The sequence below is a fragment of the Prionailurus bengalensis genome, chromosome E3 (assembly GCF_016509475.1).
Source record: "Prionailurus bengalensis isolate Pbe53 chromosome E3, Fcat_Pben_1.1_paternal_pri, whole genome shotgun sequence".
Classification (NCBI taxonomy): Eukaryota; Metazoa; Chordata; class Mammalia; order Carnivora; family Felidae; genus Prionailurus; species Prionailurus bengalensis.
The window spans coordinates 19,035,829-19,175,187 of record NC_057357.1 but is presented as its reverse complement, the minus strand read 5'-3'; the positions used below and the strand labels follow the sequence as shown (position 1 = coordinate 19,175,187).

The window sequence follows — 139,359 nt, the reverse complement described above, 5'->3', positions numbered from 1 at the left end:
ATGGAGTCCTCACTGACTACCCTATTAAAATATGCAGCCCGGTCCCTGGCACTTTCTCTTTTCTTTGTTCTAGAAAGCAATGTTGCAATTTCCAACTGTAACTGTGGATCTATCCATTTTCCCTTTTAGATGCATCGGTTTCTCTCAACTGCTTTGAGGCGCTGTTATTTAGGCAGATACACCCCTAGGACTGTGATGCCTTTTTGAAGAGCTGACCCTTTTATCAGAATGTAATGTCTCTCTTTCTCCCTGATAATATTCCCTCTTTTTCCCTGAAGCTTACTTTTTTTTTTTAAATTAATTCAACCGGTCCTGCTCTTTTTTTTTTTTTTTTTAAATTTTTTTTTCAACGTTTATTTATTTTTGGGACAGAGAGAGACAGAGCATGAACGGGGGAGGGGCAGAGAGAGAGGGAGACACAGAATCGGAAACAGGCTCCAGGCTCCGAGCCATCAGCCCAGAGCCTGACGCGGGGCTCGAACTCACGGACCGTGAGATCGTGACCTGGCTGAAGTCGGACGCTTAACCGACTGCGCCACCCAGGCGCCCCTCAACCGGTCCTGCTCTTTTTGATTGGCGTTTACATAGCTTATCTTTTTTTTTTTGAACATACTCATTTTTAATCTATTTTTATTTGCAGTGGGTTTCGTTAAAACAAAATTTTAGATTAATATTTTCGTCAGTGTATATGGTATTGGTCAGTGTCCGCCCTAAGCAAATAAACGTTCTATTGCTGACCGAAGGGATCTGTCCTATTCTGAATGTGAGGTCCGTTCTTAGCCCTGTGACCTCAGCGCCTTCATGAGTTCAAGATCATTCATTTGTAGTTTGTCCTACTTTGTTCCTGGTTATAAAGGGCAAGTGGTGCCTTTTCCAGATTTTATACCTTTAAAAAGTACACATTATTTGTGTGGCCTTGTTTTTTCTAGCTGGGTATTTTATTACCATGTTAATTAGATGTGACGGTGAACATCTTTATTTTTGTCTTCATTTCAGAGAGTAAACTTTATTTATTTATACCCTTTAAAAATTGTATAATGTTTTTATTTATTTTTGAGAGAGAGAGAGAGAGCGACAGAGTATGAGCGGGGGAGGGGTAGAGAGAGAGGGAGACACAGAATCTGAAGCAGGCTCCAGGCTCCAAGTTGTCAGCAAGGAGTCCAACGTGGGGCTCGAACCCACGAACCGGGATATCATGACCCAAGCCGATGTTGGACGCTCAACTGACTGAGCCACCCAGGTGCCCCTCAGAGAGTAAACTTTAAATTGTTCATTATTATTTTTTTCTTATTTTTTTTATAGATTCCCTTCATTAAATTCCAGAAATCCCATGTAATCATAGTTTGAAGACGTTATCTTTAATAACTGTTCACTTTAATTATTTGCCTGTGTCTCTTACATACACTTTCTATCCCTTTCCCTGCATTATATTTCTCCATAACATTTAAAAATATCTAACATTTTTGACCTCCTGGGTGACTCATTCGGTTAAGTGTCCGACACTTGCTTTCGGCTCAGGTCACGATCTCACGGCTTCATGGGTTCGAGCCCCACAGCAAGCTCTGTGCTGGCAGTATGGGGCCTGCTCGGGATATTCTCTCTCTCTCTCTCTCTCTGCCCCTCCCCACTTGTGCTGTCTCTGTCTCTGTCTCTCAAAAAAGAGAAAACACCCTTAAAAATATTTAACATTTTCTCTCTCTCTTTTTTGTCTCTCTCTATGCACTAGAGCACGAGCTCCCCAAGGGTGGGAATGTTTGCCAGTTATGTGCACTGATATATCCCCCGTAGCTAACAATAGCAGCTTCTTAGCCAATCAGCAAACAAATCTGTCTTTTATCACAGTGCCTAATGCAGGTTCTACTCACGGCTGGCGCCCTGTCAGTTGCCCTCCTAGAGCGGGAGGTCTGGGACCCACTGCCGAGCCCTGAGCTCTTGCTGTCAGCTTTCCCCGACTCTGCCAAGGCTCCAGACAGGTACTGAAGGATGGAAATGGGGTTTTCTGGGCTGCTGGCCACGGCCCTGGGCTGATGATGATCTTGGCAGAGCCTTGCCAAGAAACCAGAGGGCCGATGAGGAGAGGTGCGGGGTGGTGGCGGGGCGTGGGGGGGGGGGGGCAGCCTCTGTCTATATCCTTGGAGGATGGGCCTGAGCCTGTCTCTGTCTACCTGGGCCTCAGTTGCCACGAATGGATCTTGGCTGCTGAGCTGAGGCTTGGGCTGGGAGCAGCAGGAAATCGAAGGGATGTGGTGAAGGCTGAGAACTGCTGGAAAGGAAACCAAGATCCCGGAGCTCTATGGACTCCAGGGTGTAGCTGACACTTCTGGTGACCTCAGGTGAGTCACTGGCCAGCTCCGGACCTCAGGTTCCTCATTGAGAAGCAGTAGCAGTTTTCAAATGCTGCCCCTATTATTACGTAGGGAAATTAAAACCTAGATGATTTAAAAGAGAGAGAAAAGAGCCATCCGCCACATTTCTGATCATTTCCCAAGTACCCCGTTAGAGCTCTGACCCCACGGGACACTCCATGGGGTTGCATGGGAATCCTGCGCCCAGGAAGTAGAAGTTAGAAGCTTCAGATGTGACATCAGGATGGAATCAGGGAGGGGAAGTGTCGATTCAGAGTCGACACAGCAGATCAGTGACAGGGCGAAGCCTGGAACTCAAGTCCCTTGTTTTCAGCTCGGGCTGGTGAGGGGAATCCCTGAGCCCTCTGATGTCAACTCCGAGACTTGGAACTAACCCCTCGGTTAAATCAAGCTGGGCTTCGCTGAAGGCAGGAAGGCTGGGGGGAGGTGGGGCCAGTCTGGAGCTGGGGCCACACCTCGGAGTCTCCCAAACACAGGTGGTGAGACCCTGAGCCCAGGCACAGGGCCCACCCCTTCCCCCCCTGAGCGTGGAGGTGGAACATCCCAGAGCCCCAGCCCCCATCACCTGACTTCTCTCCATGCACCCCACACCACACCAAGGGTCAGTCATTCTTTCTGCAGCATGCCCTCGCCACGCCCCTTCCCACCGACCCTGGGGGCTGCCTCTAGTCTCCTATGCGACTCCCGACCTGGGGCGGGGGAGTCTGGCAAGGGGAAAGGGCTTCTCTCCCTCGATCCCATCTCTTTTTTCCCTGTAAGAGAGAAAAAAGGCCTCAAGGCCATGGCAGACACCTAGGGAGGGCTGAGACAAAGGGGTGGGGGTGGGGGACGCACTAGTGATGATATACTTATCGCGGGGCGTTCTGTGTGCGTGACTGACGCAGGAATGCAGGGGCGGGAAGACTGAGCCACGCAGGGTGCGGGGAGAAGGTGGGACACCAGCTCTGTGGAGTGCCAGGAAGGAAGAGTTTGAAACCCAGGAGGCAGGGCTGTCGAGGAAAAATCACCGGCCTGGGGGTAAAAAGTCCCGGTTCAAGTCCCGGCCCTGCTTGCCCTTCCCCCATCAAGTGTACCCTCTTGAAAGAGAGCGGCCCAAACACTCTTGGCTTCAGTTTCTCCATGTGTAAGATGAGGCTTGCGATCCCAGGCCTGCCCACCTCCCAGCTCAGACATGGAGGTGAACTTGGGAGACATAGGGGGTCACGGGTCAGGGCCCCACTTGGGAGTCAGTCCTACGCTGCTTTCACAGCCCCTATACTTCCTTTGGTCAAGTACGACCTTTGGCGAGGCCTGAAATCCCCCTGTTCTTGGCTCATCTACTAGGTGGGGAGGCTACTTATTCGTCGGATGGGACTGCGGTGACGATTACGCACATAAACGGCTCCCACTGAGTAGCTGTGTGATCTTAGGCAAGTTACTTCACCTCTCTGTGCCTGCTTTGCCAGCTATAACATGAGGCAAATAATACAAACTCCTAAGACTGTTTAGATGATTCAATGAGCTATTATTTACCAAGAGGTTGGAACAGGGCCTGGCATGTGGTAAGACAACAGGTATAAGGAAAGAAATGTTAGTTGTCATTAATAAATACAAGGCATGGTTGCCCTCCACGGACGAAAAAAGGTGGAAGGAAAGTGGGAAGAAGAGGGTAAGGAACAGAAAAGGCTGCAGTCACATCTTACGAATTAGGGACGGTTGGGGCTGTGAGTGGTGAGGGCACAGGCAGAGGGGACCTAGTGACCCAGAAACATGCGTCAGGGCAGAATTCGGGCCAGAAACAGAAATCGCCGGGAGCCAGCCAACTGGGCCCTGGGCCAGGGTGTGGACAGCCTCAAATATGAATGAGAGCCAGTGGGTGGGACCCACCTCCCAGGCCAGGGGAGGCTTCATCCTGTCTATGAAGAAGACCTGGAATGGAGACAGACCCTGGGCTGAGCCCCCGGACGGGTCACGCCAGGTGTCTGAGGGAGGGGCGCAGGCCTGAGCACACACCAGGCCTCCGGCGGCCCTAAGCTCGGAGGCTGACACCGGGCCCTACGCCCCACCCAGAGCTGTCACCCCGCAGCCTCTGCGGGGTCTCAGCCACCCGTGGCTGCCGTGCCCCTCACTCGTCCGGCCCACTGCATGTGAAACCCCCAGGTGGCTCCCCCGGAATGGTAGGCACCCACTGCTTATAGTTTTATGTCTTATCTGATTCATACAAAAGAATATATACAACCCACCCACTTTTCTTGCTCCTGCCTCAGTTTTGATCCTGGCCTTACGGGTCCCCGTGGCTTCTCATTCCACTCAGTGAAAGCAAAACCCTCTGAATGGCTTACAAAGCCCTGGTGATCCTTCCCACGGTCTGCAGCTGTGACTAAACAGGCAGGATGTGAACTTGAACCTGCTGTTGGCTGCCGTGAGGGAAGACCCTGCCTCCGTCTGGAACTGACTTTGGAAAGTAGAGCTGAGAGCCAGAGAGGGAGACAAGGGTCTTACAAGTTACTTCGAGCTCCTGGATCCAGCTCTTCCTGAAGCGATTACTTTGAAAAGTTTAGTTTCGTGAGTGAATCTCTAAAAAAAAAATATTTTTTAATGTTTATTTATTTTTGAGAGAGAGGGTGAGTGGGGGAGGAGGAGGGGCAGAAAGAGAGGAGACACGGAATCCGAAGCAGGCTCCAGGCTCTGAGCTGTCACACAGCCTGATGTGGGGCTTGAACCCACGAACCGCGAGATCATGAGCTGAGCCGAAGTTGGACATTTAACCGACTGAGGCACCCAGGCGCCCCTCTTCTTTTCTGCTTAAGCTATTTGGAGCTGTGTTTCCCCTCCCCTGCTTTGAGCCACCTTCACAATGGATTTCCAATGTCAAAAATCACAGACCAGATTTTTGTTAAAGGATAAAGGCAAATACATCGTGTAGTAGAAAGAGCCCTCTGTTAGAAGCCAGTGGAGAGAGTGTTTCAGATAGAAAGGACAACGTGAAAACAGAGTAGATGCTTGGTCAATATTTACCGAGCGCCAACTCGGTATGTCCGGGCATTGTTCTAGATATTTGAGTTCAGCAGTGAATGGGGCCAATGGAACGTTCTGCCTTCACGGAACTTATACTGAATGGAATGAAGTTAAAATTATATTATAATTATAAAATTATACAAATTAAAGTGATATAAAATGTAATCAAATGCTTCTATGTGCCCAGGTACTTTTCAACTACTGGCTCATGGAATCCCTATGCTGGAGGTATTATTATTTATATTCATTATATGAAGAGGAAACTGAGGCCCAGAGGGGTTAAGGCTTTGTGCCCAAGGTTACCCAGCTAGTAAGCGAGCGGCAGCTCTGGGACTTGAACCCTGGACCTCTGGTCTTCTTAACCACTTATACTATACTGCCTAGCAGAGCGGTTAGCATTTTGAACCTTCTCTATACATCAGACATCGCTCTAATGGCTTTACACGCCCAAACTCGTATATTTCTCAAAACAATCCAGTTTACGGATGAGGAAACCAAGGTTGATAACACAACAGTAGCAGGACTGAAATTTGAATCAAAACAGAACAGTTTGAGAGGCCACATCCTTCCCCCCCCCCTTATGGAAGTCTAATTGACAAATAAAATTATAAGCTAAGTGTACGAGGTGCTGATCTGATACGTGTAAACACCGTGAATGTGTTTCTCCCTTGGCGTTAATGAACAATCCATCACCTCGTATCCCAACCCCCCCTTTTTTTTGGTGAGAACATTTAAGTTGTAGTCTCTTAGCAAATTTCAATTCCACTACAGCCGTGGCAGTTCATGCTCCTGATCACTGGCACCAACGGCCTCTAATTGCGGAGGACACAGAAAGGAAGAGGGGCCAGAAAACAGAAACCCTGCTCAGGAGCAAAAGATAGCAAGAGGCCTACCCCTGAGGCCTCCTCTCCAAATGGTGCCAGGGTTCGAACTGTTTTTTTTTTTTTTTTAAGGTTATTTATTTATTTATTTTTGAGAGAGAGAGCGTGAGCACAGATGCAAGTGGGGAAGGGGCAGAGAGAGAGCATGGGGGGGGGCGGGGAGAGAGAGAGAGAGAGAGAGAGAGAGAGAGAGAGAGAGAGAATTCCAAGCAGGCTTTGGACGGTCAGTGTGGAACCCGACGCGGGGCTCAAACTCACAAACCATGAGATCGTGGCCTGAGCCAAAGCCGGATGCTTAACCCACTGAGCCACCTAGGCGCCCCAGGGTTCAATCTTGACAAAGAGATGATCCCTCCTGCATTCACTGAAAGTGCCAGGAGCCCTACTGGCCCGGCCCCCCACCCTAGGGTCCTCTCCGTGTTCCCTTGCACCCAGGATCTTGCCAGGGTGACTGTGATGAACAGCCAGAAGAATGCAGGAAACAGTGATGCTGAAAGAGGGCAGAGGAGAGGGGCAAATAAAAGAGGGTGGGACCCAGGGAGCCTCCCAGCCACCCCCCCCCTCGCCCGGGCTCCACACATCCCACCAGGAATCTCATGGCCATTCCCCCAAAGTCCAGAACCTCTCACCTGTCCGGGAGTAGGAATATGCACTCCAAGCTTTCTATAAATACCAGGAAACCCTCAGGAGCAGAGGGGTGGGGGTGTCTCCCAAGGGAGACAGGGTCCTTGCTGCCAGAGGGGAAGCTGGAGTAGAGGTCAGAGGTCACAGCTATGTCAGGCCCCGCCCCTTCCACCTCCCGGACCCCCATCCTGGCTCACACTCTCCTCTGCAGGTGATAGACCAGCCCTGCTCCCAGGACCCTCTCGCAGAGATTGCTGGTCAGGACCTCGTGCCCTCACCGCTGTCCTTGCTGGTCTGAGCCCCAGAAACCAACTGACCGCCCGGTCCCAGAGGAGGAGAGCAGGGCAGGCCCAGACAACTCCTATAGAAGCAGCAGATATACTGACTCCAACACCGTTCTCATTCAAGGGGGAGCAGATGTCAACACAGCCCTAAAATAGGCCAGAGTGCAGCAGGAGGTACAGAGGAGCATGGGGTTCGGGGTGAGGAGAGGGTGGTTCTCGTGAGAAACAGAGGAAGCTTCCTGCAGGTGAGAATCTCTGACCCAGACCTAGCGAATTGCGTTCCTTTTCAGCCTCGGTTTCTGCATCTGCAAAATGGGGGTGAGGACTATATTTGCCCGGTGAGGTTGTGGGGTGGGTCAACTCCACCGGGCGATCAGACGGGGGAAAACTCTGGAAGGCAACACTGATTGTTGGGAATTAGTAGGATTCTGACAGGACGGGGCGGGAGGAGAAACGTCCCCAGTAAAAAGAGCGCTGTGAAGCGAGACTAGTCCTGACATACTCGTCCGCAAATGTTTATTGTGCACCTACTTGACCAGCCCTGAAGAAGAACTTAGCCTGAGGCGCGGGTGGTTGGGGTCTGAACACCACACTCAAGAATATGGACTGTGTCAAATGGGCAGTGGGGAAGCATGTTAAGGAGGATGGTGACGGAGAGGGCGTCCCCAGAACACCTTTAGGAGACTCCCCAGGGCAGTGCACCTGCTCCACGGAGGGGCCCAAAGCACCAGACTTAGGGGAGGAGGGGTCAGCGAAAGCAGAAGAGAGGACACTTAGGTCACCCAGCCCAGGCCCTGCCTTCTGCCTCTGGTCACTGAGCCCCTGCCCTTAGTGCTTCGGGCTTCTTGGCTGCCAGCGGTCACCTCCCCTAACCCCAGACAATAAATTAGTAAGCAAAATGCATAGTATGTTAGATGGGTACTATGTGCTCTTTTAATAAAGAGGAATTTCAGCACAAATGACTCCCTAACTTCCTTCTGGTCTTCACTTAAAGGCCCTCACGTCTCAGTGAGGCTTTCCCTAACCAAGGCGTGTTTTATTTTTTTTTAATGTTTATTTATTTTTGACGGACAGCGAGAGAGAGACAGAGAGACAGAGCATGAGTGGGGAGGGGCAGAAAGAGAGGAAGACACAGAATCCGAAAGCAGGCTCCGGGCTCTGAGCTGTCAACACAGAGCCCAGGGCTCAAACTCACGGACCACGAGATCATGGCCTGAGCCGAAGTGGGACGCTCAACCGACTGAGCCACCCAGGTGCCCCCCCGCAACTGAGGCATTTTAAATTGCACACACCCTGCTGAAATTCTTTTGTTTGTTCACTTTTATTGTTTGTCCCCACTGGAATGTGAGCTCCATGAGAAGAGAACTGGTTTACTGTTGTACTCATAGCTTCTAGAATATTCCCTGGCTCCATAAATATGTGTCGAAGGAATAAATGATTATTTCCTCAAACAGTAAAACACACACACACACACACACACACTCCAACAAAACTTCTCCAAACCAGTTCTCCAGAAAAGAGAGAACAGGATAAGCCTGCACAGAGCTGGTGTAAGCATTCTGTGAAATGATTACAAATGAACTTCAATTTTATAACTCAAATGTAAGGCAAAAGTTAGAGGGAGGATGTGTTCGGTCAGGAGGACTGAACCCAAGGGGATGGTGCTCATCTTCTGATTCCACAGCATTCACTGCTTTTGTAATCAGAAAAGCAAAGTATAGGGACGCCTGGGTGGCTCAGTCGGTCGAGCGTTGGATTCGGCTCAGGTCATGGTCTCGAGGTTCGTGGGTTCGAGCCCCGCGTCAGGCTCTGTGATGACAGCTCAGAGCCTGGAGCCTGCTTCAGATCCTGTGTCTCCCTCTCTCTCTCTGCCCCTCCCCCGCTCATGCTCTGTCTCACTCTGTCAAAGATAAATAAACATTAAAAAAACTATAAAAAAGAAAAAAGAAAAGTGTACCTTCTTTTACACAGAAAAGGAAGTGCTTCTAGTTGTCAGAGACCTGGGCGTAGTGTCTGGCCCCTGGGGAAAGGTACCCCTGTGTGGGGCAGACTGCTTGCTCAGGGACTCTGGGGATGGGTTGTTCTTCCTTCTTTGCTTTCTCCAGCCTGGCACTCCCTGAAGGCCACAGAGCTCTCTGGAAAGTTTGGATGTGGGAATCAGCACACCGAGTCTACTCCCAGCTCAGCCTGTGACTGCCAGTGAACCCATAACCCAGGCCTTTGCCCTCCCACAGGATTTTGGCATTTGCCAAAGTGTGATAATAATAATTACCATGCGGGGCACCTGGGTGGCTCCGTTGGTTGGGCGTCCGACTCTTGGTTTCGGCTCAGGTCATGATCTCATGTTTGTGAGTTTGAGCCCCGCATCCGGCTCTGTGCAGACAGTGTGGAGCCTGCTTGGGATTCTGTCTCCTTCTCTCTCTGCCCCTCCCCCCCCCTCACGCTCCCTCTCTCAAATATAAATAAATAAACCTTAAAAATATATATATTAAAAAAAATAATAATTGCTGTGGTTGAATAATATTTTTATGCTTTATTATTGAAGTCAAGTTGGTGTAGAACATGTAAGTTTCAGGTGTAACGTGATAATTCGACGTTGGTGTGCACTACAGAGTGATCGCCCACCAGTGATCACGGGTTACCACCCATCACCGTGCAATTTTTGTACACAAACCAAGGTGGAGTTTCCCCACATCTCCTTTGATGCTCATCCCATTCCTGGTAAGTCAGTGAGGGCCATGTGGCTTTCATTGCTACGGCGAAGGGATGTCAGTTCGGTTTCATTTTTAGTTCAACAGCCGTGGGGGACTGAAGGCACAGAGGATCGCAGCGACCCGAATAGCAAGGTGGATGGGGTGGGGGTGGGGCCAACTTTAAGGTACTCCCCAAGTCAGGGAAGAAGGGAAGCAATTTGAAAAGGAAAGGAGGAGAAGTTAGAACTGGCTTGTCCCCACAGAGTCCAGGCCACGCCCGTTTTGAACGGTATGGAGAGATCTGAGGATGGAAGGGACTGTGCCCCTTTTCCAGTGGAGGACAGGCCCCAGATGTATCCCTGCCCCCAGGTGTGGGAGGTGGCCCGGAGCACACAAAGAGCAGGGCTGTGAGGGTTGATCGTAAACAGCAAACGGAAAGGACAAGGGGGTGCCTGGTGGCTCAGTCAGTTAAGCATCTGACTCTTGATTTTAGCTAAGGTCGTGATCTCATGGTTCATGAGTTTGAGCCCCTCATGGGGCTCTGTGCTGACAGCGTGGAGCCTGCTTGGGATTATCTCTCTCTGCCTCTCCCCTGCTTGTGCTCGCTCTCTCACAAAATAAATAAATAAACATTAAGATAAAAAAAGAAAAGAAAGGACAGGAAGGGCAGTGGCAGGGACACGGTGGCAGATGGCAATGTACCAAGGGGATGTTGAGGCCTCGAGCATTCCACGCCCCTTCCCAGCTCTGCTCCTGATCAACCCTGGAGAAAGGAGAGAAAGGAGGGCAAACTGACCCCACCAGACACCTGCTGCCAGCAGAAAAGGAGCACTGTGTATCAACTTAAACAATAGATTGCATTTCTTGCGCGCCGGAACTCTGTCTCCGGGTCACTGTTTTAACCAAGCACTTACATGCTGCTTACTATGCACTTTGCAACACTTCCTTGCTTAATCGCAGCAAGGACCCCGTGCTTAATGTTACTGGAATTCCTATTTTACACGTGGGGAAACTGAGACTAGAAAGGTCAGGTAAGCAGCCCAAGGTCACACAGAGGATGAGGGAGCAGGGACTTGAACCCACAGAGTCTGGGTCCAGAGCCCATTGTGTCTGCTTCTCTGCCGTTTCCTTAAGGTCTTGTTCTGGGTCAGGTGCCCTGCTAAGTGCTTGAGAGACTCCATTTCCTTCTCAAAACCATTCCGGGGGGTGGGTGTACTTTTCATCTCCTGTCTACAGATGTGGAAATTAAGGTGCAGGATAAACTGGGGCGCCGGGGAGGCTCAGTCGGATGAGCGTCTGACTTCGGCTCAGGTCATGATCTCACGATTTGTGAGTTCGAGCCCCACTTGCAGATGGGATCTGGACTTGGGCCCAGGGGACCCTGAGGCTGTTCCAGTCACTATTGCCGTGTAACAAACCATCCCCAAACGTCAGGCTGTGAAATGACCGTTTGGTCACACGCTGTGTCCGTGGGTGGGGAATTAGAGATGGCTTGTCTCTGGCACCCCAATATGTTGTTGGGCCTCATCCGGGAAGACTCAGATGCCAGAGGTGACACGGCGGCTGGGGCTGGAAATCGTCAGCGGGTTCCCTTCGCTCACGCGTCTGGAGCCGGAGGATGGCTTTCAGCTGGGACTTCCGCGGGGCTGAAGACCAGAATGACATCAGCACGTGGCCTTTCCGTGTCGTGTCTCCACGTGTGTCGCTTCAGACTTTCTTGCAGCAGGGTGACTGCGCTCCAAGAACCCCAGAGAGCAAAGATCCCCCCACGTTCAAAAGGAGCACAGTTCCCTGTCTCCCATTCGATAGGAGGGTGGCAAGGCCCCACGGTAAGGAGGGCATGTGGCTTGGGAGCGCTTGCAGTGATGACCCTATTTGTTAAGTGCAGTGTGAGACAAAAGCCCTGTGCACCTGACGCCTTCACGCTTCACTGCACGTTAGACTCACTCTCCCAACTCCCAAGGCCCGGCCTCCACCTCGGACCAACGAAATCAGACTCTCTGGGAGGGGAAGCCAGGCAGCCGTGTCTTTAACGCACCTGCGACCGGGTGATTACAAGGTGGCCTTCTCCCATGTATGCAGAGCACCTGGCGGAGTGTCTGGCTCCGAAACAACCCGTGTTTCTCCGAGTGTGAACGCCCGTGACCCTTAGCACACAAGGTCATCCGAGGTGTGCGCAGGTGGACTGAAAGAAGTGATATTAGCTGTCTTTCTACGATCTTCGAGTTATGACAAGTGATTGTGGTTTTCCAGTTTGGGTGGTTATGTAGTCTCCTTTTAAAGTGCGTTTGAGTGGAAAAGGTAAGGAGGGGGGCGCCTGGGTGGCGCAGTCGGTTAAGCGTCCGACTTCAGCCAGGTCACGATCTCGCGGTCCGTGAGTTCGAGCCCCACGTCGGGCTCTGGGCTGATGGCTCAGAGCCTGGAGCCTGTTTCCGATTCTGTGTCTCCCTCTCTCTCTGCCCCTCCCCCGTTCATGCTCTGTCTCTCTCTGTCCCAAAAATAAACAAACATTGAAAAAAAAATAAAAAATAAATAAAATAAAAAAAAAAAAAAAGAAAAGGTAAGGAGGTAATTTGAAAAATTCTAGGCAAACAATGGTACAGCCTAAATGCACGTAGGGCAGAAATCAAGAAAGTGCTGTGTGAAAGATGAGGCGGGGAAAAGCCTCAGGCAGACCATCAATGATGGTGGCCATGACTCTTCCTAGTACTGGCATTACCTTTAAGGAGTGCCAGTTAAAATCAACTTTGGGTGCTTTTGAAATTGGAAAAAATACACAGCCCTGAGAGCTGAGTGGGCAGAAGAGGACTAGGTGTTGGTGAAGCAAACCCCGTAGTGAGTTTCCGGATTCTCGGCAAGGAGCTGGGAATCCTTAGAATTGTGGCAACCTGGTGGGGAAACTTCGGCAAGCTCCCAAGGGGAAATAGAAGTCAGTCATCCCTCTGTTCTCAGGAGGACCCCTAGAAACTAAGGAGAAAGACATTACATGCAACTAGGGGACCAAAAAAAAGGGGGGTAAAAAGTGGGTGGAACAGTAGAGGGGTGTTCTGGACAGGTAGAGTCAAGAACAGGTTCTTGTCCTGACTGCATCCCCAGTCTTCGTATGAGTTTTAGCCCTTGCCCCATCAGGCCTTGATTTTCCCTTTCGCGAAGGGCAGAGTGGGGCTCTAACATCCAGGATCCTTTCAGATCCAAACATTCAGTAATTCCAAGAATTATCTGGTTCCCGGAACAGCCACGTAAAGGCCTCCCAGGCAGAGTTTGTGCCAAGGTAGGGCGAGGCCAGGGAGGGCCAATCACAGGCATATGGGGCCTCCTGGCAAAGTGTCAAAGGACCCAGAAGACAGGGAGTGGCCACGTTCGGCCACAGACACAGCGCTTTGCAGCCTTTGTTTTCTCCTTTGAAGTAGACCTTTTGACAGGAAAAGAAACAGGCTCAGAAGGAGTAGTAATTGACCAGAAATGAACTAACATCTAGGATTCCACATTGTCGTACAGGTTATCCTCAGGCATATAGTAAAAAGGGAAAGACCCGGGCTTCAAAAATTAGACAGACCTAAGTTCAAAATCCCAGCTCCTCCAAGTTGTGGCTGTGTGACTTTGGGCAAATTACTTAACTTCTCTTAACCTCGGTTTTCTGGTCTGTAAAATAGGATCAAGTAACATTATGCCTATTGGATTAGTGTAAGGGTTAAATGGAACAGTGCCTGTAAAACACCTGTCACAGAGTAGTAGCCCAATTACCTGGGGGCTGTTGCCATGATTTTCTAAAGCTGACACACCAGATCTGTGCTGAGCTGAGGCCTTCCTCTGTTCATATTCCTAGGTCCCTAACTAAGAACAATTGCCTCCAAGTTGTGCAGCCTAGGGCTTATATGGAAGGGCAGGAGAAAAAGAAAAATGCTTTGCCCTTGACCAGACCTAGGGCTTTTCTCCCCACCCCACCCCCCTGCCTTGTGCTGAGTCTGCCGGTGGAAAATGTTTCTTGCCAGTTTTTTCCCCAGTATTCACACCCCCGCCCTCCCCAAGTTTTGGCGAACGCGTGGCTAAGCACCTGAATACTATGTCTCCCAACCTCTCCAGTAGTTGGGCGTGGCCATGCGATTAAATTCTGGCCAGATGTAACGTATTCTACTTTTAGGTCATGGTCTTCAAAATGAATTGGTGTGGCTTCCCCCACTCCCTTTCCACGGGTTGAGATGCAGATCTGATTGGTGGCAGACGCCGAAGCAGCGAGTGTGGACCCCAAAGTGGAAGCCATGTTTGGAGCGTGGCGGAACAATGAGTTCAAAGTAGCTGGAATCCCTGACGCGGTCAAGTTGTCATTTTAGCCCAAGAGTACTGACTGTTGGAGCTGCTACGTGACAGAGAGAGAACTTTCTATCCCGTTTTGAGACTTCAGTACAGCAGCCCCCGAGTAACCTGGGGCAAGTCCCTTCATGTTCTAAATCTCGGTGTTCTCCGTTTTGCAGACGGCACCATAAAGAACAGTCACTTCCAAAGGTGGTTTTATATGAAAATGACATGATCAGTAAGATTGTTTATTCTGAAAAGGGAGAGGAGCTGGGGAGGGTCTGGGGAGGGGGCTTCTTTCACAGGCAGCATGACAAGGAAACAGGACATTTCCGTGCATTTCCTAAGAGACCACAGAGGCACATTTGCCAAAACCTCTGCGCACCAAAATAAAACAAAAGCAGCCAGGCTGGCCTCTACACGTCCCTACCAAACCGGGGACGCCCTCTCCCAGACACATATAACCCAAGACAAAAACCGTTCTTGTTGGTTCATGCAGAGGCAGACATACGCAGGCAGGGACGAGAAACAAACAAAACCACACAGAGGGAGGGGGGACAAAATTCCACACACAAGCTGCAACTGCTGAATTTTGTTTATTGTCCTTGCCACCCTTAAGGGGTTCCAGCTTCTTTGGTGTCTTTCCTTCGGGGTGGGGGGTACCTTTCGTGACGCTGCCTCTCCATTCCCTTCGTCTTGCTCCCCACCCCTAGCTTGTCCTTTTTCTGGGGCTTGGTGGCCCCTCAGAGCCTAGTCAGGTAGGGTAAGTCCCGGGGTGGAGTGGGAGGGCAGGCAGGCCTGGATCCCTCCCCCAGGTGCCAATTCTCCGCAGTCCTGTCTCCATCGCTGTGTGGTATCCGTGCTGTAGCCTCATCTGGGGCAAGGAAAGAGAGTGACAGTTCTAATTCTGGGTTCTAACTCTTCCTCTCCCGGTCACTTGCTCTGGGTCTCCAGAGAAGGACCCTATCCTCTCTGGGCCTCTGTTACCCTCTCCGTAAACCAAATTTCCCTCCAATTGCAAAGATTCTGTGTTTCCCCTTTTGCTCTGGCCACCAGGAAACTCAGAGTCCGATGTGTGTCTCATTTTATTCTATGTTGAGACAATCGTTCTTTTTTTTCCTTTTTTAATTTTTTAATGTTTATTTTTGAGAGAGGGAGAGAGACAGAGTGTGAGCAGGGGAGGGGCAGAGAGAGAAGGAGACACAGAACCCGAAGCAGGCTCCAGGTCCTGAGCTGTCAGCACGGAGCCCGACGAGGGGTTTGAACTCGTGAACTGCGAGACCGTGACCCGAGCTGAAGTCAGACACCCAACTGACTGAGCCACCCAGGCACCCCGAGACGACAGGTCTTGGAACCTTGCTCCCCACCTGACCACACACATTCAGGCATGTCCTTTGGAGGCAGAGGGACGTCTACCCCTGACTCTTTACCTCCAGCTCTGCCTCAAGACCGTGCCCCTCGCTTTTTCCGCTCCGTGTTCTGAAGCTTGGTCACCAGCTTCCTCTCGTGGCCACCGGGGCTGGGGCGGTTGGTGTTGGCGGCAGCTTCTCTCTTGCTGCGACCTTTCCGACCTCCTGCTCCTGGGAACCGGTCAAGAGGCCGAGGTGAGGTGGACGGAGGCCTGATACATCCAAGGAGAGGCAGAGGGTTGGGAGTGCGGGGTGGAAAGAGCATGGGTTGGAGGAAGCAGACTGGAGAGTGGTCACCATATAGCTTTGGGGCACTTGTAACCCCTGTCTCCCCATCTGTGAAATGAGGGGCCCCCATGATCTGTTGTTGCCCCCAAATTCTAGGGGCATGTGAGGTCCCAGGGCTGAGCAGGACAGCGCTAAGGGGAAGAGGGGTTGGAAGGGGTGACTGGAGGGGTCAAGGGAACAGGTTAGAGAAGGGTGGGGGGTGGGGAGGAGTCCAAGGAGGAATCCTAGTGGGGGGGGTGGGTAGAAGGTAAGGGACCAGGAAGGTGACCGGGCCAGACCTTACCCAGGTAAGAAGGAGCCAGGTTATAGAGGTCATACTCATCCAGGCTGAGGTCTTCGTCCTCCGGACCTGGGGGCTGCTGGGCCGGGCTGGCTGCTTGCGGGAAGGTGGCCATCACACCTGACTTTCCCTTGCTGTCTCCCTGCCGTCTCCCAACGCTTTGTTTGTGTCTGGTTTCCTGACACCTCCCTGTTCACAGGCCCCAACTTATAAGGCCACGTGTCCTCCCCAGGCCCTGTCTGATGCAATCTGGCCCTTTCCCAGAACCCGACCCAGTAAACAGCAATCACGAGAAGGGAAAAGAGTCGGTCCTGTGAGTCCCAGCCCCTTCCCCTCGCCTCCTCCCTCTCACTGGGGCTCGCCCAGCTGGGTATTTTTCCACAGAGGAGATCCCCGCCCCTCAGGGAGGAGGAGGAAAGAGGCAGAGTCTGAGCATAAACAATCCTTGGGATCATGGCCAGTGGGGATCGGAGGGCCTCACCTGGCCGATTCCTTCCTGTCCGTCTCCTGCCCCCTGCCACACAGCTGACCCCATCCCAATTCTGCCTTAGACGCAGGACCCTGGTGGCAGATTATGAAGAACACTCCATGAAATAGGTCATTTGTTCTCACCCCGAACACACCCAACACCCCTTTTTGATAAGAAACATCTGGAAAGCCCCCTTCATATCCCGAGCTAGGAAGGGGGGAGGGGTGTGTGGTGATGGAGTGGGTCCCTAGGTAGTTTCCCTCACCCAACAGGGTGCAGATTCTGGAGCCAGCTGCCCTGGGTTCAAACCTCTGGTCCACTACTTCCTGGGTGACCCCAGACAAGTCACTTAACCTCTCTGTGCCTCGGTTTTCTCCTCTGTACAAATGAAGATGATAATCATTGCATTGACTTCACAGGGTTGGTGAGAGAATCGAATGAGACACCTCAGGGAAGGACACTTGCGACAGTGCCTGGCACGCTCCTACGGTCTTAGCTTCCCTCTGAGTTATTCGCACAATTTCCAAACAACTCAATGATGCCGTCACCGTAATGGGAAGGCGACGTGAAGGGAAACCCACTTATGCTGCAAAAATGTCTTTCAAACCATGGAAATGCTGAGGGAGAAGACATTGCGGAGTAAACAGGCATTTGGGCCTACTTAATATGAACGAAGGGAAGGGATTCAGATAAGAAATGCGTGAAGATGGAATGTTCCACACTTGCCTGAAGGGATCTGCTCGTGTGGGTTGAGCTGACCCAGAGAGGGCCACACCCGGGGTGGCCCACTCACACTTTCCCTGGGGTTTATGTGCCAAATCCCAGGGCCGGCGCTGAGGACCTTCTCGGGCTTAGCCAGGTGTTTAAATTCTCTGCTCACTTGCCCACCTTGCTGTGAGCCCATTCAAACACCGTTCCCTCTCAGTGCTGCCTAAATTTTACCTCCCCCAAAACCCTGTAATAACCCAGTCTCGTTCTGTGTTTAACACGAAGAGGCACTTCTGCTCCCGTTTCTCCCTAGCCCGAGCCAGAATTAACTTTAGTTTTTGTTTTTCAGGTTTGGTTGATATGTGAATTCCTGAACATCCAGGAAATGAAAGTGAGGTCACCTGAATAAAACAGAGCTTGGGACAATCACAGACGGACCGAGGGCAGGCCGCCCCACAATGTGCCGCTTCAGCATATTGGCTATTTTATTTTATTTTATTTTATTTTTTCAATGTTTATTGTTGAGAGAGAGAGGGGCGGAGAGGCAGAGAGAAAGGGAGAGAGAGAATCCCAAGCAGGCCCACACGGTCAGTGCAGAGCCCGATGCGGGGCTCAAACCCACGAACGGTGAGCTCGTGACCTGAGCTGAAACCAAGAGTCAAATGCGTAACCAACGAAGCCACCCAGGCACCCCTAGCATATCGGTTATTTTATTTAATTAATTAATTTATTTATTAAAAAAAAATTTTTTTTTTTCAACGTTTATTTATTTTTGGGACAGAGAGAGACAGAGCATGAACGGGGGAGGGGCAGAGAGAGAGGGAGACACAGAATCGGAAACAGGCTCCAGGCTCCGAGCCATCAGCCCAGAGCCCGACGCGGGGCTCAAACTCCCGGACTGCGAGATCGTGACCTGGCTGAAGTCGGACGCTTAACCGACTGCGCCACCCAGGCGCCCCTATATTGGTTATTTTAAATAAAAGTTACTTCAGAGACAACCTGTGGTGAGAAGGGCAGACCCTCCTCAGTCGCCGAGAGCAGGAAATAAATCTCCCAGGTGAAAGTTAAGGAGGTAAAGAGACACTCTGATCACCAGACATAGGAGATTTAGAGCCAAGACGTCCGTGATTTTTTTACTCATTTCCTATCCCAGCCCAAAATCTGTTTAGAATTGCTTACAAATTAAAGCTCCCCAAGTTAAGTTCTCTTTCTCCTTTCAATTCCTCATGGATTTATAATCTCTTCGTCGAAAAGGATAAAAACTGCCTGCTTTGGTCATTTTTGTTAGGTCTCAATTTCATGACGGGGGGCCCCACGCGTGCATAATAAAACTTCGCTTTTTCCTGTTGTTTATCTGTCTCGTGTCCATTCAATTCTTAGTCCAGCTGGAAGCTTCTGAAGGACAGGGGAAGAATTTTTCCTTCGCATGAATACTAACAGACCAGATGATCAGGGGCAGAGGAAAATAACCTTAAACCAAGATGCCACACGCAGGCAAATTAAGGTGGAGACAATGAGGAAATACGCGGTTCCTACGAGGCAGGAGACTTCACCACTGCATGTGATGGAGTACGTTCTAGCCTCACGTCCTCGTAAAGGAGCATTTTAGCTTCATGACTGTCTAGCAGGACAAACGTCTGCACCCTGTCGTGGTCACTACCAAGAACACCCCCCACCCTCCAAATTCCCGAGCTGCCCAGGCCCCTGTACGAGCTGCGAGATCCTGGGCTCCCTTCTGACTTTCCATCGGCTCAGCTGCACGGGGAAGATGGTGACAGAACCACTAGGTGCGACAGGCCTTTGTCCTGAGCCGGCACAGTGTAGATCGCTATTTCCTCCGATCTTTGGAGAAGGGAAATTGAAGCTCCGAGAGCAACTTGCTCAAGGTCACACGGCTGGTGAGTGGTGAAGGATCCCTCCCGAGGTCTACCTGACCCCAGTTCCAGCCTGGTTCTAGATCAGCACGGCTGGCCAAACACTGCCAAGCTTTTGGCGGCCGTGCCTAGGGAAGCACCTGTCAGGGATTCCTTCCTTCCGCCCTCCCTGTCCCTCCTCCCTTCCCCTCGAATGATTAGGACTTGCTTTGGACCAGGCTGGGTGCTAAGGATTCCCCATTTTTACCCCATGACCCTCATTTTATTGTACTTTCCCCATAGAGATCACTGATGCAAATATCCTTTTTTCTTTGTTTCCTTCTACGTGATATGTCCCCACTCGAACGCAATCCTGGTTTGGTTCAGTTAGTGGCTAAAGGAGTAGGCTCTGCTTGGGTCCAAAGCTTGGTTCTTGTACCCGTTAGTTTTATGCCCTGAGAGAAGTTATTTAGCCTCTCTGTGTCTCAGTTTCCCCATCTGTAAGATGAGCTTAACGATGATACCTACCTGGTGGGATTGTTAGAAGGATTAAAAGGCCAATTCGTGTCAAGGCACAGAACAATGCCCAGAACAGAGTAAGTGGTCAATACATGTGAGCGGTTATTATTATCGTCATTCACGAAGGCAGGAATCTCATCTATCTTGTTGTAGCCCCGGTCCCTGGAACACAGTCAGTGCTCAATACATGATCAGTTGAATCCGCAAAGCTCTTTTAAGGTCGGTGGGTTTTTCAGCTTCTTGGTGCTGTGCTCTGGGGGAACTGAGAGCCCCAACCCTAGTCCCACAGAAGACTGTGAAGACAGTGTGACCGTTCTCCGTGGAGCCAGGGAGGAACGTTTCCTGGCCTTGATCCTGCAGGTGCTATTAGAAGAAAGCCCAGACCCCAGGGGAGCGGGGCAGACAGAGGGAGGGTGGCCAGGAGAGAAGGGACTTTTGGGAACCCATGGCATGGACCTGTAGGGCCCAGAAGGTGACTCAGTGGGAAAAGTTGAAGTGTGTTTTCCCATTCTCTAGTCTCCAGGTAAATACGTGTAATCGGCCAAGAGGAAGTTTATTTTCTTTCTGTGTATGACTGTACCTTCGTGACATTCCAGGAGATGGCCAGGCACACCTATTACAACCCAGTGTGATCTGCACGTAACCCAGAGTAAACCCCAGGGGCGCTGGGGAGCTCTCAGGAAGGTACCCAACCCAATGGGAGTGAGGAGGGTGGGGGACAGTTAGGAGAGGATCACAGCAGGTTTCCTAGAGGCAGTGAACCCTGAAAAATGACTGAGAAAGAGGGGTGCCTGGGTGGCTCGGTCAATTAAGCATCCAAGTCTTGATTTCTGCTCAGGTCATGCTCTCACGGTTCGTAGAATCGAGCCCAGCATCGGGCTCTGCCCTGACACTGTGGAGCGTGCTTGGGATTTCCTCTCTCCCTCTCTCTCTCTGCCCTTCCTCCATTCATACTCTCTCTCTCTCTCTCTCAAAATTAAAAAAAAAAAAAATGAGAAAGACACCAAAACACATCCAACTCCACGAGTTAAACTGGCCAAGTCAGGAAAGCGTGGACAGCCCAAAGGATGTGCAGGTGTTTTTGGCTCAAAGGATCTGGAGATTCCCAGGCTGAAGGCAGATAACGTAATCAAGCTGGGCTGGTGGCATCCCTGGGTACCAAAGAGACGAAGAAACCTAAAGGTGGTGAAATAAAATGGGTCTGCCTGACTTTATAGCAGCAGGTCCAGAGACACCCCCAAACCCGGCAGCTGACTTGCAATTATTCTTGGCTGTGCACTACCATCACCTTGAAGACAAGTGGGTGCGTTCTCTCCATGGGCAGTTTGGCAACGCTGTTCAGAATGTTAAATATGCCGTGATATTGTAGTTCCACTTACAGAGTCTCCTGAGGAAATGCTCCTGCGGAAATGGCCTTGTTTGTAATAGTGAAAAGCTGGAAACAAGCTAAGCATCCAACAGAAGGTGACCGATCAGCATTCTTTGGCGAAATACTCCGTAGCCTTTAAAAACAATAAGCTATGGGGGTGCCTGGGTGGCTCAGGCGGTTGGGCATCCGACTTCGGCTCAGGTCACGATCTCACGGTTTGTGAGTTCGAGCCCCGCGTCGGGCTCTGTGCTGACGGCTGGGAGCCTGGAGCCTGCTTCCGATTCTGTGTCTCCCCCCTCTCTCTGCCCCTCCCTTGCTCATGCTCTGTCTCTCTCTCTCTCTTAATAATGAATAAACGTTAAAAAACAACAATAAGTTATGTCTCTGGCTCTGATGAGAAAGTCGTCATGAATGAGAAAAACAAGTTGTAGAACATTATGTGTACTATAATCCTAACTTTTACATTACGCTGTTTAATTTTTTTATTTATTTACTTATTTATTTTTCCAAATATTTCTCTTTTTTTATTTAATTTATTTTTTTAAAATTTACGTCCAAGTTAGCATACAGTGTAACAATGATTTCAGGAGTAGATTCCTTAGTGCCCCTTCCCCATTTAGCCCATCCTCCCTCCCACAACCCCTCCAGTAACGCTCTGTTCTCAGTATTTAAGAGTCTTTTATGTTTTGTCCCCCTCTTTGTTTTTATATGATTTTTGCTTCCCTTCCCTTGTGTTCATCTGTTGTGTCTTCAAGTCTTCATATGAGTGAAGTCATATGATATTTGTCTTTCTCTGACTGACCAATTTCACTTAGCATCATACCCTCCAGTTCCATCCACGTAGTTGCAAATGGCAAGATTTCATTCTTTTTGACTGTCAAGTAATACTTCATTGTATATATAGATACCACATCTTCTTTGTCCATTCATCCATCGATGGACATTTGGGCTCTTTCCATACTTTGGCTATTGTTGAGAGTGCTGCTATAAACATCGGGGTGCAGGTGTTTTTATTTATTTTTAAGAGAGAAAGACAGAGAGCCTGAGCGGGGGAGGGGCAGAGAGAGGGAGACAGAATCTGAAGCAGACTCCAGGCTCTGAGCTGTCAGCACAGAACCCGGCATGGGGCTCAAACTCTTGAGCCGCAAGATCATGGCCTGAGCTGAAGTTAGACACCTAACCGACGGAGCCACCCAGACGCCCCTTACATTACAGTTTTTGAAATAATATAAGTAACTGTGTGTAATACATTGTTTTCAGCATAAAATAGGTATCACACTTCCTCTGGTAAATAAAGAAGATGGATGGTCAGTTAAAACAATCTTGAATGAGTCTAGAGTGATAAATTCTATTCCTGGAACACTCCCTAGAAATCAGTGAACCCAACCCCTTTACCAGAGGAGGAAGGAAGGGCAAGACAGGCTAGCATTCACTATTCTACAAACGTCTAGGGCACCAATCATACGCCAGGCACTTGCTTGGTGCTGGGATATAGAAGTGAACAGAACACGGTACCCGTATCCAAGGGGCTCACAGGCTGGTGGATGATAGTGTCCAATAAGCAGGATGTTACCACCCAGCGTAATAAGTGGTGTGACAAAAGCACCTTCAGGCTGCACCATGCACCTAACCCAGGCTTGTGAGCAACTCCCAGAAAAACTCACGTGTGAGCTAACCTAGGAAGTCAGAGAGACCAGGTCAGTTTCCCAGGAAGGCCAAAGTGAAGGGAAGCACAGTGCATTTAGTTAGCCAAAGGAGCTAGAGCACAAGGGAATTCTGGTCCTGGATTTATTAGATGAGAGTCTCCCGTCTCACAGTTCAGTGCTCTTTTTTATTCTTGTCTTTTTAAAAATTTTTTAAAAATTTTTATTTATTTTTGAGACACAGAGGGACAGAGCATGAGCAGGGGAGGGGCAGAGAGAGAGGAGGAGACACAGAATCTGAAGCAGGCTCCAGGCTCTGAGCTGTCAGCACAGAGCCCGACGCGGGGTTGGAACTCACGGAGTGTGAGATATATGATCTGAGCTGAAGTCGGACGCTCAACCAACTGAGCCACCCAGGTGCCCCTTAAAATGTCTCTTTAGAGGAATAGTACAGACTTCTAGTTACGCCAAAATTTCTATATGAATTGGGTCAGGCCATAGAACTCTTAAATCTGGAAGGGATTTTTTTTAATGCAACCAAATATTTATTAGTTTTTTTAAAATGTTTATTTATTTTGTTTTTTTTTAAATTTTTTTTTCAACGTTTATTTATTTTTGGGACAGAGAGAGACAGAGCATGAACGGGGGAGGGGCAGAGAGAGAGGGAGACACAGAATCGGAAACAGGCTCCAGGCTCTGAGCCATCAGCCCAGAGCCCGACGCGGGGCTCGAAGTCACGGACTGCGAGATCGTGACCTGGCTGAAGTCGGACGCTTAACTGACTGCGCCACCCAGGCGCCCCTAAATGTTTATTTATTTTTGAGAGAGAGAGAGAGAGAGAGAGAGAGAGAGAGCAAGTGGGGGAGGGGCAGAGAGACAGAGAGAGAGGGAGACACAGAATCTGAAGCAGGCTCCAGGCTCTGAACTGTCAGCACAGAGCCTGATGCGGGCCTTGAACCCATGAACCATGGGATCATGACCTGAGCTGAAGTCGGACACTCAACCGAGTGGCTCAGTTGAGCCACCCAGGTGCCCCAAATCTGGAAGGGACTTTAAAAGGGATCGCTTTGGTAGGAGGGGCCAATGTCAGCATTCTGACACTAAAGGGGTCGTTGTCTGTAAACTGACCCAAATCACGTACTTTTTATTATCACCATCAATCCTCAACAATGTCAATAGTACAATACGCCTCCCTGCCACAGCCAACACCTTCGCCCTTCGTATGCCGGGGCACCTGGTATGCACCTACACACACGTAAAAAACAGGACCAAGTGGATTTCAGAACTAGCCGAAGTATCCATATTAGCTATCTATTCATCTCATGTTACCATATGTTCTCCATTCTGTTTCATTTTGTAAACATGGCTTGAGTAGTCAAAATTACAGACATACGAAGAACTCACAACTATGTTTATCTTCGTAAGATGATGGTATTTACCTCCAGCGAAGAACCCTGTCTCTTCAAGTCTCAAATCCATTTCCCACCGTGGCCGTGGCGTCTGATGTCCAGTGCTGTCACTTCTGCGTTTGCGGGCTTACCTTCTCTGCTGGGTACTCTGGCACCTTCTTGGTGGGGTAGACACACAGAGGTCTTTAATGTCCAGCTGGATGTCAAAACACTGGGCGGACAGCATCACCTTGTAATTCCTGGTGAAGGTTTCCTGGATAGGATAGCCTTCCTTGACTGTATAAATTCCAATCCAGGTGTCATGTGATCTAGCTGACTTTCTGTCTGACCACTCCTGGATGGTAATGTGCTCTGGGGATCCCCTGTAGAAGCCCTGGTCTTTAAAGGTGGCATCCAGCCTGAGGAATGTCAAGAGAATCCTGGGAGTCCATCAGGGAGATCTTTGAGCATTTGCTTGTTGGCTCATTCAATCTGATACATCATTCCATACTTACAGAGGAAAATCTATTCAAATATTATTTTCAAATAGTGAAGATCATAGCCTTGCAGTTTGAGTGGGTGGTGGTAGGGGATGGGGAATGTCTGTAGAGCCCAGTACTCTTCAGGGGCAGAATCTGGCCCCCCTCCCACCAGCCCTCCTCCCCAGCCCTGCTCTCGGCTGTCCCAGGTTACAGAAGTTCCCGTGCTTTGAGGAGTGGCTTCCCCCCACCCCAGAGAAAGAGAGCCCCAAGCCAATCTTATTTTCGTAAGCAAAATTATTGCAGTTACTGAACAAAGAAAGGGGGAGAAGCTAGGGGATGGGATGTCATCACACTCTTCGGGAGTGGTCATACCCTAGACAGGGATCATGGAGAATTTGTACTTTTTCCATTCCAGATTCTAGATCTCTGCAATGTTTGACTTTCTACCGCGTATACCCATTTTTAATTTAATTTAATTTAATTTAATTTAATTTTACTTTATTTTTAATTTTATTTTATATTTTATTTCTTTTTAAAAATTTATATCCAAGTTAGTTAGCATATAGTGCAATAATGATTTCAGGAGTAGGATCCCCTGATTCGTCCCCTACATATAACCCCCAGTGCTCATCCCATCAAGAGTCCTCCTTAATGCTCCTCACCCATTTAGCCCACCTCCCAGCCATAAGAGTCTCTTAAGTTTTGTCCCCGCTCCCTGTGCTTTTATTATTTTTGCTTCCCTTCCGTTATGTTCATCTGTTTTGTATCTTAAATTCCACATATGAGCGAAGTCATATGATATTTGTCTTTTTCTGACTAATTTTGCTTAGCATAATACACTCTAGTTCCATCCATGTTGTTGCAAATGGCAAGATTTCATTCTTTTTGATTGCTGAGTAATACTCCATACAATGTCTACCTATTTTAGGAGCGGCAGTGGGGTAGGGGAGGAGATAAAGGCAATTTTTAAGAGTTAATGTATTGTATCCCCTTCCCGCCTTGGGTTCCATACACACTATGCCACCTTCTGGTCATGCTACGGCTTCTTTTGTATGTGTTGGGGAGGAAAAGCAGTAAGTGTAGAGTTAGAATTTGCCCCACCTGCCTGCCATGGGAGGTCAGATCCAAAGGAAGAGCCTGTAACCAAACCCGGTGAGAATTCATTCCCCCGATGCACAGCAAGCCAGTAAAAACTGACACCGAGCTTTTGCAGTGAAGGAAGATAGGGTATTTATTGGTGTGGTGCCATCCAGAAGAACGAGGAGCTAATGCTCAAAATGCCCCGATGGCTTACAAGTGAGGGTTTTTCAGGGCAAAATTTGGGTCAGGGATCTTCTGAGAAGGTAGATGCTGTTGATTAGAAGCCCATGAAGTCATGTTAACAGTTGTTCCTTAGTTGGTTCTGGTGTTGCTTTGTCCGGTCCCAGGGAGGTCAAAAGTTTGTTCCACCTTTTGAGGGACTTGGAATCTGAAAAATATCTTTGTTCTGTGTGTCACAGATTTCGTGAGCTGCATCTGGTGCTTACGTGTTCAGGATAGTGCTGGTTAGCTGCCTGTATGTGCTCGGACTACTTGTAGGTGCATACACGCAGTTGGGCTGTATTTCTTCACGTTCCTTTGAATAGTAAGCAAGCATTTCTATCTCTTGGGCCTGGATTTGTATGTTGTTCCCTGGTCAGTCCAGCCATGTCTGGGGATCATATGACCTCTAGTTAGTTCTATCGTCTGCACTAAGAAGATGGGCGTGGGATTCAAGCCTTTTTTGTTTTGTTCAAGTGGGTTATGGGTAGGCACGGATAGGGACAAGGTGAGAGATGGGTAGCTGGCTTTCCATAGAAGGCGCCGGAAGCCCCCATGCACAGAGTCAGTTCTGAGCAGGAAGAAAGCAAAAAGGAGGGAGAGTAGGTCCTCGGCAGTGGAACTCTGTGAAGAAAGGGATTTGTAAAGGGATTGTTAGGAAGTCATGCTAATGTAACTCCCTCCGCATGACCTAAAGAGGCCTTCAGTCAAGATCCCTGTGACTTTTCAAGGCTTTTTGGAAAAGATTTCAGATGTGATGCTCTGACACAAAGGGACTCAGAGACCAGAAGGGCCCAGTTTTCTTTGCCACACTGTGCCTTTCTCACAGGAAGGAATGGTGCTGTCCAGGCAAAGTGAGTGCTCTGGTCAGCACCACATTTCTAAATCAGTGGGTTCTGGTTTGTACATCGGTCCCTTTTGAACTGCATCGGTGTGAGTCTACCCTGAGAGGTTGCTCACAACATGGAATTTCTGGTCCTGCAGACCTGAGGACCAAATTCTCTAGCAGTCACCCCACCAAGACACCGCCCCCTCAATGGCCCTCCCCAAAGCAGAGATAACACCTTCATTTTCTCTTTCATCTGACAAATGTTTTTGTTATCTGCCAGGCACAAGGCTGTGTGCTAAAGATACGGTGATGAACATAAACAGGTATGAGCCCAGCCTTCACGGGGCTTATAATCTAAGGAGTGAGAGGTAGGACAGACATAAATCAAATTATGCCACAAACAACTGTACGATTGTGTTATTGTGTTATGGTCACAATTGCAGGAGGTCTACTACATGGGGCTCTCGAGGGATCGTGACAGAGGGATTTGGCCCGGTCAGGGAGACCTGAAGTTGAGTAGGAGATTTGGAGGTAAATAGGGCAGGGAAATATGCTCCAGAGGAGGGAGGAGGGACATGGCAGGTATGAAAGTCCTAAAGAAGTGGAGACGCTGAAGGAGAGAGCGAGGTGGAGAGGGTTGGGAGAGAAGGTGATGGGGCGGGAGACCCAGGTGCCAGTTCACGCACACCTTTGTGTTTTAAGAAGAGTGCTCTGGCCAGAATGTGTGAGGGCAGACAATTTAAGGGGCTATTACCAGTCTCATTGGGCAGTTATACTTCCCAGAAAAATCCTCACATTGGCCGCTAGAGGACAGGCATGAGGCTGGTTGTCTGCCGTAGCCAGTAGTTGGAGGCGATTTAAATGTCCATCACCACGGGTCCAGATAACTACAATGTGGATGTCCATTGAGAAAGACTGCACAGTTATTCTAAGTAACAGGCACACACAACAACAAGGACAAATCTTAAAAGTACAGGGCGGAGTGGAAAAAATAAGAAACTGAGGTTTATAGCACAATACCATTTAAGCAAATTAAAAATACATGCACCCTAAACAACACGCGTGTTTTGTTTATTTTTTATTTCTTTATTTTTTAATTTTTTTTTCAACGTTTATTTATTTTTGGGACAGAGAGAGACAGAGCATGAACGGGGGAGGGGCAGAGAGAGAGGGAGACACGGAATCGGAAACAGGCTCCAGGCTCTGAGCCATCAGCCCAGAGCCCGACGCGGGGCTCGAACTCCCGGACCGCGAGATCGTGACCTGGCTGAAGTCGGACGCTTAACCGACTGCGCCACCCAGGCGCCCCAACACGCGTGTTTTGTAAAGACACACACACGCTGGGGAAGGGAGGAGGAGTGGAGAAGAGATAAAGGTCATAAACAGAGAAAACAAGAGAGAGGGTGTACTGAGCCCAGTGATTGTAGTCTGTCATAAAGCGAGTAATGAGTGACCCAACCTCCACATCTGGGAATAAACAAATAAAAAGCTCTTGCAGTTGTTGAACGAGGAGTAGAGACCCCTCAGACGAGAGTGCAAGTAGTGAAGACGATAAGTGTATGGAGTATGTTTTATGAATGAAACATACAAAACATATTAACAGCACCTGGTACATAGTAAGTCCCCAACAATGTGAACTGTTATTATTTATTATTTAACCAAGCTACATGGAATTTCTTGGTCAGCACTAGGAAATTTACTGATAGATCCCTTCTATTCCCCTCAGGAGGGGTGACCTTGCCCAAAACAATGTATTCTTTGCTAATAATATCCTTTTTTTCTGCTCCCTCTCCACTTCAAAAACCTTTCCTTTTCTTCAGCTCGGTGGGTGGGATGCTGCCCAATTCACGAACTGTTTCAATAAAGCCAATTTGACCTTCTAAGTTACTCAGTTGAATTTCTGTCGTTTGACAGTAGTATAGGAGATTAAAGATAAATTCAAACAAAAAAACAAACAAACAAACAATTGTGAGCTCCAAATCTCTTCTGAGGAGCAACTAAGGTCAGTATTTGACATTCAGGAGAAACAGCTCTTGAGACCTCCACAAACGCAAAATTTGTGATATCCTTGCCAGCATTAGCTTCATAAAATGCAGGATATAGGGCTGAGACTAGATAGATGGTCATGCCATCATCATTGAGTCAGAGATCACAAAATCAAAAAGAAGCTTGATGGGGGGGGGGGGAATGATGCATTAATTTGGGGCTGAAACAGTTTGTGTTGAAGTCTGCGATCCTTCTAAGTGCACACGAAAATATTGAGGGCCTACTATGCGCCCTCATAGGTACTAGGAATGTGCTAGGTACTGGGAACACATAGGTGAACAAAACAGATGATCTTAACCTTATTGGGCTGGCAAGTGTATCAAATAATCAAACGACATAAAATGTACTTCTGAACTTTGGCAGGGGTTATGTAAGAAGTTATAAGATACTGGTATGTAAACCAATATAGTTAAACATTTACTCACGTCCTTAATAGGTTCCTGAGAAGACTCCCTGAAAGGGCAATTTCTGGGTCTAAGGATCTGTTTGTTTTAATTTATTCAAACTTTTTAAAATAGAATTTATCTTTTGGAGCAACCTGTGCTTTCACACACACAAATTTTTTTTTTTTTTTAATCTTATAGAGGCTTTGGGGAATGAGAGGCTACTGAAAACAGACAAAGGCCTTAGTTTGTTAAAATAAGGTCCAACGGCTGACTCCGGACTAGGGTGACAAAGTAAAAACTACATTTCCCAAGGAGCAGCGCGGCACGTCACACGGGAAGGACGGCGCATGCGTGAAGGGGTTCGCGCTGCGACTAGCTCATAAAAGGAAAACAGCGTGTGTGGCTCTTGACGTGCCGCGAATCTTCGAACGTAAGGGCGTTACCTAACGCTTTGAAAAGCATTCGAGGGACGCGCCCGCTCCTGCCGTCGTAATTTCCAGCGCGACGTGCTTACTCCGTTCGTGGCTTGGCAGGTGGGGCTGGTCGCGGTCTGGGGCCCCCGGGAAATGGCGGGAGCGGAGGGTTAGGGTCCCCGATGCGTCCCTACTCCCGGGCCTTGCCGAGGCGGCTCTCGAGGGGCGGTGCGCACGCGCCCTGGGCGGGGAGAGGCGGGGCTGGAGGAGGGAGGGCCGGCGGTGTTTGAGTTTGCGCGTGCGCTCGCTGAAAGCTGGCGCGCGCGGTGCGGGGCGCTAAGGCGGCGGAGGCGGGGTACTCAGCCCAGGTGAGGGAAGACAGCAGCCAAGGATGCGCCCCCCTTAAGGAGATGACTTCATTCGCCCTCCAGAGACTTCCAGTTGCCTGCTCATCTGTCTGCGCCCGTTTACAGCCTAGGGCTTCAGTCTGTAGCTGACATCTCATCTCCAGGTCTCTTGAGAACCCCCTCCAGTCTAGGCCCCCACCATTCCACTGAAATAGCACTTTGTCAAAGCCACCAATGATCGCAACGTCGCCAAATTCAGTTTTAACTTCGTTCGCACTCCCGTAGCAATTTTTGATGCAGTTCATCGTTGCCCCTTCTTGAAGCACGTTCTTCATTTGATTTGTGCAATAGCCACGTCTGTAGCCTCAGCTCTCTGGCTTCTCCTCTCCTGATTTCTTGTTCCTCTTCCTTATCTCTAATGATTACACCGCCCCCAGGCCTCATCCTGGATCTCTTCTCCGTGGTCACTTCCTAGGAGCTATCAATTTCAAGGCTTTAAATATAAATACTGTGTGTTGTGCTCTCAAATTTCTATCTGCAGCCCAGTGCTCTACCTTGAACTCCAGATTCTTATAGTCACCTCTCAAATGATACCTCTTAAAATGTCAAATCGGCATCTCAAACATGTACAAAACGGACATTTTAAGTTTTACCCTTCTCGTACCTTAACCTGTCTGGCCATTCTTCCAGTTGCTCATGCCAAACACTGAGTTATTCTTGGTGTAGTTTGTCCCCCTCCCCTTTCCTTCTCCAGTATAGTATCATGTATTTGCCCTTGAGGCTTTGAAGTTTCACTATTGGGTGTCTAATTGTAGATTATTCTCTTTGGCACTTTGTCCTTTTTGCCTGAGAATTTGTGTTTTCGGTTCTTCGACATCCCTGTCATTGTTTATTCAAATTTATCTGTGTATCTACTCTGTCCTCTATGTCCCTTTTATTTAAAAAAAAATTTTTTTTAAATGTTTATGTATTTATTTTGAGAGAGTGCACATGTGCATGCAAGCCGGGGAGGGACAGAGAGAAAGAATCCCAAGCATGGAGCCCGACAGGATTCAATCCCACGAACCATGAGATCATGACCCGAGCCAATACCAAGAGTTGTTCCTTAACCAACTGAGCCTCCCAGGCGCCCCATCTCTATGTCCCTTTTAACTTTCACCTACAAATAAGTATATGGGACTATTTGTTTAATGTCTGTGTTCCTTTCTGGACTGTAAGTTTTGTACAGCAAGGCAGGGACTCTGCCTCATTCACTGCTGTATGTTACTCATGCCTGGCACAGCAGTATTTAACAAATTATTGAATGAATTAATTTATAGAGAAAAAGTACCTCTTCTCCGTAAGTGGGAGTAGATTGTCTTTCTTAGAGTATGTTTATAGGAACTATTTTTTCTGGGATTGGAGAGAAGGTATTGACTAACCCAGCTTCAGAATTGGTGCATGCTTCTAAGCTGAAAGACTGTTTTAAGAGATTTTCAGGATTCAGCTCCCATATCTATTTTGAAGACTTAGTAGGTGCCAGGCCCTGTGCAGTTGCTGGGAATATAGGGACGAATACACCTGCTTCTCTGTCTTCTGAGAGTTTGTGGTCTGCAGGAGAGACAAGTTAATGCAAGTGTCTCGTGCGTGTGTGACAGGTGCAAGAACAGAAATTTGTGTACTGTGCTTTGGAAATTTTGATTGCCCTTGGCATCAGGGCACCTGAGCAGGGCCTGGGACAGCCAGATCCCCCTGCCATTCTCTTCTGGCTGCAAGCAGCTTTGTTCTTTTACACGAGGACACAAATAACATCATAAATACTATGTTCTGTGTATGCTGTGGTGTGAGAAATGTTGGCAAGTACTGCCATGAAAGTATTAACTTGGCTGCCATTTGATTTGCACCTGAAAGACGAGCAAATTTGAGACCCACGGAGAGGTAGGGAAAGGATTAAAGGACCTGAAGCATGAAAGTCTGTGCTTGCTTGGGATGGGGACACTGGAATTGCTTACTGCAGTTGCTGTATGGTATTGCTGTTTGAGAGGGGCTGGCTGTCCAGGATCTGAAGTGGTGCCTTGAAAGTGATTTGTCGGGGCACCTGGCTGGCTCAGTTGGTGGAGTGTGTGACTCTTGATCTCGGGGTCGTGAGTTCAAGCCCCACGTTGGGTGTAGAGATTGCTTAAATAAACAGACTTTTTAAAAAATCTTAAAAAAAGAAGTGTTTTGTAAACCACAGTGTGTGTTTTATAAATACCTGGCCCAGCACGAGGCACCCTGCTCTCAGTGGGTAGGTCCATTAGAATTCATAGTTTTAGTGACCCAGCTTTCTGGAGCTGGAAACAGGGGCATGTAGTAAGTCAGCCTTTTAAACCTCATTTCTAAATTTGTGTACAAAGAGTCTTACAAGTGTTTTAAAAATGAATCTTCTATAGGATCCTATATCATTTGCATTGGAAAAAATACCCAGTATACATCACTTCAGGATTTGTGGTCACTCTATCTGTGGAGGGGAAGCTACTTTGTTGAACATTATACCAATAGGTTTGGGATGTTGATCATGAGCCTTAAGGCTTAGGTCATAGAGTCAGACAGATCTGGATTTGAATCCCACCTCTTCCACTTATTACTTGTGTGACTTCAGTAAAGTCACTGATTTCTCCAAGACTCCTGTTTCCACAGTGTTAAATGAAGAGCAGTTTAGATGGAGTCATCTACATAAAAGTGCTTAGCTCATAGTAGGTATTCAGTAAGGAATAGCTGTCAGTGTTTGTCGTAGATTCTAAATCTAAAGTTCTCTCTTGGCCAGCAAGAGAGCAGACGCAGGATTAAAAGCAAGAGATGGCTAATGTCTGCGAAGAGACAAGACCCCGAATAAGGGTCCTTGCTCCGTATTTATTAAGATCAGAAGGCTTACAAACGTGATGGGCATGCACAAAGAGACAGTGAATCTGTGAACATTAATTCATGGGCATGAGGGAAAGGGGGTTTTGAAGATACACGGTGTTTGAGGTTTGGGTCAATCCTGGCGCCAGGCAGATGGGCAGATGGTTGTTAATGGCAGACAGGAGGGACAATGTCTGTTTATCTTAGCTAGCCTAGGGGATAAGGCAGATAGGGGAAATAACCTCAGGGTTAACAAGGCACCTTTTCTTTTGCTAATCAGCTCTGCTCTGAGCTGCTTCACCCACAGCAGCAGAGGTCTATAGCCCTATTTACCTGTTTACTTGGTCCTTCCCTCCTGTGAAAGCAGCTTTACTGCTATAGTACTAAATTGGGGGGCACTTTTGCCCTGAATACCTAATCTTGCTTACTTCATATACCTTTGTGTTGGGGGCCTTTGCCCCCCTCTCTATTCTAGGGGCCTTTGCCCCCTACCACGTCTATTCTGGGGGCCTTTGCCCCTCTCCTACTCTATTCTGGGGGCCTAATCTTGTCTACTCAAGCTTGGGTAAGAGCATCCTATGGCTTTGTAATTCTTTATGCCTTGTTAACCCACTGGTGCAAGCCCAGGGAATTTCTAAACTTATTTCCCACAATTGTTACCTTTATGTTTATCAGGTGCCACTATGAATCGCCATCCTATTGGTGACTCTTTCAGTGCAATCTTTTTTTTTTTTTTTTAATTTTTTTTCAACGTTTTTTATTTATTTTTGGGACAGAGAGAGACAGAGCATGAACGGGGGAGGGGCAGAGAGAGAGGGAGACACAGAATCGGAAACAGGCTCCAGCTCTGAGCCATCAGCCCAGAGCCCGACGCGGGGCTCGAACTCCCGGACCGCGAGATCGTGACCTGGCTGAAGTCGGACGCTTAACCGACTGCGCCACCCAGGCGCCCCTCTTTCAGTGCAATCTTAATAACAGTTGATTGACAGTTTCTAGTAGACGAAATGGTCTTACTTCATGATCTCTTTTGCTAATGAATAAGCCGAAGTCCTTACAAAGTTTGAAATTGGGAGGGAGAACATAGATTTTAGAGTTTGCAGTTTTGTAACTACCTGTTATTTCCTGAGTTACCGAGCATAATTTAACCACTCTGAACTTCAGGTTCCCCAGCTATAGAGAGGGTGTGCTTAGGTGATTGTTAGGTTTCAATGAGAATGATGTATGTAAGCTCTGGTCTAGAAGCATGGTAGGTAGTAGGGGAAAGAAATCCGCATCTCCTTAATTTTTTCAAACCAATTGATGAATGTAGATTGTTGTTGAGCGTGGCTACATTGAGAGTATGGGATCTGAGTGTAGGGTCTTAGATGCCTGCCTTCCCTTTGATTCAGAACAAAGCTCTGTCTTAAGCCCTGTGGGATTGATGTTAGAGTGGTTTAAGTATAGAATGTTTGGATTTGTTGGTATGAGGCCTTGGCTTCTAGACAAGGTGCTAGAGAACAGGTTTAGACTGAGTGGTTAGCGGTTAACACGTTCTTTGTCCCTATAATTACCTATTAGGCTTCTCAGTTGCAGATAACAAAAAGCTAACCCAAACTAGTCCAAGGAGAAAAGTAGTATCCATTAGACTCTAACTGAAAAGTCCTGGGTATACCAGCCTCAGGCACAGTTATATCCCGAAACCTAAGTTATGTCACCAGGAATTTTTTTTTCTTTTAATGTCTTTCAGCTCCACTTTTCTCCATGTTGACTTCTGTCTCAGACAGGCAAAAGCCTCCATCAGTTCCAGGCTTCCCTGCTACTCTGTTAACAACCAACTGCAAGAAGGTATCTCTTTTCAGATAGCTTCCAGCAAAAGATCTTTTTTTCCCCCTAATTTCTGTCTAATTTTAATTAAAACAGTTTTTTAAAATTTTTTCAAACATTTATTTTTTTGAGAGACAGAGCACTAGGGGGGCAGGGGCAGAGAGAGAGAGAGAGAGAGAGAGAGAGAGTCACAGATTCCGAAGCAGGCTCAAGGCTCCAAGCTGTCAGCACAGAGCCCAGCATGGGGCTCGAACCCATGAACCGTGAGATCATGACCTGAGCCGAAGTTGGATGCTTAACCGACTGAGTCACTCAGGCGGGCCCCAGCAAAAGCTCTTAAATTTATTTGGGCCAGACTTAGGTCACATTCCTCTTCCTGAGCTAGTCATGGCAGTCAGAAAGAGTGGAATACTCTTGTGGGCCCAGGTCATATACCCATCTTGGAGCCAAGGTGAAGGACATTTTCTCGAAGGAGAAATTGGGAGTACTGTTACCAAAATGGAGAGAAAAGGTGATGGGCATACACTGAGAGGTTGCTTCCAGTAATGATGGAGGAGCTCAGATCAGGCCAGCCCTCTCACAGACGATGACCATAACTCGTACAAATTAAAACAAAACAAAAACCCACTAACTGGAGTCAGTGGAGCAGGAGCTGACCCCCAGAAGGGAGTGGCACTGATGAGGTGTTCTCAATGTCTTGTTACGTGATACTCATCTTGAAAAGATAGCCACGCAGAGGGAGTTCCAGTTTTTTTTTATGTTTGTTTATTTTTGAGAAAGAGAGAGACAGACAGAGTGCAAGCAGGGAGGGGCAGAGGGAGAGGGAGACACAGAATCAGAAGCAGGCTCCAGGCTCTGAGCTGTCTGCCAGCACAGAGCCTGATGCGGGGCTCGAATTCGTGAACTGCGAGATCATGACCTGAGCCGAAGTCGGATGCTCAACTGACTGAGCGCCCCAGGTGTCCCCCAGATTCTTGATATAAAAGTCATTTTACCTAAATGTCCCACCCACCGATGAATGGAAAAACAAAATCCATACCAGTGGGGTATTATTCAGCCATAAAAGGAATGAAATACACATGTATAGCAGGAATGAACCTTGAAAATATTGTGCTAAGTGAAAGAAGCCAGTCCCCAAAGGCCACATAGTGTGTGATTTTGTTTCTATGAAGCATCTAGAACAGGCAGGTCTGTAAAGTCAGAAAGTAGAATAAACAGTTGCCAGTGGCTAAGGGGAGTGACTGCTGATGGGGACAGGTTTTTGGGGTGTACAGGCTTTGGGGGTCCTGAAAATAATTCTGAAATTAGGTCGCGGTGATGGTGGCACAACCTTTTGAATATACTAAAAGGCCGCTGAATTGAACATGTAAAGGAAGCCATATAAGCACATGGGAAGGTGCTCAGCATCAGTGGTCACCAGAGAAGTCTAAATTAAACCCACAATGGAAAACCACTTCACACTAGCTAGAATGGCTAAATTTTCTTAAATAAAATGAAAACAACAACACTGTCTGTCATCGGGCATGTAGAGCAACTAAAACTTCCATATGTTGTTGGTGGGAAGCCGGTACACCTTCTCAGGAACAGGGTCTGGTCTGGCGGTTTCCTGTAAAATTAAGTATCCACCTCAGACCTAAGCACTTAAGAGAAATGAACATATGTCCGAAAAAAGACTCACATGTGACTGCTCGTGGCAGTTTTATTCACAGTGGCCCCGAACTGGGAATCACCCAGGTGCCACCAAAGCGAGGGCTGGTTAAAGAAACAGGGTTTTTCACACAGGAGGATGCTGCTGGGCAGTGGAAAGAAACAGACTCCTGATAAACATACCACCACCGATGAATCTCAAAAACATGTTGAGAGAATCCGGACCCTAAAGATGGTGGATGGCATGATTACATTTCAGTGAAATTCTAGAACAGGTGTAACTAATCGATAGTGAAAAATGTCAGAATGGTGGTTCCCTCTGGGTAGAAATAGAAGGTGGGGCTTTTTTTTTTTTTTTTTTTTTTTTTTTTTTTTAAGAGCATGAGCAGGATAGAGGAACAGAGGGAGAGAGAGAGAATCTTAAGCAGGCTCTGCGCTCAGCATGGGTCTGACCTGGGGCTTGATCGTATGACCCTGGAATCATGACCTAAGCCCAATTCAAGAGCGAGATATTCAACAACTGAGCCACCCAGGCGCCGAGGAAGTTGTGGCTTCTAAACCGGTTGGAAGAAGAGAGTGCTAGGAGCCAAAAAGTGTATAGTGTTGGGCCTTGCCTCAGAATTCAGAAGAATGCCTGAAACCTTGCAGGGATTGCCTGGCCTCCCAGGGTTAAGAACAGTGATAGATCAGCTGGGGCCTTTGGACTCTGATAACAGGCAGCTTGGGCTCAAAGCCATGTCCTCCCAGCTGGGAGCTCTGGCCTTTCAGCCAAGTTCCAGTGCCCGGTGCTTGGTTCCCACAGGCTCTGGTGTTGCAGATGTTTTCTGGGGAAGTCCAAGTTCACAACCGACTGGATCCAGTTAATGGGAGTTTGTTGTAAAATCATAAAATGAGGTGGTTTTCCCAAGCAAGGCGCCACCCAGCAGGCAGAGCTCACACAGGAGAGCACTCCTCCATGGTGTGGTCTTTGTGCGGGCCATCTGCTCAGAGCCGCTCCCCTCAGGCTCGGGATGCATCAGTGTTTTCTTTTGCTTGTGCCTTTGACTGCTTTGCTCGACTTAGCATAGTCCCTGTTTTTTCCTGGCAGTTCCCTGAGCCACATCTGCGGACAGAGAGGGGGAAACTCATGTCCGCTAAGTGTGTGTGTTGTCCCAGGCACTGTCTGGACCTTACTTGTGTTGTTAATCCTCCAGTGAGTGCTCTGGTCTTTATGGAGACTCAGAAAGGTTAAGGAGCGCCCACGGGGTGAGTAAAAGGCCTCATGAGAACTTAATGTTCCCTGTTCTGTCCCCTTTCCCCTCCTTGGAATGCTCCTAAAATATGCATGGCCGTTCATTTCTCTGATGACTTGTTGGTGGCGTATTTCATTTCTTTTTGTGACTTGATGCGTTTGGGCATGCGGGAATGCTGTTTGCCTCTTCCCGCGTTTACCAGAATAGTTTCTGATAAACAGCTGCCAAGCCCTCCTATGTTCTAGGCTTTGTTTCGGGTGCCAAGGCACAGAGATGACTAACACTCAGTTCTTGTACTCAAGGGGCTAGAAATCCTAGAAGTGGGCTCCTACACAAATAGAAAACAGTTTTACAAGAGCAAGTGCACTCTGATTGCAGTTATATTGCATGTACAGGGAGCGGCACACAAAATGAAAATCATTTAGGTTGCTGAGGTTTACTTTAATAATTCTTTAATAATTCTTATACTATTTTTTTGTCTGCTAAATTAGGAAAAAATGGAAAGAGAGGTGTGGCCAGAGTGCTCTGGGGCCCAGGGGCGTTCCTCACTGCTGAGTGGTTAAGGAGTGCCTCAAAGAAGAGAGGGCATTTGAGCAGGAAGAACATGCTGGCATTTGTCTGTTAGGTTTGGGGGGAAGGGGCATCCGGGTAGTGGAAAAGCTTGATGGTCCACTTGCAGAGGTGACTGGTTCCAGAGAAAGCCGTCGTTCGTTGTATAATCGAGAGATGAGCTTTTCCCGGGCGGGGCACTACCCAGCGGACAAGGCGACCCTCCGGAATGCTGTTCTCCATCTCAGCACTTCACAGTGTTTCACACTGGATAGAAATGAGGGGAGGCGAAAGCATTTTAAAAACTACCAGTCACCATTTATACGTGAGGGGATCCCGATGATTGGTACAGGGGCTGAGTGTCGGAGGCCAAAGGTCTCCAAAAACGGGGCCCAACCCCCACTGCTGCTTGCTGGTTGCAAGATTAGGCCCTGACTGCTTTGCTCTTTGACCTCCTTCTTCCCCTCCAGACCACGTGGGTCAGCTTTCAAATTTCAGTGTGCTGAAAGTTTCAAGCTCCATCACGTGTGTGTGTGTGTGTGTGTGTGTGTGTGTGTGTGTGTCTGTCTCTGCATCTTCCATTTGCAAAAGGTTTTCTGAGATACATACTTTTTTTCCTGTTTATGCATAGGATACCTCTGGAGAAATACCCAAGAAACAGTAGGGGTTACTTCTAGAGGTAGGAGATTTCATTGTACTTCTGGAATCATTTGAATTTTTTTTTATTCTGTGCATATGTTAAAGGTTTTGTTTTGTTTTGTTTTGTTTTTTCCTTAAGAGGAACAGGCTTTGTGTCCAGCCACAGTGAGGCACAGCAATGGGTGATATTGTGATAATGTGATGAGAGCCCCAACTAAGACAGTGACAGGTGGGGTAGAAGGGAGGGGCCGGGTTTGGGAGAAATTTCTGAGGCAAAATCCCTAGGAATGGAATGGGGTGGATCAGGGAGATGTGGGGTTGCAGATGGCCAAGGAGGAGGAGTGGATGCCTCTGAGATGCGAGGCCTGGGAGGCTGGCTGGGCAGCGATGGGTGCCATCAAACCAAATCTGGAAGGCAGAGCAGAGCAGGAAGTGTGAGTTGTCTGAGGGGCATCTCGGGCCCTCAGCTGGCAGCTCAAAATCTGAGCTGGGAACCTTGGCGAGGGGTCAGGGTTGACGGAGGAATCTGGAAGTTTCAGAATATGGGGCCTTACAGCAGATGAGCTACCCAGGGAGCTTAGAGACTGAGAGGGGGGTCCTGGAGTAGCCGTCCTGTGGGTTGGAGGAGGGGGCAGCAGAAGGACCGCACAGGGGTGGTTGGAGAAATAGGAGGGACCGCAGGCCTGGAAGCTCAGCCAAGCTTTGAGAAGCAGCATGTGGTCAGGTGTGCAGGGCAGCAGAAAGGTCCAGGAGCTAACAGGAGATCACTGGGGACTGGGCGGGAGGAGCCATGCTGTGTCGGGCTGAGGTGTGAATGGGAATAGAAAATGAGGACCGTGGGTACGTGTGGAGCCCTGTGCTAGGTATCGAGGATCTAGTGATCCCCACCCTCAAGAGAGGAGACAAAAACACACAAAGAGAATTTGAATATGATTTGATAGGCACTATGTATGGTAGAGAGATGCACAGGATAATTCGAGGCCACAGAGAAAGGTGACAAGTCAGCCTAGGAGACAGGATTCTGACCATGGCTGGTGAAGGGAGATGGTATATGAGCCAGATCCTAGAGAGTAAGTAGTTAAATTGGGCCGAGGATTAGGGATGTCCTGCTTGCAGGAAGCACATCCCAGATGGAGGGAACAGCATGGGGATAAGAAATGTGACATGGTGTGTGGTCAAAAGCAGGAGTGTGAAGTGTCTGGAGTATGAAGTGTGAGGCAGGCAGGGTAACGAGAGGAGATAGGAATGGGGGGCCAGGGATGGAGGCCTCTTCCGTCGAGTCTGTGTTGTGGGTAAGGACTTGATGTGCCCTGGAGGCGCGGGTTGAAAGCGTTTGGCAGGGGAACATGGCCACGCTTGTCTTTCAGATGGGTGGTGCCGCGGCCGTGTCGAGGGTGGATTTGATGGAGAGGAAAATGCAGAAGGGGGTGCTGTGTAAGTTACCGGGAGGCCATTGGTGTGGTGGGAAACAGTGACTGAAGGCTAAGAAGGGGGCAGTGAGTCAACAGGAGCGGTGACCGATTGGACAGGGGATTGAGGGAGAAGGTGGTTTGAAAACAGCTGTTTTCAGCACAGGCAGCTGAGTGGCTTCTGGACATGCCGGCAGGGAAGGAGCAAGCTAGCACACAGGAGTTTTAGGGGTGGAGTGGGTAGGGAGGGATGAGTTGGGTTTTGGACATACAGGTTTTGTTTGTTTTTTTTTTAAGTTCTATTGAGCTATAATTCACATACCATACAATTCACCCAAAGTGCACGATTCATTGTTGGTTTGTTGTTGTTGTTTCACTGATTTGTACAGCCATCACCAGTATTTTAGAATGGTTTCTGGACAAATTGATTTAAAATCTTTCTGAAATAGTAGAAAATTTCTAGCGTATAGGAGAGACTCATACAAGGAATGTCTGTGTCAGGCATAGGGATTTGGGGTCTTCTCTGGTAGGGCTGTCCAGCCGGCATGAAAATAAGGTTCTGAATCTTGGGGAAGCTGTGGGGGCTGGAGGTAGATTTGGGAGTTGGTGCCATGTGGCTCATAGTTGATAATACGAGGGAAGAAGCCTTTGCTTAACAACAAAGTTTGGGAGAGTTGATGTGGGAAGTTCACAGTGGACCTTACTGCGGGGGCGGGGGGTGGGGAGAGGGTCAGGGCAGGAGAGAGGTGGTGTGTCAGGTAGAATTATTATCAAGTTCTTGCCAAGTCCTTGACACAACTTACCAGTGGTGGTTATTGATGTGAGGGGATTGCTGATGAAAGCAGAGGTGTTTGTTCTTGCCTGAGGAGCTCCCAGTCTGGCTGGGGAAGAAAAGCCAGTTTATAAAGGTAGGTTGGAAAGTCTAGATAGGAAGAGTCCAACAGGAGACACGTTTGGCTTATTTAGGGACAGTCAGGCAAGACCAGGCTTGAGCTGATCCTTGCAAGTGTAAGCTTTGGGGGAAGGGCATGCCCTTCAGCCTCTCTGGAGGGGAGGGGTGGTGGAAGGGACCTCCATGTCGAGTGTTTGTAGATGGGACGGGCTGGAAGGAATGTTCGAAAATGATGATGGGCTAGGCTGGAAGGAATGTTCGCAAATAATGAGGGCTGCCACTGTGTGTATCTCAGGGCCGGATCCCGTCCCTCAACTGCCCGTGTCTTCTTCAGATGCAGCCCTGTTCTCTGGCCCTTGGTCTTGTTCTCAGCATGCTTCTAGAAGCCCCTCAGCCAGCGTACTCCCATTTTCCCACCCGAAGCCCCCCCACTCCCCCACCCCCCCACCCCCCCACCCCGCATCCACACTGCCTTCCCCTCAGGCCTCCACCCTCTCTGGTGCCACAGCTCTGGCAGGAGGTAGTTGTGTACATGTGCTTCTCCTGCATGGTGGCTCCTGTCTCTCCCATTGCCTGTTTCCTGAGGTCCTAGTAAAGTCCTGACTGAGACCACTCCCGAGTCCTTTCCTGTAACATCTGGGGGCAGGTGGATGGGGTGGCGGCCAGGGCAGGGTGGGGTGGGGGAGAGACCTGGAAGTGTATACGGCGGCGGCCAGGCTCGAGCCCCAAGGAGCGCCAGCATTTGCAGGACAGGCCGGCGAGAGGCCGGTGCAGGAGAGGAGTGGAGGCTGACCACGCAGGAGGGAGGCCCTGACGCCAGGGGAAGAGGCAGTGGGCACCTGTGTCCAGCGGATGCAGGCAGGGGAAGGATCTAATTCTTTGACCTGTGCGGTTCCTGGTTCTCCCGAGAGCATCATCGCTGGGCTGGGGAGGACGGAAGCTAGACTGAAGTGGGTTGCGAAGTCAAATGGGGGCGAGGACTAGAAGCACGGGCTTGGACCACTTCTGAAGTTTTGCCGTGAAGAGACGAGGTGGGGAGCTGGAGGGGAGTGTGGGGTTTGGAAGCTCTTACATATTTAATTTTTAAGATGGGCTCTCCTAAAGTATGCTCGTGTGCCATACGGCGTAGGAAAGGGGCGTCAGCTGGCCCGAGAGGAGATGGGATTCAGAGCACAGATGACGGGTTGCTCTTCACTAAGTGCAGAGGTGACCGGTGCTGCTGCACTTAGCTTGTCCTGTTCATGGTGGGAACAGGGTCTCTGGCTTCTCTTCTGACCAGAGTGGGAACTTGGGACTTCAGCTAGGGGGGCTCAGACCCGGGTCTGAGGGCAGCAGCAAAAACATTGAAAGAGAGAGAAGGGTTGAAATGTCAGACAGACTTGCCGGGAACGACACCGATTTACGGGACAGCATTGGGGGCACGCCTGCCGCCAGTGTTTGTGGTGGCACAGCGTAAAGTCAGATGCACCCGTCCGGTTGTGGGGCTCGCCCCAATTTTACCGTGCACCGGTGTGGGCAGGTCCACGGCAGGTGGCTCCACCCAGGGTTCCTGCTTTACTTAGCGGGAGAGAACAACTCTTTTCCACGCGAATCCATCCTCCTTGGGATCTTTCCACTGAGCTCTCCTTCCGTCCACACCTTCACCTTTGTTGTAGCTCACTGGAGGGGTCTTTCTCCTTCCTCTTTTCTCTCTCAGCAGATCAGTTCCTTCATGCTGATCATTCTCAAGTTTGTACGCTTCTAATCTCTAAACTCTCTAAGCTCGAGATCCATTATTTCATGCGATTCTAGCTAATGCAGCTGGACTTTTTTTTTTTTAAGGGACATGTTCTTCCCTGTATTAAAATGTATTATGTAAAGCTGTGGTGGTAAAAAATAGTGTTGCATGTGGGAAAATGTGTCTTGTGTCCCAAGCAATCAGGAAAAATAGATAAATTGGACTGGATAGACATTTAAAAATGTATTTCAAAGACAAAAATAAAGACAACCCAATAAAAATGGGTAAAGGGCAGTTCTCCAGAGCAGACACACAAATGGCTAATAAACAGGTGAAAACATGTTCAGCATCATTAGCCATGGGGGAAATGCAAATCAAAACTGCTAGTTAACTTTTCAACCCCACTAGGAGGGCTGTGATCAGAAAGACAGTTACACGCACTGCTGCAGATGTAGGGATATCGGAACCCTGGTGCTTTGCTGCTGGGAATGTAAAATGGTGCGCCCACTTTGGAAACCGTCTGGCAGCTCCTCAAAAGGTTAAACCTAGAGTTACCATACAACCCAGCAGTTCCACTCCTGGGTATAGACCGAGAAAATGGAAACATGTCCACAGGAAAGCTTGTCCACGACTGTTCATAACAGTGTTATTCTCATTAGCCAAAAGTGAACACAACCCAAATGTCTATCAGTTGATGGATTAATATACAAAGTCTGGTGTATGCAAGCAGAGGAATATTATTCAACAATGAGAATAAATGAAGTGCACAATAGGAAAATCTATAGAGGGGCGCCTGGATGGTTCAGTCGGTTGAGTGTCCGACTTCAGCTCAGGTTGTGATTTCGCTGTCCGTGAGTTTAAGCCCCGTGTCAGACTCTGTGCTGACAGCTCAGAGCCTGGAGCCTGTTTCGGATTCTGTGTCTCCCTCTCTCTCTGCCCCTCCCCCACTCATGCTCTGTCTCTGTCTCTGTCTCTCTCTCTCTCTCTCTCTGTCAAAAATAAATAAACATTTTTTAAAAATTAAAAAAAAATCTATAGAAACAAATAGATTAGTGTTTACCTGAGGCTGGTGGCTGGGCGTGGGGAGGTATATCTATCTAAAATTAACAACTCAGTGAATTTCAGTATATTCAGAGTTGTGCAGCTGTCACCACAATCAGTTTTAGAACGTGGTCATCCCCTGGCTAAAAAGCCCCGTACTCATTAACAGTCCCTTTCCCCCTAACCACACTCCCGCCCCCCCCCGCCGCCATTTTCTGTGGATTTACCTAGATGATATTTCATCTAAATGGAATCGTACAGTAGGTAATGCAGTCGGTCGTGTGTGGCTTCTTTTACTTAGCATAAGGTTTTCAAGGTTCACCTGTGTTGTAGTATGTGTCATACTTCGTTCCTTTTATTGTTGAATCATATCTGCCTTTGTGTGAACAATACCACTTTCCTCCATTCGTAGGATTTCTCCACATCCTCACCAACACTTGTTATGTCTCTTTTTAATGTGAAATGATACCTCCTTGTGGTTTTGATTTGTATTTTCTTGATGGCTAGTGATACTGAGTATCTTTTCATGTGCTTTTTGGCCATTTATATATCTTCTTTGGAGAACTGTCTATTCAGATCTTTTTTAAGTTTATTTATTGAGAGAAAGAGAACAAGTGGGGAGGGGCAGAGAGAGAGGGGGACATAGGATCCAAAGCAGGCTCCGTGCCAATAGCGGAGAGCCTGATGCGGGGCTCGAACTCATGAACTATGAGATCATGACCTGAGCTGAAGTCAGATGCTTAACCGACTGAGCCACCTAAGTGCCCCAGATCATTTTTGTATATGGTCTGAGGAAGGGGTCGAAATTCATTCTTTTACATATGGATACCTAGTTGTCCCAGTACTGTTTGTCAAAAAGACTATTCTAGTTGTCTTGGCACCCTGGTTGGAAATTAATTGACCGTAGGTATGAGGGTTTATTTCTGGTCTCTCGATTCTGTGTCATTGATTGATAGGTCTATCCTTATGCCAGTACTGCATCGCCTTGATTGCTATAGCTTTGTGTAGTGCATTTTGTAATTGGGAAAACATCTTTATATTCGAGATTGTTTTGTCTATTCTCGATCCCTTGAGTTACCAAATGGATTTTAGGATGAGCTTGTTAATTTCTGCAAAGAAGCCAGCTGGGATTGCACTGAAAATGATGAGGGACAGAAGCAGGAAGATGTTTACCCTTATCCAGGAAGCTGACCTAAAGCCTGCATAGTTTTGATACAGATCAAATACATGCTGGTTACTACATTCTGTAAGGGTCTCGCGACTGCCTCTATATTTCCAATAGTTAATATCGAACTGAATGACAAAGGAATCTTGCAAAAGTAGTTTTACGAGTAGACATTCAAAGAAATTCAAAGAAATTTTGGTAATCTGATATTCCCAGCATGCCTCCTTCCCTTTGATTACTGAGTATATATAACCACCAGCCTCACACAGCAAAAGTACAGCACCTTCTGCCCATGGGTCGGGTTCCCATGCTACTTAAATACACTTAGTAAGTTGCACTGTCAGCGGCTCAAGAATTCTTTCTTTACTGTTGACCTCAACCCCCACATAATTTTTGGTAGCCTGTATGGGGACAGTGATGAAAGAAATTCAGGAGCTTCAGTGCGGCTTGGTAAGTCTTCTTTACCCCCAGTATTTGTTTCTTACTTGTTCTTTTTCGGAGATGTCCTGAATAGTATGACTCTCCAGAATGTGCCTTGTCCAAGTGCTCAGGAGAGAACCTGTGCCTGTGGCTACACTACAGGGAGGGACAAACTTCTGCCCCTCAGCTGGACACTGGTACCTTGACCGTAACAGCGTTGGTCAGAAATCAGGCTCTCCCTGTTTTACTGGCTTATTTATTTATTTATTTTTTAGTGTTTGTTTATTTTGGGGACTGAGAGAGACAGAGTGTGAGCAGGGGAGGGCAGAGAGAGAGAGAGAGAGAGAGAGAGAGAGAGGGAGACACAGAATCCGAAGTAGCTTCAGGCTCTGAACTGTCTGCACACAGCCTGACGCAGGGCTCAAACTCAGGAGCCATGAGATCATGACCTGAGCCGAAGTCAGACACTTAACTGACAGAGCCACCCGGGAGCTCCTGTTTTGCTGTTTTTTATAATGTTTGTATTCTTCTTGGGCTTGGGATGGCCATACATGTCATTAGGGTGGCTGCCAACCTTCAGACCCCCTAAATAGACCAGTGTGATCCCTCGATGAGCATAAAATTCAAGATACATCGTCTTGTGTGCTTCCCGAAAGGGACAGGTGGGAGCTGTTCCCATTTGGGGCACTCACCCAACAGGGGACCCCTCCCTTGGGACTGGATCACGGCTGAAACTCATGAGAAAGTTGCCCGGGTTAGGTAGGAGTTCCACACTGCCATCTTTTCATGTCTCTCATTTGACCTTCCCCATCGACTGTTTGGTGTTCTTGGTCCTGCTCTCGGGGTAAAGGTACCTTAGATATCTCATGCGTAATTCGATGTGAAATGGCTGCCCCTTCTAAACAAAGGCCAGGACCTCCACCCCATCCATTACTGCTAGATCCAGAGGCTTACGAAGGGTATCATTATTGGTCACCAAGCCTACCGACTCCCCCAAAATGGAAAGAGGCAGCCTCAATGGTTGCAGCATTTCAGTCCATCTCCCCGCACCTACTGCAGGTTAGGGTGCAATAGGGGAAGGGAGGGAGGCCCACATCCCTCCTCAAGTAGTACAGGGGTGTCAGAGCAGTCAGGGGAGGGTGCCTCCTGCCGCCCTGAACCCCAGGAAGCTTCAGCAGTGTTCCTGATAGGATGCCATTCAGAAGCCGAGGGAGATTTTGGTCAAGGACTCTTAGTTAATGTAACTATGGATGGGATCAGCTTCTTCAGTCCCAGAGGATTCCCTGTCTCCTAACACAATGGAGTTAATTTGGATTTAAAGAAAAAGTGCCGAACCCTACTCCCCACCCCAAAGAATAAATACTGCCCCCTAGTTAACACTGCCAATAAAAGATAGAAACCCAAGTGCCAGGGCGTGCAGCTCACTCTCTCGAGCTTGCCTGCTCTCACATCTCGAGAGTGTCTTTTTCACTTTAATAACCTTTCCCTCCCCACTTCTTTTACTCATCTGCTGTGCTGCATGTCTGTCCTGAGCTCCTTCCTGAGACAAGACCAAGAACCTTCAGCATCCGCTTTAGGTCTGGCTGGGTCAAGGCTCCAGGGATCGGGGTCTCCCCAGTTCACACGGCAACACCTTTGGCAGCCATGAAGGGACAGGGTAACAACAGGTCGAGTGACCGTCTTCATCGGTGAGGTTCTCACCTTCCTTGTGCTGGACAGTTGCTTAGTCACTCTTTGTTCTCTCTCTCTCTGATCTCCCTGGGGAAAGGCCTCAAAAGGAAACAAAAAATTCCAGTATGCCAGATTATATCTCAGTACAGGGGAGACTTCTCCTGTCTCTCCCAAGGACACGCATGTTGATTGAAAGGAAGGATGGGCAGGGGTTCCCTCTTGGGGGGCACGCTAGGCCAAAGAGGGCAGCAGGTTGGGGATGCCCACCTGCATCAGGGATGATAGCGTGATGGTTCTAGGGAGATGTCCCAGGGCCCAGACTCTCCAAGGTGGCGCTCTTGGGGTTCAGCAGGGACGCCTCTAGCCCAGGAGACTGTCAACTTTCTTTCCTCTAAATCCTTGATCCCATCCCACCCCGCCTTGAGATGCATCTTGAGAAGCTAGAACCAGTTTGACCCTGGCACCTTGTATGCTTCCTTCCCACGTCGGCTTCTTTGTAACATTGTCGGCCTCAGTATAAACTAAAGAATGGGGAAGTCTGACCAGAAAAATGGACCGAAATCCCATATGGTCAGGCTTTTACGGATCTGTACCCAAACCCTGATCTGTCCGTGCTCTTTTAGGGGCCCTGAGAACACCCACCTCCTCCACTCCTCAATCCACCATCAGCTCACCTGCCTTAGGCCTTGTACTTCTGTTAATCCGCCACAAGCCTGTGTTCTGTCCTGTTCTGTGTGCCCACCCACCTTGTCTCTTTGTAAACAGGTTGCTGCCAGGATCCTGTACAGTCCCCCCCTCCCCTTTTTCCTGAGTTACTCATCTCCTCTTTGCTGCTGCTTTTGTGTGTCAGATCTGAAATCTGTCTCGAGAGACCTGGATGAATGTCGCCTGATCCTTGTACGTGGAGGCGTCTCCCTCCTTCGTCTCCAGGTTAATGCTGTGATAAACAGAGCCAATTGTCTGTTATAGGTCTTCCTCGGGATGAGGACTTTAAGGAATATTCCCAAGCAGCTTTTGAAACTCCTTTTGTTTTTTGTTTCAAGGGGGTTCCCTGTATTGTCTGGCCAGACTAGACTGTCTTTTTTCACATTTTGTTGGGGGAAAGAAAATGTTCATCTGTTCTTCTGTCTGGTGACCGGGAGTCTCTTTCTTCTGTTTGGGCTTTTATCGCCTCCAGCCTTGCAGGCAGCACCTCGCCTCTTCTGCCTCCTCCTCCCTCTCCTGTTTCTGCACCACCCTCCACCCTAGGCAAGGCTTACCTAACAGGTTCCTGCACCCTCCTCAGTGCCTGTGGCACCAGTGGTTTCTGGTCCTACTCTCAGTGTCAAGGAGCGGAGAGCACTCCAAGCTGTTGGGCCACCTCCTTATGAGGTTCAAACTGAAACACCTCCCAGGCCAGCAAGAAGGGACCTAACGGTTCCCTTGGACTTAAACCACCCCTCAGATTTCCCCACAGGTACCCCAAGTAACATGGATGGTGCGGAGCAGATTGATTGACTTTTAGTGGGCACAGGTGCAACATATTTTGATGTAAAGTCAATTTAAGTTTGTTTATTGTTTTTAAGTTTATTTATTTTGAGAGAGAGAGGATCCCAAGCAGGCTCTGTGCTGTCAGCACAGAGCCTGAGGTGGGGCTCGATCTCATGAACTGTCTCATAAAGCTTTCATGGGTAATGGTTACAAACAAGTAGGTAGGTTGAATAAATGAAAAGGTTTCTAGGTAAAACTTTTAATGGCTTTCAAGATCTTTTGTAGCATGAATTTTTTTTTTATGTTTATTTATTTTTGAGAGAGAGAGTACCCATGCAAGCAGGGGAGGGGCAGAGAGAGAGGGAGTCAGAGAATCCAAAGCAGGTTCCAGGCTCTAAGCTGTCAGCCCCAGTGTGGGGCTCAAACTCATAAACCATGAGATCCTGACCTGAGCCAAAGTTGGATGCTTAACCGGTTGAGCCACCCAGGTGCCCCAGTAACCTGAAAGTTTTAAAGTTTTGCTAAGTTAAATGATAAATTGGATTGAATTCATTGGATATCCATAACCTTTCTAAATAAGGTAAAATACCTAAAGCATTGTTTTCTGAACATAGGTTTGTGTTTTTGGCTTCTTATTGTGGAGAAACTGACAGGGTTGCTTTCCTCATCATTTCCATCAGCCTTAATTATGTTTAATAGAATTTTAACTTAGAAACCTTAGTTTCCAGTGAACATGAAGTAGTAACCAATTTTGAACTGTCTGCTACACCAGAATTCTTTGGATTGGCAAATTTATGAATATAGTTCATAATTTCTAAAAACATGTTTTCCCATAGCACAATCTTTCAACAAAGCATGCTTAACAAGAGACTCAACTCTGTATGTAGGAAAGTGGGAAATGTGTTAGGAAGATAAAAGAAATGAGAATACATTTTCTTGAGAGGAAAAATAAACTAATTTTGTCCTAAAATGAGACTATTTAGAGAGAGAAGGCTTAGGACAAAGCCTGAGTGAAAAAGAAAGTTGTAGAAGGTTTGTCAAGGCAAATCTTTGAAAAGAACTTTGTATGTAATCATGACTAAGATTGAAATGATCTCTTATTGTCAGCTTGGTTAGTTAAATATGGAGTTTTATAGTGATCTATGATCCTGTTTAGGCATGTACCATGAAACTTCGCAAGATTCAAACTCTAAATAAAGTCTTTTTGACTGATTAGGCTGGTTTATTTGGTATGGTAAGCTACTTGGGAAGTTGTATCATGGAGATGATGATAAAGGTTATGTTGTTTGGGTAAATGCTGTAACTGTTCTAGAAATTATATGAACTTCCTGTAGTTTTAGTATGTTCTGGTACAAGGTCATCATTTGACATTCTGAGCTTCAACATACCTTTTGGAGGACACGATGAACCCGTAACAGCCACTAACAGGGTTCTCTCCTATTCCTCTCCACCCCAGGCACTCCGTATGCAATGGCCCTGGTGTCTGCTGATTCCCGCATTGCAGAACTTCTCACGGAGCTCCATCAGCTGATCAAACAAACCCAGGTAAAAAGCTGCAGCCCTTGGCTCCTGGAGGGCAGCATGTGAGTGGCAGGGGCAGGGGCAGGGGTGGGGGGTGGGGAGGGTTGTGTTCAGAGAGATTGGACGTGCAGGAGCCCAGGTGATGTGAAGAATGCGTTTTAAGAACGAGAATGTGGGGGTATTACTACCCTTCCTGCTGGATTTTCTATCAGGGGCAGGATTTTGTGATTCTTTCTGTTTAATGACAGCTATATTGAGATCTGGTTCACTAGTTCCAAGTGTCCGATTCCAGTGGTTTTGGTGTATTTACAGAGTTGTGCAACCATCACCACGATCAATTTCAGAATGTTGACATCATCTGACAAAAATGCCCTGTACCCATTGTGGCCATTCTTCTTTTCCCTCCACCCTCTTATCTCAGCTGAACACAGATACTCTTACTGGGCAGGATATTCCAGGAGTGCAGGCAGAGGTTCTCTCCCAGGAGCTGGTCAGGGCCAAAACTTTTTTGGAATGTGCAGGATCTGAAAACACAGGCCTGTTGAGTTCAACTTTTCCGGCACAGCCCCCCGTCCCCAGCCCTTGGCCTAGGCTCCCTTAGAGCGAAATGATATTGGAGCATCTACATTTAATACAGCATTTCTACATCAGCTATAGCAGCAGTGTCAACACGAGTATGCCTAACATTTGGAGGAGCCGGTGTGGGGTCGGGATAGACTTCAAGAAACAGCCTGTCCTATTGAGCCATTACATACACTTTCATATTTTTATACTAATTTGGTTACCCATTTCGCCCCTTCATCCACTCCTGTTTGTGCCTTATAATACGTTTGTGTTGAACTGTTCCTTTGGGCACTGGTACCAGAATTATCATATGACTTCTTTACGTAAGGCAGTTGAGTTTTACTGGCGATACCAGGGTGGTACACTGTTGAACTATGGTCATGGTAGAATTCAGTTTCATTATAGAACAAGTTAGTAAGAATTATAGACTTATTTCTTATGCCTTCCCACCGGAATTGGCCTTGCCCACTTACTAGATATCGTACTTAACTAGATACTGTCCTGGACAATAAAAGTATACTTTACAATATTTGCTTTATTACGGTTGGTCACGATTCAGTTATTTCTGGGTTCTGGTGACAAAGCCAGTCACCCTGTTGCAGCTCACAGGCTTGTAAAGAGACTGGTTTTCATTGTGTGCCCTTGTACAGCGGGGCTCACCTCCTCCCTATGGGAAGGACCTAAGCGATACTCAAAGTAACAGCCCTACCTCTGCCAGCTGTACCTCAGGATGTCTTATTTTGATCTGTTCTTGGATCAAGGTAGTCATGGTGCATCAATATAAATGATAAAAGCCCTGTACAGGTGCCCTAGAAGGGCCGCCACAGGTTTAGAAACCCGTGCTTCCCCTAGGTGTGTCCTTGGAGCTCAGTGGCTAGAATGGAGGGCCATTGCCCCATGGGTGCGCAGCCCCCGTCTAGATTAAAATAGCCAAGAGGCCCTGAGGGGCAGGATGGCAAACCTTCCCCAACAACACAAGGGTCCGTGAATTATCCAGCACTATCTGTTGGATTGACCTGGCCCAATACGCTAACTCCTCCTCATCTTTCCAGGTGGACACACACTCCTTGTCTTCCTCCTACCAGAGAACTCACCTTAGTCTGTTCATTTTACTAATCAGTCTTCCTCTGAATGCCACTTCTCCTTTTTTTTTTTTTTTAAATTTTTTTTTTTCAACGTTTATTTATTTTTGGGACAGAGAGAGACAGAGCATGAACGGGGGAGGGGCAGAGAGAGAGGGAGACACAGAATCGGAAACAGGCTCCAGGCTCTGAGCCATCAGCCCAGAGCCTGACGCGGGGCTCGAACTCACGGACCGCAAGATCGTGACCTGGCTGAAGTCGGACGCTTAACCGACTGCGCCACCCAGGCGCCCCTGAATGCCACTTCTCCTTAAAAGTGTATTCAATTGTCCCATAAGGCGCACACTAGCACCCATCTCCCCTAAAACCCTTTCTGTCTGTGGGCCAGTGTACTTTCTCCAGCACGCATTTTGTTGCCATTGTTGTCTACTGGCCTGGGTGCAGTGAGGAGATCTATTTCGTACTCCAAAATGCTGGGTGCCCTATACTGGATGTATGGTGGCCACACGTAGATGTATTTTAGCCCGAATGTATCAAATGGCCTCTCCAAACCTTCTTCACCTCAGGGCAAGAAGGTTCCCCAGGGGAATTTGGACCCACCATGAGATGCCTGCTGCTTTAATCCTATCAGAAAGCCATGTTTTTCCATTTAAAAAGATATCTTTTCATTCACAAAAATAAGAGTGGTGTGTGTTTGTGCACGGCCTATTGGATGTGCCGCTGCTATACTTTGGTCCATTATAATCAGGGTCCTCTCCAAGCATTCAGTCATCCAGGTTTATAGTTACACAGGGACCCATCTCCTGGGAGCCATGCACCACACAGTCATGTGGCCCAGAAGGGAGCGGTTCCCGGAAATTCCTTCCCAAATGAAGTCTTTTGTAGTGGGATGTAACCTGAAAAGTAAGGGTCAGGAGATGCCGGTATAAATATTTCTGGGGCCTCTGGCCTGGGATGTGGGGTGCCACAGCAGGATAAAGGGCCGCCCTCATGCCTGTTGACCTCACCCTTGCAGGAAGAGCGTTCACGGAGCGAACACAACTTAGTGAACATCCAGAAGACCCATGAGCGGATGCAGACAGAGAACAAGAGTAAGTAGCTGGGCTCACAGGAGAAAGGGGTGTGGGCCGAGACAGGGAACCTGACTGTTACTAGTGTCGGACAGGATTTGGACAGGATTTTTGCATGTACCTACACAACCCGAAATGAACCGCTCCTTAGCCAGAGAGACAGTTTTCCCTTAGGCTGTGTGATATATGGTGACCCAGGAAACAGCAGATGACTTAGCACTAAGGAGCCTTAAAATCCCCCAATTCTAGGGACTGGGACGTCAGTGAAATGAGGCTGCATCCAGGGGAACCCCTTTGGGCACACAAGCATCCCCAGTAGGCTGATGTTTTCTAGATAGAGCTTCCCTCGCGTGCAATGCACACGCCCCAGCGGCCCTCATGCTCAGCCTCCTGGGTTGGTGCTTTCCAACCCTGAGCAGCTTTGAGAGTTGTTGTCTGTCTTCCTCTGTGCTGACACGTATTTTCTGTCATGCGATGGCAGAGATTAGAAAGTCCTCTCCTGACATTTAATGATGTGATCTGTACCATATGAAAATGTGAACTCGTCGAACATGGGCATCTGCCTCAGAGAGCACTTCTGACCCAATAAAGCTCACACCCTGGCCCGTGGCCTCTGTAAGCCTCCAGAAGTCTGATTTGGGTGTACTGGAAGCAGGGCCACGTGACCACCAGCTGCCCCTGGCCCACGCCTCTTTCTCTGTTCACTTTGCAGTCTCTCCCTATTACCGGACAAAGCTGCGTGGGCTCTATACAACCGCCAAGGCCGATGCGGAGGCGGAGTGCAAGTGAGTACTGTCCCACCGCCCTGCCCTCATCTCCCCTTCCCCGCCCGTGTGCTGGGCTCCAGAAGCCTACAAACCACAGCCCCAGCCGCCTTTCCTGCCACGGATAAGCAGATTCCCACTCCCCAGGCTGTCCCTGGGGGCTTGCCTTCCCTAGAGCCCACTTTTGGACCTCTCTTTCCCGATAGCCCTGCTGTTTTATAGATGGCAGTGAGGTGGGGACCAGACCCCAGCACTGCCATTTACCAGCCACAGTGACCTTTTGAGCAGGCCCTTCCGTCGAGATTCAGTTGCTCCATCATTACAATGGGGATAATAACCATCTACAGAATTGTCAGCATATGAGACGGTTGTATATATAGTGCCTAAGACCAGTGTTTTTCAAACTTCTGATCATTACCTGTGGTAGGAAATACATTTTCTGTTGTGGCTTAATAATAATAATATTAAATACATAATCATCATGTTAATAATATTAATAAAGACTCCTATTGGCCTTACTGTGCCAGGCATTATTCCGAGTACTTTATGTATTTATCTCAATGCTCAGAGCCACCATTTTACAGATGAGGAAACTAAGACACAAGGGGTTCCATAATCTGCTAAAAGACATACAACTAGTAAGTGGGGGAGCCCAACTTTAGACCCAAAGTCCATATTTCTTGGATACCATGCTAGAATGGTTTAATGATTGTCTTTTCACATTTATTTTATATGCACATATATCATAGAATTGGAACAAGAAATAGTTTGTACTGTTACTATGTCTTTGTGTGTGTGTGTGTGTGTGTGTGTGTGTGTGTGTGTGTGTGTTTTGTTTTGTTTTAAGTAATCTCTACATCCACTGTGTGGGGCTCAAGCTCATGACCCAAAGATCAAGAGTTGCATGCTCTTACGGCTGAGCCAGCCAGGTATCCTCTGTTCTGTTTTTTTTAAATGCTGGTTGTTACCCAGGAAATTAATTTCACAACTCACTAATGAGTTATGGGCTCCGTTAAATACTGGCCTGCACATGTGGTGATGGCCAGCACCCTAAACATTTCTAGTGGTTCCAGATCTTCCTCTCCTCCCATCAGGCTCTTCATGAGCACACTGCCTTGTGCTCATGGTCCCAGATTTTCGTCACCTGCTGTCATCTTTGTTTTACAAACCTTTGCTGGCACCTGTGTCTGGTGCTGGCCATCCACATATAGAGACATGAGAATAGCAAAGACCCTGCCTTCAAGGGCAAACGGTCCGGAAAGGAGAGGCACCCTAAGAAAAGAGTTACAGGACAGTGTGGTTGATGGGCCAGCAGAGGTGGGCTCACTGTGCCTGCAGGCCTGGGATGGCCACGGGGAGGAGGAGAGACTTGAAGTAGGGGTCAGCAGGTGGACACGGCAGAGGGGACAGTGTGTGGAGGCTGTGGAAGAGTGCCCGCTGGGGGCGCCTGGGTGGCGCAGTCGGTTGGGCGTCCGACTTCAGCCAGGTCACGATCTCGCGGTCCGTGAGTTCGAGCCCTGTGTCGGGCTCTGGGCTGATGGCTCGGAGCCTGGAGCCTGTTTCTGATTCTGTGTCTCCCTCTCTCTCTGCCCCTCCCCCGTTCATGCTCTGTCTCTCTCTGTCCCAAAAATAAATAAACGTTGAAAAAAAAAATTAAAAAAAATAAAATTGGAATCATTTGGGACAGGGGAAGGTGAAGATCCCAGGGTTTTTTTTTAGCTTAGAGGCACCAGCTGGGCTCCCTGTGCTGGTCCGGGGAGGAGAACAAAGGGTGGGGCTGACTTAGGCAGGGGGAGGCACCGGCCAGGGGGAGGCACGGAGCATTCTGACCGCCAGCCGGCCTTCCAGCCCACCCTTCCCCACCGCCTCTTCTCCCTGATGTGCAAGTTTGTCATCTGGCCATAGTCAGGCCCTTTCCCGCTCACCTGCACTGGAGTTGGGCTGGCATGAGTTAGAGGGACACGCACATTAGAGAGTAAAAGGCAAATGGCCCTTCCAAGCTTAACTGCTGGGAAAGTGACTGCTTCAGAAACCAGTCTGGTGTGGGCTCCTCTCTCCCATTGACCCACTGGGAGTTAAACACTTAGAAGCTTATTTCCTAATTTCAGGGCCCAGCCTCTTGCAGTTCTGCCACTTTACTTTTCAGACTGTCAAAAGTTCATACATTTATTCACTAGACTCTGAGTCCTTGTCAGCACCGGGTGCCGTGCTGGGCCCAGGAGCACATGAGGGGGCGAAGTGCCACCCTGCCTGTGGGAGGCTCCGAGTCTGGGAGTCTGGGTGGGGAACACATGTCACGGTGTGTTCCCGCGACACTCTCCTCCACCCATACATCTCCAAGCAGATTAATTAAAGCCCTCAGGAAACTGAAGAGGCGCCAAGAGCCAGCATCAGGAGTTAGTCCCGTGACACGCCGCTAGCTGACTCCTTAACATGCTGCTGCTCTTTCCTCCACATGCTCTTTCCTGCCCCCCGGCTGGGTTTCATCCTCCTGCTTGCAGAAAATGGAAAAGTGCCTGTGTCTTCATTTAACAATTTCTTTTTTTTTTTTCTTTTTTTTTTTTTTAAAGGGCTTGAGGTTGCACACTGGCTGCAGAGGTCAGAGGGCAACAAGATCAAAGATTTCACTTTCCAGAAATAGGCAGCCATTCCCAGGCAGGAACAAATTATTTTCTAGCCTTAGTGCAAAAGGCCTTCCGCAAGAGTGGGAGGGATGGGGTCCTCAGTGATACTTTGGCCACAGACAGTGGCTTCCAACCACCCCGAGTTCCGGCTGGGGAAGATGGTTTTAGCCCCGGCTCGGCTGGCGCAGGCAGAGGTGTAGGTTAGCTTCCCAAGGGCCTGAACGACTCCCAGGCTAACATGGCAGGTTCCCAGAGGAGAGAATGATTTGTGGTCTGAGGATGGTCCTTCCGCACCAGGTGCGGGGCCCTGGACAGCTGACCGTTGGCTGCGGGCGCTTGCGGCGTAGATGTTGTTCCAGGCTGCAGACCAGAGATGGCGCTCTAGTCTTGACCTGTTCCATAGGAAGGAGGTCTCGTCCACTTTTTTCCAGGGTTATGGCCGTTTTCCATTGTGTAGTTAGTAAGTCTCTTATGGGAGATCATCGAGATTATGTGAATATTCCAGGTCAAGCTGTCTCTTAGCTTTGGCATCTGTTTATGGTTCTTGTTCACAACAATTGGGATTCTTTTTCTTAAAGCTCCCCAGGGGATTCTGATGTGGTTGAGACCCACTCCATTAATGTCTCACAGAGTACAGTTTAGGACATACTGCATAGAGCTGTGTTCTTCAGACAGGCCCAGCAGCAATGGTCAGACTCCCAGGTTCCCTTTGGCCTCCTGGCTTTTACTCCCCTCCTGTCCTGGTGCCTGACTGCCCTGTGTCCCAGTGCTCCCGGCCTGCAGTGGCCCTGGCTGAGCCCTCCCTGTGTCCTGTGCCTGCCGCGCTGAACTGTGATGCTGCAGGCATATCAGGTGACATGTCCACCCCTCCCTGCTTTGGACTGCCCCACTCCATCTGCCTGACAAGCTCCACGAGAGCCTGGGACCCAGCAGGACACAGCTGCGAGGCTGTATCGTGCTGTGTTCTTATTTGTCTCCCTCCTGCTAAATGAAGGCCTTCAGAACTACAGGGGCATTTACTAGAGGTTTACTAGAGGAATAGCTATGGGAGAGGAGAATAAATGACCCAAAATGGAGTCTGTGCTGCTTAGTCCTATTGAAATGCTTTTTGGGGAAGAGTCCTCAAGATCTAGGATAAAGAAATCTTCCTCCAGCGAGAACTGTGTTCAGTCTGCTGGATTGCCTGGGCCCCAACCACTCTGGAACCCCGTAAGTTAACTCCAGAGGTTTACTGGGGCTGTGGCCTTTCGGAGACAGATTCCTTCTACCCATACCCCTGCTCTGAGCTGAGAGGACTCCCCACAATCCTCTGGAGTGTCTCCTTTTACATGTCCCAGCGTGGGCAGACCCCGAGCCTTAACTTCCACCCTGCGAATCTCCAGACTGTTCAAAGCAGCCAGACCTGTAACATGCTTTCTTCAGGCTTTGTCAGATGCAGTTCTCTCTGCTTTGCTTGCCTCTCTGCGATTCTCTTGGATTCTTTGGCCTGCTTCCTCTAACTACCTTATCGGTTCTTTTATGCTTTTAAAATTAAAAAAACACGGGTGCCTGGCTGGCTCAGTCAGTGGAACATGTGACTCTTGATCTTGGGATTGGAGGTTTGACCCCCGACCCACGTTGGGTGTAGAGATTACTTAAAATTAAAATAAATAAACAAACCAAACCAAATAAATAGGGGTGCCTGGGTGGCTCAGTCGGTTAAGCGTCCATCTTTGGCTCAGGTCCATGATCTCACAGTTCATGAGTTCGAGCCCCGCGTCGGGCTCTGTGCTGACCACTCGGAGCCTGGAGCCTGCTTGTGATTCTGTGTCTCCCTCTCTCTCTGCCCCTCCCCCACTCACACTCTGTCTCCTCTCCTCCCTCTCTCTCTGCAAAAATAAACATTAAGAAATGAATAAATAAGCACTTAGGGTTTATAGTTTTTGGCAGTAGGGTTGATCAGAGTTACTCACGCTGCTGTAAGCAGAGATGGAAGTCTGTGCTTTGTGCTTCATCCTGACGCCTTCTCTCCCTTCTCCCCACCCTCAGTATCCTCCGGAAAGCTCTAGATAAGATAGCAGAAATCAAGTCTCTGTTGGAGGAAAGGCGGATCGGTGAGTCGGAGATGCGTCTTGACCAGGCTGAGTGAGGCTTCTGAGAGCAGCAGCCACGGCTCCCTGCAGCCTCAGCCCTGTGTGCTCGTTCCGTGGACTTCTGATGGGGGGAGCGCATCTGTGCAGCCCGGGTCTGGGAGGGAATGGAGACGCTCCCCTGCTCAGAGGCAGGGGCTCCCCAGCGTCCCTGTGCAGACCTGGAAGGTTTCATCCCCCCACCCGTGCTCGTGTCCCTTCCTCTTGGGCCTGGGCAGGTGCCTCCTTCCCGCTACCTCCACTCGCACTTCTTTCTGTTGTAAACCCTGGCTGCTCTGTGAGGGCCGTTCTAGGATGGAGTTTACACAGGTGCTGGCTTCCAGATCCCTTCAGGCCGCCCCGGCTCTCCCACGTCTCTTACCGTGAGCCCACAGCAGGCAGTCGCCTCCCCCGTCAAACGTGTCCACCGCCAGCGGGGTCCGTGTGAGGTTGACTGGGTGTGTGGCGCCATGCCTGAGGAGGTCAAGGGTCTGACTAAGGAACCTAAAGTTCTTTTACCTTTATGTGGAATAACAGCACATTCTAATAGTAGAAAAGCACACCTAATTGTACACACAGCTCTGTGAAATTTTCACTGACTGAACATCTGATGTGACCAGCATCTCAGAAGCCCCCCTTTTTGCCCTCTTTCGTCCTTCACACCAAGGGACCCCCCTGACCCGACACCTCACCGGTCCGTGAGAGTAGTCCGCAAGTGTTTCTCCGCGGGCATCTGGCGGAAGGGGCCGGGATCCCATCTGGGCCCTTGCTGCTAACTCGGGAGCTGGGGTTCCAGGCCGAGCTCCACTGGCAGCTCAGTGCACGGGTGGGCCTGGGGGAGGCGCCCTGTCCCCGGTGCCTCAGGGGCTCGCTTCCTTCCCACAGCGGCCAAGATTGCGGGCCTGTACAATGACTCGGAGCCCCCTCGGAAGACCATGCGCAGGGGGGTGCTGATGACCCTGCTGCAGCAGTCGGCCATGACCCTGCCCCTGTGGATCGGGAAGCCTGGTGACAAGTGAGGGCAGGCCCCGGGGTGGAGGGAGCTGATAAGTGGGAGGGGCTGGACCTAACACCTTGTCCCACCCTCAGGCCCCCGCCCCTCTGTGGGGCCATTCCAGCCTCTGGCGACTACGTGGCCAAACCTGGAGACAAGGTGGCTGCCCGGGTAAAGGCTGTGGATGGGGACGAGCAGTGGATCCTGGCCGAGGTGGTCAGCTACAGCCATGCCACCAACAAGTGAGTCGACACCCACGCCTCCGTCTGCGCTCCCGTTACACCTGTGCGGCTGCCCCTCCCCCACGTGCAGGATGGGAGAAGGGCTTCCCTCGGGGTGCCTGTGGGGACGGGGACGGTGTGTGGAGCAGGCTCCTTGGGCCCTTCCCTGCCCCGCTCGTGGCTCCCCAACTTGGCGCACCTCCCTGCATCCACCGTTTTCCTTTTGTTCGCCAGGTATGAGGTAGATGACATCGACGAAGAAGGCAAAGAGTGAGTGTGCTGGTCAGGGCGGGACCATGGAAGCTGCTGGGAAGGAGCCCCCGCCTGGCCGCGGGTTGACCTAAGCCCCCCATCCCCCAGGAGACATACCCTGAGCCGGCGGCGCATCATCCCACTGCCCCAGTGGAAGGCCAACCCCGAGACGGACCCTGAAGCCTTATTTCAGAAGGAGCAGCTCGTACTGGCCCTGTATCCCCAGACCACCTGCTTCTACCGTGCCCTGATCCACACGCCCCCACAACGGGTAAGCAGCCCCCACGGGAGAGACCGCACAGGACACGACGACTGGGCTGACCCCATGGGTCATGGGGTCACCGTCCACCTCCCTCCCCTCCTGACCACCTCCTCCAGCCTCTCTGAGCTAGGAGGGTCCCGTGCGTTGCCCTGTCTCCTGCTCACACTTCCCCGCAGCTGCCCTCCGGCCCTGCCCCCTACGGCAGTGCCAGCCAACCCCTCTCCCACCTTCAGAGTCCCAGCAGGCCCTGAGTGGAATGTGACCCACGAGTCCCCTAGTCTCACCTCACCTGCGCATTTCGACAGGCAGCCCTGAGATGGGAAGGCCCGTGCCGGGGCCCTTTCTCCGTCCCCGGCTGCGCTCCCTCATGCTGGTCACCCTTCACCTCATGGTGGGGGAAAGGCCCTTCTCCCCTCTTCCTCCAGGATTCCTGCCTGCTGCCCTCTGGGTTTTTCTTGATCCCCTTAACAGAGGGTCCTCAAAAGGCACCAGATCCTCTATGTAGGATCTCCCCATATAGACAGTAAGTCTCCCTCCTGCTTGCTCTTTGTTGCTGAGAAAAGAACTCCGTCCTAGCAGGGATTAGGTTCAAACATCTAGACTTTTTGAGCAAGGTTGGGGACAGGAGAGGCTGGGAGCCCCAGAGGTTCTGCTCATTCTCGGCACAGGGCCTCGTCTGGGGGTCTCTGACCAGCCCCTCCTGTCTGCCCCCTACTGCAGCCCCAGGATGACTATTCAGTCCTGTTTGAAGACACCTCCTATGCGGATGGTTACTCCCCTCCCCTCAATGTGGCCCAGAGGTATGTGGTGGCTTGTAAGGAGCCCAAGAAAAAGTGAAGTGGGCTGGCAGACTCCAAATCTCCTGCCGTCCTCACAGGGGAGTGCAACAGAAGATTTTGTGATCAAATAAATATTGTTCCCCTTTGCCCATGTCTCCTTGGCTTTGCTTTTCCAGGCCCTTCTCCCCCTCCTCCAGACAGGACAAGTTGGGGAATTGGAGGCCGCGGAGGAGATGGCCGCATCTGGTCCCAGCAGGCATTTAGTTTCAGTTGAGGTTTGCTCTTTGCTCGCATTAGAGACTCAGGGTGTTAACACAAACGGAATTTTATTCTCGACCCCGGGGTCAGGCCGGGTCACAGCAGCGGGGCCGCGGGCGTGCCTCGGGGAGCACCACTCACAGGTGCGTGCGGAAGCGGAGGCTGCAGCCCGCCATCTTCTCTGCATAGTGGGCGTCAAAGCGCTCGTTCTGGGCCACGGTGAAGGTGGTCTTCCAGTCCCCCGCGACGCCTGTGGGCACGAGGAAGAAGGGCAGCGTGGCTGTGCGTCCTGGCGGCAGAGGCGGCCCCGGGTGGCTCGGGCAGCTCTCGCTCTGCTTCCACGCTTGCCTCCCCGCCCGGCCAGCCGTCCGGGCGCTCACCTTTCCTCATGAAGGCCGAAACGCTGTGATCCATGATGTCAGGGGGTATGGTGGTGTAGTTAGCCATGGGGTTCTTCTTCATCTCCTTGAAAGACGTTTGCTGGGTGATGAGATCCACGGTCTCCTCTGGCAGGGTGCGCCCCACAAACTCCAGGATCTTCTGAATTTCCCTTTTAGGGTTCTGGAGCAGCAGAGGGGCTCTTCAGTAGAGGTTGGGATCGCTCATTGAGCGAACAAAAGGGGGCCTCCCAACCCCTTGGGGGACCTGGCCGCTTCCGCTTCCGGCCCTCCCAGCCCCAGCTCCTTGGGCCTGCCTTCCCTGGAGGCACATTAACTGCCACCGCCCTGTGACCCTGTAACAAGCTCTGCCTGGGTCCCAACGGGTGAGGGCAGGGACGGGTGAGGGCAGGGACGGTTGTCTCTCAGAACTCTGGCCCCAGGGAGAACAGCAGCAGCAAATGGCCAGTGGGTGGCGAGGTGTCGCTCCAGTCTGAGACGAGCCCTACAGTGTTGCTCCCCGGGTGGCACCGGAGCTCCATGTCCCGGGCGGGAAGGTGGGCTGGGGGGGGGGTCCCGGGGACTGACGTGGGGGCTGCCATGGGGAAGGTGGCTGAGAGGGTCTCGGCAGGTCCCTGTGGGCTTCTTGGCTCTCTGGAGAGAAGTGGCAGCAGGTGACCTCACCTCTTTCATGTCCTCATAGAAGAGGTAGAGAACAGGGTGGGTATGACTCAGCTCCCACCACTCCCGCACGTGCTGATACCAGGACCCGTAGGACACTGGGGAGAGGGCAGGGGCAGGGACACAGAGCTAGCATTAGTTTTGACTGACCGCTGCTCAGCTCCACCCCACTCCTTCCTCCAGATTGAGCCCCACCTTCTCCGGCCATGAACTTCTCCAGGAAGCTGTCCCAGGTGTCAGGGTCAGGGTGCACCTTGGCCATGCGGTAGAAGTGGTAATAGGAGACAGCCACATCCTTTGCGTTGCGGGCAACATAGACCACCTGGAGGGGCAGACGACCCCCCCACCCACACACACACCCACGCATCATCACCACACAGCGAGCCAGGCACTGGATGTTCCACCTTTCACAGCATCCCTGTGAGGGAAGTTATCCCTGGTCTGACCAGAGGGGAAACTGGCTTAGAGGCTGACTTGTTTGTGTCCCCGGAACCCTATTTGATGCTAATCTAATCCCCTCAGTGCGCCACACCCAGATTTGGAACCAGGCGTGCCCCACTGTCACCAGCCCCCTCCTCTGCGGGCCTGGGGAGGCCTGCAGAGAAGACTGCCTTTCACAGCTCTGCACAGAGGAGGCTCACTTTCACCAACTTCTACCACAGGATGGGGCAGACAGCCTCCCCCCTTAAGATGAGACCTTCCTCTCAGGACCAAAACTGGGATGGCTTCCTCTGCCACTCACCTTGACCTTCTGATCCAGCAGGGTCTGAGGGAGCAGGGCCAGGGGCAAGTGCGTCTTGATGATTCGTGGGGCCGGTGTGTCTTTCAGAACCTCCATACCTGTGCCGTGGGCGGGGAAAGGTCTGCCGAGCTAGAGCCCAGTCCTGCCTCCTCCCTCCGTTCCACGTGGCCCTAGAGCCCTACTGCACACCTGTGGGAATCCCTGGAGCCTTGAACTCAAGGAAGGGTACCCGGATAAAGACGGGGGCCCTGCGACACTTCTCCAGATCGCCACCTTGGTAGATCATGTCCAGGATCTCGCTCACCCAGGTGGTGCCTGGAGAGCAGGGAAAGAGGAGGCAGACAGGGCTGCGGGTGGCCCCCTGCTGGCCCAACGCGGGACTTGTGGCCCAGGAGAGGGGTGGGTGGCCCTCATCACTTACCAGATTTGGGGTAGGTGCTGATAAGCAGGTCATCGGACTGGGCCTGGAAGTTCTGCAGTGGCCCCAGTGCCTCGGCAAAGTACTTGATGAGAGGGATCCCCTTCACGTACTGCAGTGGCGGGCGTGAGGTGTCCGGGACCAGCTCCATGCCGCTGCGTCAGGGGCCAGAGTGCAGCCTACTTCCCTTAACATCACAACATGCCATCTACTGAAACCTTTGCTTTAAGATAAGGGACTGAAGGCTGGGTGACTTGCCCCCACTCACAAGGCTAGCGAGCGGCGGGGGCTGGGGTCCAAAGCCACACGTAACCTGCAGAGGGTCACAACGCCGGCTGCACCTTCACCTGAAGGGCCTGAAAAATCCCGGAGCTTGGGGCCACACCCCAAACCAGTTAAATCACTCTGGGGGCCCAATCCCAGTTTTTGGGAAGCTCTCCAGATTCCAGTGTGCACTTGAGAAAACTACTCTAGAGGCTGCCTGTCCTAAGTCCCCGCCTGTTTTCTTTTTCATACTACTTCCTGCTTCAGCCCCTGGCCTACTGCACTGGCCTCCTCGCCCTGTCGTCCCCTGGAGCTCCTTGGGCCCCTCACATGTGGAAACATCCCAAAGGCCAGCCTGTGACCCCACTTGTCCAACCACACTCCATCTTGGCTCGGAGATAAACACAGCCAGCTGAGCAACTGAGCTTCTTTTAGGGGCTAAAGTCTGAGATGTAGATGAGCAAAAGAGAGGAATCACGGAAGGGGGTTTCGGACCGGGTTGCGGTTGGCAGACTGCTTTCCCGAGGGAAAGCACGAGGATGCCATGCCATCAGAGGCAGCAGCAGAGAGAGAGGATCTGGAGAGAGAGGAGCTAGCGACGCCAAGTGAGGGAGGTCTGGCCCAGCCCAGCCCACCCCAGCACTCACCGCACCTCTCTGGATCTTGGCCTTGTGGCTCCTTTGTGCTGTGGCTTACTGCGTGCAGTTGTGGGGAGTACAGAACTGCTTTCTGAGCTGAAGCGTTTCTAAGTCCAAAGTGGGAGGTCTCTGGAGCTAGCACTGGGATCTGGCCGTCCTCCAGGAAGGAAAGGGTGGAGTTTAGAGTGGGAGGGCCCCCCTGTGCTCCCCTCCTCAGCACCTTAGCCAGAGCCAAGCTTAGACTGACCCGAAAATCCAAGATATGGGTTTAGCATGCAGAAAAGAAGAGTGAATCTAGACAAGAGGGCCCAGTAAGCTTTCATTTTTGTCTTTTGGGGGTTTTTTCAAGCTGTAATCCTGGCTCCTGACCTGCCTTCCTAACTCCACCCCTGGAGGGCGGGCCAACCAACAGCTTTTTCTAATGGATCCAGCCAGTTGAGAGGGGGCAGGGTAGAGAGAAAAAATGGGACACTCCTGTGAGCAGGGTCACTCACCTTCCTGGCAGGCCAGTCTTGGAGATGCCAAAGGTTCAGGCCGGGGGTGGCGCACAGGCCCCCAGCAGCCCAGGGATTCTAAAAACTGTTACTCTTGACCTCTGACAGCAAGGCCAGTACAGAGCAATGTGGGTGGGCAGCGTGACAGAGTCTGGGGTGGAGCAGAAAAGGGGGGAAGAATACGGAGTCTAATAACCCTGGGAGTGAGTCCAGCTTCATGATTCCCAAGGGATTTCATGGAGATTCATTCATGGTTGGTAAAAGAACCATGGCCCCCAGAAGGTGCTTTTCTCTCACTGGGTCTGAAGGGGCTCTGCAGACACAGACAAGAAGGAGTTGGGGCTTAGAGAGCCACGGGGCCCCATGGGGGTAGAGTATCCCCCTCCCCCTTCCACCGCACTCTTGGCCTCTGTCCTTCCTATTTGTATTAAAGTCCAGAGTCAAGCTGGGCACTGGATTTGGATGGGCTCTGAGTCAAGAGTGTGTCCCGCAAGCAAAGCACTGTGTGATGTCAGAAGCGTGCTAGGGACAGCTGAGGCACCCGGGCCTCCAGAAAGAGGAGAGGCTCATCCACACAGGCCAGCAGGCTCTCCCTGCCTCTGCTCTTCTCTTCAGGCCCCAGTGATTGGCAGGGCCTCTGCCTCCAGCCCCCAGCAAACAACAGGAAGTTCCGTTAGTTAACTCAAGACTCTTTATTGTGCTCAAGTAAAACCGCCCAGACCCACAGGAGTGGCACAAACAAGCAGTGGGCGGAGGATCAGGTCTCCAGCATGTCTGTCCAGTGTTCCTGTGGAAACAAGAGGACGGGTCAAAGGCAGCCTGGGGGGGGGGGGGGGGGGGGGGGGGGGGGGGGGGGGGGGGGGGGGGGGGGGGCGGGGGAGGGGGGAGGCTGGGGCCTGTGTGGATGGTGAGCCACCTCTCACCTCTTCTAATTCCAAGTTCTCTTCTTCCTCCTCGGTGCCCATCTGGCACAGCCAGATCAGGTCTCCCCACAGCAGTGAGTTCTTACAGCTACCAAGGGGTGCAGTTGGTAGGAGACACAGTCAGGATCACAAGCCTCTTCCAGGCTAGGCCCTGAGTGCCAAGATAAGGACTCAGCTGCCCTGGGCCTGGACTTGGACAACCGACACCATCTTCCCAAAGGTAGGCCAGGCTGGGGCAGGGGTGCTGGACTCACCCAGGGCATTGACCCTCTAGGGGCAGAAGCTGCCCTGGCTCCTTCTCCAGGAACTCCTCTGCAAGGCAGATCACGTGGGCCCTGAGGCGGCAGCCAGGGTGGGGGCAGCACAGGGGGCCCTCTTCATCCTGTCAGAGGTGGTAGGCAGGTAAGAGAGAAAAGCGGGAGGAATGATGTAGCTAAACACTCAGAATTTCTATGGACCAGATACTGTTCCAGGGGCTTTGCATTAAACAATCCTGTGAGGCACATACTACTGCTATTTGCATTTTATAGATGAAACTGAAGCACGGAGAGGTTACAGCACTTGCCCACAGAGGCCAAGCTAATCAGTTTCCTCTCAGCATGAGCAGTGATTATATATTTTTTAAATTTTTTTAACGTTTGTTTATTATTGAGAGACAGACACAGAGCATGAGCAGGGGAGGGGCTGACAGATGGAGAGACACAGAATCCGAAGCAGGCTTCAGGCTCCGAGCTGTCAGCACAGAGCCCAACGCCGGGCTGGAACTCACAAACCGCGAAATCATGACCTGAGCTGAAGTCGGACGCCTGACCAACTGAGCCACCCGGCCGCCCCATGGGCAGTGATTATATAAACAGCACGGCCACTGCAGCCACATTTATAGTTCTTCCAGCTAACCGACCTCAGGTAGGTCACTTAATCTCTGAATGGCAGGTACTCAATTTACATTTCCTGAGAGCTCCGAAGAAGTCAGGCCCATCCTTTCAGTTAATCTGTTAAATATGTATTGTCTGTTTTCCCGGACCCTTTTCTACAGCAGTGAACAAGACCTGGCCGTGTATGGGCGGTGGGAGAAACTGACAAGATGAATAAAACACCTAGCATGTTAAACAATAAGTGTTTAGGTTAAAAAAAAAAAAAGGCAAGGAAGTGTACAAGAAAGAATTGCAGTTTTAGATGGAGAGCCGAGGAAGACTTCATGGAGAAGGGGAAGGTGGCACTTTATATAATATAAAGACCGAAAGTCTAGGGAAGAGCCTTACAGTCAAAGGGGAAAGGCACAGGCCCTGAGCAGGAGGGTACTGATTCTGAGGAATGGCAGCGAGTAGGCTCATCCCCATTTGAGAAACGAGGGCAAAAGGTGTCAGTGGGCTGCCCGGTCCCTCAATAAACAGCTGGATCCCAAGTCGTCTGAACCCTGAAGGCCAGGTGGAGCCGCTCACCTGGAAGGAGCCCGCGCACAGGGCGCAACAGGCCTCGGCATCTTGGTCAGGCTCGGACTCCAGGTCAGCTAAGGGTCCGGCGCGGCGCTTCGGGGCCGCGGCGCGGGGCGGCGGAGGCCCAAAGGTCAGCGGCATGTGCGGCGGTGGCGGTGGGCAGAGGTCACATCGGAAGTCGGCGCGCAGCCAGCGCACGGTGAGCGGGAGGCGCACCCAAGGCGGCACGCGCAGCATGTGCGCCAGCACGCGCAGGTGGAAAGCGAAGGCGGCCTCGCTGCGCAGGCGCGGGCCCACGTGAGCCAGGCGGCGTGAGGCTTGCGGGTGCTGCCAGGCCCACTCGAACTGCGGGCGGAGAGTAGGGGCTTCAGGGACGCCCCAGGAAGGGGGCCGCCAGGGGAAGGCCCGAAGCCCCAGCCCATTCTCCCACCGTCCCCGTCTCCTTTCTTACCCGAAGGGCGGCCACGGCGGAAGGGAAGCCGTGCACGATAAGCACCATCGCCCTGGGGAAAAGAACGAGGGCCGGCCTGTGAGCCCCCCGCCTCACCCCGCGTCAAGCTGAACCCCCTCGCCATGATTCACCCCCAGTCCTACCTGAGAGTGAAGTCCTCATGCCAGGCTTCAAACCTAGTCCGCGAGGCCCCGCCCCCTTCGCGAAGGTGCATCCTCTCACACCTGCCAACCTCTGGCCCCGCCTCCAGCACAGGCCCCGCCTCCTGCCCTCCCTCTGTCCTCTCCCTTGCAGACTCTCTCTGATACAACCCCAGCCTTGTTCATCAGCCGCTGTCACCGGACCAACCCTAGATCCTCAGTCCTCTTCTCACTCAATCCCTGCCTCTTAGTCCCACAGCCGAGTTTCACAGGGCTCCGCCTCCCCACCGTGCTCCTCCACCCTTGGTGGCATTGCACCAGGAACTCGCATCCCGGCCCTGCTCTCAGCCACCGCACCGGCTCCGCCCACTGTCACTGGCTTGCCCCCGCCCCTCTCGGCAGGCCTCTCCTCAGAGCCTCGCCTCTCCCTGGAAGCCCTGCTCCAGACAGCAATCCACTCCCTCTTACCAGGGCCCGCGCCCGCTGGTCCGCCAGGCCCCTCCTTTCTTGCGGCCCCCGTTGTGCTGCTGGACCCTACGAGTAGGGTTGACGGTGAACCCCACGTAGACGCGACCCCGGTGCCGAGGGTTCAGGCAGTAGAGCAGATAGACGCCGAAGAAGCGCCCGGGCCTCGCCGCGTCCCCCCCAGGGCCCATCGGGACTTGTGGGTTGATTGCTGTGGCCTATGACCTTAGGGAGGACTGAGTTGCCAGGGCCGCAAGATGCCTGTCTCGGAAAAAGCGTTTGGAGGCGATCCCGAGATACCCTAGAGGCCACGGCAATGCAGATTCGCGCACCCTCTCCTGACTGACTGGTGCTAGGGTGTCCAAACCGGCCCACGGGACACGGGATGCTGTGCAGGCGGCGGGCACTTATTAGCGCCCGATTCGGTCCTTGGGCTGACTCTGATTGGCTGGCTGATGGTAAGCGCGGAAACCTAGGACTGTTGGAAAGCTGGACTTGCGTGAGGGCGGAAGTGCCGGGTTTACAAACGCCTTAGTAAGGGCGGAAGTCGAGACTCTGACGGAAGTGGCGTCGGTAAGGGCGGAAGCGGTGTGGCTACGTGGGAGCTGGGATTCCATCCCCGCTGGGCTGCCGCCCCTTCTGGGCTGCCGCAATGGAACTCAGCGCCGAGTACCTCCGGGAGAAGCTGCAGCGGGACCTTGAGGCAGAGCACGTGGTGAGTTGAGCGGTCTAGATTCGCCCAACGAAGGGGAAAGAGGACCTGAGAGGCGGGTTTCATACTCCCCACACCGTTGTTCCCCATAGGAAGTCGAGGACACGACTCCCAACCGTTGCGCGTCCAGCTTCCGAGTCCTGGTGGTGTCGGCCAAGTTCGAGGGGAAGCCGCTGCTTCAAAGACACCGGTGAGGCCCCGGGAGCCCTTCATTCAGCGCGACCCCAGCGCCGGGACCACAACCCTGGCCACTACCCTCAACCTAACTCCCTAACCCCCACCAGTGCGGCCCCGCACGGTGAACCACGACCCCAAGGATGCCGCCTTCGTGGCCCCTGTATTGACACTTAGGCCCTCTTCCTCTTTGGTCCGCACGTCCTGGGGACACAACCTGGGAGACACCTCCAGTCTCCCTGATCACCCTACATTCTGGGATCGCGACTCAGGCCTCCACCTACCGTTTCCTAACCCCATCTTTCCCCCAGGCTGGTGAACACGTGCCTAGCAGAAGAGCTTCTGCACATCCATGCCTTTGAGCAGAAAACTCTGACCCCAGAGCAGTGGACCCGTGAGCAGCAGAAATAAAGAGACCTAGGCCTGCACAGCCACTAAATTATGAATCAGGGCCAGCTTCTGTGTCAGCGTGTTGTGGGGGGGAGGGTGGGAAAGATGCTGAGCTTTAATCTAGAGCCTGGTTTCTCCCTGCCCCACCCCACCCCCACTCTCCATTGTCTTACTTTGGACAAGTCTTTCACACATCCACAAGGCCTTAAGTGTTGAATCAGATAAAACAAAACAAAACAAAACAAAACAAAACAAAACTGAGCCTCAATTAACTCACACGCTATCTGCTATCGTTTCTTCCCAACAGAGGCTACTGGTATTGCCTTTTGGCTTCAGCTAACACCCAATTACTTTACAAGAATTAATATGATCTAAAATCTACTGCCTCCACTGTAAGTACTCACTGACTAGTGGGCAAGGCATTTATGAAAAAGGAACCAACATTCACAAGAGGGTGAGTTAAGTAGAAGTCAATCAAAGTTCCCATGGTACAATGTCTCATATCTGACTTAAGCAAACAAAAAGCCCAGTTAATACAGAATATAGTAACAGGATGTCATGGGCCTGAATAATGCTGAAGTTCTTTTGGAAAAAATAAAACATTTAAGCACATGTAGTCTGAATATTTTCTCCCAGTCTGTCTTGCCCGTTCATTTTCTCAGTGCATCCATTTTTCCTTTCTAATTAGTGCTTTTTTTTGGTTCTGTATCCAAAACATTTGCCTACCTCAAGGTTGTCAACATATGCTCTCATGGTTTCATATAAAAGATTTATGGTTCTAGCCTTTATATTTCAGTTTATGATGCATCCCAAATTAATGTGTACAGAACGAGGTAGGGGCTAAGGTCCATTTTGTTTCCACTTGAATATCCACTTTACCCAGAATTATTCATTAAAAAGACGTCCCTTTCGCCCACTGAATTGGCTTGACAATCTGGGTGAAGATCAACCAACAGTACTTGTGTTTGGTCTATTTCTTGGACTCTTTATTCTGTGTCATTGATCTGTCTTTATGCCAAAGACTTTGATTACTGTGGCTTTACTGCAAGTCTTCAAATTAAGCAGTATTAAGCAGTTTAAGTTCTTCAACTCTGCTCTTCGTTTGAAGACGTTTTTGGCTATTCAAGACCCTTCATGTTTCCATATACATTTTCGAAACAATCTGTTAATTTCTTCTAAAAAAAAAAAGATGGCTAGGATTTTGACGGTGATTGCACTGATTCCACGGATCAAGTCAGGGAGAACAGGAATCTCAAAACATCAAATCTTCCAATGCATGAACAAAGCATATCCCCCACTTATTTCAGTCTTCTTGAATTTCTCTCGACAACATTTTACAGTTTTCTGTGTAAGGTGTTTTGTGTCTTTCATATTTATTCCTACCCAGTTTAGGTTTTTGGATGCTATTGTCAATATTTTCAATTTTAATTTTCCTACCCATGTATGTACTTGTACAATATATCTATCTGACAAAGAATTCCTATCCAGAATATAGAATAAACTCCAATGAGTCCAAACCAAAAACCATTAACAACAAAAATGGGCAAAAGACTTGAACAGACAGTTCACGAAAGATGTAGGAATGTCCAATAAGCACACAAAAAGATGCCTAAGATCATTAGTCACCAGGGAAATGCAATTTCAACCCATAACGAGATGCTCTTTCACCCTCACTGACAATACAGAATGTTAACAAGGATGTTGAGCAACTGGAGTTTCAATATATTGCTGGTGGGAAGTGCAAAGCGATAAACCACTTTGGAAATTAGTCTAGCAGTTAAATATATACCCACCCTGTGACTAAGCAATTCTATTCCTAGACATTTGTTTGAGAGAAATGGAAGACTTGTATAAGAACGTCCCTTGTAGCCTATTTGCAATGACCAAAAACTTCGATACAACTCAAACGTCCTATCATTGGAGAACGCACGAACAAATCATGGTGTATTCATACATGTATAGGAACAAACTACTTTACACTGACAAAGACTCTTTCCTTGACCAAACTCTAGCCAGGTTCCTCGAGCCCTCTTCTCAACTAGGCTTCAACCTTGACTTACTGTATAGAGACTCGAACAAACACTAATGAAGACTTTAACAGCTCAAGGCTCCACCCCTAGGATGATTCCGGTACCCCTTAGTGCCTGCCCGAGAAAACTCAAGGCTGCCAAAAGCATCCATTGTTTCTTCTAGCCAACACTGAAAGATCAGGTCCCTGTCTCCCAGTGAGCAAATCCAGGTGGTTTCACATGAACCAATACCTTTTCTGGCTTTTGTAATTTTTTACTTCTGATTTTATTCACCCCCAACTTTACTCCCTCATTCTCTCTTTCAAATCTCCTCTGTACAAATTGAAGTTGAATTTCATTCACTCTGGACTCTTTTCCTTATTGGAATAGTTAATTACTGATTAAACTCTGTCCTCACCACGTGAACTACTATCTGGCTTTATCTTTAAAACAATTTTTTTAATGTTTATTTATTTTGAGAGACTGTGTGTGTGCGTGGATGCATACGCAGAGGAGGAGCAGGGGGTGGGGAAGACAGAGAGAGAGAGAGAGAGAGAGAGAGAATCCTAAGCAGGCTCTACACTGTCAATGCAGAGCCAGACATGGGGCTCAATCCCACAAACCGTGAGATCATGTCCTGAGCCGGAATCAAGAGTCAGGTGCTCAAGTGACCAAGCCCCCCAGCCGCCCCTGGCTTTACCTTTGATAAAACAAACAACATGGATGAATCTCAAGGAACACAGTTGAGTGAAAGAAGACAAAAGAATACATACTGTATGACCCCATTTCTATGACATTCGAAAACAGGCAAATCTAATCTACCACAGATTTCGAAACCAGAAGATGACTGGTGAGGGTAAGGAGACTATTTAGAAAGATGTAACAAGGGAAGTTTCTAGAGTTTCAGATATATTTTATATCTTGTTTTGGGCGGTGGTACACAGATATACCGTTGACTCTTGAACAACACAGGGGTTGGGGTGTCAACCTCCTGTGCAATCAAAACTTTGAATATAACTTTCGATTCCCCAAAAACTTCACTACAAATTGACTACTGTTGACCAGAAGTCTTAACAGTTGATTAACATGTATTTCGTACATTAGATTTATTATATATTGTATTCTTTCAATAAAGTAGGCTAAAGAAAATATTAAGAGGGGCACCTGGGTGGCTCAGTTGGTTAAGTGTCTGACTTTAGCTCAGGGCACGATCTCATAGTTCATGGATTTGAGCCCCGGATCGGGCATTCTGTGGTCAGTGCGGAACCCACTTTGGATCCTCTTTCTCCCTCTCTCTGCCTCTCCGTTGCTCGTGCACACTCTCTCTCTCAAAAATAAATAAGCATTAAAAAAAAAAAGAAAATATTAAGAAAATCAAAACGAAAATACGTTTAGAGTACCGTACTGCATTTATCGAAAAAACCACATAAAAGTGCAGTTCAAACCCATGTTGTTCAAGAGTCAACCATATACACTTGTTAAGACTCATCAAACTGAACACTAAAGACCTGAGCATTTTATTTTATAAATCATCACCCTCTCACCCCTGCTCTCCCACCTCCATTTTCTTCCTTCCCCTCTCCCTCTGTCTCTTAAGAATACCTGGGGAAATTCTGAAGAACAAGAAAGATGAGCGATATAGCTGACCCTCCCAGTTCCCCATTCAATATCCACTTACCCCTTCCTCCTTACCCCCATTTTGTTTGAGGTATCTATCTGCCCCGTGAGAAATCCTCCCCTCCCACACTTTCTTGCAGCTAGGGGTGAGGTCACCTGCCCAATTCTGGCCAATGAGAAGTATGTAGAAGTCTACAGGGTGGGACTCCCTGAAAAGCTATTGCTTTCACGGACTCAAACACATGCTTTGGTTAGTATCGCTTTCTTTTCTTTCTTCCTGGAGCACAGCTGCTCAAATGAACTAAGGAGATTGTGCTAGTCCCTGATACAACCCTGTTTTACCCCAAGCTAGAGGAGCTCTTGGCAAGTCACGACTAACACTTCGCAAGTGAAAATGTTTAGGCATCGAAATGAAAAAAGCAATTCCGACTGGAAGTCAAGAATGATCTACGCATTGCTGTGCTAAAGTACACATAAGAATTTAGTATGTAAGTGATATTTCAAATCAATGGAGGATACAGACCATCAACGGACAGTGTAGGAACAAAAACTGCTAACTTATAACATACAAAATTATAAAGATAGATGAATGCTCTAAGCAATAGAAGCCAAAACCATACAAGTGCTAAAAGAAAAGGCAGTGAATGAAAATGGTCTCATAACACGTTACCCAAAAGCCCCAAGCCATAAAGTTAGACTGTCAGATTTGGCACCATAAAGAGTCAGAATTTCTGCATCATGAAATGTACGGTACAAGCCAAACTTAAAGACAAGCAACAGTTTGAGAGAAAATAATGGAACACATACGTAGGCAAAGGACTACTACCATACATATGACAAGTTCTTACAGACCAATAAAAACATAAATGAAACAAAAAACCAAAAACCCAGTTAGGAAAATATAAGGAGAAAGGCGTCATGTAAAAAAATATCAGAGATAGTGAAGAACTAAAAATGCTCAGTCTTAGGACACCAGGGTGGCTCAGGCGGTTGAACGTCTGGCTTCGCCTCAGGTCATGATCTCACAGTTTGTGAGTTCGAGCCCCGCGTCAGGCTCTGTGCCAATAGCACAGAGCCTGCTTCGGATCCTCTCTCTCCCTCTCTCTGCCCCATCCCCGCTTGCTCTCTCTCTCTCTCACTCTCTCAAAAATAAACATAAAATTTTTTTAAATAAAAATACTCAGTCTTACTAGTGAGTATACTAAAAAGTTTTTTAAATAAAATAAAAAATTTTAAGAGGTATTATCCACCTGCCAGCTGACAAACAATTTAAGAGACTGAGAATACTCTGTGTTTAGCATCTCTTTTCCCATGAGAACAGAAACGGACACAACCTCTTTCGAGGACCACTTTGCAAAGGCTTCTCCCCTGAAATCCATCTCACTGGAAACCTGAAACGCACATGCAAAGATGTTTATCGCAGCCCCGTTTTAAGAGCAAAATCATAGCTACCCAAATAATGAACAGAAGAACAGTCCCATAAACTAAAACCACATTGTAGAATACTGTTCAGCCATTACAACAACAACAAAAAAAGGAGACAAAAAATTATATGTACAGTATATTCAAATTAGACTAATGAGTTGGGGAAAAGTACTCATTTGGCCCTTTAACAAATTAACCATTAAGGGGCACCTAGCTGGCTCAAAGAGTATGTGATTCTTTTTTTTTTTTTCAACGTTTTTTATTTATTTTTGGGACAGAGAGAGACAGAGCATGAATGGGGGAGGGGCAGAGAGAGAGGGAGACACAGAATCAGAAACAGGCTCCAGGCTCCGAGCCATCAGCCCAGAGCCTGACGTGGGGCTCGAACTCATGGACCGCGAGATCGTGACCTGGCTGAAGTCGGACGGTTAACCGACTGCACCACCCAGGCGCCCCGAGAGTATGTGATTCTTGACCTCAGGGTTGTGAGTTTGAGCTCCACGTTGGGTGTAGAGACTACTTAAAAACAAAATCTTGGGGGTGCGGGCGGGGGGGAATCTGGGTGGCTCAGTCAGTTAAGCATCTGACTCTTGATATCAGCTCAGGTCATGATCTCACATTTTGTGAGATCAAGCCCCGCGTGAGGCTCTGCACTGACAGAATGGAGCCCGTTTGGGATTCTTTCTTTCCCTCTCTCTCTCTGCCACCCTCCTCAACCCGGCGTGCACACACTCGCCCACTCGCTCGCTCGCTCGCGCACGCTCTCAAAATAAATAAGCATTAAGAAAATAACAAAAAATAAATAAATAAAATCTTAGGGGCACATGAGTGGCTCCGTTGGTTAAGTGCCTGGCTCTTGATTTTGGCTCAGGTCACGATCTCATGGTTTGTGGGACCGAGCCCCACACTGGGCTCCACATAGATGGCATGGAGCCTTTCTCGCCCTCTCTCTCTCTGCTCCTCCACCTACCCCCTCAAAAATAAATAAACATCAATAATAATAATAATGTTTAAAAAATTAAAAAATCTTAAAAACATAATCATTAAAAAAATTAGTATTCTAGATGTGAAATCATTGTTTTTCATAGATATTTTCCAAATTTTAATTTGTTCCTTTTTTGAAAACATGAGGAGAGGGTTGCAGAAAATCCACGATTTACGGGACCTTCCTGATGGGCAAGTTGGGCAGCTAATTTATCCTCACCAGAATATTCCAATTCTAAAGTGACACATCTTCTCTGAGGATGGAAAGCAGCAGCCCCCACCCTCAAATATTCAGATCAATCTCTCAAGCGCTGCTCTCTGGGCACGGCTGCAAAGATGCAATCCGTGTGCTGGAAAGGCCTAGGCCCTTGGGAAAATGCCGCCTCTCCAGGGAGGTGATCCTGTGACCCACCTGCACCTCAAGGGGGACATTTTTGGATTCGGTTGAAATCAGATTAACTTGCGTAATTTTTACAACAGGATTTCAGTCTTACAGCCCCTGGCCTGGTTTCTAAAACAGACAGACCACTGAAATCCAGTGAAACAGAACAGCAGAATGTTGAGACCTCATCAGGAAGTGCAACCCTGAGCATCGGCATTCAGTTCCTCGTCACTTTGCCGCCTGAGAAATGGGTCTAGCAGGCACGTGGCTAAGGCAGACACGGTCATTCCCCGCACCTTTCTTCTCGCGGGGGGGAGACAAACGTTCAACACTACGCCTACGCCGCAGCCGGACTGACCACCGCCAAGGACACGCACAGAGAACACGGAAGGGGCTGGGCCTGGTCTGCAGGTGTCAGGGGCCTCCTGGTGGGAGCCGCATCTGAGATGAGCCACAGGGCTTGGCTTCTTCTTTCACTCACTGGCCTCACCCACATCCGATCTGTCAACACATCCCATCACCTCCTCCTTCAAAACGTACCCAGAATCTGGGCGATTCTCAGCCCTTCCAGTGCTCCCATCCTGACCCAAGACAGCAGCACCTCTGTCTTGGAATATTCCATCAGCCTATGAACTGATCTCCCTGCTTCCGTCCTTGCTCCCTACAGGCTGCTCTCAACAGAGAAGCTAGAGTGATCCCATTAAAACCCAAGTCAGGTCACCTCGTTCTTCGGTTCAAAATTCTCCATGGGACACCACCACAAGTCCCTAAGACCCCTTCAGCCCTCCTCCTTCTCCCTCATGCTGGCCTGGTCCTTCCTGGAACAAGTCAGGCCTGCTCCCTCCATGGGGCTTCCTACCCTGCCTGCTCTCTGCCTGGGACACCGTTTCCAGAGACATCCACAGGGCTCCCTCCCTCACCTCCTACAAGTCTGTCCCCACCATTGTCCTTCTCAGGGGGCCATCTCAGGGGAAACTCTAAGCTTTACTCAGAGATACTAGCCTAGAGGGCATCTAAAGGACAGAAAAAAAAAAAAAAACCAAACCCCTCAGGTCCTAAGGAAAAACACCCTGAGGACATAGCAGAAATAATTGACCAAGCAAGGTGGAAAGCAGAGATCAGGGGTCGAGAGAGGCCGCGCTGCTCACGCATAAGGCGGCGCGGCACCAGGGCGGAAACGCAGGGTGCCACCGCGGCGATGGTGACAGACATGGATGAGAAGAGGTGATCACTAGAGACGAGGCGTTCCAGAAAACGAGTGCCCTGTGCGTAGCCTGGGTCCTCCACACGCACCGTGAAGCCGACTCGGCTGATGGCAAGAAGGTCGAGACAGACAGGAGGACTGTGGGCCAGGCACCCAAGACGTCCACGAATCAGGTGAATAACCAGGAGAAAACAGTAATGAGGAGGAAGAGAGGATGCTGCACCTGGGGACCACGGATCTCAAACAAACGGGGGGTTGGGGGGGGTCAAAGAACAAGGACACAAATCTTGCACCCCCGATCCTGAAATCTCATACCCCGGGGCTATGAGAAAACAGAGGCACCATCTGAGAGGACTTCAAAAAAGGATATTCCCGGGGAAGGACCAGGGTCAAAGCAAAGAGAGGGAAGAGATGGCTAAGGAGAGGCTGAGGAAAGAGACGAGGCTGGCGATTAAGGAGTGGGAATTTCCCAGGACACAGGGAGGGTCTGGGGAGAGGGGGTCAGGGGTAAACAACAGAGGGAACTGCCTTGGGCGGGCAGCACAGGACGGAGAAGACAAGGAGAGGGGAGATGGGTAGTGGCGAGAGTTAGCGATCACAGTAAGCGCTGGAAAAATACCTGCGGAATCCCATGGAATTTTTAAGCATAAGCCCAGAATGTCCGCTCAGAAGAGTTCTCACTGTAGGACCGCAGGACTGAGAGCACAGGCCCATGCTGATGGTCACGGCACTGACGATGACAACTGGGACAGTGCTGATAATAACCACCAGTCTTCGACCCCTGCCACGTGCCAGGCACTGTGGGGAGCGCGCCACATTTAATCCCGCCGACAGCCGTCTGACACCGTTCACATCACCACTATCCCCGGGAGGGCTCTGAAAGGAAGGAGGGAACAACCTGCAAGGGAAGTAACAGAACCGCACGAGTCCTGGGAAGCTAACTGGCTCCTGTGTTAAATTAGGGCTGTTATGGCCGTAACCTGAGGCGGGGGGAACCAGCCTGATCCACAGGGATGACATATTCAGTAACTTCAACCAAACAGTGTTCGGAATGGAGGGAAATCAAAACCAGTAGTAACAATTTATTGAAGGCTTCACGCTGTGCCAGATCCGTGCTAACTGCCTCGTGTCTGCGATCTCATTGAATCCTCACATCCCGAAGGCGGGTTACCATTGTTATCCCCCCACTTCAAAACTCAGACGACAGACAGCCCACGGTTCACGCAAGGAATCCCTGTTTGTTTTTTTTTTAATTTTTTTTTCAACGTTTATTTATTTTTGGGACAGAGAGAGACAGAGTTTGAACAGGGGAGGGGCAGAGAGAGAGGGAGACACAGAATCGGAAACAGGCTCCAGGCTCTGAGCCATCAGCCCAGAGCCTGACGCGGGGCTCGAACTCCCGGACCGCGAGATCGTGACCTGGCTGAAGTCGGACGGTTAACCGACTGCGCCAGCCAGGCGCCCCAAGGAATCCCTGTTTAATAACGTGATCTTTTGACAAGATTGAAGGGTTTAACACATTACGGTGAAGATATCACGGAACTTGAAGGAGAGAGACCTACAACATGTCTTAAAACACTAACTTACGGATTCTCACAATCTTTTTGCGTGTTTTTTTCAGATGAGGGAAAGGCCAGTGCAAAAGAAGCTTCAATGAAATGCGCCCAGATGGGAAACACGCCCAGTCTTTATAGCCCAGGACCTATCCCAGCAGATTCTGATTCCGTGAGTCTAGAGTAGGACGTGAGCATCTGTGGTTTCTTTCTTTCTTTCTTTCTTTCTTTCTTTCTTTCTTTCTTTCTTTCTTTCTTTCTTTCTTTCTTTCTTTCTCAATTTTTTTTAACACTTATTTATTTTTTGAGAGAAAGAGACACAGCATGAGCAGGAGAGGGGCAGAAAGAGAGGGAGACGCAGCATCAGAAGCAGAGCCCGATCAAGAAACTTGATGCAGAATGGTTTAGCGGCAGAGCTAGGATCAGCTTGACAGAGCCTGGCCCCGAGGTCCATGTTTTAAATGACTATGCTTAGTCTCCAAGAACCTACAAAAAGTGCGAGCCTTAACCCAAAACCTTGGCATTCCCCACCTACATTCCCTAGTGGCCCCAGCTTCAAGGGCATTCTATCCATTCCTTTAACAGTCCGCACTCCCCTGCTCTGCCCCAACACCCTCCTATATCCCGTTTTGCATTCAGCCTTTCTGATCTCAGCTTCAACATTATTGCCTAAATTACAAACTCGAATGGCATGCCGTATTTCTCAGCACTCAACACAAAACCGTAATTGTGTATTTCACGGGGAATTATTTGCTTCCTGTCTTTTCCGACGAGGTGGTGCTGCCCTCAGACGCCACGTCAGTCCTATTCATCATGTGTTCCCAATAACTGAATACCCACCAACCATTCAAAAAAGAAGGCTTTGGCACAACGGATACGCTCAATAATTTCTGTGGAACGAATGAATAAATACACTCGAGCCTCGTGCTTCCAGGTGTGTGATACATGTCTGTGTTCACGATACTGCCCTCACTACACCCCCAAGTATCTAGACCCCTGTGGCATAATTGCTCCGGCCTGGGAGGAGAAGGAGGTGGAGGAAGAGGAGGAGGAGCAAGAGGAGGAGCCGCCGCGGCCGCGGCCGCCGCCGCCGCCGCCTCCGCCGCCGCCTCGGCTGGAAGCGACGAACCTCCGCCAGGCCGTCCCCCGCGTCAGCGAGGGCGATGTTCCGGCCCGGGAGGGGGAGGAGGAGGAGCCTCCGCTGCCGCCGCCGTCGCCGCCGCCGCCGCCTACGCTGTCTCCGCCGGCAAGCGATGTATCTGCGCCAGGCAGTCCCCCGACCTCCCCGGCCCGAGCCCCGCGGGCCGCCGCGGCCGCCGCCATGAAGAAACACTTCAAACGCGGCCCCCCGGCGGGTGGCGCCGCTGGAAGTGACCCGGCGGAGAGGGATGGGCTCCGGCCCCGGAGCAGCCGCCATCGCCCCCACTGCTGCCGGCGGCCGGGAAGCAATGTAGTCCCGCCAGGCCGTCCCCCGAGCTGCACGGTCCGAGACCCGCGGGCCGCAGCTGGCGCGGCCGCCGTGAAGAGGCAGTTAAACCGCAGGAAACAGCTGGCCAACCAGACCGTGGGCAGGTGAGTGAGCCGTGCCGGGCCGGAGCGCGCGGCCCGGAGACCTGGGGTCGGGGTCTGGGCGCAGGCCGGGCCGGGGCGGGCCGGCTGCCCCGCGGGGCCCCGCGCTCCGGCCCGGCCGCCCGCCCGCTCCGCGCCGGGTCCGCTGCGGGCCAGGGACGAGGGCTGCGCCACGCCGCGGCCTGGCGCCCAGCTCGGGCCGCCGCCCGAGCTCCCGGGAACAGCGGGGCGGGGCGGGCCGGCCTCCCGGGACGCCCCCCGCGCGGGTCCCCGCCGCCCATTGTTCCGGCCCCGCTGAGCGTCGTCCTCTGGGGTCTGGCCCCAAGCTTTCCCCGGGCCTCCCCCCCTCTCCCGGGGCTTTGCCTTGGGCGAAGTGTGCCCGAGGCCGGGCGGGCGCGGTGCTCTGGGGGGCGGCATTCTCAGCCTTTCCGGGTCGCCCGGCCGCTGCCCACCGACCGTCCACCTCCAAGTGCCTGATGGCAGTAAATAAGGAAGGGGCCATCAGAGCCCATCGGAGCCGCTAGTGAGACTCGGGACTCCCTTGGAGGGACTTTGGAGGGTGTGCCGTCTCCCAACCGTGGCCCCTGTGGACCGGACTGCTCAAGTTCTTGACCTGTAGACATTTGGAACCGGGAGGAAAGAATTGTGGAAAGGCCTTGGGCAAATGGAAAAACAAAAAGGGGGGGGGGGCTTTCCAAACAGCTTTTCTCACTTTGGATTGGGGAGCAAATCCTTGTCCAGGTTTCTCTGGTATGGCTTCAATGCTTGACAGGAAACGATCGATGATGAAATGACAGAAGAGACCGGAGTTTGTAGTGGTTTTGAGAGCCTCTGGAGGTTGATCATGGTGTGCTGTGTTATCTGGGGTAAATCTTTCAAGGTCTTTCAGGGCAGTGAGCCGTCCTGTCCCCGCTGACTGTTTCTTCCGAGAAGGGGTATGAAAGTGTGACTTTTTCATCGCTTTTTTTCTTCTTTGTTTTCAACAGTTGAGTAAAAGGGGGCGTTTGGTTTGGCCAGAGCACGTGGGGACACTCCTTTTCTGTGTGTGTCTGAAAACACTTTTACCTCCCCTTGAGCTTTCTATCTTTGCTTTTTACACTTTCATTCCCCCCCCCCCCCCCCCCCCCCCCCCCCCCCCAACGTTTTGCTTAGTTTTGTTCAATTTCGTTGTTCAACTCCAAGCCTCAGGGGGCCAGGCTATAGACCAGCTCAGGTCATGATCTCCTGGTTCTTGAGTTGGAGCCCTGCGTTGGGCTCTGCACATACAATGCTAAGCCTGCTTGGGATTCTCTCTCTCTGCATTCCCCCCACTCACGCACTCTCACTCTCAAAATAAATTAATAAACCTAACCCCCCCCCAAAAAAAAAACAATTGCCTTTGCAACAGCATCAAAAGATAAAATACTAATTACATTTAACTGAAAAAGAGATTCAAAACTTGTACACTAAAACTATAAAACATTATTGAAGGAAATTAAACAAGATTTAAATAAACAGACTCATGGATTGGAAGACGATGTTGTTAAGATGGCAGCACTTCTCCCATTGATCTACAGATTCAATGAAATCTTGATCAAAACCACAGCTGGCTTCTTTGCCGAAACTGACAGGCTGCTGCTAAAATTCATGTGGGAATTTATGGAACCCAAAATAGCCAAAGCAGATCTTATAAGAGAAGGACAGAGTTGGAGAACTCACCCTTCCTGACTTAAAAACTTCTTGGAAAGCTACAGTAATCGAGATAGTGTGGTATTAGTGTAAGGAAAGACGTGTTGATTAATGGGATAGAATTGAAAATCTAGAAATGTACCATCATATTTATAGCCAATTGATTTTCAACAAACGCATCAAGACAACCCAATGGGAGAAAGAACAGTCTTTTCAACAGTGTGGGGACAACTGGATATTGCATGCAAAAGAATGAAGTTGAACTTCTACCTCACACCATAGGTAAAAATGAACTCAAAATGGACCAAAGACCTAAATAATGTTAAGTGCTAAAACTATTAAATTCTTAGAAGAAAGCATAGATGTAAATCTCTGTGGCCTTGACACCAAAAACACAGCAGAAGGAAAAAAACAGGTAATTGACATTATCAAAATTTAAAAATTTTGTGCTTTGGGGTGCCTGGCTGGCTCAGTCAGTTAAGCATTTCTTGATTTCGGTTCAGGTCATGATCCCACAGTTCGTGAGATCAAGCCCCACGTCGGGCTCTATGCTGACAGCATGGAGCCTGCTTGGGATTCTCTCCCTCTGTCTCTGCTCCTGCCCCCGCTCATGCACTCTCTCTCTCACTCTCTCTCAAAATAAGTAAACATCAAAAAATGTTTGTGCTTTAAAGGACATAGTTGAAAAGTGAAAAGACAACCCATAGAATGGGAGATAATGTTTGCAAATCCTATTTCTGACAAGAAACTTGTACTAATATAGATACAGAACTCTTACAACTCAAAAACGCAAAAACAACTCAATTTAAGAATGGGCAAAAGGGATGCCTGGGTGGCTCAGTCAGTTAAACGTCCAACTTTGGCTCAGGTCGTGATTTCACGGTTTGTGGGCTCAAGCCCCACCTCTGTCTCTGTGCTAACAGCTCAAAGCCTGGACCCTGCTTGAGCTTCTGTGTCTCTCTCTATCTCTGCCTCTCTCTCTCTCTCTCTCTCTCTCTCTCTCTCTGACTCTCAAAAATAAATAAAACATTTTTTAAAAAATGGAAAAAGTGGGCAAAAAACTCAGTCTAAGAAGATACACCCATGGCCAATAAACATGTGAAAAGATGTCGACATTGTTAGTCATCAGGGAAATGCAAATCCAACCCTCAACAGGATACCACTTTACACTTCCTAGAATGGCTACAATAAAAAAGACAGATGATAACAAGCATTGGAGAGGATAGGAGAAATAGGAATGTGATGCGCTGTTGGTAGAAATGTAAAAGGGTGCAGCCACTTAGGAAGACAGCCTGGAAGTTCCTCAAAAAGTTACACATCCAGTAATTTCACTGACAGGTATATACCCCCAAAGAATGAAAAACAGGTGTTCAAACAAAAACTTGTACGTGAATGTTTGCAGCAGCATTATTCATCATAGAAAAAAGGGAAAAAAATGCAACGTCCAGCGAATGGATGAAGAAATGTGCTGTACTCATCCAATGGAATAACTGGGAGTAAAAGAAACGAAGGGCCGATGTGTGCTACAAGACGGACGAACTGGGAGAACGTGTAAGTGGGCGGAGCTCATCTTGAACGACCACCTGATGTGTGTATCATTCCACGTGTATGAAATGTCCAGAAGAGGTCAGTCCGTGGAAACAGAAAAGAGATCAGTGGGTGCCTAGGGCTGTGGGCAGAAGTGGGATGGAGGAGGGGCAAGCGGGGTTGGGGGAGGTGGGGAGGAAATAAGGAGTTCTCCTGAGAGGATATAGAGTTTCTTGCTGGAGTGATGCCAACACCCTAAAATAGATTGTGGGGATAGTTGCTCAACTCCGCAGATATACTAAGAACTAGGTACATTTTAAATTGGTCAATTATATGGTATGTGAATTCTAGTTTCCATAAAGCTGTTGTAAAAATAACAGTGGTGAGTCACTGATACCAGTGAAAATTAGAGTTGGCTAAGTAATTGTTAGTGTGGTTGTTGCACCTATAATAATTGAGAAAACTATGTGTTGGGAAAAAATAGATTCTTTGTGCAACGATGATCAACATTTTGACAATCTTACTTTGTCTCCTAGCACATATTTGAACACCTTTGATCATCTGGGACCGTATAAATTCTTTTACATATTTAGAATACATATTTAGCATTCTTTTCAGCTGTCCACAGATGAGGAGGAAAAACGCACTCTTCTTGTGACTCTCTCCTTTACTCTCACACAACGACCACACTCACAACACTTCTAACACCAGATGTGTCGTGTTCCCCTCCCGCCCCCTGGTACCAAGCAATTCTCCGTGATACCAGCTGGGTATCTTACAATTCAATTCAATTCCGACCCTAACAGGAGTAGCACAGAACCCATAGGTTAAGGGCCCGGTCCCACGAGACTGCCCCCCACTTCAGATGCCATTTCCAAGTGGTAGGTCCTCAGATTACCCACATTTTATGTTGACCTGGTTGCTAGTCAGAGGTTCCCATGACCACCACCACCCCCGTTTTGAATTCGGTTACTTGCTAGAACAGCTCATAGGACTGAGAGAAACACTGATTTACATTGACAAAGATGATGTGTGACAGAGCATACAGAGGACTGTCCAGATGAAGAGATACATGGGGCAAGTTCTGGGAGGGTTCACCAACCCTGTTCACCAGCACGGAAGTTCTCCAAACCCTGTGCCATTGGATTTTTATGGAGACTTCATCACGTTGGCATGAACAACTATTGACTCGTTTTCATCCCTCTTTCCTCTGTGGAGAATGGTCGGAGGGGCAAGGCACAGAGAGAGGTGGTAGGGCTGAAAATCCCCAGCTTCTAATCACGGTCTCTCTAGTAACCAGCCCCCATCCAGGGGCCACCCATTAGCCCATCCGGAGTTTTCTCATTAGAACAAAAGGCACTGCTATCACCCAGGAAATTCTGGGGAATTTAGGAACTGTGTCAGGAACTGGGATCATATCTCAAATATTGGAACAAAAGAAGCTCTTAGTGCTCTGATGGGTTAGGAAATTACAAGGCTTTTGGGAGTTGTGTGCAGGAACTGGGGGCAGAGACCAATGAACGTATTTTCTATAATTTCATAACAATACTGCTAATGGATTAGTTCTCACTGAAGATGGGAATTGTCTTGTTTACATGCTGAATTCGATTATGACTCAGAAATGCTTTCAGATGCAAGTAACAAGAAACCCAACCACAGTGGTTTATACAAACACGAGGGTACCTTTTTCTTCATATGAGAAATCTGTGAGTAGGCAGCTGCTGACATTGGTTCAGATGCTCAACAATGTCAAGGCAAATGTTTCTGGCATTCTCTTGGCCTTTCTCAACATTAGCACTCAAGACAGGAAGAAGGAGGAAGAAGACCAGGCAGCACCAACATCAGGAAAACAAAAGCTTAAAAAAGAAAAAAAAAAAAAAAAAGCTTTCCTAGGAACCTCACCAACTTCCACTTACATCTGGGTCACATGGCCTCCTCTGGCTGGAAAGTGGATGATAACAGGAGGGTCAGGGATGAGAAGGGGAGGCAGGACATCAACTGACAATATCTGCTAGGATTCCAAAGTCTATGACAAATTCTGGTATATAGCAGGAGGTGTCTCCACAGTCCTTTATAAGTATCTGTTGAATGCATATGATAGAATGTTTATGCCCAAATACTCAGTCCTCCTCCCTTGGGAGGTTAAGACATCCATGCTGTGTGGAACCTTGGCATCTGAACTTCCTTCAGCCAATGAAATGAACACAGAAGTGGCTTTAAGAGCCAGGTTCTCTTTTCTTTGCCCCTGTGATCATGGAAGCAGTTGTCAAAGTGGAGCCTCTATCCTCTCCAGTCCTTAAATGGACATGATGAGAAGAACACCCAGCTTACCCATGGTAGTTAAGGCACTGAGAATATTTAGTTGTTAATTGCAGCTTAACCTAACCCATCCTGACTGATACAATGTACGTACCCAGGCAAAGAAATCCACAACCAATCCCCAAATGAAAATTTTACAAACTCGATTTCCTGATCCCATTAATAGCAAGACTGTGCCTAAATGAAGATAAATGATAGCCATCTGGAAGTTAAACAAAATAAAAAATAGCTCCTCTGTCAAAGTGGAAATCAATACTGAAAAGACAGACTAGACATTTAAGATGATGAGACCACTGTATACAAATACATACGGGGATGGGACTAAAGTTATTCTTAGTAAAAATTCATCATCTAAAGCTGATACTGCTGACATAAATACGCTTAAAACGTTGGAAGATTGAGAAAATGAACAGCAAAATAAAAAGTGGTGGAAGAAATTAATAAAGAAACGAGCCTCCATTAATCACAAAGCAAAAAGTCTGTGGAATTGATGAATCAAATCAAGGACCAGAACTTTGGAAGGATAAATCAAGCAGACAAGTCTCTGGGAAATAGGATTCCCCTCAAAGCAGGTAGAAAGAGATACTCAATGTAAGGCGTGAGAAACAGACAATATAAATCGGTACACAATTTCTGGTGGGCGGATTGACACAACTGTCAGAATGTAAAATGTGCGTACCTTGAAAATTTGATGAATACATAAGTGTTGGGTTGAACTGACTGAGGTTCTCAAATGTCGAAGTCTCATGGAGAAATACTACTTTTTTGTAAGAAGTTTGAAACCCCAGACTTGGCGAACAGGGGATAAATGGAACTCCCCTCTCCAGAAGCCTTCGGAGAGGGATGTGTCTCAGTCATTGTCCTTGGCCCCACGATTCTATTGAATCGGTCCTATACAAAGGACATGGTCCTAGGTAGCCAACGTCCCCTCTTCTCCTTCTGGAAAATTGTCCTGGATTGTTCTGGGCTCTAACAGCCAAAACCATCCCCAGGCTCCCAGAGCATCCCCAGACTCAAGGGGTGTTCACAGTGATGCCTCCTCCACTCACCGGACTGTCTTTATCTGATGCCTCCAGGGAAGCTCCTTGAGTCCACTTGTCCCTTCTCATGCTGTGAAGCAGGGCCTTTTTGAACTCAGGTTCACATCCCCTCCTCCTGCATCATGTTGCCCTAGGCTTAAATCAGCGCTTCTGGCTGGAAGGCTGGGGCTCATTCTGAGCTCTGGATCTCACTCTGCCTTTAGCATCGCCGTCTCCCATTGGAAGATTTCTTTATGCCCAGAATCCTAGAATGCAAAGTGCAGATACGTCCAGGCTTCTGGCCTAGAGTAGACTCTGGCCGTTGGGATTCTTGGCCAGAAATGAATGCCTGTTCATTCATTTATGCATGTTTACATTGATTTATGTAGTCTAGTCACTCAAAAAAAATGTCTTTGCACACCTAATTAGTGCTGGACATTTTTCTAGGCACTGACGATTCAGCAGTGAAAACAACAGAGGAAAATCCTTGCCCTCCTAGAGCTAAGATCCCAGTCAGGTGGATCAACAGTAAACAAAATCAGTAGGTGAAGTAAAGTGTGTGTCAGTAGTAAAGTCTATGGAGAAAAAGAAGACAGAGATGGAGGCCAGGGAGTATGTAAGGGGTAGAGGCCCCATTGAATGATGACATTTGGATAAAGGTATGAGGGAGTGAACCCGCAGGTTTCCAGGAGAGTTCTGTTCCAGTAGAGGGGATGGCAAGTGAAAAGCCCTAAAGAGGAAGCGTGTGAAGAATATCTGAGGTAGGAGGTCAGTAGTGCTGGAGCTGAACAAGCAAAGGGTGAGCGCTAAGAGGCGACGTTAGAGGGAACAGTGGGGGTGGAGGCTGTGGTCAGAACCCTGGCTTTCCTCTAAGTGAGCTGGGAGCCACTGGAGGGTCCTCAGATGGAGAGGGACATGAAAGACCTCTTGCTGCTGTGCTGGAAGCAGACTGTAGTGAAGCTGGGATAAACACGGGTCAGTCAAGAGGCTTCTGGAATGATCTGGTGACAGGGGAGGGTGGTGGGCACCCGGGGGATGGCACGGAGGTGACACCATAGGCAGTGAGAAGGGGGTGTGTGAAGAAAGGTAACTGGAGTGGCTCCAACACCAGCCTTTAACACGCAGAGCCTGCACCCCGTCTAGGAATCCCAACAGGGTGACATGGTCTCTGGTAACTCCTCTTCAGCCGCCTTCTTCCTCTCTGAGGACCTGCATGTGATCACGTCGGAAAGCTTGTTCCCCAGAACTCTGTGATTCTCCCTCCAGAGGGCTCTGTTCCTCGCTGTCGGATGGAAAATGACTAGGATGAGAACACCAAGTGAGCGTGGGCTCATCTGAATTCTGCCTCAGCCCCCTTGCTCTCTTCAGTGACAGGAAGAAAACACCATGTAAGCTGCTCAGTGAAAACACAATAGTTCATTAGGGCTGAGAGAGTTAGACAAGTCAACGATTCAATGTTCTATTATGATCAGTCTTTAGCCATTTAAGCGTCAGTTCAAGAAGGAATCATTAGAAAGGTCTCATAGAAATGAAAATTGAAGTAGGGTAGTTTTGTGTTACATTTCAACCACGGCCTCGGCCTTGCAGATCTAAAGTCGGGTTGACCACGGCAGAGAAAGGCTCCCAGCCACAAGGGGACTTACACAGACAGGAAGGAGGTGGAAGACAGGCATGTCTACCAACTGGCTGGGGTGGAAGCAGGAACCTTTCAGCTCAGACGGTTTCATCCTGCACAACAGGAGCTTTTTCATTTTATTTTTCATGTCTGAGAAGCAACGTGAGAATTCTGCCTGGGAGGCAGGCAGGAGAGGCAGCTTACAAGAAGCTTCTGGATGTCTTGTGAGATGCTGGATTGTAGAATAAATATGTCTCATAAAATCCCCCTGGTTACCCAGCTTGGAGGATTTGGAAATACCATTAGACTGTTTCTTGAAGGAATTGCTTCACTGAAACTGGAAGAATACCTGCTCAGGACACCACAATCCCAGCAGAGGACTTTGGAATAAAGATACTGTTCATCACTGAGGTCTGAGTCTTTGCAGCCAAGGCGCCGGCACATCCTTCTGGGGCTATAGAGAGGCAAGCCCAGGTCACCTCTTCCTTGGGTCCTCTCGATGTCTTGTTCCTCTCAAGGAGTTCCCGTCTCTTGTCCAGAATGTCCAGAATCCCAGGGGACTTCCAGAGTAGAGGGTGCTCCAGAGCCCAGGTTGCCCATTAGAGGAGTCCTGCACTGGGCAGAAATGACCAGCCCCTAGTACTGCCATACTTCTCAGTCTTGGCCAAGGACCAACCCACAAAAAGCGTTACCTTGGTTCAAATCTAAGTACCTGGGAGGAGCTGCCAGGTGGAGGCTGTCAGTGATTCATAGTCTTGCCACGGCAGTTTGCTTCTTCTGAAGGGGAACTTGAGCGCTGTGTCTCTGGGTGTTCCACGAGCCCCCCAATCAAGCAGTAAATGTGAGAGAAGAGGCCAGGGAGGAAGAATTGCTTACCCTGGAGTAGGACCTTGGCCTGCCTCTAAAATGGGCCACACGGTTTAGATTTGGGACAAAAGCCTTTCGGTACAAAGTGTGATTTTGCCTAGAGTATTCTTTCTCTTGAGAACGCATGGTGACATTTAGCAGATGAATGAGAAGCCAGAGGCCCTGGCTTCTGGCCAGACTCAGCGTGGCTACTCCGTTTGAGGTGAATCAAATTCATTTTCCCCCCATCGGCAAACTTTTAGTTATAGTTTGGCTTCCCATGTGGCTTTCTCTACAGTAAAGATGGTGCTGGCCATTGGGCTTGAATGAACAATTGTATTTCTCATTGTGAATGAATGCTTTGAAATTACACCTTCCATGCCAGCCTTTACTTCGGTAAGTCCACCTCAGAAATGGGTCCGACGTCAGAGTCTGGACAGTATTTCAGCCCAATAAACTGAGAACTGTATTGTGAACAGAAAAAGCAAATGCCACCCTAGAAGGCTTTTGGGAACTTAAGAAGGCCACCTTCCTTAGAAATTCCCCTAACCCGTCAAGCTCTTCTTTGGACCTTCTGTATTACAAATGTTTGAGAAGGTTCTTTGGGTGGATGACAATCAACAGATCCTGTAAAGTGTAAAAGGCCCCATCGTTCCTCAACATCTGTGTTACCGTGAGGTCAGTGCAGAGGTCAGTGCGGTGAGTCCAGGGTACAGGTGGGTACACTGGGGGTAGAGAAAAAGAAAACTCTGGAAGGAGCCCAGGTTAGCATGAAAATTATTTCTGTGCTGAGGTCCAAGACAGTTGTCATGTGTGGAAAGCCCCATCAGAAACATCGTGACCATGAAGTTTTCGCACACATGCAATAACCAGAAGAGCTGTTGATGATGAAGATTAACCAAAACGGCATCCTCAAGTACAGCAAAAGCTATGATTCACCAGATATTTGGGACAACAGACCAAGTTGCAAATAGATTTGTTTTATCTTGGAAAAGGGGAGATTTAAAGAATTTGATAGCATTTCTAAAATTTATTTTGTTTCATTTCAACATCTTATTTATTTATTTATTTATTTATTTATTTATTTATTTGAGAGACAGATGGTGAGTAGAGGATAGGCAGAGAGAGAGAGAGGAGACACAGAATCCAAAGCAGGCTTCAGGCTCTGGGCTGTCAGCACAGAGCCTGATGTGGGGCTCAAACCCATCCCCATTGAGATCATGAGCTGAGCCGAAGTCAGACGCTCAGCTGACGGCCACCCATGTGTCCTGATAGCATTTTTTTTTAATGAGGAGCGTTCCTTTGAAAATCCTATTTCTAGCTTCTCTTCTAATCTAGGGCTTGGGCAGCATCTGTCTTCTTGAAATGGGGCCTAGGGCTTCATTCACGGGGGGCCACCCAGCCAGCTGCCCTTGTTTATATCCCCAGTCTGGCTGGTTCCTTCTGCATTTATAACTCTCTGTTTCACAGAGAACAGAGCAGCAGGACTTCCCAGAGGACAGAAGTGGGTGTCTTCCTGTGTCTTCCCCGGGTCCTCACAGCCTAGGATAGATCCCAGGTACTGACTTGTGGATGGCCAACCTGGAGCCTCAGGTCAACAGGGTCCTTACACCCTTAGGGGGAGCAGAGCAGTGCTTGCAGTGCCATGACCCAAGCCAGGGGCCACACAAGGCCACAGGAGGCGGCACCTTCCTGAGGAGTAGCGTGACCCCACCAGCTTTGCAGAACGTCCCATCATCTTGCTAGGCATGAAGAGGCTGGCCACTGGTACGCGTGGCTCTGAGGCGGGGGAATGGATGAAGGTGCACGTGCGGTCGGCGTGTGGAGGCCCTTTCCCTGGGTGGTCTCGGGTGAGTGGTGTGCGTGCCGAGGGAGAGGGGCTTTGTATCTGCTGGCATCAGAGCAAGTACGTACATCGTGTGTGTGTGACTGTGACAGATGAGGAGCCTATGTCTTGAACAGAGGGCATGAAATGTGTGTACAGCATCTGAATGAATGTGCTTAATGGTTATCATCACACAGCTCTTTTACCAGCATATTGTTTGTTTAGTTGATAGCAGTTCTCCCTCCTCCAGGATAATTCATTCGGGTTTCACATTGAGAACAGAACTCAACCGTCCATCCTCACTTCACAGGGTGTTTGAGACTGATCTCCTGGTCCTGGTTTGCCTGTCTGGTTAGTTGGTGAGCTAGCTAGCTGAGCGGTCATACTTTTAAGTATCCCGAGTGGGTTTCCTGTCTTTTCTGAGCCACATCTTTGGCTTGTTGTGTGACGTCACCAAATCCCTGTCCTCTGTGTCAGCTCATTGCTGCAGAATGCTTTCTTCCCTTCTTTCTTTTTTTCAATGTTAATGAGTTTAAGTTACTTCAGAATGTATGAGATTATTGTCTCCCTCGTGTTGGATATTTGAGGGGATGCAAGTAAACCGAACATTTATCAGTCCTCTCTTCTCTTAATTGAACAGGGGCCGACTGCTGCGAGGCTTGGTATTCTGCCCAAAGATGTCCCTGAACATCCACAGCTGGGCTTCTGTCAGCTCTGGAAACAACAAGGACAGGCCAGGGCGAAGGTGCCTCGGCATTTAGAGCTGGAGCCTCTCGGCGCGTGAACAAAGCCTGTTTGAGGCACCCCGTTTGAAGCCCTACTGAATCCATGATGGCCGAGTCCTACCTTAATTGGCAACCATCTGCCTCCTACAGCAGTTCACGGGGAGCTCATGCCAGCCTTTAGGCAGCTTCCTATTTTGCAAATGATTTGTGATTCATAATGAACAAAAGGTTGCTCTTCAGGTGACCTGTCAGGGTAAGCCTGATTCGGGGATGGGGTCCATAGGAACCTGTCCTCCATGTTCTGAGGGGTAGTAGAGATCGGAGGGGCTGTTATGCCCAGAATTCGTGATCCCCAAAGACCACTAGGGAGCCGAGTCCGATGCAAAAGCAAAGAGCCTTTATTCGAGCTAGCTCGAGCTCAATCCCCTACCTGCACCGACGCAGCGGTGAGATACCAGGGAAAGAGAGCGAGTTTCAAAAGGACAAAGGCTTTATTGGGGCCTGGGGGCAGTTGGTGAGGTAATGGCTATGGCCTCAGCCGATTGGCTGGGGAGGGATCCTGGGGAAGGGTCCGGCAGGTGAGGGAGGGTTTACTCAAGGGGAGGAGGTGTGGTCAAGGTGAAGGACACAGAACAAGATGGAGTCGGCTGGCGTAGGCCCGCCCTTTCAGGGCCACAGCAGTGCAGGGGTGGTACAGCTCAGGCTTGCTGCTAGCTTCTATAATGCCTTTGAGTGGATTTGCAAGATGTGCCCCCTCTGGGTAGACACAACCCCTTGGCCACACAGCTTGGCAATGGGAGGGCTCCTTCTTGGAGGAGAATGTGTCTCTTTCCCCTGGCACATTCAGCCCTGAACCAGGGAATGTGCTTTGTAAGGAAAGCGTAGACTGTACTTAAGGCCCCACTTGACCCCTGGTGCTTTAGGGGTGCTTTAGTGCAGAGCCCTGAAGCAGATGCCCCTCCTTCTCTAGTGGCAACTGGGCGAGCCTTTCCAGTGCTGGTTCTTTCCACCTTGAGAGTGTTAAAGACAAGACAGCATACCCAAACTGGAGTCGCTTATGCTAAGTCCCACTCCACCAAACTAAGACTTCACGTAATTACACTTTTGGCTCTCCCAGAAAGGGAACCTTAAACCGTTGACTGGCCTGATCATCATGAGTCAGGTCATCTGCATGATAAGCCCCTGACATCCCCTAAAGGAAAGGAACCTGGCAGTAACCAGCCCACCTTTTTTTTACTTCCTTCTTCCTGCTCCCTCCTGCCTATAGACCTGAGCTCTTTTTCGGACGCTCCACCGACTGAGCCACCCAGGTGCCCCACAAGTAGCCACTGTTTTCAGTTTGGTGAATACCTCTGCAGTCCTTAAGAGACAGTCTCTTCAAATATTAAGGATATTTTTATTTAACTTAAACCAAAACTATAAATCTATTACATTTCGCAAAAGGCCATTTTGTGATAAGGTACACACGCATAGTGACTTGGTTTCTTTCAAGTACTGTCTCCTCTCTGGCTTAAGAATCCTGTATTGCTTTGAAAGGTCTTTGGCCAGGTCAGTCCTCTTCCCAGGTGACAGTATTCATGGTGTTGTACGTGGGTAAAGTGTCAGTCACAGCATTTAGAAGATGATGCCCACCCCCATCCGTTTCCGGTCCAGGTGGGTTAATCAGAGACACAGCAGTGGCCGTGGCTTGGGAAATCCCATCTGTGTTTCTGGGTGTGGATCCAAGGGTAGTTTTAAGACATGGTGGTACTTTTTCTAAAGCCAGTACTCAGCCTCCTTCAGATTTGTTACTGCCTGCCTCAAAAGTTCCTTTTCACCCACGTCGCCGGTGAAATTCTCGTTCAGGGGAAGCAATTCATCACGTTTTCTGCTTTGGGAAAACAGGAGCTGTTTTTCCTGAAGTAAGTTTGGTAAAACATCTCGCTTCTCCTTGAGCTGCTTGATCTCCGAAGCGGGGTGTTCGTGTTGTTTTCTTTCCAGTTCTGAAGGGGCAGTGTCGAAGCAGACAGTCTCTGGTTATCGTCCTGGAGGGTTCTCATTGTGGCATCTTTTTTCCTGCTTTGACTCTCTGAGCTCCCCTACCTCTTGATGGAGCAATCGAGAAGACTCACTCGATACGTCAGACTTAATTGCCTTAAGAGAGCCTGCTGACTCGGATGATTCGGTGGAGGGCTGGAACGAAATGATGGCGAATTTCCCTAAAAGCAGATCCTTGCCATTGCAGAGCTCCGCGGTGCTGAGCTGCATTTGTGTCAGTCCTGTTTCTGAATTTTTTTCGTTTGATTTCGTTTCCTTCGTGACTCTGGACCAGGCCAGTACAGGTCATCTGTAGTCTAGGATTATTGTCACTGTCAGAACCCTCGGCTGAAGTTGTTGAAGAGGTTTCTGAAGCTGGGGTGACTCCCGCTTCGTATTTCGTACCGAAGTCATCAGGTGCTATTTCCATTCTTCCATGATCTTAACCTGCTGTTTTAATTTGTCCCGTTCCTGTAGAAGCTCCTTGACCCCATCGATACTGACACCTGTAACCTCATCGGCAGTGCCGGATGTTTGCAAAATTGCCAATAAAGCCTGACATTTCTGCCTTAATGCATCCACTTCAATGTCTTTTTCTTGAATAACGTGTGACAAATTCTGAATCGTGTCTCTAAACACGTCCTGGTCGCTAGACTCGATTCTAGTGAATATTTTCATCCTACAGCTTCATGAGATATGCTTCTTTGGCAACCATTCTATCTGTCATTTTGTGGTACTCTCTGTTCAGATTGCTGTTTTCCCTAGTTCTCCTGCAAGACAGCTAATACTTGTTCTCTTTCCAAAGCATACCTTGCAATTGCTGCTGAAGGTTTGCCACATTCTGGTTGTAGGAAGCCACAGACGTCCTGCTGGGGCGGTCGTCTATCTCCAAATCTTTTTGCCGGATAATCTGAGTTAGTTTACCAGTCTCATCTTTGGATGGGTGTTCAGTCTGTTCAGTTAATCAGATGTTCTTTTCAGTGAGGAGTTTAATCTCCAATTCTTTTTTTTTTAATTTTTTTTAATTTTTTTTATTTTTAATCTCCAACTCTTGGCCTTTTGTTCCTTTTACTTAATCTTTCAGTTTCAGCTTCAGGTAAATCATGCTTTTCACTTCCGTTTTTCTACAGGAAGATGCTGAATCGTTGTTACTTGAGAAACATCAGAATGTTTTGTAGGAATGTGCTGGGTTTTTGAAGGATCTGGGTTTTCATTTGCTCTATTGTGTTCTGCAAAATCTTAATCTCCTCATCTTTCGCTAAAAGGAGCTGAGCGTGTTGAATGTTCATTTGCTCATGCTGGTGTGTTAGATCATCTACCTTCCGTTTCTGGTCTTGTAAAGAACGAAGCCATTGCAGCTTAGCCTGGCGTTGATCCTCAATGATCTTTTGTTGTTGTTTGATTTCGTCTACCAGACAGACTCTTTCTACATTCAGCTGATACACCTCGGATTCTAGTTCCATGATACAGTCTTGCGTTTGCGGGTCGACCACAGGTACGGTTTGGCTGTGTTCTCTCAGACACTCCAGTTCGTCTTGCAGAAATTCATTTTCTTCTCTGGTGGATGCAAGACGAACGTCTTGCTCCTCCACGGTTTGCTGTAAAATTTCGTTTTCTCTTACGACTTGGACGTACTTCTCTAATAGCTCCTGGAGCTCTGGCCTTCTTTCAAGTTTTTCAATACAGATTTCTTTCTCTTTAATAAGTTGTGTCAATCGCTTATGCTCCTCCAAAGCAGAGGAGAGCATTTCCTTAGTGTCTCTATGGTCGGCATCCATCTGCTCAACACTCTTTTTGAGTTGTAGTATTTCATCGTCTTTCTCTTGACTGCGTTGAATTAAACACTCCTGCTCTAAGTGGGAGGAGGACTTAGACAAGTGATACGTGTTGGTCAGTTCTTTAATAGCTTGCTCATACCTGGCTGTTTCCTCCAACAGCTTCTTTTCAGCCCGGCACAATTTTACGATTAACTGTCCTTTTTCTATTTTTAAGGCCCGCGTAATAGATTTTGTTTCCAGAGAATTCTTACGGTTACAGACAGTAGTTTCTTCCAGCCGACGTCTTACGTCTTCAAGCTCCAAAACCAACTTTCCATTTTCCACCTTGAGATTGCAGGCAGCTTTCTTTAAATTGCCATTCAGCTCTTCCATTTCTGAAAGGCTTTGCTGCAACTTTCTAACCGTCGTTTCCCTCCCTGGAAGTGAGTCATCTTCAACAGTATTGTCAGAGTCTTGATCAAGAGACTGTGCTGGCTCCTTCTCAGCTCTAGCAGATTCCTCCTCGTCTTGTTTAATGTGTTCCTTAAGTTCAACGTTCTCCTTCGGGATGTTTAAATTATGTGTTTGCGACGGATCTGACCGATGCAAATCATTAACAGCCAGTTGACTTTGAGGTGATTCTTCGTTTTGCGCATCTAAGTCTTTAGCTATGTCCATTTGCTCATCTTCACGTGGACAAGCTCTCTTTTCATCATTGAGGTCGTGTTCCACGTTGCCGTTGATGCCGTTGCCTTCATCTTGTGGTTCTGATAGCTGACCTTTCATCCAAACCCTGGGCTGTGTGGTTTGTTTCTGTCCATCGAAGTCCCCCAGCTCTGCTGTTGGGAGTTCCTTCTCGGCCCTACCCTGAGTGGATTTTTGTCCGTCGGCCTCCAAGTCACGTCTTAAATGCTCTCCTTCTGAATCCAAATTCACACCTCCTGGAGCCGTACGTTCAATCACTTCCTGCTCATGGCTCACTTTCCAAAGTGCCAGTTGAAGTGCTTCCCGTCCTTGACCTAATGAGTTTTCTTGTTCTAAAACGTAGACTCGCTCTTCAAGTTTCAGATCGTCTCCAATGAGATTGTCACCCTGGGTTGAGCTACACCGTGGCGTCATCTCCTTTTCCGCATCGGACAGCACTCGCCGCAGTCCAGACGCTTCTTCCACCGCTGTACTCTCGGAAAGAACTCTTTCCTTTTCCGTCACTGTATCACTTTGCCTCAACACGGAAGGCTGCGATTCCCATTCTTCAATCCTCTCTTTCTTTTCCTCATGTATCCGGTCCCATTCTCTCCTTAAAGCGTCTCTCTCACTTTCTACCGAAGATAATTTGCTATTGATGTCTTTGACGGTGTCCTCAAGTTCTTCAATTTTCCTGGTAGACTCCGCTTTTTCAGTCTGTAGCACTTGAATGGTGTTTTGCATATGCTCAATGACAGACTCATCAGCTGCTCTGAGTCCAGAGTCGTCCTTCTCTAACAGATTTTCCAGTTCTTTGATTCTTTTTTCATAGCCTCTTGACTTTTGATGGTACCTGCGACGTATCTCTGCCAGTGTCTGTTGATAGACGTTCTGCAGTACTGCCTTTTCAAGTTGATGGTCATCCATTGCCTCCTGTCGATTCTGTTCGAGTTCCCTGATGGTAACCTGCAGTTTGTAGATTTCATTTTGCTCGGCGCTATTCGCTCCCGGTGCTGAAGTCTGGGACAAATGCTTCCGATGGCTAACTTCAGCCTCCAGTCTTAAAACTTCATTTGACAGTCTGCTTATTTCTTGTTGTGACCAAATGAGGTCAGCAAAGTCCAGGTCATCCCCCGGGGAAGCTGACGCAAAGTAGTTGATACCGTAACCCAAGGAAGGTGACGCTGTGGTGGATTGAAGGGCTGATTGGAGCTCCAGCAACTGGTTCTTGAGCCCTATCTGTCTCACTTTAAGAAGTTTCATTTCTACCTCTTTCTGTTGTAGCTGATGTCGGTAGCTAAGAGTCTGCCGCTTTATTTGAAGCTCCGAGGCTTCATACTTCTCTTCCAGGTGACTACAAAGACTTTTAAGTCTCTGATTCTCCGATCTTAAGGTTTCCCGACTCACTTGACTCTCTTTTCGGTCAGAGTCAGGTCCTTCTCCCACCTTGTCGGTTCCCTCCACCCGCACATCTTTGATGACCTCCGAGATGCGGTCAGTGAAGGAAGCCACACTGCCACCCACTTGCTCTAGGGAATGGCCCAGGCCACCACACGAAAAGGACATCGCTGCGGGTCACAGAACTGACCTGGTCCGCTCGGCAAAAAGCGTCCAGCGCAGTCGGACAGTCCCGCTAACTGTCTCCAGAGGGAGGCCTGCGCGAGGCTAATAATCAAATCACAATCAGGCGTTTCTAGGCAACGCCACACCGCACGCGGGGCTGCTAGGGTCCGCGAGACCCCTGCCCACGACCTCCCATCCCTTACCCTCCCCCCCCTGCCCCGCGGCCATCCCTGGGGGTCCCCAGGTGCCTGTGAGCACCTGCGGGGGGAAAATGCCTCTCGCCTTGGACTTTCCCGGGAAGTCGAATCAAAGCACACAGCGCTCTGCAGCTTGTGGTTTCCAGGTAACAATTTCTTGTAATTGACATGAAATGTGCACAGTGCCAGCACCCATCCACCTAGGAGGTAGAAACAGGTCTACACCCGCGCGTCGGCACAGTCCTAAAGGGGGCATCCGGAGGCAACCGCCTACCCAACCCCTCGCGTCTCCCACCATCGCCCCCCCCAGCCCCCCTCGCGGGTCCCGCCCCGTGCCCAGAGCGCCCCAAGCCCGGGTGTGGCTGTTCCCGGCCGCCAGGATCGCGGGGTCACGCCGCTGGCGCCTGCTGCCCCCTCCCACCGGTGCCCCGCCTAGCAGGGGTCGGGAGTCGGGACCCAGGCGGCGCCTGGACGGGGGGCTCCATGCGTCTGCGGGGCAGCCAGGGTGGGGGGGCGGCGGGGGCTCGGGCGGCAGGGCCAGGCCGCGCGCGGGGCCGAGCCTGGCAGAGGCCGGCACTGGAAGTCACGCGGCGAGGGCGGGGCTCCGTCCCCGGAGCCGCCTCAGCCGCCATAGCAGCTGCCGCCGCCGCCTCTCAGCCGCCGCAGCAGCCGCAGTAGCAGCCGCAGTTGGCGCAGCAGCAGCTCAGTCGCCGCACCCGCCACAGTAGCACCCACAGCCGGCGCAGCCGCCGCCACTCAGCCGCCACCGCAGCCGCAGTAGCAGCCGCAGCCGGCGCAGCAGCAGGCGCAGCAGCAACCACCGCTCAGCCGCCGCAGCCACCACCGCTCAGCCGCCGCAGCCACCACCGCTCAGCCGCCGCAGCCACCACAGTAGCAGCCGCAACCGGCGTAGCCGCCGCTGCTCAGCTGCCACCGCAGCCGCAGTAGCACCGCAGCCCGCGCAGCCGCCGGCGCCGCAGCCGTCGCAGTAGCACCGCAGCCGGCACAGCCGCCGCCGGTCAGCCGCGGCAGCAGCCGCAGTAGCCGCCACAGCCGGAGCAGCCGCCGCCGCTGCAGTCCCCGCGGCAGCCGCCGCTCAGCCCCCGCAGCAGGCGCAGCAGCAGCCACCGGTCAGCCACAGCAGCCGCCGCAGTTGCACCGCAGCCGGCGCAGCCGCCGCCACTCAGCCCCTGCAGCCGCCGCCGCCGCTGCCGCCTCGGCCCGGAAACGATGTAGCCGCGCCAGGTCCGAGCCCCGCGGGCCGCCGCTGCCGCTGCCCTTGAACCGCACGATGCAGCTCGCCAACCAGACCGTGGGCAGGTGAGTGAGCCGTGCCGGGCCGGCCGGCAGCGCGCCTGTCGGGGACCGGGGGTCGGGGTCGTGTCCCGGGCTGGGGCGGGCCCCGCTGCCCCGCGGGGCCCCCGCTCCGGCCCGGCCGCCCGCCCGCTCCACGCCGGGTCCGCTGCGGGCCAGGGACGAAGGCTGCGCCACGCAGCGGCCAGGCGCCCAGCTCGGAGCCGCTGCCCAAGCCCCCGGGATCAGCGGGGCGGGCCGGCCTCCCGGGACCCGCCCCCCCCCCGCCAGCGCGGGCCCCGCTGCCCATTGTCACGGCCCCGCTGAGCATCGTCCTCTGGGGTCTGGACCCAAGCTTTCCCCAGGCCTCACCCCCCCCCCCCTGCCCCCTTCCCAGGCTCTGAGCTGTCAGCACAGGGCCAGACGCCGGGCTCGAACTCACGGACCTCGAGATCATGACCCGAGCCGAAGTCGGACGCTTAATCCACGGAGCCACCCAGGCGCCCCTTTTCCAGATTTTAGAAAAGTTAAAATGTACATATGCTGTTACTGTATAATCCATGGTGTGGGTCAGCAGCCCTTTGTTGAATATGTGAATATTTCTAGAGTGAAAATATAAAGGTACTTCATGCTAAATGGAACACTTAAAGATTGTAAATGGCTTCATATTAGTTCAGGTCCAGTTTTGTTACCAAATAAGTTACCCAAAAACCTTGTTTTTTAGATTTCAAAGTGATGGATAAGGGGTTATGGAGCTGGTTTAGTCAGCAGTAATGCTCCTATTGAGAGAGTCTGAGATGGTTTTTTGTTTTTTTGTTTTGTTTTGTTTTGCCTTTTACTCTACGTAATGCCCCTTACTCCAGAAAGTTAGAAACCACAATGATGTTCTGTAACTAGGGGTCACAGACTCAAGTGCTAGGCAGGTAAAATTAATAAGCGAAGGGAAGGTAATTGTAGGGCAGTAGAGAGAGGCGAGGAATAGCAAAACTAGCTCATTGCACGGGCTTGCTTGCTCTTGGCAAGTCTAGCTACCTGTTGACATGGTGAATGTGGGTGCAGGAACACCCACCTTCTCATTTTTAAGGATACTCCAGAACGGTGATTTTTTTGTGTGAAGTTTATTGATACTTAAATATCAGCAATGAAAAAGGAAAAGAAAAGAAACCGCTGGACGTAGGCCAGAGAAAATCTATCTGCAAGCTTCATCTGGCCTTGGGCTGCCTGCTCTGACCTCTAGCTGCGAGACTGATTCTTACCGAATGAAAAGTTGGACCGTGGTGTTTTGGTAGTGAACGCTTTCTTGAGATGGGGATGGGACATTTGCTTTATCATTATTCGTTGTGCTTTACGTATATGTCACCTAATTTTGCAGTCAGATGCTCTACCCCTGAGCTATACCCCCTATTATATAATTTTGGAGCGTAAAATATTTCAAAAGAAAAAAACACTGGAGCACTGCCTTATTTTCTAGCCAGTGGGAAGTTTTCGTTCTCATCTATGAATTTGAAAGTTTAAGGTTATTTATTTTGGAAAAGGGAATGAGAACTCCAAGTCAAAATAGGACCCTCTTTTTTAAAAAGTTTGAGTTAAGGGGGGTTAGATTATAATGTCCCTGCCTTTCCAGGGCCACAGTGATCTGAAGTGCCATTGCATGTCCGCCCCCGTATTTGGACTGGGAGGTGTGCCTCATCTTCTGTCCTCTCAGACCGTATCCCTGGTCCTATCCCCATACCTACCGCCACACGGCTGATGACTTTCAACTTGATGTCTTTTTTTTTTTTTTGAGTTTATTTATTTTCGGAGAGAGAGAGAGAGAGTGAGAGAGACAGAGGGAGCGCACACAAGCAGGGAAGGGTCAGAGAGAGAGGAAAAGAGAATCCCAAGCAGGCTCCACGCTGTGAGGGCGGAGCGTGACGCGAGGCTCAAACTCACAAACCGGGAGATCGTGACCTGAGCCGAGATCAAGAGTCAGATGCTTAACCGACTGAACCCCTCTGGGTGCTCCTTAATTTTATGTCTCTAGTCCTGGAATCTCTTCATCTCTAGATTGGTCTTTGTCTTGAACTTCTCTGTTTAAAAGTCCTGCTGAAATTCAGCTCATGAACTGCATCCTCAAATTGGCCTTCTTTCCCTGTATTCCTTAGGCCGTGGGTCAGCAACCTCTGGCCTGTAGGCCAAATCCTGCCCACTGCCTGTTTTGTGAAAAAGGGTCATTGGATCACAGCCACGCACTGCAGCAGCACAGTCAAGCAGATCTCACGGTGACTGTATGGCCCACGGAGCCCATGCTATTTACCGCCTGGCCCTTTGCAGGAAGAGTTTGTGGACACCCGCCCTGGCGCACTGAATGCCGGAACCGCATCTCCTCTGTCACCTGCGATCCCCCTCTTTCTCCTCCATCTTCTTTATATCCAGGCTCTCCCTGCCATCTGGCAGCTCTGCCTCTGGACCGTCTCTGACTTGGTCTCTGCCTCTCGGTGGCCTTAGTTAGTTCAAGCTTGCGGGGTTTTTTCTTTCTTCTTCTTTTTTTTTTAATGAAATGTACTGTCAAATTGGTTTCCATACAACACCCAGTGTTCATCTCAACAGGTGCACTCCTCAAGGCCCATCACCCGCTTTCCTCTCCCCCCCCCCAACCCCCCATCAACTCTCAGTTTGTTGTCCGTATTTAAGAGTCTCTTACTGTTTGAACTGTTTTTTGTTTTTTTTTTTAACCTGGACTCACAATTGTCTTCCAACTGGCTTAGCTAGCTTGAGCTGGATTTTATCCATACGTGGGACATCTGGGCTTCCACTTTGGTCTGACATGGCCAATCCAAATTTTAATGGTCATAGCTATTTCTCTCTAAATTATTTTCTTCTGATGAAATCATGACGTTCGTAGGACATTTTATGTCGTCCTAGTATTGCTAAATTGTCTTCGAAACGATAGTGCTGTCATTGAGTTACGGTGCGGCAAATAATTTACACTGGATCGTATGTCACCGTGCGTGATATGATGAATGTCGCGTTTCACCGTCACGCTGTGCTGACTTGTAGATGCTGTCTTGTAAAAAATCGACCTATTTTAATTTTTTCTGTTAAGGTTGAAATGAATGTGTCCCATATTTGTATTTCTTGATGAGTTTTCTATATGTGTTATTTGGTCATTTAATTGCCAGTTGTCAATTTCGTTTTTGAATCACCAGGTTCGGTTCAACACCTGTCTGCTGAGAACCTGTCAAATGCTGGGGTTAAAAAGATAACGGCTTCCTAGGAATTGGAGTGGGGAGAGAGACCTACAAGCAGATAATTTGAATACAGCCGGTTGTACTTGTTCCAGCAGGCCTTAGGAAGTAGGAATGCCACACCTTGATTTATTTACACATGACAAGGTAAACAAGTTCACATTCTTCTCCTCAGGTGCATCACGTAATGAGTGCAGTGACAGAATCTTGAGGGAACGCATTCACGACTAGGTACAGGTTTGATACAACGGTCAGAAAATAAAGCGGATTCTGTTGAAAAGCCGACCGACCCTGTGGATTATAGAAGAAACTGCTTTTGAATAGGAGGAGCCTCTTTGTAGCCAGTGACACAAAAACAATATTAAGTTCATGTCAGCTCTCTCCAGGTTTTAAGACTCGTTTCTGAAGTCTTGCTATTCCCTGTGAATTACAGCTTATTAATTACTTGCCTAGACTCCTTCCTTTTGATTGGTCCCAGCATGTTTCTCTCTGTCCTTTCTCACAGTTCTTTTTTTACGTGTCTGCCTTATCAGAGATACTTGGGCCTAGTTGTCCACTTGATCTCTCCATTCATGTTTCATTAGCAGTTTTTCTGTCGTTTCTGAATGGGTTCGTTAAATTTCTGCCTCCTAAAGAGTTTATAGTATAAGCGGTAGACTGAGTGACAAGGTACTCAAATGAAAATAAACGTTCAGAACTGCACAGAAATTCTTCTAAGCAATGACCAGCTCCATTTATAAGTCTATCAGCTTGGACTTCACGTGGTCGCTGGATACTTTGATGCATAGACAGGACTGGCCACTCGAACCCATGCGCATCGGTACCTTGGGGAAATACACGAAAGTACTTCTACTTCACTGGGTACGGTGGGTGCAGGATAGATGTAGCGTGGGCGCTGGCATGGGGTCGCTGAGACGTGCCCAGGGGTCCGTGAAGCCTTCTCTGACATGTGACACTTGAGTAATCTTGGGAACAGGAAGGTAGGGGTGATGGGTGGTAGAGGATTCCCAGGGAGAAGAAAAATTCTCGGGGGAAACCTAACCCACTGACCATTTTGTCCTTTAACTTCATGTTTTGTTTGTTTGCTTGTTTGTTTACTATACATTGGAAAAAGGCGACACTGTCTGATTGCCGGCAGTGGGAAAAGCCTGTCCAGCTCTTATTTTCCAATGAGGTAGTGAACTAATGGCTGTTTGTAGATCCATATGTTCTTAAGTCCAGAGCAATTGTGGTGTTTAAATTCACAAGCCTCTGGATGCATTTCCATCCAATAGATAGAGTAAGTTGGTTCTTAAAAGCTTTGAAGCTCTAAAATCAGGGGACTTAAGTGGCTCCTAGTTAAGTAACCAGCTCTTGATTTTGGCTCAGGTCATGATCCCACGGTTCATGGGTTCGAGCCCCGTCCCGTGTCAGGCTCTGCGCTGATAGCTTGAAGCCTGCTTAGGATTCTCTCTCTCCCTCTCTCACCCCTCCCCAACTTGTTCTCTCTCTCTCTTCTCTCAAAATAAATCAACATTAGTAAACAAGGTTTAAAACCAGTGTACCCTTATTTTCTTTGCTTAATAAACACTGACAGCCATCTTTCCCCAAAATAGACAATTTTTAATTTTTTCCGCTAAGGTTGAAATGAATGTGTCCCATATTTGTATGGGAAAATCGGTGGAGGCATCATTTCTCACGGTGAAGCGTATCATTTCCTTAATTTGCATCATGCTTGTTCATCTCCCCTTAGAACCTTTTCACTACTCTCACGGCTTTTACCTTCTTGGACACGCTAGGATGTGTAACGTTCCTCAGACAACCCCAAGATGGCAGGACTAAAACACACGAACACCTGTGACCGTGGACGTCAACTTTTAGAGACGGGCGGTATGGATCGGCCTTTGTGCTCATCGGTGGAGGACCATTGTTCGAAAAGCTTCCGGGCCAGTTTTGGGGGATCGTGGTTTGAGGACCACTGCAGTAGAATTGGGGGAGCCCATATGTGCAGAAGGTTGAGGAAGCCAAGCTGGTGATTGAGGAGGTGTCCTGTGGTGGCAGGTGAGCCAGGTCTGTGGAGGAAGGGGAAGGGACACGAGGGAAAGACGAGTCAGGAAGCAGGAAGCGATCGCAGCAGCCTAAGGGAGAGGTGATGGCCCCCAGAGCAGGACAATGGCGTGGGACTGACGTGAGAAACTATTGAGCACCGTGGCTTTAGGGGCGAAGAAGGGAGGGGTTGGCGTGATTCGGGTTATGTCTGGACGTTATTTACTGAAATCGGTGACGCAGTGATTATTCGCTTTTCCGTTCGTTTCACATGCTTCTCTTTTTTGAACCATAGAATTCTCACACCTGCCTCGACTTTCTGTTGACTTTGTTTTCATTGACACGTGGCTTCGGGTGGGTGTGTTTGTGCGCACCGACACCACACTGTGCCGATAATAACTGTGGATGTGTAATGTGTTCTCACTCTGGGTGAGCTGGGCTCCTTTGGCTTTCCTTTTTCAGTTGCTGTCTCCCATTTCTGTGTAGAAGTGAATTTTGGTATCGTTTCTAGTTCCTAGAAAACTTCTATGATTGTGATTGGTCGAGAGCACATTAATCCATATATTTAGTGGGTCTCTGCTACGGGGTGGGTCCTGAGAACCCCAAAATAAGTAAATCCCAGGCATTGATGGCCTGGCATATCTGTGAACTAAACTTTGGGGAGGATTGATGTCCTTTCCCATGAGCCTGGCACGTCTCTTTCTACACACAAAGGTATTCCGTGCTTCCTGAGGGCTCTGTTGTCATTGGAAGAGTGCCTGATTAGTTCAGTTGGCAAACGTGAGTGATGTTCATGTCTGTCTATATCTTTATGTACTAAATAAAGATGTGCTAAATCAGTCATAGCTGATCAGTTTTGTGACTTCTTTGAATTTCTACGTATGTATTATCTATGTTTTTATTTCTCCTTTTCCTTTTCTTTCAGCAGTTTCTTTTTCATCCCTCATTTAATTGGTTAGACTCGAAAATAATGTGTAGCTGTATAATTGCTTATAGCAATATTGTCTAAAGGGCGTGTGATTTCACCCTAATTAGGCGTTCCAGAAATGTGGTAAGGTGAACTCGTGTTTAAATGCGAATGTCCTCATCTGAGTGGTTCTCAGTGGAAATCTACAAGCATTTTGCCTCTGCTTTTGGAGCCACACACCTTGTAGTGTGTCTGATGTTTGAGCCTTTGTTCCAAGGCTCAGTCATAAGATTGGCAGGCGTGTGGCTTAAAGGCAGAATACTGAATTGAGGTAGCCTAACCGTATGGAGAAAACAATCACAGTGCACTTGGACTGAGGAAGGAACTGGAAGAGAAAGTTGAAATGCAGCCTATGTGGCAATAGGTTTTTATTTGTTTCGTTGGTTTTAATTTTTAAAAGGTTTTTATTTTTGAGAGAGAGAGAGACAATGTGAGCAGGGGAGGGGCAGAGAGAGAGGGAGACACAGAATCCGAAGCAGGCTCCGGGCTCTGAGCTGTCAGCACAGAGCCCAACACGGGGCTCAAACCTACAGATCGCGAGATCGTGACAGGAGCTGACGTCGGATGCTTAATTGACTGAGCCACCCAGGCGCCCCGGCAACATATGTTAATATAACTTCTAAAGAAGTGATCAGCAGGTCACAGGGCAGTGGACTTAACTGCAGCCTTTGACTCTTAGAACAGTCTTTAGGAATAGAAACCTTGCTCCCTGTAGATGTTACATGGAGGTTCTGACGGCCTCTTCCCCCCCCCCCCCCCAAAAATCATCCACACACACAGATTGGCAGAGAATTTCACGGACTCCACAGACCTCTTCAAGCCCACGGCCAAGAACCCCGGGCTAGTTCCTGGAGAGATGTGTAGTCACGGCCCCCACGCTAGAAACACATCTGTGGAGAAGCGCTGTTTACAGGTGTCTACCTCCGGTGTAGGTGGGTGGTGTTCCGCTGTTCTCCAGAACACACACTTGACGTCTGTGAGAGCCTTCCCCAGAAAAGCTGAGATGGGGTATTCTCCACGATGAGATCTGGCGATCACATGAAATTACTTTCCCTGAATAATCGGCTTCTTTTGATAGTTAGTCCGTTCCATAATGTTTTCAAAGCTTTTAGGTGAGGGCTTAAGAAAACGAAGACTCCTGTGGGGCAGCTGGAGTCTAGTAAAGAGTAACTGGACTTGAGCCCGTGTGGTCCCCCGGCTCTCTGTCTGACCTTGGCCGCCTGAGCCTCCCGGCTGCGCTCCCACGCTGGTGAGACGGGGCTCCTGCTACCACCTGGGAACCGGCCCTGGGACATTTAAGAAGGCGGCATGAGGTGAGGAGGCGTCAGAAGACAGGGAGGAAACAGTATGAAACAACAGGTTAGCACTGGAAAAAGTAGGCGGGTTAGAGTGTACCTCACCATTAGGGGCCAAAGTCGATTCCAAATGGATGAAGAGTTTCAAGTGAAAACCCAGAACCACAGAACGGAGGAAAAGATGGAAAGTTCTTCACGCTCTGGCATAAAAGTACAGAGAATGAACAATAAAAGATAACCACGCAAATAAAACCACCATTATAAACTTAACCACCAGGAATTAAACTTCTGTCTGCCTATCTCATAATTAAAATGATGGCCAATGACTGGGTGGAAACAGGAGCAGCCACAACGGAGCATTAAGATCTTTAAGGTATAAAGCTGTGTTATCGATCAGTTGAAAGAAGTGCACGACGGGGGCACCCGGGTGGCTCAGTTGGTCGAGCGTCTGACTCTTGATTTCAGCTCAGGTCATGATGCCAAGGTCATGGGATCAAGTCCCATGTTGGGCCCCACACTGAGCATGGAACCTGCTTAAGATTTTCTCTCTCTCTCTCTCTCTCTCTCTCTTCCTCCTTTCCTCCCTCCCTCCCTCCCTTCCTCAGTCCCTCCCTCCCTCCTGCTCTCTATCTCTTTCCCTCTGCCCCTCTCCTACACTAACCTGTCTCTCTCTCTCTCTCTCTCTCTCTCTCACTCACTCAAAAAAGCACACTATAGTGAGCAAATGCCATGAACAGAATGCTCACAGATAAAATACAGATGACCAGTAAGTATATAAGACTCATTTCAAAATTGTAACTAACCGAAGAAACCCAAAGCTCTGAGACTGCATTTTTCACTTACTAAACTGGCACAGCTCAAAATGATGATATGTTGCTGTCTTGGGAGAACTGACGAAGGCCGTCACACAGCCATACACAGCTGGGAATGTAAACTGGCATTCCTTTCCAGAAAGAAATGTGCCTTGGCGTTTTAAGAACCATTTCTCAAATTGGAACCCAAATCGTCCACCTCATCCTCCAGTCTCTTGTCTTTTTGGATTCCTTTCCTGAACAGTCCCCCTCTGTGCTTTGCTGGGTCCCTTTCCTTCTCTGCCCTCAGTCAGTCACAGAGGGTGTCTTTCACATCCCTTCCAGCCTTCTGTCCAGCCGGCCTCTTTCCTTCACCTGTTGCGCAGAGCCACAGCCAGGCTCGTTCATCTGGGGCTTCTTGGCGCCTGTACCTGGGATGCAGGGCGTGGTCCAGAAAGATCGTCTCACGTGGAGGGTCAGGCCGGCCCAACTGTCACGGCCTCCAAGCTCAGCTGGGCTTTAAAGGCTGCCTTCCAGCCCTTGGCGCAGTTTCCCGCCCCGTTTTCCTAAGCCTTCTTGCCAGACTTTTACTTCCCTCAAACCTACTCCACCCCTTCTGCAGACACACCCACTCTCCTGGGCCTGATGACCTGATGACCTGCCTCCCAGTTCCCAGAGAAGACCTGCTGCCTCCACCTTCCCTGCCGTCAAGGTCATTACCTCTCGCAGGCACACCGCTCTCCCCCTCCCCGGGGGCTTCCCTCCTCGGCCTTCCTCTGGCCACTCTGCATTTCCAGCTTCCCTCTCTCCACTGGCTCTTTTCTGCCACTCGCGATGTTCAGGTTTGCGACAGCTCGCGTCTCTCTTCACGTGGCTTTGCTTCTCTGTCTGCGCTCGGCGCCCTGCGTCTTGGCTCCCGGGAGCCACCGCCCTCACACCTTCCTGCCCTCCCTGCCACACTCAGCATTCTCGGCCGGTCCTTCATCCTTGCTCTGGTGGCCCACACTCCCGGCTTCTTGGGCTTCTTCCCCGGCCTCCCTGCTGCTCTCTGCTCTTGGGCTGCTCTTGGGCTGCGTTGCCCCTAAGGCTTCTGTGCTTAGCCTTCGTCTTCTCCCCAGATCTGCGTTCCGAGCAAACTCCCCCAAAGCAGTGTTTTTTGCTGCTCCTGCTAACACGCTCTGAGTTTCCTTTCCGGGCGCCTCTGCTGTGCTTCGGAACCTCATAGCAAGAAACACACCGGACGTCTCCACTGCACGCTCAATCGACCCCTTAAATCCGGCATTTCCGGAGCTGACCGTGTTGACCCCAACCTCAGAGGCTCCCAGATTTTCTCCGCAGTTGAAGAGCCTCGCTGTCTAGCCGGTCACTCAGCGTGGAAACGTGGTGGCCATTCTAGGGGATTCCTTCTCCCTCTCCATCCACGCCACGTCACGACGTCCTGCGTGTTGTATCTTTGTAATAGCTCTCTGTCGCCTCCCCTCCTTCTCCGCTGCTTTAGGGCTGGGGTGGGGGGCGGGGGGGGGCTCCTTATTCTCACTTGGATCTCCCATTCTCCCTCCGGTCTCTTCATTCTCAACTCCTCAGTTTCCCTGCGCACCGGTGTGTCTTCCCTCCCCAGCCCTCCACGCACCTTCCACACTGCTGCCAGGAAGATCCTTCCAAAGAAAATAATTGTAACACTGCTAGCTTACGTGTGTTTGGGTGCTTCCCATCTGCCAGGCCTTTTCCCAAGTGCTAGTCTTGGTTGACTCATTTAATACCAAAATCGGTGCTGTATTATCCCCTTTTACAGGTGAGAAAACAGAGGCCCAGAGAGCTTCAGTTAGGTTGTCCCAGGTCACAGAACCAGCAAGTCTGTCTGCAGAGTCTACACTCTCAGCCACTTAACGTCATAACAACAAAGACCACATTTTGAGCTTTCTAGGAATTAGCTCGTTGCGTATATCATCTCTTGTAATCCACTCAGTTCTGGAAGTTGGAAATTCTTAACGTCTCCACTTTTCGGACGAGGAAACGGGGGCACGGAGACACGAAGGAACCCGCTCACACTTACGCGGCTTTTAGGTGGTGGACGGGGCTTTGACCCGCAGCAGATGTGCTCTGGGCTGTCAGTCTTAGCCACCTCACCCGCCCACAAGGGGCCAGCACCTTCTGAACTCACACTTTCTGAGTATTTTTCTGTTCTTCTGGGTTGTGGGTGGCAAAGGAGGTATACTTGTGTGAGGTGTTCATGCTGCTAAGAGCGTGATGAGAAAAGACCAGCGCCCGTTCAAGTGATATCCAGATGGAATGGGACGCTTTGCCCAGTGATGCCATTGAATTTCCGGTGCCAGTTGAACGTGCTTCGTTCTGTTTTCCCTCCTGCCTTTGTAGGCGTTGACCGTATAATTTGGGATTTTTCATAAATCCTTAGGAACACAACCACCATAGTAATATGCTATAGCACAACAGCTTGTCTCCACCAGTAGGTTCCTGAAATTATCCAGGGTAGGAAAATTCTCTCGTGAACTTGAGACATTCTGGGAGACGTTTTCGTTTCGGGTGACCGGGTGAACACGTGTGTATTTCTTCTCTCTCATTACAGTCCACTGAAATGTTAGGTATTTAAAAAAAAAAAAAATCTGGGAATTAGAAAAGATGATACTAAAAGCCATTCAGAAAAAGTCCCAGATGACTGATTAAGAAGCAGCCCTGGGGCTGTTTTATTTGTTCGCTCATTGTCCAAGGCAGGACAATAGGATGTAAGAAAATCCTCAGAAAGGCTCGTATATCCCATTAAAAAAACAAACAAACAAACAAACAAACAAACTAACTAACTAACTACTGAGAAAAAGGTACAGAGTTCTTGGCAATTAAAAAATCTGTCACCAGTTCATAAAAAGTCCTAGGACACCAAGCAAAGAAACGGTCTTTGGAAAAGCAGTGAAGCAAGTTTCTGTGTTCTTTCATTTCTCAGGATATAGGACTCCCCCAAATGGACATCGTCGGGAATAGCCCTCATAAAACAGGCCATTACACAGTCAGAGCAGCGTCCCTCCTCTTCCTGCAAGCCTCCCGTCCTATTAATGTGACTAAGTTACGTTGACTTTCACACAAAAAGACTGCTATCTTTTAGCCTTCCTGGCAGCCCTAAAGATTTTTTTTTTTTCTCCCAGTGGTTCTTAACCGGAAGCAGTTTTGCCGTCCTCCTCGCCCCCTGATCTGGCAGTGTCTCCAGATGGTTGTGCTTGTCCCTGCTGGGGAGAGGGGGACGTGTTGCCACTGGGTTTTAAGCGTGTAAGGGCCAGGGATGCTGTTAACATTCTACAGTGTTCTGGACAGCCCACAGGAAGGAATTATTTAGACCAAAATGTCAAAAGTGTCAAGGCTGGGAAATAGTTAACTGTAAATTGCCAAGCCGACTTGCAACCAGAACTTTTCCTTATTCTCCCAAGATGTCAGAGACCTAAGAAGTTAAAAGCTGCAAGCTGAAAGTTGCCAGTCTTCTCTTTATGCTAAACTCTCCTAATACTTTACTAGAAAGTAGATAAATCTCTAACAAACACTTCTTGTGCCTCCTGTGCCCGCACAGTGAAGCTTAAGGCGTGACATCAAGAATAACATTTAGCCTGGGGGAAAAAAAAACATCCGTAGTTGGACTGTTTGGTACATCCTTCTGCCGTCACTGTCAGTCTGTCTGGTTCTCTTTCCCAGGGTGCCTGGGTGCAGTCTCACAGCCCTCCTTTGACCGGGACTGCAGACGGCCATGACGAGTCAGCGCTGGCATCATCCTTCCCTAAGAGCTATCCCCACCCAGACTGGTCCAGTATAGCTGGCAGATGCCTAAATTCTTTCCTTCTCCGCCTCCCTCTCCCTCCCCTCCGCACGACCGTGCCGTGGTGAGGTCTTCAGGAGATGAGGTGTCTTTAACCTTCGTCTCTTTGATACATGTCATGATTTTAGGGTTGCCTGGCTGGCTCAGTTGGTAGAGCACGCGACTCTTGATCTTGGGGTCGTGAGTTCGAGCCCCACATCGGCTGTAGAGATTACTTACAAAAACGTTACTAGTTTTGTCTTCATCTTTGAAATATTGGCATTTGGTGTGCAATTGCAGGTTGACTGGATTGTTCGTTTTTTCTTCCTTCAGCACTTTAAAATGCCACTCGATTGTCACTTGGTCCTAGTGTTTCTGATGATGAGTCAGCCGTCATTCCTGTGTCGCTCCCCTGCACGTTAAGTGCCTCTTTTTTTTTTTTTTTTCTGTCTGCCTTCAAGATTTTCTCTTTCTCTTTCTCAACACTTCAACCTTGATCCTTTTAGGTGTGTTGTTCTCTGTGTTTATCCTGCTTGGAGTTCTTGGAGTTCTGAATAAGTGGATTGGTATTGTTCATTAAATTTGGATACTTCCCAGCCACTGGGTATTCAGTAGTTCTCTGCCCCACTGTTCTTGGATATTGTTCCAATTTCTTCCTCTCTGTATTTTCATTTGGGTCATTTTTAAAAATTTTTTTTAATGTTTTTATTTATCTTTGAGAGAGACAGAGCACGAGCGGGGAAGCGGCAGAGAGAGAGACAGAGACAGAGAGAGACAGAGGGAAACACAGAATCCCAAGCGGGCTTCAGCACAGAGCTGTCAGCACAGAGCCCGATGCGGGGCTCAAACCCACAAACTGTGAGATCATGACCTGAGCCAAAGTCAGACGCTTAACTGGCTTGAGACACCCGGGTGCCCCTCGTTTGGATAATTTCTTTCAACTTCCAAACCTCTGATGAAACCCCTCATCTACTCATTCATTCGGCCCGCCTTTTTCACTAGATGCTCTAAGGTACTTACCGTAATTGAGTTCCTGCAAAAGAATTCCAACATCTTGGCCGTCTTTGGATCTAGTTCCATTGACTGTGTGTCCTGATAATGCATGGTTTCTATTTTTCTCCTGTGGTGAGTTTTGACGGGATGCTAGCCGCGTGTGGACACTGAGAGTGCCACACCTCTTGTGTCAGGCTGTTCGTGCAGGCACTCAGCTCTGCTAGTCTGTCGTTGCAGGAGTCTGGGCTCTGCTGTGGCTCTGGGCGCATTCAGTTCGCCACAGGCTTCCGCTTATTTGAGGGTCGGGTGGAAATGTCTCCTTTGGCGGCTCTTGTCTATCTCGGTTGTCCTGCCTTACCCCCAAACTTAGTAGGACTTGTGTGCCTGCCTCAGGAGAGCTAGAACTCTCCTCAGCTCTCGTGCCCTCCCTACGGTAGTGGACCAGTGCCCGATGCTCATTTTGAGGTGCAGAGGCCGGCAGGGACCGCTCCTCCTCTCGGTCGTTCCCACCGCTCTTCAGCAGGCTCTGCCTGTCTGAGCCTCGGATGGGCCCAGGGTCGGGGGTGTCGTCAGCTGTGCCTTGCCCTCCTCCGTGGTGGGCGGCCCTGACCTCCCGCTCCCCCTCAGGCTCCAGCAGGCCCCACACACCCAAGCCTGAGGGCTTCCGGGGCCCGCGGTTCTCCCACCCCCGTTACCGCCTTGCGTGTGTTCTTCCCGCGCTCTCTTTCCCACCTCCGTCCTCACTGCCTTCACATACCCTTCCTCAGCACCCAAGCTTCTACATCCAGCTCACGGAGTAGGTCTCACGAGCCATCACCAGTTTCAGAAAACCTTCCTGCTGTCTCAGGCCTGCATCAGATGCCCTCCCATCACTTCTAACCTTTGGTAAGTTATCATCATCTCTGCGTCTAGGTTTCTCATCTCCGGAATGGGTATGGTGATAGCATCGATGGCTTAGTTATCTTGAGGATTCAGTGGGTCCACACGTGCAAAGCACTCGGAACACAGAGGCGAAGAACGGGATCTCGGGAGCAAAACTGCCCAGACTCAGCGCCCTCCCGTGAAACCTGGAGCGGGTCACATCACTTTTCAGTGCCTCCGTTTCCTCCTACCTAACGTGGAGGTAACGATACTTACCCCCTGGATGTTACCGCCAATGTCAAGGGGATTAACTCTTACGAAGCACCTGGACCAGTGCCAAGCACATAGTATGAGCTCAGTAAACGTTAGTTAGCTGTGATGGTGGTGACGACAGCCCTCTCCTCTCGGAGGCCCTGTGCCTCACTCACTGCGCTGGAGCATAATCGCTTACTTTCCTTGACAGCCCTTGCGCCCAGTCAGCACAGGGGCCGTGACTCTTACTCGCGATGGCTCATGGAAGGGACTCCAACACATATTTGCTCAGTGACTGACTGAGTGAAAAGGTTAGCGGCAAAGTATGCATGACACCCTGTGGGGTCGAGTGCAGCGATGGGCCGTACTGTTCCACTCCGGGACCATTTCATCATTCTGAATATCCTTTGGGGGAAAAGCCTCTTTTTAAGGGTAAAAAAAAAAAAATTCGCGTTCTGTTTTGAGTCATCAATAGCGTCCTTCCCTCCATCAAGCCACGGTGTTGGAACACTCTTTTCTTTGACCTTTAAAAAAGGGCAAGTGAAGATTTATGGTGTTGTCCACCCAGAATCTCGCCGTCATCCAGCCAAAGAGCCTCACCCCAGTTTTCCAGGTGAACATTTTTTCCCTTCATTTTCTGCACCACGCTGATCATGGAACTTTCTGGGCTACATCTGCATTGTGTTCTCCTCCTAGACACTTAGAGGATCCACAGTTATTCCAAATTCTCTGCCTTGCATGCCTTGAAAAATATGTAGCATTTATTGTTGTTTATACAGATACGACCGTACATTTGCAAAGCACAGCTTTGAAGGTTTCAAATATTCTCTTTTCTCACAAATATTCTGTTTTGTTGCAGTCTCCTAAAAGTTGCATGAGATGGTTGATGCAAACGTAAATAAAGTGAGGTACAGGAATGTCACGAGTTGTCTTTTTAGAGCCTAAGGTTAGTTTGTGGTGGAGCTGGGACCAGAATCTGGCGTGAAAACAAATGAGGAGAGAGTCCGCTTTGGTCAGGGACCTTAAAACTGCTCTTCCTGAGGGTCCAGAGGCTTCGGTTCCCATGTCATTTATTTAACGGGTGGCTGCCCCAGTTTCCACACCCGTGAGATAGGGATAAAAATTGCCCCATAAGGGTACGTGTAAGAGAATAAAATGAAATAATGATGCCAAAGTGCTTTCATAACAGAGAGGAATGTACGAATGCAAGCTTAATCTAGTCCTGGAAAGCTGGGTGATTACCTGAGTTATGGTCCATGAATTCTAGCTTCTGTTCTGATTTATTTCCTGATGAGAGAGACCTCCACATTTTATAGGTTTTCCTTGAACTTTTTAAAGCGTTTTTCAAGTTGATGGTTTATAGTCAGTGAGTCAGTCCTACCATCTCTTTTAAAATAGCAGCATGGCATCGGCCCGATCGGGCTGGGAGGGCTTCCTGCCTGTGTTCTTGTTCACTCCCTGAATAACTGCAGAGGCCCTCGAATGCTCTCCTACCTTTGGCCTGTCCTCCAGTGTCCGAATTTTCATTCTGAAACTCAAATCTGATGCCACTCCAGGACAGAGGAACCATCAATGGCTCCCTGTTGCCCCTTGGTTCCTGGTTCTTGGTTCTTTTCAGCCAGGCCCCCCTCTCCTCTTCTTCTGTGCCCTAGTGTAGGACCCTTTGCGCATTCCCTCTCCCATCCTGTTGGGGTCTGCTTAGGCTGCTTCCCTGTAAAGCCTTCCCTGGCCACACAATCCATTCTGCTTCTCTCTCTGCTCCCAGAAACTCGGAACAAAGTTGGTTCTTTACATTTCTGTCTTTCCTTTTAGCTCCCAAGGGTGGGGACTGCGGCTCATTTCTCTCCTTCTAGCCTCCCCAGTTCTTGACATTTAGAGAGGGCTCCACGAATACCGGCTGAATGAATGAAGATCTCCACATCTCATAGCAAGGTCATCCTAAGATGGTTTCTGTCCAGAGAGTTCTTTGGCCCTCTGGGAAGGCACACCTGAGAACCACCAGGGCTGGCATTTGTATAGCCTCATTCCCAGCGGCGTCAGGCACAGAGGACTGAGACGTTGATCCTTCGATGAAGGGTTTTTGCTAACTCACCACGTACTAGGTCTCTGAGTTTCTGTGCGTTACGTGCCTGTGATTGTCTTTGGGGGCCTCCAGCCCACGCAGTGTGACCACAGCCAACTCTTTGTTGTAGTTGAACGGGCTGCCCGCTTCTGTTGTGGTTTTATCTTTGTGTGGCCTGCACTCGGCCGTAACTTCTGGGAGAAGCTAGAACGCTTGGTCACTGCAGAAGCCTTCCACGGATAAGACTTCGCTTGGGGGTTATCTGAAGGTGGCGGTCGTCTGTCGTACTGCTCCGGACAGCTGACGCTCCGTGAACCCTCACCCGGGACCACATTAATGAGCCGAAGGAGATGAATGGCGTCGCTAAACGATCACTGTGGTGGTGGCATTATTATGACCATCGTTCCCATTTGACTGTGGAAGGCATGGGCACTCATATTTGCAGCGACCAAGCAACAGCACTGGGACTCCCAAGTCAGATCTGTCTGACCCCAGAGCCCTGACTCAGCTCGTACCGCATTCCGTCTCCTTCTTTGCCTGCGGTGAACCTTAAGAGTCCGCCAGCCGTCGGGTTCTTATCACTCAGCCTGCAAAGGCAGGAGCGTGAGCTCGGTTGTGAGTCACACACATCAGACCCCGTTCCAGGCAGTACTGACCCAGCAAGGGTGCGGCCGCGGCCCGTTCTATGGGAGCCCCTCTGTTTTTGCTACTGCCAGCCATTTACTGCTGGACCCTCTTTCTGTCGCGTCCTGGTGATTACCGCGCCACCTGCCAGCTTCGGTCCTCTGACCCTCCTCCCTCGGGGGTTCTCAACCCTCGCCCTACTTTGGAATGGCCGGGGAAGCTTTACAACAGAATGCCCGGCCCTACCCCCAGAGGTTCCATTCGGTCATTCCGGCTTGGGGTCCGGGTATTAATCTTTCTGAAACCACCTTGGGATGTCATAGAATTTGCACGTTTTAAGTGCAACACTCGGTGATTTCTTTCTTTCTTTTCCTTTTTTAATGTTTATGTTTATTTTTGAGACAGAGAGACAGACAGACAGACAGCGTGCAGGCAGGGGAGGAACAGAGAGAGAGGAAGACACAGAATCCGAAGCAGGCTCCAGGCTCTGAGCTGTCGGCATGGAGCCTGATGTGGGGCTTGAGCTCACGAACTGCGAGATCATGACCTGAGCCGAACGCAGTCAGACGCTTAACTGACTGAGCCACCCAGGCGCCCCCAAAACTCAGTGATTTCTTTTTTTTTTTTTTTTTTTTTTTTTAAATTTTTTTTTTCAACGTTTATTTATTTTTGGGGACAGAGAGAGACAGAGCATGAACGGGCGAGGGGCAGAGAGAGAGGGAGACACAGAATCGGAAACAGGCTCCAGGCTCTGAGCCATCAGCCCAGAGCCCGACGCGGGGCTCGAACTCACGGACTGCGAGATCGTGACCTGGCTGAAGTCGGACGCCTAACCGACTGCGCCACCCAGGCGCCCCAACTCAGTGATTTCTTAGCAAACTGACAGCATCGTGTGACCGTCACCACAGTCTGATTTTACAGAAGTTCTCTCACCCCGATGAGATCCCTTAGGCCATTTTAGAGTCAGTGCCCAGTTCCACCCCTGCCCTCAGTTAACACTAATCTGCTTTCTGCCTCTGTAGATTTGCTTTTTCTGGCCATTTCATACAAATGGAGTCATCTGGGGGTGGCTGGGTGGCTCAGTCAGTTAAACTCCAACTTTGGCTCGGGTCACACTCTCACCGTTAGTGAGATCGAGCCCCGCGTCGGGCTCTGTGCTGACAGATCGGAGCCTGGAGCCTGCTTCGGATCCTGTGTCTCCCTCTCTCTCTGCCCCTCCCCTGCTCGTGTTCTGTCTCTCTGTCTCTCAAAAATAAATATTAAAAAAAAAAAAATGGAATCACCTGTAGTATTTTTAAAGCCCCTAGGATTATAATGTGTAGCTATGGTTGAGAATCGCTGTTACCTCTTGGATTTTTCTTTTTCTTTCTTTCTTTTTTTTTTTTTTTTTTAACTACTGTTGCCTAGATTCACAGTGGCTCAGAGAAATCAATAGGCGCCTACAAGGGCTGCCTTTTAGATAAGCTGTAGTCGTAATGAGCACTTCAGATAAGCCGTAAGCCCAAGCCCAATGGGTCCTGGACTGAGAGCTTAATGATCATTTATAACCCGCTTTTTATGGAAACGTGCTTTTCAAAGTCCAAATGTGCTGACTTAGGGAGAAGCATTTGGAAAAGAGCTTGCACAACCTGTCTTAAGATGCGGAGTGCCTCCCTGCCGGTGGCCACGGCGGCACCGAGTCAGAGCCGAGCCCTGAATTCGTGTGGCCTTGCCTTTGGCACTTCTGCTTTACATTTTTTTGTGTATGGCCTTTCGCCTCCACCTGACTTCTTGCCCGGCTGTGGCAGTAAACCGAATCCCCCATCCCAGAACCACCACCCCCTCCCCGATAGGATTTAGCTCCACATGCTTTGTCCGCATGGAGATCCTTTACAAAATATGTCTCACATATTTCTGCCTGCTTCAGTACATTTTGAAATGTCAAACTCAGCTGCCCTCAGGCCCAAGCAGGTTTCCTATCTAAATGACTCCCCTGGGGAGACCACTGCAGGGACTTGCACAGTGTCCCCGGCAGCGAGCTTCCTTCCGACTTTGCCACGAGCAGAAATTGTTGGTGGAGCGCATGGTTACAGCAGGGACAGCAACTAGATTCCATTTCGTGTGCCAGAGGGGGAAAAAGGCCAACTGACCAAACAAAAAGCTGTGGGATAAGCTTACGTGCGTAGGAAGACAATAAAACCCAATTCCGTTTATCTGAGAATATAACCTTTCATCTTATTGACTGGAATTCAAATAATAGTATAGAGATTCAGTTAAGAGCCATCAGGGTTTTGTTATCGTTGTTTAAGGTAAAAAGTAAACGGTATTAATCTTAGGAAAGCTATAAATATGAAGGCAAATATGTACGTAGGTATATGTGTTAGGTATATACAAATAGGTATTAGGTATATTTCACCCATCCTGTTACCAAAATACTTTGATCATTTTCCCTCTGAAAACTACCCTTTTCCTTTTCAGTGTTATGCGGGGGTCTTCTGTTTTTCTTTTCCCATACTTTGCCTTTAGAAGTCTATAAACCCTCTTTTAAGTCTTTTAAAACTACTTTTGGAATGTGTAACAAATTGTTTCATTTTTATAAAGTGTCATAGGGTTCCTTTACTTTTAAAATCCAGTTAGGTAGACTTCAGGTCACTGCCCAGAAATTTAAGAAGACAGCTAATCTAATGAGACAGAACAGGAAAAAGTCACCCAGTAGTTCCCTGGCTCACTGTGAAATCAGACGAGTGTGTCCAGACTGGGCACAGAGGCTCAAGTGGGTTTTGTAAAGGCTTGTACCAGGAGAGGACAGCGTTGCTCAAAATCTGGTTCCCGGCAGAATGCATCTGGCCGCTGTCATTTCCCACAAATATAAATTTCATTGCAGTCGGTGACCATGTATGTCTTTGCCCTGTAGACCGTATTGAGACGCCTCAATTGATTGGTCACAGTTTATATTCTTTCTCAAACATGCACTTAAATATTTGCAGGTAACCAGCATTTCAAATCAGTTTATTAAAAATTCTCTCCATGTCTCACTTTTTTTTTTTTTGGATACACCCAAGTGACGGTTGAAGTGAAAAACCAACAGAATTATGAACTCTCGTGTGGCTTGGTCAACCAAAGCCGTCAACACCAGAATCTTGGGGCAGTGGGAAGGCACTGATGTTTGAAGTTCGTGTTGGCTCTCGGGCCGTGTGTTTGCCATCCCTGGGGAGAGAGGGACTGAGTGGTAAAAGGTGAGCTTTTGCTCTCGGGCTGAGAGTGGCTCAGAGCTGGTGAAATCCCGAAAAGCTAGCGGCGCCGCTTGCCTTCAGAAGAGCAAGTTGGGCACGCGCAGCCATCCCCCTTCAAAGTAAGAAGAATTGGGAGTGATTAGAAAAGATCGAAGCTTCTTAGGAAACCACACTGAACCGGTACACAGATCAGAGGTCAGCAAACTATGCAGTTTTAAATGTTTGGGAAGAAAATCAGGAGAATATTTTGTGACATAGGAAAGTTATGTGAACTCACATTTCGGCGGCCAGAAGTCCCGGTTATTGGAACATGGCCAGGTCCATTCGTCTGTATGTTGTCTGTGACAACCTCTGTGTCTCAGCGGCAGAGCGGAGTAGTTGCAGCGGCAACGGTGTGGCCTGCAAGCCCGAAATATTTACGATCTGGCCTTTCCGGAAAAAGTTTGCCGACGCCTGACCCAGGCGGTTGTATTTATTTAGCACTTGTCCTGACGTTGGTGTGTCGGTAAGGATCGGGAAGAGAACAATAGTTACAATAGTTCAGTGGGTTTTGGGGAGGGGAGTGGGTGGAGGTGGGTAGGGGGAGGAGAGACATCACTTCTGATTTCCGCCTGTCACCAACGTCACCAGCATCGGGCTGTGCCTCACATTTGGACTGTATCATCAGAGTCAGCCGCCCCCGTTCATTTTAGCAGCAGCTTCTCAAACGTGAGGCGGGACTTCGGAGGAGGCCGGCTACACGCCTCCAGACCGGCTTCACGTACCAGTCCTCCAAGTGACTCCAGAAAGCCTCCTTGCGAGGTTTGCACCACACCCCGTGAGGATCACTGGTGTGCAGCCGGGGTTGGCACCCTGGTTGGGAGGCAGCCAGAGAGTAAATATTTTGAGCTCCACAGGCCGTCTGGTCTCTGTCGCAGTAACGCCACCCTGCCGTTGTGGTGTGAAAGCAGCCATAGATGATGCAGAAACGTCTCAGCCTGGCTGTGCTCCAGTCACACTTGATTTGTGCACACCGAAACTTGAATTTCGTATCGTCCTTGCGCATCGTACGTATGTTCCTCTTTGGGGTTTCTTTCCCCCACCCCCAGCCATTTTAAAGTAAAAACCATTAGCTTGCCATACAAAAATAGGCAGTGAGCTAGATTGGATCTGTGGGCCATAGTTCGCTGACCCCTGGTAATATGGGTAGTTTACTTGCTGTATTTTTTTCATTAAAAAAAAAAGACAACAACATTAGCTTTGGAAGGCACTATCATGTTTTAATTTTAGTCGCTGTGGATTTTACTGTGGAAGGCAATTCTACGCACACGTCTGCTTTTCTGCCTACTGCTATTGAATTTTTTTCTTGCTACCTCTGTTGAAATCTACAAAGACCTTTTTTTCAAACCATTCTCTATTGTTGGGACAGCCGTTTGCTTTTTCATTAATGCATTCAGTGTGTATTTACGAAGCACCCGCAATGGTGTGGCAGGCAGGTGGCCATGGCAAGCCGGGTGCTCCGGGGAAGGGGGCAGTGATGGCCGAGATAGACTTGGTCTCTGCCCCCGTGGATCTGTCTGGCTCGCAGGGAAGAGGTCAGTCACGCACAGTGCTTGGCAGATCACAGCATGCATTGAAGGTGTGGACTTGAGCATTTGTTTCCACGGTCCCATAATACGTGCGTTACGCAGGTGGACGCGGCCCACGTGCAGTAGTCTGTATCCTGGGAAACAGGGTGGTGTTTCACATTAGTGGCGTTGGGCATCTGAGTGTACCGATGGCAGAAACTTCTCCAGAAATCAGTCCACAATTAGAGTTGGAAATTGTCACGCCACTTGGAGATTTTCCTTTGACCCTGTGCCCTAGCGTAAGCATCTGTGTCTTTCCGGGTAAGTGGAACTGCTTCAGGTTGGGGGCGTTTCCATTTTCTTCTGGCCCAGTAAGAGTGAGGCTCCCGTTAGGCACGACTGAAAGGCTGGCCATTACCACAACCAGTCAAGGGAACCGGGGAAGACATCAAGGCCTGCCCGGCCCTGCCGCTTGTAGGTTTTGGGGATTCCAAGGGAAAAAGTTAATGCTTTCCCAAAAAGTAATGAATTTAAAAAGCCTGCCCTATGTAAGCCTTGTTGGAATGACTAGTGAGATTGCACAGTGGCTTGCATAGGAAAAAACAACCCCCAGAGTAAAATGGTGAGCCGGAAGCGCTTTCCCGCTTTGTGTCGCTTTCCCAGTTACAGACAGGAAACTTTCAAGTGCGTTTTCAAGCACAGAACATTGGACACAAAGAAGGCTCTGACGAAGCAGAAAAAAGACCCGTATACAAAAAGTTTAGGTCTGTGGAGCAAAATGTCTGATTGAAAACAATCTGATTTAGCAAGTGTTTTTTTTTTTACTCGTTGGCTTGCGTTGTCTCTAGGCGCCTTGATAAGCTTAACATGTTGCTCTCCCTCTTTGCTTTATTCATGAATTTTAAAAATCTGATCACAAATCACATCTCAGGGGCGCCGGGGTGGCTCCGTCGGTTGAGTGTCCCAACTCTTGATTTCGGCTCAGGTCATGATCTCGCGGTTCAGATTGTGAGATTGAGCCCTGCATCAGAGTCTGTGCACTGATCTCGAGGAGCCTGCTTGGGATTCTCCCTCTCTCTCTGCCCCTCCCCTAGTCACACTCTCCCTGTCTCTCTCAAAATAAATAAGTAAACTTAAAAAAAAATCACATCTCAGTAAAAACCAAGTTTCTGTGGCTAATAGACTCTTTGAATGGGCACCGTGGCCAGTATTCTGAGTAATTGCTAGACTTTCCCTGGGTCAAAATTCTACTGGCAAATTCTCTGGTAAAGATGAACACTCCCAAACAGTTCGGCATAGAAAGGGCTGCTGGGCTGAGCCTTGGACCAGACACAGTGATGAGAAAGATCGAGTCATTTGGAGCACATATCGGGGGAGGTAGGGACCATGGTGGTTCCCTAAAATTAAGGTGGGGACAGCATAGACCAATGGGGGTATCTCAGTGTGAAGGAGCCCCCCGATTTGTATGTTACATTCCAGACTCATGATTCGTCACGAAAAGTAATCTTCCCAGATAGCCTGTATTCATGGTTTAGACGACGTAATGTTATTAAAGCCTCCATACTACCCAAAGCTGTCTACAGTTTCAGTACAGTTCGTATCAAAATTCTAATGGCGTTCTTCACAAAAAAAGAAAAACAATTGTCAAATCCACATGGAACCACAAACGACTGAAACAGCAAAAGCAATCCTGAGCTAGAAGAACGAGGCTGGAGGCGTCACACTTCGCGATTTCAAACTCCTTGATCCTTGAACAACGTGGGTTTGAATTGCATGGGCCCACGTATATGCAGATTTTTTACAGTACAATACTGTAGATGTATTTTCTCTTCCATACAATTTGCTTAATAACATTTTCTTTCTAGGGGTGCCTGGCTGGCTCAGTCGGTTAAGCGTCCAACTTCGACTCAGGTCATGGTCTCGCAGTTCGTGAGTTCGAGCCCTGCATTGGGCTCTGTGCTAACAGCTCAGAGTCTGAAGCCTGGTTTGGATTCTGTCTCCCTCTCTCTGTCCCTCACCTGCGCGCGCGCTCTCTCTCTCTCTCTCTCTCAAAAGTAAATAAACATTAAAAAAGTTTAAAAAGTAATTACATTTTTTTTTTTTTTTTATTTTAATTTTAAATTTTTTTTAACGTTTATTTATTTTTGAGACAGAGAGAGACAGAGCATGAACGGGGGAGGGTCAGAGAGAGGGAGACACAGAATCCGAAACAGGTTCCAGGCTCCGAGCTGTCAGCACGGAGCCCGATGCGGGGCTTGAACTCACGGACCGTGAGATCATGACCTGAGCTGAAGTCGGCCGCTCAACCGACTGAGCTACCCAGGCGCCCCAGTAGTTACATTTTCTAACTTTCTTTATTGTAAGAATACATTAAACAATGCACATAACATACAATACATATTAACCAACTATTTATGTTCTCAGTGATGTTTCTGGTCAACAGTAGCTACTAGTAGTTAAATTTTCAGGGAGTTAAAAGTTACGTGCCAAGTTTTCACTGCACAGGGTCAACACCCCTAACTCCTATGTTGGTCAAGGGTCGGCTGTATATTACAAAGCAGTAGTCATCAAAATAGGATGGTATTGGCATAAAAAAGATACATAAATGGAACAGACTAGAAAGCCCAGAAATAAATCTGATTAAGAAGAGATATTGGATCTCTTTCTAAAATTAATTTTATCAATGTAATATGTGGCTGAGTGTCCATAAAGGCGGGAAACATAGCGTCCACTTATTTTCAAGCTGTATGTTAACATTTTCGTATAATATGTTCCACATAGATTTCAGTCTCCAGATACCTTTTTAGGTAAAGTACCTCTAAATTGAAAGCAAAGGGTCTAGTTGGTAAAATGAAAAAAAGGATAATAAATACATTGATTTGCTTTGTAATCAAATGACTTGATTACAGGGGTGTCCAATGACTCGACTTAAATCACTGTTTGAACCAGAAGTCCCACTATGGCACCTCGAGTGCCATCATTCTGGGTATTACGTACGGCAACAGTGCTGCCCCTTTGGGCTGCAGAGGAGTCCTCGGAAAGTACCGTGATCTGGCAACTGAGGCTCGAGCAACTCAGGCTGTTCCTCTGCCGATCGATGGCCGCCAGGTCGGCTTTCTGGAAAGGTCTACCTAGCTAATAATAATTGGAAAGCATGAGTGGGAGAAAGCTGTGAAAATACTTTGTTTCTTTTTAAGGTAAAGATGAGATGCCTGAAGGAAGGAGGACTCAGTTGTTACTATTTGTGTGTGTAGTATTGAATCACGTTCCTGGATTTGTGACAAACTTGTTTCAGTAAGGCTGTCAAGCTCAGAAATGATCGTTTTAGGAACTGAAGGTTCAGCTTCTCTACAGCGGTCTTTTTTTATTTTTTTTATTTTTTTAATGTATTTTAAGTAGGCTCCATGCCCAATGTGGGGCTCAAACTCATGACCCCCAGATCTAGAGTTGCACATTCTACTGACTGAGCCAGCGAGGCGCCTCTAGAGCAGTCTTTTCTCCAAGGGTGGCCTGTGGGTCTCGGCCATGGAATTCTGGGAGGAGAGGGCCTCTTAAAGAAGCAGGATCTTGGGGCGCCTGGGTGGCGCAGTCGGTTAAGCGTCCGACTTCAGCCAGGTCACGATCTCGCGGTCCGGGAGTTCGAGCCCCGCGTCAGGCTCTGGGCTGATGGCTCAGAGCCTGGAGCCTGTTTCCGATTCTGTGTCTCCCTCTCTCTCTGCCCCTCCCCTGTTCAAACTCTGTCTCTCTCTGTCCCAAAAATAAATAAACGTTGAAAAAAAAATTTTTTTTAATAAAAATTAAAAAAAATAAAGAAGCAGGATCTTGTTCCAGACCTGCTTTTGAACAGAGGTGAGGCCTGGAAACTGGCATTTTAAATCCGCACACTCCCCACCCTCGTGATTCTATACACGCCCAGGTCTGGGAGCCCCTGGTCTTGAGGCTTTGTTCTTGTGTGGGGTTGCTATTCTTTGGAGACATTTGTTTGCTGGTTTTTTTCTTTGGTTTTGCTCAAGGAGCCCTCTGATGTCAACATTGGTGGAATTTCTCCCCACGTTATCATTCATTTCTGCCTGTTTTGTTTATTTTTTATTTTTTTATTTTAGAGAGAGAGAGCATGCATACACAAGCGGGGAACGGGGGGAGACAGGGACCGAGGGAGACAGAGAGAACCCCAAGCAGGCGCCACCCTGCACACAGAGCCCGACGTGGGGTTTGATCCCACGACCCTGGATCATGACCTGAGCTGAAGTCAAGAGTTGAGCGCTCAACCGACCGAGCCACCCAGGCGTCCGTCCCTAGCTGTGTTGTTTTAAACTCTGGGATAATAATTATTAAATTTCACGAGTTCCTTTGCATTTCTGGATTTCTGACTCTGAGCTTTTCATTTTTCCCCACAGAGCTGAGAAAACAGAAGTCCTCAGTGAAGATCTGTTACAGGTAACAACATAAAATCTTCTTAAAGTGCTTTGCTTAAAGAGGAAAACAAAACAAAGCCTCATCGGCGAGAACTGAAGCAGATCTGTGTCCGTACGTCTGTATGTATGATCTGAGACACGATGAGACTGATCGGCCTGGTCCCGAGCAGGAAAGAAAAGCAGTTGGGTTGCACGGTGATGAAAAGGGGATCTGGAACTTCGCTGTCATGTTGTGAAGTTCAGATGGGGCTGTCCTGCTTTCAAGTGCCAGGTGTCGGGGTGGGGTGGGGGAGGCGCTGGCTGGCCTGGCCGGTCCACCGGCACTGCAGCCTGGTCACGGGTCCCGGGCAGGCTGCGTGCGGGCCTGTCGCTCGCTGCTGTGACGGTGTCCTTGATGGGACAGGCCCTGCCAGCAACAGCCTAGAGTTTCCACTTCTTGCCTCTCATGCTATCATCCTCCACTTCTGGGCTGAGTTGGCTCCTGAAGGACTTAGAGTCTCAGTGACGGTGACCAGACCTGTCAGAACCACCCTGAGGCCCTGAGGTGGCCTGTTACCAGCCTGGACTTTTCTGCCCTGCAGGAGGGATATTTCCTGCAGGGACCTCGGCCGGGGCCACCGCACTTCGTCTCTCACAGGCTTCCCTAACTTTGGGGCTGGGGGTTTCTTCCAGAAGGCCTGGGACCCTTTGTACACATCCCTTCACTCGGCCTCAACCCCGTTCCGTCTCCGCCCACCCCACAGCACGCCGGGAAAGACAGAACCCTTCTGCACTGAGGTTTCTCTTAAGCCTCCTTGCTTGTGTCCTTGCTTCTCGTTCCATGACCTTCGGCAGGTCTTTTCACCTGAGCCCCTGAAGACCAGCAGTCTGCTCCCGGGTGACTTTCTGTCTCTTCCCACAGACAGGAGCTGGCATAGCTTAGAAAAATGGTGCCATGCCAGCCCATGTCAGAACATCCTTCTAAATTATGACAGCCACCTGCAGGTAGAAGATTCTGAGAGCACGTTTTTTTTTGTTGTTGTTGTTCTTTTTAAGGACCAGAAGTTTTTATTAAGAGTAGGAGGGTTTTTTTTTTTTTTAAGAATTATTAGATAATCATATTCTTTTTTTTTTAATTTTTCTTTTTAATGTTTATTTTATTTTTGAGAGAGAGAGAGAGAGAGAGAGAGAGAGAATGTGAGCAGGGGAGGAGCAGAGAGAGAGGGAGACACAGAATCTGAAGCAGGCTCCAGGCTCTGAGCTGCCAGCACACAGCCCAATATGGGGCTTGAACTCCTGAACCGTGAATTCATGAGCTGAGCCAAAACTGGACACTTAACCAACTGAGCCACCCAGGAGCCCTGACAATCTTCTTCTTAGTAATATTTCCTCATTGGCTTTTATCGTATATTTCAGCTTCACTTTCAGACTTTCAGAAATGTTGCTTGGGCTCGATAACCTTTAACTAGACTAGGTTTCACATCAGTGTTCTCTCTCCCACATCCCACGTTAGTACTAAATATGCACAACCTCCTTGAACCCTTGAAGCCCCAAGCCTTGCAGGCAGTTTGAGGACTGCAGAATTCCCACAGGAGGCAGGTGGCAACTGTCTGCTCCTGTCCTTTCTTAGAACATCCACGGGGGCCTCAAGAGTTTGCCAGTTTCAAGGAACGCCTTGTTTCATCATGCACATGCTTACCCCCCCCCCCCACTCCCCCCTCAGTCAGCACAGAGCCTGATGCAGGGCTCAAACTCACGGACCGCAAGATCGTGACCTGAGCCGAAGTCAGATACTTAACTGACAGAGCCCCCCAGGCGCCCTCCTTTTTTTTTTTTTTTTTTCAAGTAGGCCCCACACCCAATGTGGGGCTTGAACTCACGACCCTGAGATCCAGGGTCAGTTGCATGCTCTACCGACTGAGCCAGCCAGGTGCCCCCCCCACCCCGCATTTAAAATGTACACCCTTTCACTCAGCAGTTCTGCCTTTAAGAGTTTACCCTGTATGTACAAAGATGTACGTTCCAGAATATTGACTGCAGCCTCACAGCTGCATCATAGCTGTAACCGAGGAGAGCTGGGTTCAAGAGGTTAGGGCGCACTCACACAACTGGAGGATATGCAGCTATCTGCAAGAACGCGATGGGTCTGTGTGCACCGACCTGGAACAGTCTCTACGGCTCACCGTGGAATTCGAAAAGCAAACTGTAGAGTAAATAACGTGCAGAGTGCGCTACTATCTACGTAAAGAGCAAGTGGGGGACATACGTGCTCCACATGCATAGCTCACTTCTGGAAGACACAGGCAAGGGCACTTGTCTCTTGAGAGAAGGTGGTAGACTCGTGGTGAGGGGAGCAGGATGGAAGGGTTGGTCTTTGTACTCCACACTGTCGTCTTCTGTTTTGTTTTATCATGTGCTTGTATGAGTTTTTTCAAAAGAGCATTTAAATAGAAGCTTTAAAATATACACACAAAGAGGCGCCTGGGTGGCTCGGTCGGTTAAGCGTCCGGCTCTTGATTTTGGCTCAGGTCACGACCTCACAGTTCATGGGTTCAAGGCCCTCACCTCGGACTCTGCACTGACATCATAGAGCCGGCTTGGGATTCTCTCCCTCCCTCCCTCTCTCGCTGCCCCTTCCCCACTCGCGCGCTCTCTCTTAAAATAAAAATAAGTTCAAAGAAAAAATCTGCAGGCAGACTTTTCCCCCTCAGAAGCCCTTGGGCAATGTCATCTCCCTCCTCCAAAACACAGGGATTGTGCAGAATTGCCACCGCACAGGGTGCTCTGGGAGTGCGACAGTTGTGACTGCTCGTTTTGACCAAAATAACCTGCTCTGGCACAAACTCTATCTCCGTTAGTGGCTAATGAGTTCCTCTCAAGGTGCTATGGTTTAGCCTGTATTAGCAGATTAACATGGTTCAAAATATATCTAGTGAGGGTTGGAGGCTTGAGGTTTGTTTTGTGTTTGTGTTTACATTAAAGACAGTTATGCCTTTAATCAATCAGAATTGTTCGCCGTGAAACTAAACTCCCGCCAGTCCGCACCTGCTCGCTTCAGCCTGAGGCAGTCTGCTGTACGCTTCCATCACGTCGACGGCTGATGCTGTTTCCCACCCATTCGACAGGAGCCGTTCTTTCTAGAATGTGCAGCGGAGAGAAAAGGCAAGGTACGAGGCACTGTTGCACAAATCCAAGGCACTCTTGGAGCACATGAGAACTTGTCTCAGATGACTCCTTTTTCAAAAGCCCGTCCCAGCCCCCATCTTTCTTCTTTATCTTTTCCAATTTTCTACACCGAACATGCATTGTTATCATGGGAGAGAAGTCACTAATGTATATTTAAAGAGAAATAAAGGAAGGAACTCCTCCGTGAGCAAGAGTGTTTGAATGCGTTCGAGGGGTAAGGTGACATAGCTCACCTATTTAATAGGGGCAGGGGTGGGTGGTGTCTCTTCAGCAAAAAAAAAGAAAAAACCAAACAAACTAAAAAACAATAAATAAAAGATATTTAAAGTCTCTATTACAGATTCTAAGAAACGTAAGGGACGTGTCAAGTACAAAGTTTGGACCGTGTTTGGATCCTGTTTCAAACACACCACCTATAGAATTTTTTTCTGTTTTTTTTTTTTTTGAAACAACTGGGGAAATCCAAACACGGACTGTGGAGTAGGTGCTACGGAGGAGTTTCGGCTGATGTGTGAGGTTCAATAATGATGTTACCATTATCCCGGGGTGGGGGAAGAAAATGCTTACTGGTAGGAGATTCACATGGAAGTATTTATGGGGGTAATGCTATACTCTCTGGATGTGCCTTAAAATATTCCGGTGACCACACCGACGAGAAATGGGGATAAATAAAACAATATTGAAAGATGTGACTCACCAAAGTTGGCTGATGGGACATGGGTTTTCGTCCTACCGTGCCCTCTACTTTCATGTTGTTTGAAAATATGCATACTGAAAACTTGGAATAATAGGGTATGGGAAATGTGAATGTGTATTTTCCAAACCAAGATGGCGGCCCAGGTCTTGGACTTCTTTAGCGTGACGAACCAGTGGGCCACGTGGAACCCCAGCTGCCTGTTCAGGTGGGCACTCGACAGGGCTTCTCACATTCTCTGATCTGAGAAGGGAGTGTGCCCTTCCCTGGGGGGTTAAGGGTACCAAAGGATGTCCCCGCCCTGCTCTCCGACCTGTGACTCTTAACGGCTTGCGGGTCTCCACTCCCGCCAGGTCACACTGTCGCCTCCGCAGGTTTTCGATCGCGATCTGTCCGAACCGGTCGTCCGTGTTCACCTGGGAAGGGAAAGAGGAGGCTGGGCAATGCCAGAAGGGCTTCTCGAATACGCAAAATCAGACAACAGTATTCTGTTTCTGAGCCGTCAAGGCCGATGTTTGCTAATAGCCAGTGCAGTCAACGGAGTCGGGTGCAGGCACGGCACGCAGGGCCGACGAGAGCGTCGTCTGCTGCCGCCCCCTGCGGGGCAACCGGGCGGTGTGCGCTCGGCCTGGGAGCCGGTCAGACCACTGACCGGCTGCTCCACAGGTAGACTCCCACGTGCACGCCAGGTGCAAGAGGGTTTACTCCGCAGCATGATGTGTAACGGGCCCCATGAAGGAAAGGACTCACATGCCCATCCGCTGGGGTTAAAGCAGCTGTGGCATGGTCGTTTAATGAAATATTGCATTGCCATGAAAACAGCAAGAGGACATCCAAGTAGAGGTAGGTACAGATGTAGACACACATACAGACACAGATACAGATGTGGAATGATTCTCAGATAACAGACTCTCGAAAAGTACAGTACAGAGAGATGTGCATAACATGCTCCTGTCTGCCCTTAAGAAAAAAAAAATCTCGGGGCGCCTGGGTGGCGCAGTCGGTTAAGCGTCCGACTTCAGCTCAGGTCACGATCTTGCGGCCCGGGAGTTCAAGCCCCGCGTCAGGCTCTGGGCTGATGGCTCAGAGCCTGGAGCCTGTTTCCGATTCTGTGTCTCCCTCTCTCTTTGCCCCTCCCCCGTTCATGCTCTCTGTCTCTCTCTCCCAAAAATAAATAAACGTTGAAAAAAAAAATCTCTAGCTACATTTACATATGCACAGAATAATTCTGGAATCTGGCAGTGTTGCTTCCCAGGTTGGAGGACTCACTAAGGTCTGAGGTAGAAGAGAGACTTACCTTTCCCTGCATACCCTTTTGTACTATATGATTTTTTTTTTGAAGTTTTGCATGTGGTGTTACTTATCTAATGAGAAACCACTTAAAACCCCCTTCTTACAGTGTTTATTCGTTTTCAAGAGAGACAGAGCATGAACGAGGGGAGGGGCAGGGAGAGAGGGAACCACAGAATCCAAAGCAGGCTCCAGGCTCCGAGCTGTGAGCCCAGAGATCGACGTGGGGCTCGAACTCATGAGCCGTGAGATCATGACCTGAGCCAAAACCAGATGCTTAGCTGACTGAGCCACCCATTTACCCCATTTACCACTTCAAAAAAACCATTAACTTATCTATACGCACAAATTCACAAAACGTACGTAATACACTGCGCACTATTATTACTTTGTCCCAAAACGTCAACAGTTTACTATACGAAATGATTCCCAGAGCTCCTGTGACAACGGTGGCAGGCAAGAAGCAGCATCACTCTCTCTCCGTGGACGTGTGAGGCTTACGTGGCACGGATGGTCACACTGGGTGCCCGTGAGCACCTGCTCCGTCGTCTTCCTGCCTGGGTCTGAATCCTGGCCTGAAACTTACCAGCCGTGAGGCCGTGCGGCCGTGGGCAGCAAGCTGTCCAATCCCTCTGTGCTTCGGTCCCCTCACTGACCACACCCGCCACACCCTGGTTACTGTGACAAGTCGGTTAATACAGGTCACACTCATGGAAGGTGCCTGCTATATAGCAAGCAACTTCTACAGGCACGCGAGACAGGCAGTCACCGCATTCCTTTTGAATAGATTTCTAGCATTTAAAAAAATGTTTATTGACTTATTTGGAGAGAGAGATGGGGGAAGGGCAGAGAGAGAGGGAGAGTGAGAGAGTGAGAGAATCCCAAGCAGCCTCTGTGCCGTCAGCACAGAGCCCAACGCGGGGCCTGAACCCACAAACTGAGAGATCGTGACCTGAACCGCAGTCAAGGGTCGGGTGCTCAACCGACAGAGTCACCAAGGCGCCCCTGACATTTTTGAACCCGGTGGGAACCTTCACAAAAGTAAACAATTGGGGAAACAAGGGGGCGGTATTTTTTAATTTACCTTGAGTCTCCAGAAGCTGGTACCCATCCCAGCCCCAAGATTTAGAATCTGACAGGGACATTCTGTCTTCCGTAGAAATGCCTTTATCAGCTGACTGACGCCATGGACGCGAGCAACGTATCCTGAGAGAGAGACAGAGACAAGCCATGACTCGGTGATGATGGAAATAAGCCTTGCCAAGTTCACCACACCAGGAGGACAAAAGGCAACCCTTCTGCCCTTCTTCAGGGGTCGCGGTTTAGGTTATCCATAGACCTCATGAGAGAAGTAAGGACTTTAAAATTCTCTTCCTTTTTTTTTTTTTTAAAGCCATTTGAACCAAAAGAAGCACAATCTATCTAATGGTTGGATCAACTACCTTAAGGAAAACGCAACGCCCCCTAATTCCACATATGAAAGAAAACTATTTTACATCAAAACATGGGATCTAAATGTCCCTCTTAGAAATGTGTCTTTTCGTGGCTAAGTGAGAGCTACTCAGAATTCAGCTGAAACTCGAAATTGGGAGACCGCCTGGAAAGTATTCTGGGGTCAGGAAATGGGGCAGATAAATGTCAAAGCAAAGACAGCCATATTTCTTACCGTGCTCCCTTCGTGTCCATCCTGTGCGGGTTAGAGCCTCCATGTTTGTAAAACATCACAGGCGGGGTTGGGCGGGGGGCGGTGCACAGGCAAATGGTGCCTAATAAACTGACTTGTGAAGCTCTGGCGTGGGAAGCTGGAACCGAGGAGACAAGAAATAAAAGAGGGTGAAAGGAAGATAAAATTGATCTGTGTTCTAAAGCCCTTCTGCTTACAGTATTACTATTTTAAGAACAAAATGTGAGTGGCATTTAGACACTTACTGCAATTTGACATAGGGATTTCGTGTCTATGGATTCTACTAGTAAATAATTTGAGCTTGTCTTTTTACATGTCTCTTTTGGGGCGCCTGGGTGGCTCAGGCGGTTAAGCGTTCGACTTCGACTCAGGTCATGATCTCACAGTCTGTGAGTTCGAGCCCCCTGTCGGGCTCTGTGCTGACAGCTCAGAGCATGAAGCCTGTTTCAGATTCTGTGTCTCCCTCTCTCTCTGACCCTCCCCTGTTCATGCTCTGTCTCTCTCTCTGTCTCAAAAATAAATAAACGTTACATGTCTCTTCCATTTTACTTTTCTAGTAAATCCTTTTTCCCGTGGGTTACAGAGTATCACCCACAACGGACTGGACATTGGAAAAATTTTAAAAATGCTCCCCACACGCTGTTTGGGAAGCACTCTCCTACTATGGGGCCTAGTCTAGCGATGCCAACCCAGGGAGAGGAAGAAGGAAGGCCGGAGGGCTGACCTGCTGCCCAGGGCCCCCAGCACCCAGGGCACCATGGTGGGGCCCTGCCTCTGCAGCATTTGTTAGGAAAGTGTCCTCAAGAGTGTGGGAGGGAGGCTTAAGGCCTCTTAGCCAGGCCTCGTCCAATCTTACTGATGCCTGGTTTCACCCTCAGCTCAAAGTAAGTACCATGTCCTTATTCTCAGGAAGCACCACTTTAAAATTTCTTCGCATTTCTTATTGAAACTACCCATAGGATCCGTCTTTAGGGCCAAGATGCCCTGCACCCACAAGAACGATGGTCATTTGGCCAATTTCTCAATCTGGCTGAGACTAAGTCACCCTCCTGCCTCAAATCCTTTCACTGCCTTGATAGAAATGACTTGTACAGCCTAACACGGTTACTATCACTTTGACAAGGCCAAAAAAAGTCATTCCTTCCATGAACAGACAGTTCACAGTAAAAGACATATAAATGGCTCTTCAACATATAAAAATGATCTTGGGGCACCTGGGTGGCTCAGTGGGCTAAGCAAGTGTCCGAATCCTGATTTCAGCTCAGGTCATGATCTCACGGTTCAAGGGTTTGAGCCCCACATCGGGCTCTGTGCTGACAGCATGGAGCCTGCTTGAGATTCTCTCTCTTTCTCCCTCTCTCTCTCTGTCCCTCCCTGCTTGCAAGCAAGTGAACTCTCGCTCGCTCTCTCTCAAAATAAACATTTAAAACAGATATTAAAAAAAATAATCATAATGATCTTCAACTTCACCCCAAAATAAGAGGAATCTAAAATAAAATTACTGTAAGACACCATGTTTCATGGATCGGATTAACCCAGATGAAAAGTTTCATAATGCACTGTGTTGGTGAGGATGTTGGGAAGTAAGCACTTTCATATACTACCGGAGAGAAGGAACGCTGGAACTCTCATGTTAAGAACGAATCCCTCTGTTACACTGCTGGCTTTGCAATGGAGAAGGGGCCATCTTCCATGGAATGTAGGTGGTTTCTAGAAGGTAGACAAGAAAAGGAAATAGGCTCTCCCCTATGGCCTCCAAAAGAAACGGCCCTGATGACACTTTGATGTTAGCCTAGTGAGACCCATGTTTGACTTCTGACCTTCAGAACTGTAAGATAATAAATTTGTATTGTGTAAAAAAAAGAAAAACGAATGAATCCCTAAAACCCCAGGCCTCTCTGCTGATGAGGGAATAGTGAGAAGGGAGGGGGTCACTTGCCTCTGCTAATTTCGGGGGCCTTCCTCTCCTGAGACAGTCTTACCAAACGCTGGATGTAAGGGTCATGCCAGTAGCCAATGCTCACTGCAAACCTGGAAGGGATAAAAAGGAGGCAGGTGAGTAGACGTCAGTAGATTCAGTTTCTCGGGAACCAGGTCAAGGAGGAAAACCATCTACTTCACAAGGCCAACACACTCCCATTTAGCACTCCGTTACACATGTAAACAGACTCAGCCATCCGCCGAGGTGCTCACTTACACTCCTCTCACCCTTCCCACGGCGGCCATGGGTCACCTCTCTTTATTCTGACTGCTAATTCCTCTCCCAGGACCCTGGAGAGCATATAACCTCACCTCGTCCCTCACCCAGAAGACGTGCAACCGTTTATTCACTCGGCAAACTCGCTGGCCAGAACTATTCAGACAACCCTACTCAACCAGAAGTTCTGGGTCCACAGGAAAGATCTAGAATTGTTTTGTCAAACTCCATAATGACTCCCTAAGTATTTCCCCCGGCTCTGTCATTTCACGTCCCTTAAGGAGTAAAAGGGAAAACCAGGAACAAACAAACAGAACAGCTACAACCTAGAAAATGCCATTGTAGCTTACCCTCTCTGGCATGCACTACAACCTGGAAAATGCTACAGTAACCTAACCTCTCCCCAGGCCACACGCAGGGAATCAAAGCTCTAGTGTTCTAAGCCAGGGATCTGAAACCCCAATGACCACTTAAGGTCTTCTGGCAACCGTGAGTGGAACCAGCCTTAGGACAAGGACACGTAATGGGAGAAACCTGGATCCTTAAGGCCGAGCCCCTGTGGGCCTGCACCCCGCTCTACCTCTCCACAGACATTTTGAGAGCTTCCAAATGTCTTTATCGCTTAAACCAAACGGAGTCAGGCTTCTGTTACCTGCTACACCCTGAAGCATCCTAAGCGATATCCTGAGTGTATGAGCTCATTTCCAGTGTTTCTTGATGAACAAGCGGAGAGGGGAAGGGGTGAGTGACTGTTACCCTGCTAGAGTCTGAGCTCCCAGAGGCAGATATGATATCTTCTCTTTACGTCCACTGACAAGGCTTACCGCTGCCTTGACTGTGGTCGGTGCTAATCCTGTACAAACCTATCCCCCCCAGTCTCTCTCATGTCCACGTTCATGCATCTGCGCACACACACACACACACACACACACACACATAAGGAAGCGCATACTTTTGGCTTCTCGAGGCAGCAAGTCAGCACGGAAATGCACAAAGTACTCATTAAGGGACACGATTCGCTACGGGCCCAGACTGTCCAAGTTTTCCAAGGGTGAACAGGCTCAGCTGTCTAAAACGGTGCTTTTCAAACGATCAATTATGACCCATCCGTATAATAAAATCAGTGTAGTAGTTTGCAAGTCTTCATCTGTGAAAATGCAGTCGAATAGAGTGAAATAGACAATATCAGTATGCATCCCACACTGTAAGAGTTCAGACGGTTTTGTGAAGCTTTTGTTGAAGTGGGTGTTTGGGGTAAAATGCAATGAAAAGTCTGTTCTGCGAACAACCAAAATCGACTCTGAAACACAGAGAACAAGGTGGTGGTTGCCAGAGGGGGCGGGGGGATGGACAGAATAGGCAAAGAGGGCTTAAGAGGTACAAACTTCCAGTCCTATAAGTAACGCACAAAGATGAAAAGTGGAATATAGGGAATCCAGTCGATAATACTGTTATAACAGTACGGTGACAGATGTGACGACACCTAACCATGGTGAGTGCTGAGTGATATGTAGATTTGTGAAATCACTCTGTTGCAAGCCTGAAATTAATGTCACATTGTATGTCGACCATACTTCAATAAGTAAAAAAAGAGAGAAGATGCTGTTCTCACTGTTGGCGGATTTGAGGAGCCCCGGCCTCAAAGGAATCACCTAGTGCCATCTAGTGGTAAAGGCCGTATCTGCAGTCCAAGAACCACAGACTAGTGATGCGAACATCAAACATGGACCTAAGGGTTGGAGGCGGCCTTGGAACTGACCTGGTCAACCCTGATGCCAGATCCTTCAACAACACCAAGCCACTGCCTGACTATGCACCACAAAGAAGGCACTCACTCCAATGCCCAGCAGCCCTACCTGCCGAAAAGCTGATCGAGTCGCCCCCCTCCGCAAGCTCTGCGTTGGACTTACTACCGCCCTCCTCTGGATGACAAGGAGCGGTTTCCCCTCCTCTCAACCGTATTCTCCCTCAGGTTAATACTATTGATTCCGTCAAGCCATCTTTGGTGAGGGTCTGCTAAGTGCCAGCCATTGGGGATACGGTAGTGAACCAGACACAAAGAGAAGGAAGGGCTTGTGACAGATGAAGGACAACAGCATGGAGGACGGATGGACCTACGTTAGAGAATGTGAGAGGGAAAGCCTCTCTGAAAAGGGAATGGGCTGAGTTGGGTCCTTACACAACTGGAGAAAGCTGTGCAAAAGGCGTTCTAGACAGGAGGAAGAGCAGACAGAAATGCTCTGGACAGGAACCGCCTTGGAATGTTCCAGTCACAAAGTCGGTAGGGAGGCTGGAGAACAGCGGAGAAACAGGAGAAACTAGAGAGGCGGGTGGTGGGAGCCAGGGAGAGACCTCTGCAGCCACGTGCAGCGGCCCCAAACCACGGCGAGGTGCACAAACGTAACAGGTGGGGACAGAACACAAACGTATCCGGTCACGAGTCCTTACGACTCCCGTTTCCTAATGTTTCCAACACGCGTCTCCTTCCGGTCTCCAGATCTAGAAGACTGCCCGTGGTTTCTGGGAGGAAAAGGATGTCACTGATCTGCCCTTCAGAGTGGCTAACACGAGAAGATTTACAGAGCACTGCTAAGAAGAGTAAGGGTCAAAGAAGTAGCGGGCACTGCTGATGGGGAGTTCCAAAGGGAGATGGGCAACCTGGTTCAGAGCTTAGAATTCTGTCACCCCTGGGAGCCCAGCTGAACATGGTGGATCCACACAAGGAAACGCTAACCGGTCATCTCAGACATGAACTACAAGGATCAGACATGCCAAGATGTTCAAGACACCGTGAAGGGAAAAATGTTAGGCCAAAAACCTATGTAGCCAACGTGCCCGTGAACACGTGTATGTGCGTATCTACAGACGAGTACTAGGGAACTGGCGATTTCTGGTGTGTGTGTGTGTGTGTGTGTGTGTGTGTTTTAATTTATCTCTATGCTTTAAACTTTTTCTCCATGAACTATATGCCATATTTCACCTAAGACATTATCAATTATAAGACTGAAAAAAGAAAGAAGAAACACTGCCAGTTAGTTAGCTTAATGTTTTTCTTATTGCTTACAATTTTAATTTTGTGCTTGTTGGAAAAAGCCCGTTTACTTGTTTGTTTAATTAGTTTTCAAGTAGGCTCTGTGTGCAACGTGGGGCCTGAACTCACAACCACATCCAGAGTTGCACGCTCTGTCGACTGAGCCGCCAGACGCTCCGGCAAAAGCCCTTTTGTGCTTATTTAAACGGATTGAAAGGGAATGGATGAATGCAATAAGAGGGTTAAGGCTTCCCTTTTGGGGTATCTGTGAGTTTCCACACAATATGGACCTTCGGGCCGCCAAGGGCATTGGCAAGGCTGCATCCCCAAGAGATCACCGTCATCCTCTCCAAGATTTCCTTCCACGCTACCGACCCTCCGGTGCAGGTTTTGTTACTGAGCCTTTCTCGATCTCATCAGGAGGTATCAATGGATGGTTCTCCAACAGCATCAGGATTTGTGCTCCTTCTGCAAATGGCCCTTAAAAGGCACGTGGCCAGAAGCACCCAAGAGCTGACGCTGTAGTCCTCTGGCCATGCCGCAAGCAACAATGACCACATCCACTTGCACAGGTAATGACAACTCTAACACGACGTGGCAGTGACCGCGGGACACATCGAGAATAAATCACAGATGATGGCAAAGACGGAAGAACGTGTGTCACAGCATGAATCAAATACAGTATTGCCTTCACCACATGAGCAACAGTAAGCTTACATATCATAAGCAAACATAAGAGGCAAATATTAAGCGATGAAAAGTACCTGTGACATCACAGAGTAACATCCTTAAAACATAAAGAACTTACAAATCAGTAAGGAAAAAATTCCTAATATCCCAGAAGAAAGGCCAAAAATGGGCAGTTCACCGAAGAGCCAAGTGACCACTGAATATACAAAATAAAGAAACCCAAAAATGCAAAATGAAAGCAGAAACAGCAAGCAGTAAATCTGCTATCAAATCAGCCACAAAACCGCTTAATAGAACCCGGCTTTGGTGAGGATGAGAAAGAGGGCACCTGAGCCGCCAGAACTGTAAACTGTCACTGCCATGCCACGAGGCACTTCGGCTGCTGGTACTCAAAGCTGAAGAGTTCTATTTACGCGATGACCAAGCAATCCCACTTCTAGGATTTTACCTTAAGGAAATAGTCAAGAATGAACACAAAAAGGTTTCGGTAAGAACACTGAACCTGGGGTTACGCTATCAGGTGAACAGAGCAAGCTACAGAATTCTATGTACAGAATGTTCCCAATTCTGTCAGATGAATGCGTACATTCACGTACACGTGAATATACATACGTGTACAGTATACATATCGAGACTTCCCAGAGTAGGCACCAAAAGGTGAACAGTGGTCGCCTCTACACTGACACTGTGCACCTAGTGCTGCTGTCTGTCTGTCTGTCCCCACCACAGTCCTCTGTTGCCCAAACCCAGAAAATAGCCCCTCTCTTTGTGTATCCTGACTTTGTTTAAAACCCAAAGCATCAAAAATCTCAGATTTGGGGAGACCTATTTCGCAGTCTTCGGTCAATCCCTATTGCTTTTGAAATTTTCATGACATTCACATACCACCTGTTCAGTGTAACATTTCTTTAAATCAACTCGCTTTTTTTTAGTACTCGGGTCTGACGTGCTATCTGGGATTTTCTTCTAACACACGCTATAATGAATACCTAACTATTAAAATTTCAAACATCTGTGTGCCACCTAGTCATTTCACATTCCTTCCGTGGGAAACACTGATCTGGGCCAACCGCCTACTCACTCGAGAGCATTTACTGACTCTGCCCTATAGGCATGAGTACCACCTGCAACAGGAAGGGGGTGACATGCTCTCCGCCAGGGATTTCTTCACCTGAAGGAAAGGGCAGGGGCCCTCCGCGCTCTCCCAGCCAGTGAGGATCAAGGCCAGGTTCATTTTACTTCTATCAACACTCCTGAGAGCTGACTACAATGCCAGGCATCATTCCAGATGCTTGACCGATAGGAACGGAACGCCTACAACCCTCATAATGACCCCCTGTGGAAGGCACTGCTTTACAGACTGAGGTGAAGGTCGGTCCCTCAAGCTGCGGAACCTTGTAGAAAACTTCATTCTATTGCTTTTCAAACCTATTTCCCCACCTGGATTTGGATCCCTCCCCCGACACTTCAGTTGCTTAAATGATATCTGTGTGTGCGTGTGTGTGTATATATGTACACACACACATATTTATACATTAAACACATATATGTAACGTATGC

At 49.2% G+C, this 139,359-nt stretch overlaps 6 protein-coding genes across 14 annotated transcripts; 3 read left to right on the top strand and 3 right to left on the bottom strand.

Moving 5' to 3' along the window:
• Window positions 1–14,715: 14,715 nt before the first annotated feature.
• On the bottom strand, window positions 14,716–16,478 carry NUPR1 (nuclear protein 1, transcriptional regulator). The gene is made up of 3 exons (XM_043560168.1): window positions 16,119–16,478; window positions 15,569–15,718; window positions 14,716–15,012 (listed from the first exon to the last, which is right to left on the bottom strand). Exons 1-2 carry the CDS (start codon window positions 16,228–16,230, stop codon window positions 15,582–15,584), a joined length of 249 nt encoding a protein of 82 aa, XP_043416103.1. The 5' UTR covers window positions 16,231–16,478; the 3' UTR covers window positions 14,716–15,012; window positions 15,569–15,581.
• A 12,967-nt stretch (window positions 16,479–29,445) lies between these two features.
• On the top strand, window positions 29,446–60,771 carry SGF29 (SAGA complex associated factor 29). 3 transcript variants are annotated; one of them, XM_043560163.1, is made up of 12 exons: window positions 29,474–29,639; window positions 34,455–34,552; window positions 38,591–38,638; window positions 49,840–49,928; window positions 52,566–52,641; window positions 53,333–53,405; window positions 58,037–58,101; window positions 59,002–59,131; window positions 59,206–59,352; window positions 59,566–59,601; window positions 59,692–59,854; window positions 60,566–60,771. In XM_043560163.1, exons 4-12 carry the CDS (start codon window positions 49,854–49,856, stop codon window positions 60,680–60,682), a joined length of 882 nt encoding a protein of 293 aa, XP_043416098.1. In that variant the 5' UTR covers window positions 29,474–29,639; window positions 34,455–34,552; window positions 38,591–38,638; window positions 49,840–49,853; the 3' UTR covers window positions 60,683–60,771. The 3 variants fall into 3 exon arrangements, with proteins under 3 accessions (XP_043416096.1, XP_043416098.1, XP_043416097.1); XM_043560162.1 differs by lacking the exon at window positions 38,591–38,638; XM_043560161.1 differs by lacking the exons at window positions 34,455–34,552; window positions 38,591–38,638 and having other exon boundaries at window positions 29,446–29,639.
• A 162-nt stretch (window positions 60,772–60,933) lies between these two features.
• LOC122471498 (sulfotransferase 1A1) lies at window positions 60,934–64,129 on the bottom strand. Of its 5 annotated transcripts, none has more exons than XM_043560155.1 (8): window positions 64,017–64,129; window positions 63,104–63,287; window positions 62,872–62,997; window positions 62,683–62,780; window positions 62,136–62,262; window positions 61,944–62,038; window positions 61,263–61,443; window positions 60,934–61,132 (listed from the first exon to the last, which is right to left on the bottom strand). In XM_043560155.1, exons 2-8 carry the CDS (start codon window positions 63,249–63,251, stop codon window positions 61,020–61,022), a joined length of 888 nt encoding a protein of 295 aa, XP_043416090.1. In that variant the 5' UTR covers window positions 63,252–63,287; window positions 64,017–64,129; the 3' UTR covers window positions 60,934–61,019. The 5 variants fall into 5 exon arrangements, with proteins under 5 accessions (XP_043416090.1, XP_043416093.1, XP_043416091.1 ...); XM_043560158.1 differs by having other exon boundaries at window positions 63,104–63,279; window positions 64,017–64,125; XM_043560156.1 differs by having other exon boundaries at window positions 64,012–64,124.
• Window positions 64,130–64,695: 566 nt separating this feature from the next.
• Window positions 64,696–68,102, bottom strand: SLX1A (SLX1 homolog A, structure-specific endonuclease subunit). Of its 3 annotated transcripts, XM_043560164.1 has the most exons (7): window positions 67,915–68,102; window positions 67,307–67,358; window positions 66,862–67,200; window positions 65,674–65,801; window positions 65,420–65,507; window positions 65,222–65,283; window positions 64,696–64,809 (listed from the first exon to the last, which is right to left on the bottom strand). In XM_043560164.1, the coding sequence occupies exons 1-6, from the start codon at window positions 68,100–68,102 to the stop codon at window positions 65,254–65,256; spliced, it is 825 nt and encodes a 274-aa protein (XP_043416099.1). In that variant the 3' UTR covers window positions 64,696–64,809; window positions 65,222–65,253. The 3 variants fall into 3 exon arrangements, with proteins under 3 accessions (XP_043416099.1, XP_043416100.1, XP_043416101.1); XM_043560165.1 differs by lacking the exon at window positions 64,696–64,809 and having other exon boundaries at window positions 65,174–65,283; XM_043560166.1 differs by lacking the exons at window positions 64,696–64,809; window positions 65,222–65,283 and having other exon boundaries at window positions 65,456–65,570.
• Window positions 68,103–68,513: 411 nt separating this feature from the next.
• On the top strand, window positions 68,514–69,799 carry BOLA2B (bolA family member 2B). The gene is made up of 3 exons (XM_043560167.1): window positions 68,514–68,626; window positions 68,716–68,813; window positions 69,109–69,799. Exons 1-3 carry the CDS (start codon window positions 68,564–68,566, stop codon window positions 69,206–69,208), a joined length of 261 nt encoding a protein of 86 aa, XP_043416102.1. The 5' UTR covers window positions 68,514–68,563; the 3' UTR covers window positions 69,209–69,799.
• Window positions 69,800–72,039: 2,240 nt separating this feature from the next.
• Window positions 72,040–128,400, top strand: LOC122472073 (formin-like protein 5). Its single transcript, XM_043561381.1, has 4 exons — window positions 72,040–72,052; window positions 79,405–79,933; window positions 125,031–125,070; window positions 128,034–128,400. The coding sequence occupies exons 1-4, from the start codon at window positions 72,040–72,042 to the stop codon at window positions 128,046–128,048; spliced, it is 597 nt and encodes a 198-aa protein (XP_043417316.1). The 3' UTR covers window positions 128,049–128,400.
• The last annotated feature ends 10,959 nt before the right edge of the window (window positions 128,401–139,359 follow it).

Bases quoted from the DNA above. Each gene is read 5' to 3' on its own strand.
- SLX1A (XM_043560164.1), bottom strand. From the start codon at position 68,102: ATGGGCCCTGGGGGGGACGCGGCGAGGCCCGGGCGCTTCTTCGGCGTC. The intron at 67,201-67,306 runs GTAAGAAAGGAG...CTCCGCCCGCAG, and splicing joins CCGCCGTGGCCGCCCTTCGG to TTCGAGTGGGCCTGGCAGCA. The intron at 65,508-65,673 runs GTGAGTCCAGCA...ACCCCTTGGTAG, and splicing joins CTAGAGGGTCAATGCCCTGG to CTGTAAGAACTCACTGCTGT.
- LOC122471498 (XM_043560155.1), bottom strand. From the start codon at position 63,251: ATGGAGCTGGTCCCGGACACCTCACGCCCGCCACTGCAGTACGTGAAG. The intron at 62,998-63,103 runs GTAAGTGATGAG...CCTGCTCTCCAG, and splicing joins CAGCACCTACCCCAAATCTG to GCACCACCTGGGTGAGCGAG. The intron at 62,263-62,682 runs GTGAGTGGCAGA...CTGCCCCTCCAG, and splicing joins TGCTGGATCAGAAGGTCAAG to GTGGTCTATGTTGCCCGCAA.
- LOC122472073 (XM_043561381.1), top strand. The intron at 79,934-125,030 runs GTGAGTGAGCCG...TTTTCCCCACAG, and splicing joins GCCAACCAGACCGTGGGCAG to AGCTGAGAAAACAGAAGTCC.
- NUPR1 (XM_043560168.1), bottom strand. From the start codon at position 16,230: ATGGCCACCTTCCCGCAAGCAGCCAGCCCGGCCCAGCAGCCCCCAGGT. The intron at 15,719-16,118 runs GTAAGGTCTGGC...ACCGGTTCCCAG, and splicing joins CCTGGCTCCTTCTTACCTGG to GAGCAGGAGGTCGGAAAGGT.
- BOLA2B (XM_043560167.1), top strand. From the start codon at position 68,564: ATGGAACTCAGCGCCGAGTACCTCCGGGAGAAGCTGCAGCGGGACCTT. The intron at 68,627-68,715 runs GTGAGTTGAGCG...TGTTCCCCATAG, and splicing joins ACCTTGAGGCAGAGCACGTG to GAAGTCGAGGACACGACTCC. The intron at 68,814-69,108 runs GTGAGGCCCCGG...TCTTTCCCCCAG, and splicing joins CCGCTGCTTCAAAGACACCG to GCTGGTGAACACGTGCCTAG.
- SGF29 (XM_043560161.1), top strand. From the start codon at position 49,854: ATGGCCCTGGTGTCTGCTGATTCCCGCATTGCAGAACTTCTCACGGAG. The intron at 49,929-52,565 runs GTAAAAAGCTGC...TCACCCTTGCAG, and splicing joins AGCTGATCAAACAAACCCAG to GAAGAGCGTTCACGGAGCGA. The intron at 58,102-59,001 runs GTGAGTCGGAGA...TCCTTCCCACAG, and splicing joins GTTGGAGGAAAGGCGGATCG to CGGCCAAGATTGCGGGCCTG.